The following is a 144,179-nucleotide window of genomic DNA, read 5'->3' as shown; positions in this document are numbered from 1 at the left end:
TTTTTCCTAATCTGCTTTTATACCATTTTAATTATATGCAAATATTAAGGTCAGTTCTAGGTTGAGGAACTAACAATCAAATAGATGCAAATAGTCAAGGAACAAGCAAGACAATGAACACAAATAGTCAATGAACAAGCAAGGCAATAAACAAAGTCCCATGATCACTCTCATGATCATTGTTTCTGGGTATGGAAACATCCAATGTTGTTAAACTGAACCACTATCTGGCCAGTGAACAGGGGACACATTTAATATGTAACTTAGTATAAGTCCATTTAACAATCTTTTGGCAACCATGATGAGCAGAAAGCACACTAATGAATCTAAGCAATGCAATTATAAAAATAGTGCTATAGATAAGGCTAAGAAGCTTAGGTGCTGGCTAGAAATGAGAGCTTAAAGCTCCAGTTGTTACCTATGAAATCACTCTATGGAACATAGTACTGGAAAAGATATACCATATCTAGACTTCTCTAGGTAGTTATAGTTGAGAAAGATGTTCCAAACAATGACATATATTTAGCATGTAAAGTATTTACTATAGCATGGTAATAATATTAGGACATAAATAGTCCACAGGTGTTATACACACATACTTCATTTAATTTGCCTTATACAGGAACTCAAACAAATAGTCTAGCCTAGCCTGCATACAACTGTGTAGCATAGGCTGTCTTCCAAATCATGACAGTGGTGGAATTACAGACATCGTACAACACTCTTGCTTGAGAAATGCATTTGTTTGCAAAGTGACAATACATATCTGAGCTAAGGAAGCCACTTGGCATGGAATACATTCCGGTGGATAATCTTGTAAATATAAAATATAAACCTGCGTATCTTCAAAAATGCATTGCTTCTATCTTTGTGAGCTTTCCCAAATGTTTACTGTATCATTACTTTTGGATAGCAGAAATGTTTCCATCCAAATAGTCTTCAACAGGGACAACAAGCCTCTTTAATAAATAAACCTGTAGAAAGCCAGCTTTCTTGTATAATTCAAACAAATTACTTCTTTAAAAAAAAATAAAAACAAGAATTGAAATGATCAAAGTACTTTGTAAAAAGTATTTGAGAAATATTTTTGTTGAAAAATAGCAGTTTAGACAAGTGATTCCCAACTTGTATGTCATAATCCATTTGGAGGTCACATATCAAATATGCTGCATATCAGCTATTCCATACATTACACATAATTCATAATTAGCAAATTTACAGTTATGAAATATTAGCAAAATAATTTAATGATTAGGGATCACCACAAGATGAGGAATTATATTAAGGTATCACAGAATTAGGAAGGCTGAGAACCACTGGTTGGGCCCCTACTTCCTTAAGAGATTCCCAACCTGTCACCTACTCCAATTCTTGGCTCAGAAGTGGAACTTAACCAGCAGGAGCTTGTGTTTTTTCACCTAATCCTAGAATCAAAGAAGCAGAGGTCTGGATGTGGCAGTAATAAATAAACCTTCTGTTTTTTCTAATTGACTTTCTGCACTTCTAGTCCATACTACTACCTGCAATCATAGATCTACACTCCACTCCTCAATTCCCATCTTTGTCTGCCTCTAAGGAGAACAGCTACTATATGAGACATCCAGACAGGGACCTAGCATAACTGCCCTTTTTTTTTTCTGAGAAGCTCCACCCAGCAGCTGATGGAAACAGGTACAGAGACCCACAGGCAAACATTGGATGGAGCTCAGAGACACTTATGGAAGAGTAGGAGGAAGGATTCAAGACCTTGAAGGAGATAGGAACTCCCTGGGAAGATCAAGAGAAGCAACCAATCTGGACTATTTGGAGCTATCAAAGACTGAGCCATCAACCCAAAAGCATACACAAGCTGTACCTTGAACAATGTCACATATGTAGCAGATGTTCAGCTCAGTCTCCATGTGGGTCCTTCAAAATGTAGAGTGAGGGCTCTCCATAAAGTGGTTGACTGTCTCTGGAAATTGTTCCCCAACTGAGCTGTCTTGTCTGGCCTCAGTGGGAGAAATGCCTAATCATGAAGAGACTTGATGTGCTGGATGGGAGGGAACCCAGTGGGTCCTAACCCTTTCAGAGGAGAAGAGGAGTGATACTGTGAGTTGTGAAAAGTTGATAGGCAGTGTTCAGAATGCAAAGTGAATGAATCAATGAAGAAACACAAATAATAATGAATAATAAGCATAAAAATATCCCAACAAAACAAACAAACAAAAACCAAAGTGTTCTTCCTGGAAATAAGCAATCATCAAAAAAGGGCAGGGCCAGAAAATACCTCATCCCTATTGTATAATTTGGAGAATTGAATTGGTAATTTTAGTGCATTGTAAGTAATGTTCTAATACACATATATACCTGTTTATAGGCCCACCTGAAATATGGTAAACTTTCTTACTTGAGTACCCTGTTTCACGTGTGAGAAGTTCTCACAATTTCACAATCCACTACTTAAGTGTGTAAATATTCAACTGTTTAAATTAATTGCACGTAAAAGTTTGTTTGATAGACAAAAATGTCACTGTGTTCATGAAACATTACATTTAACATTCATGTTTAACTGAGGAGAGAAAAATGATAGATTCCTAGGTATTGTAGTTTTACAGTGCACTGAATGCACATGACTACCTCCGGGCACTGATCTTCAATTTCTTCTCCATGATGACATCCCAGGTTTCTGGAAATGAGAGACAGACATACTTGGCAAGCATCACAGCAATCAGTACATTTGCCTATTGTTACTAACCATGGCTAATCTCAGATTATTGTCTTTTCTCTTAGTGTCTAGGGCCATGCCATAGCCCCACAGTCTACTGAGAGGTAAAATCAGAAAGTGGCCCAATTAAAATAAAATAATAATATTTGTTGCAGAGTCATTGCTGCTCCCTGGAAAGATAAAAGTGGTAGAATTACAAGTAGGTTAGGCAAATTATTTTACATGTGATTACGATGGCAACATCTAGTAAAAGTGAAAGTACTGAGGGTTTTGTTATTTTTTCTGTTTTGTTCTCTGCTAGTGAAAAAAAAAAACAATTTCATGTATCTACTGGACAGAAGTCTCTGATAACCTATTATAGGTCAGTGGTGGACTATCCGTTTTGAACTATTGTTATTTATGAGGGATATTTTTGTTAAGTAGGATTTAAGACATGTATTTTGTAAAACACACTATTACCACTATTATTACTTCTTCTACTATTACTTCACAGGGTATAGTCAGAAATAAAATCAGAGGGCTCATTTATGTTGCCAAACCAAACTCCATATGATAGATGAGGAAGTGAACTTCCAATAGAAGGTGTTAAATTGTGTTTTTGTGATAAATCCTCTAACTTGTCAGACTTATCTACCATGTCTCTTATTGCAAGGTTCCAGTTTTCCATAGCTGAAGGACAATGCCATCATCAGTTTATCTCGAGGAAGGAAAGTACATATGAGTCTCTAGAGGAATGTTGAGTGTTGGGATGCAAAACCCGCCTTTACTTTTAAAACAGATTCTGTGACAAGGACTGATTCTTCACTCCAATTTACTTCTTGTTCAGCATCAGTCTCATCCTTCATGGCCCAGTATGATTTGTTTGCTACTGTTATGAATATTTTACCTGAATACTGCCCCCTTTCAGCAATTATACATAGCATATCCTGCTTGGAATAAAGACAATCTTCTATTATTATAGATCCACACTTCTGAAGCACAAATATGCCTCTTATTGTGAACCAAAGCCATGACAATTGTGGGTTCAGAGCTACAACTGAGAGGAATGAAGACGACTTTGAACTTTTTTCTTTTTTAGCTCCAAATATATTTTCTCCCCTAATCCATTTTCCCCAATTTGAAACACTGGGTTTTGTTGAAATCAAATAATCTTCAGCACTGAATCTCACTTCTGTTCTCCATAGTATGTGGTGAATAGTCCTCTCTTACTTTTTCCTTTTGTCTATGAATATTATTCTCAGAAATGCCATTCTCAGTTACTATTGGAATCTTTCTCTTTCCGAGATTAAATCACTATTTTACTTCCTATCTGTCCTGAACTAAATCCCAAAATATTTATTTTCATGAAAGCTTGTTCTCAATATACTTCCAAGACACTTATTTCATTTTTCTGTAGCTTATTTTCAACTATATATGTCTAAAGGTGCTGTCACAGTTAAGAACCCAAGTAAATTTTAATCCCTTGCATAGGGTTAGTGCTAAAATGGTTGCTGGATAGTAAATAAACATGTCCAATGACAATTGAGTAAATTTATTAAAATAAATTTATTAAAATAGATCAAGCCATAGTAGGTGGCTTTTAAATATAGTCTATTGTGATAAAATGATTCAGATATAGGGAAAAAAAGAACAATGTGCATATCTAATTCATTAGTAATATAAATAAAGGTCCATAAATATAAGATTGAAGAATCTCAGAGTCAATGACATTAAGGGAGATTCCAGAACAACATGGAGTCATAAAGAAGCTCCAGGCGTTAATGGTTGGGGACTCAGAGGGGCACATCAATAGACCCATCTCCTCCAATGACTTGTAGGATTGGGATTTTTTCTGAAATCACTGCAAAACATGGAGATAGTGTTTCTTTTTCTTTATTCAATTTTCTTTGATTATATGACTCAATCTTCAGTGGGATTTATTTCTGTTTTTAAAGGATTTTACCCTCATGGATAGGTTATCTAAGCACTCATCAGTTTGCTGAAATAATTTACTTAGTACAAAAGTTTTGAGGAATCGCATGAAATAGGACAGCTGTAGAAACCCAAAATTTAAACTTGCCAGTATTGGTGTGAGTTTTTCCAAAAAGTTTTTTTTTTTTTTAAGTTGGTATCTGGCTGACTTTCAGAACTTCCAACAAGATGCTCCTTGTTTAGTGCTGGTGAGGTTATATACATATTGTCTTGGCTGGTATCATAACCACAAGTAATAGTCAGGTTTATAAAAGAAAGTATTTTGTCAAGTTTCTCTGAATCTAAGAAAGAAGGCAAAGCATTGTTTGTAGTAGTTGAACTCACTTAGCCCTTGCATGTTATTTTCCTTTTATAGCATACATACCTTCTGTATCACCATAAATAAACAGGAAAAAGCTACTCAATATTATAACATTTATAATAATGACATTGCTTCATAAGGCACTGGATATCTCATTGTATATGGCCCATACTTTTGGTACAATCAGTAAATTCTTGGTTTTGCCTTGAAAGGTATGTATATAACTATTAGAATCAAGCATTAATATAGCACCAATCTTTAAGTTGCTATACTTTAAGTCAGTGTGGCTTTCTGACTGAACAACTATGAGCAACTGTAAATTAAGGCAATATCTACACTTTACAACACAACATGCCTAACTGTACTTCTATGACAGCCCTTAGCTTTCTCCCCCCACCCCCGAACTATGAGCTTAAATATGAGATCATAGTGTCTATGTCTCCCCTATGGGTATATTATGCTATATTAAGACTTGAATAAGTGATGAGCATGGTGGCACATGCCTTTAATCCCAGATCTCTGGAAGCAGAAAAAAGAGGATCTCTGTCAGTCTTAGGTCATCCTGAACTAAAAAGCAAGTTCCACAATAACAAGACCTGTTACATAGAAAAAACCCAATTTACTATTGAGTTGGTATTCTATTTATTATATAAATCTATGTTAAGATTCAATATGTCAAAATAAGTGACATTTTTTACGTATCCTTAATTAATTAATTAATCTCATTTCTGGGATTTACCACTTACATAAACTCAGGTCCACTGGAAAGTGTTCCCAAAATTTAGAGGCAATTCCTAACCATAGCATAGTACCTTTAATGCACAGGAAAAGATTTCCTTCATATGGTTCAGTAATTTCCCCATTGCTGTTTGTTATAAATCACATTTTCAGTACTAAATGATTCTACCTTTTAAGTTATGGAAGTAGAACACTATACACACCTATAATCCTTTCCTTGTGAAAAGGAGCATTTGGACTTCTGGGCAGTGCATTATAATGTGCTGTGCGTGTCATCTCACTAAGGCAGCTGCTGTGACTATGCTTCTTTTCCTTTATTTCACCCAGGTTAGAAAGATTATTCAGGGAACCAGAGACCTTCTCTCCATAAGGATGAAATAGGGAGGTCTCATAATAAACTAAAACTGAGTCTTCTCCAAATAATTTCAGGGAGTTTTCAGTTAGAAAGGTGACAAGAGAACTCTGTGACAGAAGGGGGCAGCAAACACAGAGGGTCTCTGTCATTTTACATGATTGCAAATCACATTTGACATATGAGTCTTGTAGGCTAAAAATATGTAGTTCAAAATTCTGAGAAAAGTCAGCTGTTATAAATTATAAGGCTGGATATTTGTTAGAAATTTAAAAGACAAAGTTGAGATTAGATGTTCAAATGTGATCATCACAGTGCAATGCTATATAAGAGGATGATTTCCAGTTTTTACATTGTGATGGCCAGTATGGGATACATTTTGTTCACTGAAGTATCTTAGGTTGCATTTGACACATACATGGCTGAGCATGTTTGGAATGATGATTATAGAAAGGCACAACTAAGAAGGGAAGATAACCTCTCAATGTGGACACCATCCTATTGAAAGTTCCCTTGGGCTGACTAAGATGCAAGAGACATACAAACCAATCTGAGCAGTAACACTCATGTGTATCAGATGTCTAAGTGCAGATGCAAGGGTAACAGCTTGATCTTCAGGTTCATTATATTGGGAGGCATTTGATATAATGCCTATTTTTAGAAAACTGGATAGTTATGGATCTTCAATGATAGGTTCTTTGGAACCCTAACTTTTCCTCCTGAACTTTGATTTTACACAATATGAGGAAAAGTTTATTCTGAGCTAGGATTTTCTATAATATACTCATTACAGGTCCAAGGGCAACTGGTGAATAACAAATCAGAAACTCAAATACTGATAGTCAAATTTTCCATTGATACTTACACTGTATAAATTTGGGTATTTTATTTGAAAGGTTGCTACCATTGAAAAATGTGTTTAAGAATTTCTCTAAGCCATTCATAATCAGTATCAAAAGACCAAGGGCATATTTAGTCACACTACCCAGATATCATAACAACTATATCTGATAAAAAACACAATCCAAATATTGTTGCCTTTGTTTGGTTGGGGAAACTACCTTAAAATCAAGTATAATTTCTCACATTCTAGACTGACTGCATCAAAATTTAGTCTTGATTGCTGACCCCATTACTAATGGATTTTCTTTTTATCATTTCTCAACCCATGATCTCAGTGGGTTATTCTAAATCACAATTGACAAAAGACTCAGTCATTGATCTCAAATACCCATTTACATTCTACTGACTTAAAATATACTTTCCCAGTAAATTTATATTTACTGACTTAAAATGATTCTTCTCAGCCAGAAGGTCACAATGGAGAGCTGTATGTATCTTACAAAATGAAACAACACCAAAACCAACACATTCAACCTCAACAAAACAACAAAAATCCCAGACTCTCAGGATAATTCTGGATTCTTGTCTCATTGCAAAAACTTATTAATGCTAGGCATAAAATATATGTCGTATTACTTTTTGGTGACATCATTTGCTAATTCATTTATTGTGAGATTTAGGCATGCATAGAATACTTGGAGCTATGTCAACAGGTAAATTATAAGCTATCATCTTAATCACAGAATAATTTCTATCAATTTGTTATTATATTTGGTTTGGACACATTAGTTCACTCAATTTCTAAATATGAAGAAAGGGAATAGAGGAATTATATCTTGGGCATGGTCCTCTGAGAAGAAAATAAAAGTTAGGATGTGTATTAGAAATTTTGCTTGAAAATTTCCCCAAACTGTGAAAATGAAAGACAAATTTAATTGGAATATGAAGCTGAGATTATAAGCGTGGACACATTTCTCTTTGAAAATGTCTTCAACATTTGCAAACATTAAAACCTTTTCTGTCAGTCAGTATATTTAGTGAATATGTCTGTGATATATAATCTGTAATGTGTGTGAGAATATATTACTTCTATTTTGTTGATGTTCATCAAATTCTCCAGCCATTACCCCTGCATAACAGCTAATTCCTCTTCTTCATTGACTTGGTCAGGTACCCCAAGCCATTGATCATATAGTCTAGATGTCAGCAGATTTCTTTGGATATTTTGAAGGAACTCCTTATAGAGAGAGAAAAAATATTGTGTGGCAAAAATAAATCATGGAAATTACTCAAAATACATTCAACTGCACAATTCAGTTTTAGTTCCAAATTTCTTCACAGCTACCAAATTTTTCTCCTAGTTAGAACACTGATGCATAGATAGGTCCAGTAAGTTTCCTCCATCAAAACTGGAACCCTAAGAGCAGATTTTCAGATAGGCTTGATTGCAGAAAATCTCTTCTTAGCTCAACATGCCTCTATCAGGCAGCAGAGAAAACTAGCACACATAACAGATCAAAACCTCAGATCGATTACTATTTTTAAATGACAGAAACATACCATCATGGTAACCATAACAAAGACAACTATAGTAAGTTATTACTTGATTTCTCAGGAGCAGAAAATTATGCCTGACACTGGAAGCATGAGGTCCCATGAAGTCACAATTTTTAGAGAATATCCTGTCAACATTTCACTAAATAATTGTGATTCCCAACTCTGTTCTAGATATTTAAGCTGATATTCAGAGATAATGTAGACCTTACCCACCCATCAAAGAAGAATCTCTTTGAAATGGATAGGGTCTATTATAGAAAACTATAGCTATTCAAGGTAAATAGAAGAAAATATCCTGTGCTTCTGAGCTGCAGGGCATACATACACATAGTAACTCCTGAAACATAGACACTGAGCATTGGGTAAAAGAGTCAGAAAGATTGTAGATCACAGGATCAGAAACTTTGCTTTGAGATCAGATCTCATAGAAATGAGGGGAGGCTTCACTTTTGATAGTCCAACAATATCATTGCTTAAACAATTTCTGAACAAGATGTCATCAAAGTTAGTTAAATTAATGCAGAATGAGGAAATCTCTTAACACCGAACTTATCAATAAAAAAACTGTATTCACACAAATATTACTGAGAGTGAGTATGTTAGTCTCTCTCAGAAATAAACTTTGAAGATTGTGAGCCAATCACAGTTGGTTATCTCAGAAATAGTGCATATACTACCAAGAAAACTCATCAAGTTGTTTGAAAATATTTATGTTTAAATATATTTATCTATATTATTATAACAGTTAAAGAAAATGGGACATGAATTTGATTATAAGTGGGAGATTGAGAGGATACAACAATAAAGCAAGGAAAAATGAAGGAAAATTATGTAATTGAATTTTAATTTTAATAATAAAATAAAAATTATTATTTTATGGTGTTGAAGCAAAGGTCTCAGTGATTAAGAATACCTGTTTTACAATGAAGAGGGACTTCATCTGGATACTAATATTTTATGAGAGACAGACAAGCAGATCATGAGATCCTACTTGGTATGTGTAGAGAAGATATACATGAAGGAGTCACATGCTTTATACTGAGAAATAGAAACCTGCCTCTCAAAAATAAAGTAGAAAGTGAGAGAGAATGTGGAACCCTGATAGCCAAATGCATTTGATTAGGCATATACACCAGTAAAACTCATATGCATGTTTGAAGTGACCCTCTATATGTCCACATGGAGGAATCAAATGAAAGATACTTAGTTATATTACTTTTCATCATCACTGTTTTTACCCTTGAATCCTTATTCCTTATGCTGTGAGTATCAGAGCATACCTTTGAGCTTATCAGATTTCTCTCATATGTATCTACTCTCACTCAAGGGAATATGTGATGAAGAAAACTACTCACATGGATTCAGAGGAATCCTGAGAGTTGATTATACAAGAACTTTCCCCTCTCTTTAAGATACATGCCACCATATGCACACAATCTTTTTATTTTTACATATTCTCCTTTATTGCTTGACATGACGTTATGTTGAGTGATATTATGAATATATCCTCTGTTTTGGTCCCTTTTTCTTTGATGAGGGACAGTATATCCTGAGAGGAAAATGGGAAATACCCGTAATGCCATATACAGCACAGAACACTATTTGCTTCTTGATAACCAAAACAATAATGTGCCCAGCTACAGTGTAAGGGCTGGCATGGACAAAGAGGACCTTAAACTGGTTTTGTGCCTTAATCTTTTATTGTATTCAACCCACCCTAACATTAATGCTAAAGCTCAGGCAACATTTTTTATTAGAGTTTCCACACTAGTAAAGATATTCAATCCAACATTTTCAGTAGATGGATACTGGTAAATATCCCTCTCTTACCTTCCTATTATATAACCAATTATTTGAGTCATAATTTTTTCTCCACATGGTGGTATATTTGAGGGGGTGGTGTATTTAAGAAGCAGAATTTTGTCCTTAGGAAAGCCAGAGAAAAACCATGTGAGTCCTAACAGAATTTTTCTGGGAAGTTTTTCATCATCTCAAATGGAACCAAGGTTTTTCCCAAATAGTTTTTCTGTCATAGCAAATGTCAAAACTGTAGACACTTGGTCCTGACACAACAGAGCCACCATGGAAAAAATGAAGATATGAAAGGCCATCTTTTCTTAATGCTTCTTTCCTTTGCATTTAAGGAGTAGGTGAGATCATTATATGAGTAGTGTAATTAATACAGTCATTTTAAAAACAGAATTTCAATTGCATATTGTTTGTGTTGTAGTTGGTTAGTCATTCTGTAATGTCTATATGTTCTTCCCTATACTCTACACTTTTATTAATCTTAGAGACATCATCTAAGATGTATAACACTAGGAATTCTCAAAAGACGGTACTGTCTAACTCTTCACTGCATCATGAGATACTCGACACCTAGGTTGTGCAAGGTTCCTGAGTTGTGTACAATCCATTAGTTGACTTAGTGGTCACACCCTTTTGCATAGCCAAGCTCACTTGTATTCACATCTAGCAGATTTCTATTGTCCTCAAATGTCATAATGAATCTCTTCCCATTCTTAGTTCTCTTGACAAGTAGAACCATTGTCAAATTCCTCTCACCAGCAGAATGTACACTTCATGAGAATGTATACATGATTATTTTTTCAGACTCTGGACCCTTGCTCTCATAATGTTAGTTCAAACCTGAGATCAAAGTTTTTTTCCTCCTTCTAAGATTTCTATTAGAATATTGAACCATAATGAATTATTAAATACATTACTTAAAATGAAAACATTAAAAATAAACAAAGAAGATGTGTAACAAAATATAATATAAAGTCTCTCTGTGTATAGAACATTGTAGCTGGCTGCCTAATACAAAATACTTTTAAATGTTTCTGGCCATTAGAGATTTCTTGATTGAGAATTTTGTGTTTAACTCAGTATCCCATTTTTGATTGGGTTTTTAGTTTTTTAGTGTCTAACTCCTTGAGGTCTTTATTTGTTTTAGATATTTAAAAAACAGGATAGCTAAAACAATACTGTATGTTAAAAGAACTTCTTGGGGTATTGCCATTCCAGACCTCAAGTTGTACTAAAAAAATTTAAAATGCACAGGAACGGAAAGCTTGATTAATATAATCAATTTAAAGACCCTCGTAAAACCCACACACCTATGTAGATTTCATTTTTGATAAAGAAACCAAAGCCATACAATAAAAAAGTGCATTCTCATTACCCTGCATGAAATTTAAGTCCAAGTGGGTCAAGGACCTCAACCTAAAACCAGATACACTAAATCTAATAGAAGAGAAAGGGAAACAGCCCTGAATGCATTAGTACAAGAGGCAATTTCTTGAAAAGAACACCAATTGCTCAGGCTCTAAGATCAAAAATTGATAAATGAGACCTCAAGAAACAGAAAATCTTCTGTAAGGAAAAGGATGTAGTCAATAGGACAAAATGGCTGCATACCTATTGGGAAAATATTTTCATTATTAATTCTTGGTTGGAGACAAATCAGTAAAGAAACTCTGTATATCAGTTTAGAGAATATACATAAGGCTAAATGCAAATTTACTATATCATCCAGGTATAATACTCCTTAGACTATATCTAAAGGACTCTAAAAACTACTCCACAAATACTTAAAGAATATTATTTATTGACAGTTTATTCACAATATTAAAATTATGGAATCATTGTAAATGTCCTTGAACTGATAAATAGCTAAAATGTGAATATATATGAAATCTATTCATTTGTAAGAAAATTGACCTATAACTTGAAAGAAAATGGGTAGCTCCAGCAACACATTATATTAAGTGAGGTATGTCATACTTATAAAACAAACACTGAATGTTCCATCTCATCTATGATACTGAACTCCAAGTATTCATATGTAGGCATAAAATAGAAGAAAAAGTAAAAGGGACTATTTAGGGGTGAAGTAAAAATTCTAGAGGTGGAAACAACAAGATAAGGAAGCCAGATGGAAAGTAATGGGGTAGAACATAACTGAAAAGAAGTTTAATGTATCAAAACAGAAGAAGTGGAAGGAAAATTAATTAATTAATTAATCTTAATTTGAAAAAGCCATAAAAATAATTCTTTTTATTTACTGAAATTACATATAATACATTAAGACATATATATGTAGATGTAGATGTATGTGTATATACACACACACTTAGATATATATTTTTGTATATATACAATATATATGTATATATACACATCTGTATATTTAAGTATATGTCATATATACACACATGTTATGACAATTGAGATGACAATGCTTCCCACAAAGTTCATAGACTGTCTAACAAAACTACCAGTATTTGGCATGAAAAAGGATACTGTTTTGTTTCATTTTATTTTTGAAAAGGAGAGTAAAGATGCTCAAAACAATGTGGACTATTGTTATTGTCTTTCATGGTATTCTTGAGGCTGAAGGCATTTACCAACTGTCAAAGATAGCATGCATTTCAGACATAAGACTTGGAGCATCCAATCTGGATTTGACCTGAAAACATTTTTGATGATGATGATGATGATGATGATGGTATTTCACAGTATTGGGAGGTTTTCTGCAGGCTTATAAGAAGGAAAGAAGCCAATAGTTTTACACAGATGTATCTATGGACTACAAACACAACTAGCATGACAAGTTGTCCTTTAGAGTTTCATGGTTGCACTCCTATCTTGGTCAAAACTAACAGCTTTTTAATTAGGATTAAACCCAATTCAACAGAATGAAAGTTATACCTGGTGTTAGAAACCTAGTGGACTACCCAGGGATAAAGAGGTCATTAATCTTAAACCTCCTACTTGCACTTCATAAATCACCAAAATTCTTAGCTGAATGATAATATACACTTCTATGCACAGATAAGCATAACATTCCCCCTAATTAAAAAATCATCAAAACAAGACAATTGGTCAAAATACAATAACATTTCTTGTGGTACTTCTACATCTAAGACTCAAGCTTGGGGAAATGGAAAGAGTGCAGAAACAAAGACAGAGGAATAAAAAGTCTACTGTGAGTTTCTTTATCTTACAAATAGCAAAGAAGTATCTATGATACTTTACCAATGTGGATGTCTAAACAAACACTAGCAATACACTTTCTAATGTTGAAGGAGGAAATCTCATGGAGTTCCTCCTGACAAAGAATTGTAGGAAACTAAGGAATGGAGAGAGAGGAAATATTTGTCTTTCCGAGATATGAACATCAAAATTTCTTAAAGATAATTTGTACTTTATAAGGACTTTAAAAGACTATGGAACTAAAAATTTTAATGTCTATATTATAGGATTAAGATACTAACATGAAATTAAGGAATGAACAACAAAGGAAAGGCATGGATTTATGAAAAGAAATAGACACTGGATCACTGTGGGTGTTTTATTTGTCAATATAATGCAATCTTAAATATGTCTGGTCAGGGGAAACTCAACTAGGACAATGTTTTCATTATATTAGCGTTTAGGCAACTCTGGAGATCATTTATTTTGGATTACAGTTGATTTGGGAGGACCCAGATAACTGTAATGTGGCAACCCCCCAGGCAGATTGTCCTGAGATTTATAAAATGTAGGTTAAACAAGCCATGAGATGTATGCCCAGTAAGCAGTGTTCTTCCATAGTCTCTGCTTCAGTTTCTGCTGTGAGATGCCAGTTGACCTCGCCCTAAGATGGTGCTGATTGCCTGAATGCCAAGTTGTAAACAGGCCCTAATTTGGCATGAGGTTGTTGCGTGAGCCGATCTGACGTAGATCACTGTAGAGACACCACGTGGCCAGAGTGCATTGGCTGGCTACAGGGATTTAAGGCAGACACAAGGAAGGCTTGGGGCCACTTGTCAGAATCTTGCTGAGAACCTGAGTAAACTACTTTGGGAAGGACTCTGTTGTGTCGCGTCTTTCTGCTGGTCAGATAGCGGCGCGCAACTTTCTGCCACCAGTTTCTTGCCTTTACCTTCATGCCCTTACTTTCTTTTATGTTGGACTGCAAGAATCAGTTGAAGTAAAGCCTTATTTCCCAAGTAGTTTTTGATCATAATGCTTTAACACAATAGAAACCTAGTAAGACAAACATGAAGTTGCAGAGATTGTTTATGATTTGAATTTGTATATAAGTTCTAGTACTCAAATACATAAGTATTGTAAGAGAAACACGTATTCAGTGTCAAATTGGCTATTAGGTATAGAAACACATTCTTTTATATATTATATATGGATAGTAGGTCATAGGCATTTTATAACTTTAATAAGGATAGTACAACTTTATATGATTGGAAGATACATTAATGAAAAAAAGTGCACCTTAGAAAGTTTGAATCATTTCTTTCCAGATACAATATTACATATATTATATAATATTATATGAAATTACATTGTCCTATAAAGAAGTGGTCAATTATATACAATTACAACTATTGATTTATAGACAATATCAAAGTGATTGTAGTTAATGATATGGAGAAAAATAATAAGAGCTTTGTTAAGTAGCCAATTAGACTTATTATATTTTGTTTGAATGTTGCAATGTGTATGTTTATAACCTTTAATAAATTTGTAATTTGAAGTGCATTGTATTATTTATTCTTACTAAATTTTTAACATTATTTATCATTTCTTTATATTGCATTGTGGTAATCCTATATCATTCCTGGATACAAAATGAGAGCATGTTGTTTTCTTCTCTTACATTTAGCATGTATTTGTAATATTTATTTGTTGACCAGAGTATTTTTCAGATTTACTTATGCATATATCTACAAGATCTTCTGTTTCTCTACATCACCTAATAGCAAAAATTCTACAGAATTTTGAGTCTTTTACTTGTATAATATATGAGAATATTATATACTTTCTTTGAGTAAATTTTTGCATTGTTGACCCATTTGAAATAAATTAAATTGGCACTCAAAATTTGTATTTCGTTCAATCCTTTTGGAATATATGTGTAATGCATTTATTATATCATCTGTCCCCTTGGGTTATACAAAGCCCTTTAATCAGTGGCATTGTATTTGTATAGGAGGATAGTTCTCTCACAATACTGTGTACATTCTTCTATGTGCATATTCTGTAGGTGTAAATTAAGCTGTATCCATCGTATCTAAAATACAATCATAGAAGATACCTTGGACAGTTTTCATGCCAACATCACAGGAACCTTCTTCAGGTTTTTTATAGCACTACTTATTTGCCTTCAAATATAATTTTATTTTTATTAATAGATAAATAGTATTTGGTGGTGTAAATGAGACATGTTGTTACCACCTGTTCAACAGGTGATATACATCTATGCTGTTTCCAATTTCTAGCTATTATAAATAGAACAGAAATGAACATGTATAAGTAAATATCTGTAGTAAGATATAGAGTTAATTGAAAATATGCCCAACATTTGTATAGCAGAATCTTTTGACATATTCATTTTCATCCTGTTGACAAAATTCCACATTGAATTTCCCAACTACCCTCTAAGAAGCATGGAATGATAAAAGGATATACACATGAGGTGGAAGGCAAGTGGCTGAATATTCTATTGACCTTGGCTGTAGGAATGGAAGGCTATAGGATCAGCACATATATCTTATGTGTATATTTCAGCAATTGCTTATGTTAGCTGTGGCTTTTTTCCCTTGGTATTGTGTATATAAAAAGCCTATGAATATACAGTTGCTGCTGGCACAGTATTGACCTGTAGCCCTTTTGAAAAGAGAAAATGGGAAATGTTCCATAGTTCCCCCACATGCTATTATTATTTCAAAGTTCAGAATTTCAACATTGATCAATGGAGTTCTGATAAATAAATAGAACATTTGCAGTTTACAATTCAATCACAAGCTTAAGACTTTAATTTCCCTTTGGTTGCCTTCTGAATATAATCTTAACGATGCTTCTTGTTATGCTAAAATGATCTCTGTTCAATCTGTATATTTATAGCTGTTAAACTATAATTGTTAGTAGGTCTCAAAAGCATGAGTCTACTCCTGTTGTCTAGCAGACACCTGTTAACTACTTTTTCTGAAATATGAATTTCAATACAATGGTAAATATTAATGTACATCCTTTTGTAAACTAAAGTTCATATAAGTCCTAAGACCTGTGTGTCACAGATCAAATGGACTCCAGATAAGTACAGCTGCCTGTTCTTGAAAATGGAATTTTTCACTTGTCTTGGGATTTCTTACCTTCCCCAGTTGCTAGACAATTTTCTGTTCCTAGTCTCTATTTGTTTTGACAACTTTTCACCTGGCTGACAGACTCCATCCAAGGATCATCTGTGGAGATGCTGAATTTTGGACTTGTTGAAAGCTGTTAAACAGTCTAGTTCATGTGATTGTTTCCTGTCTTTCAACTGTATCAGCTAATTAGATGCTTTTGATAAATACCCCCATTGCCTAGCCTTTGACTAGCATTTCAGCCTTCCCAGGCCCCCTTTGCAATGTCCTAATGTCAGCAGGAAGCAGATACAGAAGAGAGATATGACAACCATTGTCCCATTCTACAAGCTGAAATACTAAGTCAAAAAGGAACTCCTCAGGTATATTCTGCAAACAACCCCATGTCTGTTTGCCAGGTTTTGTAAAGATTTGTGTATCCTTGCCTCATGTGTTGATGATTGGGCAAACGAATGTTTGCTATGTCTAAGGAATTGTTTAATGTAGCCTGTGACAATTGCACTGTTAATAATTGTATAAGATCAGATTCAATGTAATTTGCTATAACTGTAATTTGACTAATTGTGTATCTGACATTTTCAGAGGAATTTATGTTTTGGTACCTCATAAACCTCCATTTGTTATGCTTCTAGTTAATGTTTCAGAAATCCAATGTTCTGAAAAAGCTACAAATACTGGAAGAATTAGATCATGCTTTGGCAAGGAGCAAACATATGGTCAAGCCAGTATTTTTACTCTCATATAATTGCCAGTGATACTAAATATAAACAATGCCCAGAACATATAAGAGATTTTGGATTAATGACTAGAACAAACACATTACATGATATAGTACAGATCATCGGAGCAGCGGTACAAGGAATGAAGTTCAGAAGCCATTTGGAATGTCATGCTTTATATCAATCTGTACAACTCCAAAAATGTATAATAAGAGTCAACATATTATGAACAGAGTAAAATGGCACATTCAAGATATATGGTACAATATCAGTACTAATTTAGATTTATTACCCTGCCTAGTAGATTGTAGGCTTAATAAATGCAAATCCTGTGTGCTTTGATGTTGCTAGCATTGAAAATGATGTTCTGAAAAACTTATAGGTCATATTTCCTTCATGGTCTTTATCTCTCTCATAATTGGCATACCAGTGTTTGGCTTTATAATCCTTTGTGTGATATATCTATTACCTGTTCTTTTCAACTGAATTATTAGAGCCCTTCATCAGAGCACTTACAGATGTCAGAGCAGAACTACATAATTCAAGTTCCAATGTCTTCTCTAGCAGAAGTTGGTATTCAATGACAGGTAAAATTATCTTGAAAACATTCTCAACCTAAGACAGACCACAAATACAAGACTATTTGTGCACCAATGATGGGTAAGAGCAGTGTTTTCAGATGACAACATAAGGCAGGTATAACTTTCTGCTCCATGAACAGCTCTTATAGATAAAAATGGGGGAAATGTGGGGTCCACATAGGAGTTAACTTTGGCTGACTTTTTGCTTATGATTAATCATGAATGAGTCTGCTGAAATCTTTCTTGTTTTTCATTAAGACATGCATTATATCCTGCCAAGTTTCTCTCTTTATGCATATGCCCTTTAGAGACTGTCCAAGACTGAAGGAAATGGCCTTGGTCAAACATAGATACTGTGTTCCATAAATTTACTAAGTTAGCACTTGTAGTTAATGTCTACCTTCCTGGAATTTCTCATGCTTTGAGTTGCTTTCCTTTAAAAGTCACTAAGAGAATATAATCAGTACACAGTATTTACTCTTAGCCCCCCTGACTTCTAATTTCTTTGACTCTTCTTTCCTATCCTCACTCCTCCAGTAATCATGGTTTTCCCAGTGACTGACAGGCAGGCTTTGGCAATGTGTAATCCCAGATATTTAAAAACTTAGACAGAAAATCACAAATGTTAGGCACTCATGGGTAACAAAAGTAATATACTCTGTTTGAAACCAGCGAACTGTCATGGAGCTATTTGTTGCCTTCTATTATTCTGGGCTGTATTGGTGAGCTTAGTGTGTGGTTGTGTTTTGATTCTTTCTTGTAGTATGTTAGTTCCTATTTGCTGTATTGAACATAAATGAAATAACTATATGTATATAATTTTATATACATATATATAATATATAATATATTATATATAATATTATATATAATATATTATATATAATATATATATACATATATATAATATATAATGTCTAAAAACAATTTCCCCCAAATAAGAAAGAGATACTTGTTAAAGTATAAGAAGCATAAAGAACATCAAGCAGAAAGGACCATGAAAGAAAGCTTCTATAACACATAACAATAAAAAACTAAATGTACAGTAAAATAAAAACACTAAAAGCTATGAAGAAAAAGGCAAAGCCACATATAAAGGCTGACTTATTAGGCAATCACCTGACTTTTCAGTGAATATTTGAAAATAAAGATGGGCCTCAATGGATGTTCTCCAAGTTGTCAAAGAACACTGACACTATCATAAACTACAGTATTAAGCATAATTATCATTCATATCACAATAAAATCAGCATTAAGCAATTTCTCTTCAGCAATCAAGGTTTACAAAAGGGAAGACAAAGTACATACTCAAGAACACAGAAATGATAAATATTCCTGGAGTCATTCATCAAAAGACATTTTAAAAGTATATGATGAACAAAATAACAGAAATACATAAATACTGCTCATTAGTATCTCTAAACATTAACAGTTTCATTCCACCAATAAAAACACACAGTTTGTATAAGAAAACAGTATCTATTATTTTCCTGCATCCAAGAAACACACTTGTTTTAGATACTCTTGCATACACTTGTTTAGACTGTAGTTACCTATATTTCTTTGTGTAGGATTCAGGCCTCATTCAATTTTTCATGTTCACTATTATTGTCTTTGTTCAGCTAATGTTTTGTCAGCCATGTTGGTGAGGCCTTATGGGTGGGGCTAAGGGAACATGGCATAAGATTGGGAGGAAAGAAGGTAAAAAATCAAAAGGTCAAGTCCCTTCTTTGAGGTTGTTTCTCCTAGTAATTTCAGAAATGTTGTAAATGTTATCAAGATGAGAATGAAAGAATCATGATGGTAGTAATATAAGATGGTCATATTTTACTACATTAATCTTACTGATTCATGAACATCGGAGAATGTTTCCATTATCTGATACCTTCTTCCATTTCTTTAAGATATTTTTTATACAGTTTTTCACTTCTTGGTTAGAGTTAACTAAAGATATTTTATGTATTTTTAGAGTATTGTGAATGGTGTTGCTTCCCTGATTTCCTTCTCAGTAAGTTTGTGAATTTTATTCAAGAGGAATAATAATTTTGTATGTTAATCTTGTATGCTGCTATTTAAAAAAGAGTTTACCAGCTATATGAGTTTCCTTATGGAAACTTTAGTCTCATTTATTCTTACTAACATGTTATCTTTTTAAAAAAAGTTTCTTTGTTTCTTCATTTTCAACTTGTTTCCCCTTGATCTCTTTCAGTTGTAATATTAGGCGTGCTAGATTACAAGTCCTGTATGAAATAAGAGTCCCTTGAGTATGATCAAAGATGAGCAGAGATTGCTGTTGGTACCACACTAGAAGAAACTAGATGATGACAACAAATATTGGGTGATGGAATGGTTATCATCCTTGTAGAAATAAGGCAGTTTCTGGTAAAAAAAAAAATTCTTCATTTACCTCAGTATGGTATGCCATTTAAGAGGTATGCATTTTTTATTACTAGGTATTTCAACTTGCAACATTTCAGACTATAGTTGATTGAGGCTAATTCATGACATGGAAAGTAGAAAACTAATGTGGCCAAAAAGAATTTTGCATTATGTTTATATTTCATTAATTTTGTATTACATTTTGAAAATAAATTTCTCATGTCAGAGGAGTGAAAATGTATGACATAAACAAGTCAAAGGGCCTGCATGGAACAATCCTAAAGAAAAATAAGAAGGCATAACATTCTTTTCCCAAGTAACCAAATGAAAGACTCGGAACTCTGGTAAATTCTATGATAAAGAAAATAAACTTAAGTTTAATCAATGAGCTGTTAGTTACTACTGACATGTGGGTGCCACTTATTGCACCTATTCTGATATTTGCCATGGTGGTTATGGCATGTAGGAACAACTATTAATTGCTTCCCCAACATATCAACTTGCCTACTGTTTTATGTATCATAGAAACTCAATTTCAAGGTAGAGGCTTCTAAGTCATATCTAGCTAGAATTACTTGAATGCTGAAACATCCCTTGAGATTTGTTTAGCGACAGGCACACATCCCCTCAACCTGAGAGAAAACCAAGGACTACTTCAAACATATGGATTTTGGGGAAAGTCATTTCAAATACTTTGATTAAGAAATGGAACTTTTTCTCTCAACGTGATTGAAATCATATCTGGTACTATAAATCTAGATAGTAACATAATATGTGCAGCATATTCTTGACTAAAACATCAATATGTAAAATCAATATCTAAAAAATTAAAAAAGAAAGAAGGAAAGAAAGAAAGGACTCACTTATTCAAACTACATTAACAATCTTCCTTCCCAAACCTTTCTGAAATAGATCAATACATCTTCTACTCCAGAACAACGCAATCCTAAGGTGTCCTTTAACAGCAAAGATCTCACCAAAGTATTGCCAATTCCTGGTTCACAATGAGGACTTTGTTCCCAAAGATAGAAAAAAACGATTCCCTTACCTTTTCTTGAAATCAACTCCCAAAAATTGAGTTGCCGGAAGGTAGGATTCCATAGAAATTGAGAGGCTATGTGAACAGATAAACGTAAGTGCCCAAGTAATTTAGGGAAGACCTTTTAATTTTTAATAGCACATGAATAAGGTGTTTTAGTAGAATATAATTTGGTTTTTGCATCTGCAGTAGAAAACTAAACAGGATTTTGTGTTTGCTTTTCTAACTTTAATGTTATTTATTAAACTCTAGTAAATACAAAGAAAAATCAGGGTAAATTTTTTTGTAGACCAGTTTGAAGTATAAATTTAATTCAAAAGAAGAAAGATTATATAGTAAAGTTTTGCCTTGTCTGGCCTCAGTGACAGAACATGTATCTAAACCTGAAGAGGCTTGATGTGCCAGGGTGTGAGTATATTCAGGGTATAGTATATTCTAACTATCCCAGAGAGAAAGGGATGAACACTGAAGGGGAAAGAAGAGATGGGCAGTATTCAGGATATAAAATGAATGAATGAATGAATGAATGAATGAATGAATGCAAAATAACAATAATAAAAATAACCAACAAAACAGACAAACAAACATACAAAAACCAAAATGTTATTCTTAGAAATGACCAACCTCAATAAATGGAGGCCAGAAAATACCTCATCCTGATTATATAATTCAGTGAATCAGTACTTTTAGTTCACAGTAAGTAAAGTTCTAATATGCATCTACACCTTCGCTTACAGAACCACCTTGAATAGGACAAACTTTCTCACTTGAGTACCCTGTGTCGCATGTTTCACATCTGTTCTCTTAAATGTGTAAATAGTCAAATATTTAAATTACTCATGAACAGCAACTTGTTTAATGGACACAAAGGTTGCTTTGCTCATGAAACACCACAATCACCTTTTATGTTGTACCAAGGATAGAGAAGTGAGAAAAATGGAAGATTCCCAGGTGTTGTTGTACCTTTAGAGTGCTCTGAATGCACATGGCTACCTTCAGGCACTGATCATCACTTTTATCTGCATGGTGTGGTCCCAGGTTTCTGGAAATGAGAGACAGACACACTTGGGAAGCAGAATGATGAGGAAACAATCAGTATCTTTGTCTAATATTACAAAGCATGCATTTCTTTTCTCTTGATTTCTGGGGCCATAACTCTGCAGTCTCCTGAGAGGAAAACTCATAACACAGCCCAATTAAAATAAAACAATAATATTTGTTCTAGAGTCACTGTTGCTCCCTGGCAAAATAGAGGTTAATAATTCTTAGTTATTTGACACTGGATTAGGTTGGCAATATCTTGTGAAAGAGAAAGTCTAGTTTACTTTTTGGTAGAGAAGGAAAACAATTTCATGTAACTACTGGACAGAGGGCAACATTCAATTCTGCTGAGCTATTATAGGTCGGTGGTGGACTAGCCATTTTGAACTGTTATTATTTATGAGAGATATTTTTGATAGGTATGATTTAAGACATGTATGTTGTAAAACACACTGTTATTACTATTATTACTTCTCCTGTTCTTACATCACAGGGTATAGTAAGAGGTGAAATCAGTGGACACATTTGCAATGCCAAACCAAAGCCTATTTGATATATGAGAAAATTGTCTTCCAACAGAAGGCATTAAAACTGTTTCTTTGTGATTAATCCTTTAGCTTGTCAGACTTTTATCTACCATACCTCTTATCATGAGGTCCTAATTTTCCATATTTATAGGAAACTGTCATCATCAGTTTATCTCAGGCAGGGAAAGTACATATGAGTCTATAGAAGGATGTTGACTGTTTGGGATAGAAAATATTTCTTTACTTTTAAAACAGGTGCTTCAATGAACACTAATTCTTCACTCCAACTTTTCCTTTAGGGGCCAGTGTGATTCATTTGCTAGTGTTCTGAATATTTTTCTGAATCTTGTACCTTTTCAGCAATGATATATAGCATATCCTATGTGAGAAGAAGACAAGCTTTTATTACTATAGATCCACACATCTGAATCACAAATATGTCTCTCATTGTAAACCAGAGCCATGGCAATTATAGGTGCAGAGCTACAATTGAGAGGAATGTAAAAGACATTGAAAATTTTTGTTTTTTAGCTTCCAAATATAATTTCTCTCTTAATCCATTTTTCCCAGTTTGAAACATAGTGTTTGTTGGAATCAAATAATCCTCAGCTTTGGATCATACTTCTGATTCCCGATGTATTTTGGTGAATGGTCCTCTCTTTTTTCTTTCTTCAGGGAATATCATTCTAGAGCATGTCATTCTCAGTTACTATTGGTATATTTCTCTTTCAGAGATCAAATCACTATTTTATTTATTATCTCTCTTAGACTTTGTTCTGAATCCCAAAATCTATATTTTCAAGAAAGCCTTTTCTCAATATACTTCCTAGACTTTTATTTCCTTTTCCTGTGACTTTTTATTTTCAACTATCTATGTCTAAAGATGCTGTTAGAACCCAAGCAAATTTCAATCCTTCTACTATGGTTTCATTCAGTAAAAAATGACTATCATCCATAGATTTAATTCATATTTTTAAAATTTTCAAAGTTGTGATGATTACAATCATAATTTTCAGAAACTTTTGCTGTAAGATACCTAAAATTATCTTTGACTCTATACAACATGAGGAATTTGGGGTTTTTTTTAGTTAGGCTTTCCTATAATATATTCTTTACATTTCCAGGGCCATTGGTCAATTAATAATATAACAAAAACTCAAATACCGAGAATCAAAATAACCATTTGATCCCACTACTGTATAAATTTTGGTATTTTATAATACAATCATAATCAGCATCAAGAGGCCAGGGGCATATTTAATCATGCTACCCAGGAGGCATAACTATATCTGATTAAAAAAAATATAAATTATATTGCCTTTGTTTGGTTGGGGAAAACACCTTGAAAACAAATACAGTCATACACTGATAACATCAGAATTCAGTCTTGATTGCTGAACCCAGTATCTAGTTCCCATGTTGTTGGTTTTTCTATCATTTCACAACATTTGCTTAAAGTGGGTTAGTCTAAGGATATTCAAATCACAATTGACAAAAGACTGAGTCATTGAGCTCAAATACCCATTTACACTCTACTTACTTAAAATGCACCAATGATTCCTCCTCTCCAGAAGGTCACAATGCAAAAGTGTACTTATTTTACAAAATGAAACAACACCAAACCCCAAACAATCAACAACAAAATAATCCAGACTCTCAGGATAATCCTGTATTCCTGTTTCATTGTAAAGATTTATCAAAGCTAGGCATAAAGTATATGTCATATTACCTTTTGGGTGTTATTTTTGCTAATCCTTTATTGCAGGAATTAGTCAGGCACTGGATACTTGGTGCTATGCCAACAGATAAATTGTAAGATGTCATCTGATCCACAGAACAATTTCTCTCAATTTGGTATATTATCCTGAAAAGTTATCTCAAAAGACTGACATTTGGGTGCAGTAGTTTCTGTAAAACACTGAACACAGAGACAGTTATTTTAAAACACATTTGCTCAATTTGTAAATATGAAGAAAGGGAACAGAATAATTATATTTCAGTTTGTAGTAGAAATATTGCTTCAAATGGTTTCCCAAACAAAAAAGAGGGACAAATTTAATTTGAATATAAAGCTGAGATTATAAGCATGGACCACTGTGACCCCCTAAGTAATGCTTCTCTTTGAAAATGTCTTGCATATTTGTGAACAATTGACACCTTTTGCTGTCAATGAGTGTTTTTCATAAGTGTTCCTGTGATATATAATCTCTAATGTGTGAAAGCAAATATTACTGCTATTTTGATGATGTTGTTCAATAGTTATTACTTCTGCACAGTGGCTACTTTCTCTTCTTCATTGATCTGGTCAAGTACCCCAAGCCATTCTTCATATAGTCTAGATGTCAGCAGACTTTCTTGGATATTTTGAAGGAATTTCTTATATAAAGAGAAAAATATATTTTGTGGGAAAAAATAACAGAAATTACTCAATACACATTAGAGTCTAAAATTCTATTTAGTTCTAACTTTCTTCACAGCTAGCAAACTCTCCCCTAGTTAGAGCATTTACTTATATATAGGTTTAATAAGTTTCATCCTTCAAAACTAGAAACCTAAGAGCGGATTTTCAGATGTGCTTGAATTGCAGAAAAATCTCCTCTTAGCTCAAGGTGCCTTTAGTCAACTGCTGAGCAATCTAATACATATAAACGATCAATACCTCAGCTTTAATACCATTTTTAAATGACAGGAACATACAATAATTTAACGACAACAAAGACAACCATAGTAAGTTATTAACTCATTTCTCAGGAACAGAAAATCATGCCTCATGCCTGGCACTGAAAGCAGGAGGTCACAGGAAGTCGTGTTTCTTTGAGGTCTTATCACCATTTTACTAAACAAATACGATTCCCAACTCTATTCTAAATATTTAAGCTAATGTTCACAGATAATGTAGCCCTTACCCATCCATCAAAGAAAGTTCTGTTTGCAATGGATCCAGACTATTAGTGGAAACCACAGCCACTCAGGGTTTATACAACAAAGTATCTTGTGGCTCTGAGTTGCAAGGCATACATATATATAGTAACTGTTGAACCATAGGCTCTGAACATTGGGTAAAGAGTCAGAAAAATTGTACACCAGAGAATCAGGAACTTTGCTTTGATATTGGATCGTCTAGAAATGAGGGGGAGACTTCAATTTTGATAGTTCAACAATATCGTTTAAACAATTTCAAAACAAAACATCATCAATGTTACACCAATGAAGAATGAGGTAATCTCATGAAGCCAAACTTCTCCATAAAGAACTATATGCACATAAATAGTACTGAGAGTATGTTAGTCTTTCCCCAAAATGAACTCAATAGATTATAAGCCAATCACAATTTGTTATCTCAGAAATAATGCATACACTACCAAGAATAATGGACTCATCAATTTGTTTTTAAAATATTTATGGATTTATTTGTATTTATATAATTATAACAGTTAAAGAAAATGAAACATGAATTTGAGCATAAGTGCAAGATTGGGGAGACATAACAATAAAACAAAGAAAAGGATGGAGTATAATGATTGAATTTTAATTTTAATAATAAAATTAAAATACTATTTTATGGTGCTGAAGGAAAGCCTCAGTAATAAAGATTACCTGTTTCACAGCCAAGAGGACCTGCATTTGGGTACCTATATTTTGTGAGATAGAGACAAGCAGATCATGAGATCCTTCTTGGTATGTGTACATGAAGGAGTCACATACTTTATACTGAGGAAGAGAAACCTGCCTCTCAGAAATAATGTAGAGAGTGATAGAGAATGAGGAACCCTGGTAGTCAAATGCGTTTAATTAGGTATACGTACCAGATGAAACATATGCATGTATGAAGTGACCCTCCACGTATCCATGTGGAGAAATCAAATGAAAGATACCTTACGTAGCTCTTTTATGACTGTGTTTTTCTTCGAATCCCTATTTCTTATGCTGAGTGTCAGAGCATCCTTTGAGCTTACCAGATTTCTCCCATGTCTATCTGCTCTCACTCAAGGAATGTATGATGAAGGAAACTACTCACATGGATTCAGAGGAATCCTGAGGGTGGATGATACAAGAACTTTCCTTCCCTTTAAGATACATGCCATTATATGTGCAGGTTGATTTTTTTATTTTTACATCTTTTTCTTTACTGTTTGACATGATGTTATGTTGAGTGATATTATGAATATATCTTTAGTTTTGGGCCTTTTTTCTTTGAAGAGGGACAGCATATCCTGAAGGGAAAATTGAAAATGGCATTCACAGCACAGAGCACTATTTGCTTCTTGAGAACCTGCCCCAGCCCGCGGGGAAGTCAATGAGAACCTGGGGGGGGGGGGGGAGAATGAAGGGACAAAAGACACAAAGAAGAAGCACAAGTCTAAAAGTTCTGATCAAGCGCTTAAATTTTAATTTCAGGCGGCAGGTTATAAAGACATAGCAAAACAGGAAGTTTCGGCAAGAATCACTGCCTAAGGCTATCCCACTATTGTATCCTCATTGCCTAAGACCATCCCACTATCTTAGTCGGCTTTTGGGAAATATCAAACATTCTTTAAGTTCCTGCAGCCTGAGACCGGAGTCCTTTCTTAACCTTGTACTTTAACTGACTAGGTTTTTCCAGAACAGCAGGTAATTTCATGGGTGTGGCTGCCCATAAGAACCAGAGCAATGTTTTTCACAGCTGCTTTCAAGGGCTGGCATGGACAAAGAGGACCTTGAACTGGTGTTGAGCCTCAATCTTTTATTGTACTCAATGCCCCTAATGTTACCACTGAAAGCTCAGGCAACATTTAATGTTATTAGATTTTCCACACTAATGAAGAGATCCAAATTTTCCAGTAGATGGATCCTAGTGAAAAGTCATTTCTTAGATTCCTATTGTATAGCCAATGATTTGATAGATGCATAATTGCTTCTCCACGCTGTGATAGATTTGATGAGGATGATGGGTATTTAAGAAGCAGGATTTTTGTCCTAAGGATAGCCAGAGAAGAACATTGTAAGACTTACCAGAATTGCTGTGAAATGATTGCCATCATCACAAATTGATGTCAGCTCTTTTTCAAGTAGTTTCCCTGTCTTATTAATAGTCAGGACTGTATACATTTGGTCCTGGTGGGACACAGAGTACCTGTGGAACAATGATGTTATCAAAGCATTCTTTTCTTAACTATTCTTTCCTTTGCATCTAAGGAAGAGATGAGATCATTATATGGAGTAGTGTCATTTATACAGCTTTTTTAAAAAACAGAATTTCAATTACATAATGTCCTTGTTTTAATGGGTTAGTCATCCTATAATGTATATTTGTTCCTCTTCCCTATATTAAACACTGTTATTAATCTTAGAGACCTGATCTAGTGTTCTCTAGTGGAAATTTTCACAAGAAGGTGCTAACTCTGCATTGCATCATAAAAACTCAATACATGGGTTTAACAAGCTTCCTGAGTATATACAGTCAGTTGTCTTTGAGAACATATTCTGTTTCATAGCTAACTTGACTTGTATTCACATGAAGCAGTATTGCATTGTTCTCAACTTAGTGAATCTCCTGTCATTTTTAGTTTACTTAATGATATTATAGGAGAACCACTGTCAAATTTCTCTCATAAGCAGCATGAGAAAGTATACATGACTATTTTTTCTGTCTATGGACCCTTGCTCCCACAGTTAGTTCAAACCTGAGATCAAAGTTTCTTTTTCTCTTCTGAGGCTTCTTTTAGAATATTAAACCATAGTAAAAACTTAAATAAGTTACTTAAAACAAATGCATTAAAAATAAAGTAGTCATATAACAAAATATAATATAAATAGTCTTCCTCAGTGTATAATACACTGACTGGCCCTACTTTAGGGAATTTAAAGAATGCTAATAATTAGCACAAAACACATATGCCCATTCCAGTTTTTTTTTTATTCTTATTTTGTTAGGTTTTTTTTGACTTTTACTTTTTATTTTTGCAAACTCCCTTATCTTTTTCAAGTTCTCTTACTTTTTCTTAGCTCCCTTATCTACAATTTTACTCCTAAAAGTTACTGACTGTTGGGAGCCGCAGTCAGTATGCGCCATTCCAAGATGGCGCTGGCATCGTGTCTTCCCAGTAGTAAACAAGTAACTGCGCAGCTGCAAAGGCAGAAAGCCCGCCAAAGTCACTGGCCAATCCCGAGGCGTAATATTGGGTAATGAGTGATCAGCCAATCAGAAGTGAATACGTCACTCTAGGGTGTATTTAAGCGGGGCCTCTTCCTGTCTTCAGCCCTTCCGTGTCTTCCACATTTGCTGATACAGAGTAAAACCTCGTCTGTGGTAACTACCCGAATTCTGCCTCTCGTGTTTCTCTCCCACAGGCAAGGGGGGGACACGGGAGGTGTGCGCAACAACTGACCACTGCAAACACTTTCACTTTTCCCCAGCACTCCACTTCCAGAGGTATCCTTCACTGCACCCCTAGTAGTCCAGCCTTCATGCTGGGCACCACTGTGCTGGAGCCAGTCAACTGGAAAACCACTACATTGATAGTGAGGATGATTATAGGAAAGGCAGAAAGAAGATGCAAAAGACAGATATGGAAACTCTCTACCAGAGAGTTCTCTGGTAGAATTTTTGGGGTTGCTGACGTATATTATCATAACATCTGCAAATAGAGATACCTGGACTACTTCTTTGCCAATTTGTATCACCTTGATTTTCTTTTGTTGTCTTATTGCTCTAGCTAGAATTTCAAGTACTATATTGAATAGATATGGAGATAGTGGACAGCCTTATCTTGTCCCTGGTTTAGTGCAATTGCTTCAAGTATCTCTCCATTTAATTCGATATTTGTTGTTGGTTTGCTATATATCATTTTTATTATGTTTAGGTATGGACCTTAAATTCCTAATTTCTCCAATGCTTTTAACATGAAGGGGTGTTGTATTTTCTCAAATGCTTTTCAGCATCTAATGAGATGATCATGTGATTCTTTTTTAACTTTGAGTTTATTTATATACTGGATTATATTAGAGAATTTTCATATGTTGAACCAACCTTGCATCCCTGGGATGAAGCCTACTTGATTATTGTGAAAGATGGTTTTTTATATGTTTTTGGATCCAGTTTGCAATAATTTTATTGAGTATTTTTGCATTGATATTTATAAGCAAAATTGGTCTGAAGCTCTCTCTTTGTTGGATCTTTGAATGGTTTAGGTATCAGAGTAATTGTGGCTTCATAGAGTGACCTATCTAGTCTTCTTTCTGTTTCTAATTTATGAAATTGTTTGAGGAGTGTTGGCATTAGCTCTTTGTTGAAGGTCTGATAGAATTCTGCACTAAAGCTATCTGTCCCTGGGCCTTTTTGTTGTTGTTGTTTTGTTTTTTACGAGGTTTTTAATGACTTCTATTTACTTACAGGATATGGACCTGTATAGATAGTTTACATGCTCTTGATTTAAATTTGGTATGTGCTATCTGTCTGGAGAATTATCCATTACATGTAGATTTTTCAGGTTTCATAAGTATAGACTTTTGTAATATGATCTGATGGTTTTTTTATTTTCCTCAGTTTCTGTTGTTATGTTCCCTTTTTCATTTTTGATTTTGTTAATTTGGATACGGTTTCTGGGTCCTTTAGTTAGTTTGGCTCAGAATTTTGCCTATCTTGTTGCTTTTCTCAAAGAACCAGTTTTGGATTTGTTGATTCTTTATATTGTTCTCTTTTTTTCTATTTGATCGATTTGGGCCCTGATTTTGATTATTTTCTGCTACTCCTCTTGGGTGTGTTTGCTTCTTTCTGTTTTAGGGCTTTCAGGTATGCTGTTAAATTGCTAGTGTATGTTCTTTCCAATTTATTTATGAGGGCACTAAGTGCCATAAATTTTCCTCTTAGCCTGTTCTCATTGTGTCCCATAAGTTTGGGTATGCTGTGTCATCATTTTCATTGAATTCTGAGAAGTCTTTCATTTATTTCTTTATTTCTTCCCTAAGCAAGTTATCCTTGAGTAGAGCATTGTACAGTTTCCATGGATATGTGGATTTGCTATTGTTTTTGTTGTTATTGACATCTAGCCTTAGTCTGTGGTGAGCTGATAGGATGCATGAAATTATTTCAATCTTCTTGTATCTGTTGAGGCTTGTTTTGTGACTGATTATATGGGCAATTTTAGAGAAGGTTTCATGAAGTGCTGAGATGAAGGTATATTTTTTTATTTTAGGGTGGAATGTTCTGTATATATCTGTTAAATCCATTTGGTTCATAACCTCTGTTAGTTCACTCTGTCTCTGTTTAGTTTCTGTTTCAATGACCTATTAGTGAAAGTGGGGTGTTGAAGTCTCTCACTATTATTGTGTGGTGTTTTGTGTGTTTCAAGGTTTAATAAAGTTTCTTTTATGAATGTATTTGCCCTTGCATTTGGAGCATAAATGTTTAGAACTGAGACTTGCTCTTGGTGGGTTTTTCCTTTGATCATGTCTCTTGATAACTTTTGGTTGAAAGTCTATTTTTATTGGACATTAGGATGGCAACTCCTGCTTGTTTCTTGGGAATATTTTCTTTGAAGACTTTTTCCAGCCTTTTCCTCTGAGGTAATTTCTGTCTGCCTTTTTCATTGGGATCTCTTTCTTGTATGAAGCAAAATACTAGATACTGCTTCCATATCCAGTCTGTTTTTTTTTTTTTTTATTGAGGAATTGCATCCATTGATATTGAGAGATCTTAAAGACAGATGATTGTTAACTTCTGTTATGTTCATTGTGGTAGGTGGCATTATGTGTATGTGATCCTCTCCTTTTGGTTTTGTTGTGAGATGATTGATTTCTTGTGTTTTGTTTTGTTTTCTATTTGGTTGTTTGGTTGGTTGTTTTATTGTTTAGTTTTGGTTTTTGTTCATTTGTTTATTTGTTTTTGGTGTAGCTCCCCTTCTTGTGTTGGAGTTTTCCTTCTACAATCCTCTCTAAGGCTGGGTTGGTAGATAGATATTGTTTAAAATTGGTTTTGTCCTGGAATATTCTGGTTTCTCCATCTATGATGATTGAGAGTTTTGAAGGGTAGAGTAGGGTATAGGTATTTGTGTTCTCTTTTGTTCTGCATGACCTCTGTCTAGGTTCCTTTTGGTTTTAGTGTCTCTGTTGAGAAATCTGGTATAATTCTAATATATCTGCCTTTATAAGTGACTTGGCCTTTTTACCTTACAACATTTTAATAATCTTTCTTTGTTCTGTGCATTTAGTGTTTTGGTTATTATATGATAAGAGGATTTTCTTTTCTGGTCTAATCTATTTGGTATTCTATAGGATTCTTGTACATTTGTAGCCATCTCTTTCTTTAGGTTGGGAGAGTTTTATTCTATTATTTTGTTGATGATGTTTTCTGGCTCTTTGAGCTGGGAATCTTTCCTCTCTTCTATTCCATTTTTTTTGGGGGGTGGGGGTGGGGGTTTAGACTTTTTATTGTATCTTGGATTTCCTGGATGTTTGGGGTTAGGAGTTATTTATGGTTTGAATTTGCTTTGACAATTGTGTCAATATCTTCTAAAGTGTATTCTATGACTGAATTCTCTCTTCTATCTCTTGTATTCTGTTATTGATGCTTGTATCTGTAGATCCTGGCCTCTTTCCTGGGTTTCCCATTGCCAGGGTTGACTCCATTTGTGTTTTCTTTATTTTTTTCTACTTCCATATTTAGGTCTTGAACTCTTTTGTTCAATTCCTTCACCTGTTTGAATATGTTTTTATTTCTTTAAAGGATTTATTTGTTTAATCTTTAAGGCCTTCTATGTGTTTACATGTGTTTTCCTGTATTTCTTTCAGTGAGTTATTTATTTCCTCCTTAAAGGACTCTATTATATTCATGAGATAGGATTTTAGGTCAGCATCCTGCTTTTTAGGTATGTTGGGGTATTCAGCATTTGCTGTGGTGAGAAAACTGTGTTCTGATGGTGCCAAAGTATATTGGCTTCTGTTGCTTATGGACTTGTGTTTGCCTCTCACCATCTGGTTATCTCTGGTGTTAACTGGCCTAGGAGTCTCTGTTTGGAGCCTTCCTCTTGTGTCCATGGGTTGCTGTAGGTCCTCTTGGGAAACCTTCAGACTGAGGGGCTCAGAGGGGCATGCATGCCAATGATCTGTTGCCCTGGCTGTAGCAGATCTCATAGGAGGCCTTCAAACTGTGAGATCTATTGCCCTGCATGCAGCAGGTCTCCTGGGAGGCCTTCGGACTATTGGGTCTTCAGAGGGCAGACAAGCTGATGATCTGCCCAAGCAGAAGGTGCCGGCCAGAAAAGCAAGGTGATTCAATTTTAATTTGTAGTTGTTGAAAACTCAAATGTAATTTAATTCAGTGTTCTGAATAATCCTTTTTCCTAAATCATTGACAATCCAGACTATGAAATTAAGCCTTGCATACAGATTTCTGCCAAGAAAAGCTATAGAAATGTTGTTTTTAAATAGTTATTATTTTAAAATTTATATAAAAGTGTTATCAAATAAGTTGTCATAAAAATCAACTTTGAAACTGTGCAACATAACTTTTGCATTTGAAAAATACACATGTTTATGCATTATGAGATAGAATATCAGAGATAAATATACTCAATATGTTTGAGTCTCAATGAAATGCAATTTTGGAAGTAAAAACAGAAAAAAAATATATTTCTTCTCTGTATTTATAAAAATCTTGGATATAACTTATCTGTTAAAAACTTATAAAAATAGTCTGCTAATACATGTAATTCTTAATACTATAACTTGCTTGAATCCTCAGATTCTCGAGTGTTCCACTGGTATAAATGAGTCTAGATTATGAATGAGCACACAGAAAGACACAGCATGCCTGTATTCCATGTACAAGCCATTCCACACTCCCATTTCAGTTCTAATTTATAGTACAAAATCTGAGTTTATAGTAGAATGCTTATCTTTACCTAAAAGCACTGTATTTTGTTCCTATTGCAATACAAGATCTTAGTATCATGAAATTTTAAGTGACTGTCAGAAGCGGAAATAACAATCTACCTAAGATTGTAAATTTTAGCAAACATAATTTTTCTTCTTTTTCACATGGTTTAATAAAACAATGCATAGCAGATTAAGAATATCATTACAACAAACAAAAACAATAGTAATAAGTCAGTTCAGGAAAATTTTCAGTATTGTGCACAAGAATGAATGAAAGGTATAAAATATGACAATACAAGTCAAAGTACCTAGCAAAACTCCTTAAAATGGTCAAGTGAACCTACATTTTGTAGCTCAACTGTACTGATATCAAAAGGCTGACATAATCTTTACACTAAAACCCAATATGATAAGAGGTATAATTAGGCAATAGCAAGCTCCAATACCTATCCTGGTATTCATGACAGGAGTTCATTCAGATTATTTCAGACAAAAATACACATATCTGTACCCTGTGAATCATCACTGAGAAGCAGCAGTGCCCTGTAGGTGTCCTAGGTAAATCATGGCTCTCCCAACCCAATGTCGTATTCTCTTCACTGACTACCAGCAATCTCATTCTTACTGGTAATATAGAGATCAGATTCCACCACTTTCATAGATAGGACTGTATTATGAATTAAATAAGCATGTAGAATAATTTTAAGCTTATTGTTTTTCTCTCTATATATAAATTGTAACTATGTCTTTTTTATTAACTCTTATTCAGTAATTAATCTGTTTCTAAAAGCAAAGCACTATAAAGTACTTTTTCCTCTAATTTTAATGAAAACCACCTCAAATACTGGATTTACAGTATGTAACATTTTCTAACAAAGAAATTGATAGTACTGTCATATGTGTCAAATCTGCTAAAACACAACATGATGCATCAGGTATCATACATCAGATGTGAAATTTGTGCACTTCTGCTCTCTCCAAGCTAGCCTGGAAGTCTCATATTTTGCTGTGCTTCCCAAGTTACCCTAACCCCAAATTAATATATTAGCCTTGCCAACATATGTTTTCTCTCATTATAAAGATTTTATGATTATGTATGTGCTTTCATAAAAATATTACTAACTGAATATAATTTGAAAGTTAGCACCCTTTAAATAGTACAATCTCTTATAATTGATTAAAATGTAGTCCTCTTAATTTTGCTAATAAAGTTCTCTGCTATCCTATTTGCTTGCTTTTATTCCCATAGAATTGAACACCAGACTTTTAGCTTAGTTATACTGCAATGTATCTACTTGTCATTTGTGGGTTTAGATATGAGAATACACTGTGCATCCTGGACCAGTAATCTAGATAAAACTTTTTTTCAGGCCCTCTAAGCTACTTTAACCACAACAGAGCAAGCATCTCTCCTGCTGGGAGAGACTTCTGCATTTTTGTCATTCTGAGGCATAATCCCTGGTGTTATTTCACACTGAGTTAATCAACAGCATTGATTATGAGTCTATGGATTCATCACTTGTGTAGTTCTCACAGCTTTCACTTTAATATATCAAAGCTAGAGTAATCTGAGTGACTCTTTTTAGCATCTTTGAGTATAAGAAATTCTGCAGATCACTTCATCTCTTACAGATATTAAAACTGTAAGAGCAATTGCAAATTCCTCATATTATTTTAATCATTTGAACATTTCTAATGTCTCAATTGCAAAAAAAACCAACCACCTCATTTTCAAAGTTTTTAGTTTTATTGTTTTTACAGGTAACAATTTCATAGCTCTTTACAATCATGAAAGTCTATTTTTCTTGCTTAAGGTACTCATAAGCAGTTTTTCAGATTCATGGCAACTACCTAAAAAGTATCTGCGTATATGTTTTCTAAAACGCTATGTGATGTAGCACTGATGGACTGAGTACCTCAGCATGCCCATCTTGAGTCATTCTCTCCCACCCTGAGGTATCAGGCATACAACTGATCTAATACATAATAAAATTTATTTTCGGGCATGAGAAGGGGAGTGAGAATGGAGTAGTGGCAGGAAAAGAAAGAAGAAAGAGAAATACTATGAGAGAAAGTAGAGAGAAAGAAAAGCAGAGGCCAGCTGAAAACACATGGTGGGAAGAGGGGGGTGGCATAGAAAGAGGGAGAGAGAATTGCCAGAGGCCAGACACAGAGAGGAGAGAGAAAGAGAGAGAGCAAGAGCAAACAGTCCTTTTATGTCCTGTCTGTTGCTAGGTAACTGTTGGGCAGAGCCTTGAAGAAATGCTAGTATCTACAGAAAGAGTACTAGGATCTCCACTGATTCCAACTACCAATTATCATTTGAACTAAAGGTATCTAGTTTATAGAAACTTGAGCAAATATAAAATAGCTAAAATTCTGGCACATTCAACTTTTATTTTTCTGGAAAAAAATGGAGCATCTTTTCCAGTTCTTTATGTGTCTTTTTCAATTTATTTTATCAGTGTTCTATAATCTCCATTTTTCTAATATTTCATTTCCTTAAATAATTGAATGCATATGTATAACTTTATTAATGTGATTTATTTTTCATATTTTTGGCATTGTGAATAGAAATGAATTCTTTATATTTTTATTTTACTTTTCATGACAGATTTTTAAATTAAAGACTTAATTGAAATATAATTATGTAACTACCACTTTTTCATCTTCCATTCAACACCTCTCATGTTCTCTTCATCCAGTTTCTGATGTCCTCCCCTTTCTTTCTATCAAATTGCTGGTACTGTTTTATTATCACCGCTACATATATATACATAAAATATAAGTACACTCTGCTCTTCATTCTTCTCATATGTATATATGTTTTCATGGCTGATTAAGTTGCTTTTTAAATAACCAATTAGAAGGCTTATTCCTGGGAAAGACCAATTCTCTTCCTCTCAGCAGTAATTAATTGCCTGAAGTTCTTTATATATGGGTAGCCCATAATATGTCACTTTCACATAGTAGTTTGATACTGTTATTGCTTGGGTCTTGTTTAGGCAGCCAAAGAATTGAATCATGGGTATAGCTTCCATATCATTTCTAGGAGACAAGCTCATTGTAAAGTTTCTTTTCCGCTGGCTCTTACAGTTCTTCCACCACTATTCTCCATGATGTTCCATGAATCATGAATGTAGGAATTGTGTTGTAGATAGATACAGTGTTACAACTGATAATTTAAATTTATTTTTTTACTTTATAAATTTTGTTAATTCACATAAAATAATAAATTTACTTATCACTGCTAGCATATTTCTGTTAGAGATTTAGAATTCTCTGTGTATGAAGTAGAATTGCTTGTAAACAGATAATTTCCTTCATTTTCATTTGCATGTTTCCTTTTTTATTCTTTTTCATACAGTCTGCTACATGAACTTTCTGGAAAATCACTGATGACAACATTTCTACCTTTCTTAGATCTGAGGGAAAAGAATTTTAATTCAGAATAATATTGACTGTAGTTTGTCATAAACAAAATATGCGTTGCTGAGGTGTGTTCCTCCTACATGTATGTTGATTTTTAACATGGGATTGTACTTACTTTTACCAATTCTCTTCTATGCATCTCTTGAGATGATGTGCATTTGCTCTTCATTTTACTGTGTTAAATTACATTTATAGATTTGTGCTTATTAAACCATCTTGACCATCTGATAAGCCATACTTTGTCATGATGTACCATATTCTTGACATGAGGTTTGGTTGGCTTTGTGAGTCTTGTAGAGAATTGTTTACAACTACGCTCATTGGAGAGAGAGTCTTTGTTTTTTCTTTTTCCCTTTAATATAAAACCTCATTGTGCCTCTTTATTTACATGACTCTAGAATTTTAAAAAATATGATTTATTTAGTGACTTCCTTATCTGGGTATTTATTCCTCAAGAACATATGAAATATCTCAGTGCTTTGCACTGTAAGCCTGAGTTTACCTGAGTTTAGTCCCAAAACATACATGATAAAAGAAAGAAATTGATTCATACCAAGAGTCCTCTGACTTTCACTTGTGTGCCATTTCAAACACATGTCCATGCATTCACATAGAGCCAAGTGTACATACCCAAACACACATAGAAAAAGGAATACATACAAAACACAGAGAGCTGTGTTTTTCAGTACCCATTTATTTATATACTTCTCTTAGCTTATATTGCTGTTATTTTTTTGTTTTATTCTACTCTAATCTGATAGCATAAAAACATGATTTGATTATTTTTGTCTTATATGTTTTATAGGCTTGTGCTTTATATTAGAGAATACATGGGATACTAAGGAGAATGTGTGTTTAGCAGTTTGGTTTTTTTTTTTAAATAGAAGAGTGTGGAGGTGTTTGCTAACTATATATGTTGGATGATAAAGTATAACTATAAATTTCTTTTTGTAGCTATTTTAGCTTAGATGGTTCATCTACAAATGAGAGTGGTACGTTGGTCTCAAATACTATTATTACCTTTTGGTCTATCTGGCCATTTTTTGTCCAAAGTGTTTCATTATATCTTTTTCATGGATTGTTCTCTTTAGTAACATGTATTGATGTTCTTATATCTCACCCAGTTTGCAAGAATTATCCTGCTGGAAAAATGAGGCTACAGAGATTAGTTATCAACCCATGTATTAGTCAAGCTCAGATCAATTATGTGGATGATCAGCTCAATGTTGTATGAAACCACAGCTATCATCAGTAGATGCTAAATTCCTAGTCATTAGTGATGGGTTTTCTCACACACTTCCCCTTTTACTGACCAAGGCAAGCATTCTGCCTCTTGCTCTATACTTCTCTTCTGAAGAGACTCCTGTAGTGATCTATTACTCATAAACTGTGGCTTCTTGACTCTAGAGTCCATGAATTGTCACAATATATTAGTAAGACCTCTGTGTATTGTCTCTTAAGAATTAGGTTCACTATCAAGATGACATATGACCACAACATTATATTCTCTGAAGTATGAATGACTTTTACTGCTAAAATGTTACACTGTCAGTCTGATTATGATTATTGGTTCAGAAGAATTATAAGCTATCTTTGTAAGTAGGAATGAAAATCTTTCAGCATGGCCTCATAGGTACCTTTTGTGTGGATTTTTCTTTTTTCTACCTATCTAAAACTACAATTCTGAGACATATCTTATATGTTCTTCTTCTCTGGGTTTCATTATCTGATTTTTTCTCAAGTCTCATGACCCCATTTGTATGACATTCTTCCAGTTTTTCTCCATTATGAAAGACACCATCTTTATTTTTCTGACTTGCTTGGTTGTATTACACAACTCCTAGGTAAGCATATATTTAATAAATTTTTTATACAACATATTCTGCTAATATATTCTTTTCTCCTATAACATTCCATCCTCTCTACCAACTAAGCCATGTTCTATTTTTCTTTCTGTAGAAAACAAACAGGCCAAAAATATGAAAAGTAAAACATTGTTTCTCTCTCTCTCTCTTTCTCTCTCTCTCTCTCTCTCTCTCTCTCTCTCTTCCTCATGTGTGTGTGTGTGTGTAAGACAAACACATCTGAACAAAAAATACAAGAAATAGTCTACAAAATGAATCCACAATCTTATTTCAGCTGTTCTATTATTACTTTTACTATTAAATATCTCCACAGTATCTTATTCACAAGTTCAAATTTTTATGGAGCTTAGTTCTAAGTATTCTGTAGAACATAACCATATTTCAATTTGATTATGCCATCAAAAACTGGCTCTCATTGAAATGCTTTTCGCAAAGAGGCTCCACCAAGAACCAATCATAAGGATTTCAGAAAAATAATGTTTTCTGGACATGGAAGAACCCTTGCACCAGTGAACTCAAAGTAACTGTGGTTGTTTATCCAACACACCCATCACAACAATATTTCATCCAAAATGACAACAAAAACAACATCCACCTGGATAAAAGAAAAACTTTGAACTCCGTCCCCCAAGCTGAGAAGCTATTAACCATTGATGGGTAATGGAGAGTCAATTTTTCTTTAATGGTGGTATTATTCAAGAATATTGCCTGTATTCCAGTATCCATATTCATAAGAAAAACACTAATAGGATCCAATAGATTACAGAAAGAAAAGCCTAGAACTTGGGGGACAGGACTGTGAAGAGGAAGGGCTTAGGAAACCTGAGAGGGATGCTGTGAGAACTGTATATGATCAAAAAATATCATGTACCTATTTAAAAATCCCCCAAAGAGGTCTATACTGGTACATAAGATAGCAACAAAACCAAAAAGAAAAGACAGGTAGTGTTCATTCCTCAATGAACATCATTCCACATGATAGTCGAAAGGCCCTTCTGAAACATTCCTCAAATAGTACACTTGTCCTCTCATGGCCCTTTATTATTGTAGCATCAACAAGTATTTCTTTTTACAACATGGAAACAGTGAGAATTTAGAATTTTTCAATGATCAGTAATTTTAATCTACTTCTACACTGTCATGATTAAGACACTGTTCCTCTTTTCCATCATATACAAGAATATCGTCCATTGCATTTTAAAATGGACTGCTTTCCTCCTAAATGTTGAAAGTAGGTACATGTTTTTACTGATGTGAGGCCAGCTGAATGTTTTCTGCAATGTTTTCAGTTTTAGTTTCCCTCTAAAATCTCAAAACATATTTCCCTAGTTTGGAATGTATATTTATCCATTTGAAGTCATGGCACTTCCATATCCAGTAGAGTTTACATTTTATATCTAATTAGACTTGTATGCATGGCTAATTACAGTAATTTATCTCAAATCACCCTCATTTCTGTGTTAGTGTCTTGAATAGAGACTAACAACTTCTTCAGTGTAATTTAATGATATAAAAGTAAATAAACATACATAGTAATAACTATTATGCTTAATATTATTTTTAAAAGTATGACAACTCAAATAATTAAAAAGTATTTTCATTATCTCCCTTCCCACGAAGTCCACTGGACATCCCAAGATGCACTGAGACATCTGCTATCCCCTGTGGACTTCCACTATCCTTACACCTCTCTGCCTACTTTCACCAAACATGCAGATCCAGAAGCATACAGATTAGATTCCTTTCCACACCCATCTTCTATGCCTGCTGAGTCCTCTAGGATATCTTCTAGGCCTTGATCAGCCTGAAATCCCTGTTGGACCCCATTCTCCTGCCACCTCTCAGACCATCTTCATTAGAACCCTAGATTCTAAGCTAGGCAGCCCAAGGGCACTCATCAAAGGCCTGCTCCACCAGGACCATTGAGGTTAGGCCCCTTTCTAATACCTACTATGACAGGAACACCCAGGGAACAAAGCCATCTAGATGTGTAATGGCCCTCAAAAGAACACTGTGAACAAAAACCAGGGCAATACGATACCTTCAAATCACAGCTATTCTACTATAGCAAACCCTGGATATCCTAACACAACTGAAGCACAAGAAAATGACCTTAAATCCAATTTTATAAGTGTGATAGAGGTCTTTAAAGAAGAAACAAATAAGTCCCTTAAGGAAACACAGGAAAATACAATTAAACCGGTGATAGAAAACTATTCAAGACCCAGTGATGCTAGAAGCTAGAAGGCTCTGAAGGATATTTTGCAAACTATAAATAGCCACAGGTGCCAACCTACACTACTATACCCAGAAAAACTGTCAACCAAAATAGATAGTGAAAATAAGATATTTCAACTCAAGTTCAAATTCAAACAATATCTATCCACAATTATCTATCTATACAGCCCTACAGAAAATACTAGAAGGAAAAAACTAACCCAAGGAACATAACTACATCTTAAAAGACACAGGAAATATGCCATTCCATACCAGCAAAAACAAGTGAAACAGACTCCCTCCACATACACACCAATCACCAATACCACAAACATCAAAATAAGAATTAACAATCACTGTTCATTAATATATCTCAACCTTAGTGGACTCAATTCTTCAATAAAAAGACATGGGCTAACAGAATGGATGCAAAAACAGGATCTATCATTCTGCTGTATACAAGTAACATAACGCAACAATAAAGATAGACATTACTTCAGTGTATATGTCTGTAAAAATTTTTTCAAGCAAATAGACCTACTAAAAATGCTGGCATAGCCAAGATATCTTACAAAATAGACTTTCAACCAAAATTAATCAAAAGAGACAACAAAGCATATTTCTTATTCATCAAAGGAAAAATCTACAAAGTTGACATCTCAATTCTCAATATCTATGCTCCAAACCCAAGGGCACCCACATTTGTAAAGAAATATTGCAAAACCTTGTATCATACATTGAACTCCTCACATGATTAGTTGGAGACTTCAACACCCCACTCTCACCAAATGAAAGGCCATCTAGACTAAAACTGAAAAGAAAAATAATGAAAGTAACTGACATTTTTCAATCAAATGGTCCTAACACAAACATCTACAAAAACAAACACCCAAACACCAATAATGTACCTCACATTTTCAGTACCTCACAGATCCTTCTCCTAAGTTGAACATATACTCAGACATAAAGCAAGCCTTAACCGAGACAAGTAAATTGAAATAATGCCTTGTGTCTTCTCAGATCACCATGGATAAAAGCTAAACTTCAACAAATACAAAAATGCCAGAAAGACTACACATTCATGGAAACTGAAGAACTGTCTACTCAATGATCCCAGGGTCAGAGAATAAATAGTAAATTAAAGACTTTCTAAAATTCAATGAAAATGAAGGCACAACATACCCCAATTCATGGGACACAATGAAAGCAGTGCTAAGAGGAAACTGCAGAGCACTAAGTGCCTCCAAAAAGAAATGAGTAAGTTCTAATACCAGAAATTTAAAAGTATACCTGAAAGCTCAAGGTAAAAAAGTACCAAAGACACCAAAGATGAGTAGTAGAAAGAAAATAACCAGCATCAATGGTGAGACCTATCAATTAGAAATAAAGGCAACAATAAAAAGAATCAATGGAACCAAGAGCTGGTTCTTTAAGAAAATAAAAAAGATAGACAAGCTTAGCCATTGGTGAACTCTAATCAAACTAGTGAAGGACATATATGATCAGAACTTTAAGTTGTTAAAGAAAGAAATTGAGGAAGACATCTTAAGATCAAAAGATCTCCCATGCTCATGGATCACTAGGATTAACATAGTAAAATTGGCCATCTGACCAAATGCAAATAACAGATTCAATGCAATTTCCATCAATATACCAACACAAGTCTTTATAGAACTTGACAAAGCAATTCTCAACTTCATAAGGAAAAACAAAACCTCCAGGATAGCCAAAATAATCCTGAACAATATAAGAACTTCTGGAGGCATCACCATCTCTGGCCTCAAGCTATACTATAGAGCAATAGTAATAAAAACTGCATGGTGGTTTTGGTATAGGAATAGACCAGTTGATCAATGGAACAGAATTGAGACCCTGAAATAAACCAATGGAATCTTTATTTTTGACAAAGAATCCAAAATCATACACTGGAAAAAAGAAAGCATCTTCAGAACACAGTGCTGGTTTAACTGGATTTCTGAATGTAGAAGAATGTAAATAATTCCATATCTATCACACTGTACAAAACTCAAGTCCAAGTGTATCAAAGACCTCAACATAAAACAAGATACACTAAATATTATAGACCACAAATTGGGGAATAGCCTTGAGTTCATTGGTACAGGAGACAACTTCTTGAACAGAACACCAATGGCTCAAGCTCTAAGATCAAGAATTGATAAACTGATCTCATGAAACTGAAAAGCTTCTGCAAGATAATTGATACTGTCTTTAGAAAAAATGGCAGCCTATAGATTGGAGAAAGATGTTCGTCAACCATACACCTGACAAAGGGCTAGTATCCAAAATTTACCAAAATGCAAGAAGTTAGACACCGAAAACCTAAATAACACAATTAAAAACTCTAGGAAAGTCACCCAAGCTAGCAGTTATGTGAGCATCCTCAGTAAATACTAAGTTTTGCCTGGAAGAAGAATCAGCCTTTCCAGAATTCTACCCAGGAAAGCAGATCACTTCCTGCTGGCCCTGGGCTTGGAAGTAGGGGAACAGTGTGTGGGACAGAAAGTAAGTACAACTTGTGGCTCTCAAAAAAACCCCAAACAAACAAAAACAAAACAAAACAGCTACCACTTTCAAATCAGTTCATAACCATGAAGGCCTCCAATTGCTTCCTGGCCTCAAGTCCTAGAGGAACCTTTGGATGTAGCTGTTGTACCTGTTGGGGCAGGAATTCTAGGCACCAAGAAACTACTGGAACTATCTTGGGAGAACAAGGCTAAAGTCTTATCTGAATGGCTTGTGTTTTTGTAAGCTGCTTCTGGGTTATATGCTGTGAGTGTCTTTTTTTAATACTGTATTTTTGTATGCTTTTTTTTGCAAAGTGGTATTAACTGTTTTGTATAAGAAACAAACAAACAAACAAACAAACAAAAACTTCATGTTGCAAGGGTCTGGTTTATTTTGAAAGGCAAGCTTACCTGAATTTTTGTATTTAGTTGTAATCCTTAATTGCTTGATTTTAAACTGTTGCCTTCTGGGACATCTTCTAATAAAAGATTTCTTTAAAATGCCAAAAAAAATTGATAAACTGGACCTTGTGAAACTGAAAGACTTCTGCAAAACAATTAACACTGTCTTTAGGACAAAATGGCAGCCTATAGATTGGAGAAGGATGTTCTCAAACCATATATCTGACAGAGGGCTAATATCCAAAATTTACCTAAAAAATGCAAGAAATTAGACACCAAAAACCTAAATAACCCAATTAAAAAATGAGGGTACAGAGCTAAACACAGCATTTTAAACAGAGGAATCTCTAATTGCCTTGAAACACTAAAGAAATGTTCAAAGTCCTTAGTCATCAGGGAAATGCAAATCAAAATGACTCTGTCATTTAATCTTGTACTGATCAGAATGGCTAAGATCAAAAATTCAAATGATAGAACATGCTGGTGAGAATGTGAAACAAGAGAACACTCCTCCATTCCCAGTGGGATTGCAAACTTGTACAACCGCTTTACAAATCAATTTGGGGTTTTCTCAGAAAACTTGGAATAGTTCTTTTTACTTCAAGAACCAGCTATATTCCTCCTGGGCAAATACCCAAAGATAGCCCACTAAGCACAGGGACACTTGCTCCACTTTGTTCATAGCAGCTTTATTTATACTAGCCAGATACTGGAAACAACCTAGATGTCCCTCAACTGAAGTATGAATAACAAAAAATGTAGTGCATCTACACAATGGAATGCTTTTCAGTCATAAAAACAAAGACATCATGAATTTAGGTGATCCAGATCCAAAGGGACATGCATGGTTTGTACTCACTTATAAGTGTCTACTAGTCATAAAATACAGGATACTTATGCTATATTCCACAGACTCAAAGAAGCTAAACAAAAAGGAAGGCCCTAGCAAAGATGCTTGACTCTCACATATAAGAGGATATAAAATAGGAGGGCAATGGAGAAAGGTGGGAAAGAGGGTGGGAGGGCAATGGTGTGGTTTTCAGGATCAGGTGTGAGGAGTGACAGAAGAGATGACCTGATGGCCATGAGAATTAATGGTATCTGCAGCTGGGGATATGGGGAACATCTCAAGTTATAGGGGAGGCTGCCAAGAATCAATGGTGGTAACCTTAAGTGAGACTAACAGTGAGGATATATATCCTGAGGCCAGGCAGAGACCCCATCAGAGTGATAGAGACACTATTCTACCCACAAACCTTTCTTCCCAAAATTTATTCTGCTTACAGGAATTGCAGGTACAGGGGATGCACCAGAGACTAAGGAAATGGCCAAGCTATAACTGGCCCAACCATGGATTAGCACCAATCCCTGACACTATTAATGATACTTTGTTATCCTTGCAGACAGGAGCCTAGCATGTTTGTCCTCTAAGAGAATCTATCCAGGAGCTGACGCAGACAGACACAGAGATCTGCAGTCAAATATTGAATGGAGCTTGGAGACTCTTATGGAAGAGGAGGGGACAGGTTTGAGGGCCTCAAAGTGGATAGGAAATTCACAGGAAGACCAACAGAGTCAACTAACCTGGACCCTTGAGGGTCTCTAAGAGACTGAACCACCAACCAAAGAGCATAGGTGGGCCAGACTTAGGCCTCCCCACACATATGTAGCAGGTATGTATGCAGCTGGGTTTTCATGTGGGTCCCAAACAACTGCAGCAGGGGTTATCCCTAAAGCTGTTGCCTGTGGAATCAGTTCCCCTAACTGGGCTGTCTTGTCTGGCATCTGTGAGAGAAGAATCACCTATCCCTGCTGATATATTTATCTCTAAATTTATAGTCACATACATTATCAAAATAACATAAGGTCTATCCCTTCACCTAAGAAGGAAGTCAGAGGAAATGATTACCCATGTTTATGTGTAGAGCATTAAGGATTTTGTAGTGATGCAAAATTTCCTGTGAAGAAAAGGCAGAATGAACATTATAGTCATTTAAATCTGATCAATCAATAACTTGTTTCCAGTGATGTGATGCTGATATCCATTTTCCATGACTCCTTAATCATGGCCTTACACACGAAGCAGTGGTGTTTGGTTAGGACCCATAATCAGTAAGCATCATCAGTGCCATACTATTCCTCATACAAACACATGGCAGTTTGGTAAAATGGATTTACATTAGATTCTCTAAGGTCAGACAGCTCTGCATTTGGCTGTCAGAATACTACTTAATACTTAATACCTTGAGGCTCTTTGTTGCTGTTTTTAACAGCATTTACCCCTTTTTATGCCTTATTAGTTTGATGATTTTCAGTCAAGATGCCTTGATTTAATTTCTTAGTGATATGGTAAATATTCAGACAAAAGTAACTTCAAGATTTATTATAGCTGACAACTTCAGGTTATAGTCCACCATTGAGAGAGACAAGGTTATACAAGCAGGGCCTTGAAACAGTTGGACAGATAACATCCATACTCAAGAGAAAGGAGAATAAGTTTATGCATGCTTACACTTAGCTGCCTCTCTCTCTCTCTCTCTCTCTCTCTCTCTCTCTCTCTCTCTCTCTCTCTCTCTCTCTCTCTGTTTTTTCCCTCCTCATTTAGTATGTCAGATTGGATACTTAATAAAGTAAAACATATCAATTTATTTTTTTGAAAATCAAATTTTCTTATGCATTTTCACACTCCATATGTTCCATTACCATTTATCTGGGATTTGGGCTTAACTACCATGTACTCTGAACTTTCTGAACAATGCTATGGAATTCTACTCACTGTCAATAGTGTAATATAAAATGCATCTGATTAGACATCTTTGAACACCAGAATGCACCACTGCATTGTACTTTTGCTTTGAACTAAATAATCAAATCACTTATACTCATCATTGCTAACACCATACCTACCTTAACAGGCAGTGTATCTGTCCCATCTCTGCATTCATATAGAATTTAAATTTCATGATATGACCTTAAATAGGATGCTTGGATATATAAATAAATTAAAATTCTTTCAAATATTTTTAGTGATGGTGCAGCATGTGGTTTGAGACACAGTTTCTGTGTATCCCTGGCTGCTTTTGACTCAAAATTATTGATCTGGCCTTGAACTTATTGATCTGTCTGTCTCTTCTTCCTGAGTGCTGAGATTAAAAATGAGCTCCACCCCTGCAATAGAAAATAGCCCTATATGTCTATTATGTCTCCAGAGAAAATACAACACAGCAAAGTCATGAAGAAAAGAGAATGTAGTAGTAAGAAGGAGAGGCTGGAGTGAGGGGTCTGTAAGTTAAAGAAGTTGAAAGTGATCCAGAAATCCCCAGGACTTAGAAAAGCCACATTGATAGAATTTCCTTTACAATATCAGGGAAATCTACCCTTCTGATTCTGTGATTTTAAACTTCATTTCCCTAAAGTATAAAAGAAACGTGTCTTGAATTAGTACCATCCAGATCTAGAAATGAGAGGACCCTTGCTTCCTCCACACTCATTTCTCTCAAGAGATAGATCAAGTCTCTAGCAGCCCTATTTGAGGTAAACTATCTGGTTTATAAAATACACATATTGTTGGCAAGGTCCAGGGTCCCCAAACAGACCCTGACTCCCTAGTTGCTGATTAATTAACTGTAATGACTCTCTCTAACCACTTTGGTCTTCTTAGTTCTAAGAATGTACAGTGTTTCTTTCTGTCTCATTCCTATTAACCTTGTTCTTCTCTCTTAAATATTCTTTCATCTATATTGTTATCTGCTTGACTCTTAATTCACTCATTTGTGTTCATAGACCACAAAGTGTTTGTTTGACTATTTTCTCTAAAACTGTCCATAGCCACATACATAACTTAACTGCCTTTATTATTAATAAACATTTGACATCATCAGTTACTTGTTTTATAGAGAGTTTGTCAACACTTTAACATAGTTTTAAATGTATCCAAATGGACTTTGGAGGGCAGTAAAATGGTACATTGCTCAAGGTTGCTTGCTGCCAGGTCTGATGGCCTGAATTCAATTTCTGGGACACACATGGTGGAATGAGAGGGTCAACACAGGTAAGTGCTCTGACTGCCGCAAATATGCCATGCTGTAAGTGTGCTTTCTGCTTCCCCACCTCTCTCTTTCTCCCTCCTTTCCCTACCTTCCTCTTCTTTCCCCCCTTTCTCCCCCCTCTCTCTCTTTCTTAGATTCACAGAGACATCAATTACATTGAAAATGATAATAATTTTTGCTAATATGTTAACTCATCCTTTGTGTTCTCTAAAGTAAAAAGAGCATGCAATGAATGAAGGAGAAACCATCTAAAGAATTCTCTAAAATTAATAGGACAATTGGGCTAGTCAAACACCCTGAAAATATTCAGTTTATTTTTGTATCTCTGAAATATTCTCAATGTAATTTTTAAAAAGTTTCAAGTAATAATATATTTCTGTCTATTTCTTAAGACATAAAATTTTCAATTTAAAATTATCTATATCTGCATGAAAAACTAACACTATTACCCAAAACAGTGTTTGTTGTGTTTAGATTTTGATAAGACTCTGCTTTTTTATTAAATAATTTATGTATACTTAAATTATTGCATGTTTCACTTTATATCTGTGCACAGTGGTAAACTCTGCTTCATCATGATATTGTACATCACCCTTGGAATATAGAAAGAAACAAAAAGTAATTTGCTTCTAGTAATGCATATTAATGTGCTTTCAAAAATCAAAGAGAAAATATTCTGAAACCCTTCATAAACCAGATAATAAAAGTTCTGTTATTTCATTAAAAATTCTCTTTTAAAGTACAAACAACATTGGCTTTTGCACAACTGAAACATTATATATAAGAAAATATGTATATCTCTTTCCCTAGAGAATAAAGAAATGTATTATTTATGCCTAGTAGGATCCTTCACAGACTTTTATCTAAATCATCTCTTGGGATGGTATGTTACGGTTCATGAGGTGCATGGTGTAGCAGTTTTTAGGACTTATCTATCTGCCAAGAGGAAAGAAAATTCTACAGTGTCAGTGCAGACAAACTCTGGATTGAAAGGATAAAGAAATACCTGTTGCATGTCAGCACAAACCCAGCAACAGAAAAAAGTCCTCAACAGCATGTTGAAATGTGGAATCCAGGGAAGGTAGGAAACAAATGCTTTAACTCTGTCATCCTCTGGTCTCCCCACATCTCTTACATAATGACGTGGAGGCAGCTGATCATGACGTTATTTACAATATGTCACTTGACTTCTTGCTGACTAAATACCTGTTGAAATCAACTTAAATAAGGAAGATAGAGTTTGCTTTAACGCAAAGTTCTGTCATATACTATATCATAGCAAGAAAGGCATGGCCATATGAACAGGGTGCTAATTACATTGCTCCTGCCATAAAGAAAGGTAAATTCCGCTGCCTGGATAGCTTTCCCTTTGAATACAGTCCAGCAGTTAGGATGTTTCTTTCCACCTTAATACAATCTAGAAACTCCCTCTGAGAAATACCCTGAGATTTGTGTCTGATGTAATGTTAACAGTAAGATAAACCACTTCACTCTGCTTGAACAATATTTTGAAAAAAAAATTATACTTTTGGTTTGTCATTCTTTTAATTTGTTTTCATCAGTCCATGCAGTTGAATACTCAAGTTAGTTTTATAAAGAAAATTTTATGTACATCAATTATCTTTTTATTGTAGTTAAGCATTTCAAATTCTTGCCGTTTTCCATGACTACTTGTTTCATCGTGGCTACTGAGAACTTACATATTCTCAAATTAATTGTTTGCTTTGGTCTTCTGTTTCTAGCTTTAAACAAACCTTTCCTCTTTTATGATAAAATTTTCATTAGCCTAAATTTGTCATTATTTTTTCTTGTTTCTTAAGTATTTTTTCAATTATATTTTCACAACTTTAAGTTCAAAGAATCAGTTTGCAGACCAGAACTTCATACATAGATTAAATTATAAATATTTGCCCTTATACGTATTTCTGAAGAATATTTTGTGACTAGGTCAATGAGCCATACATAAACAAATTATAAATTCCTTGTTGAATGACTATATCTAATAATTTTACTTTTAATCTTTCCAAGTATATAAGGTAATGCCTGATTATAATTTATATAATGACATTGACAAAACTGATGAACACATTCATACAAAAAGAATATGATTGGAGTCAACATTCATGTAAGTTACTCATATACATATTTATTCATTTTTCTTAAGTTATTTTCACAAAAAAATTAATCAATTGCAAGGGAGAATCTGGAATTGAGAATGCACATAATGAGTTAATTCAGATTTTTAAAAAATCATATAAACTATAGAACTGTCAATTAGTAACAAAGAATTAATGGTACAAAAATTGAGTTTAAGTAATTTGTAATTGAAATAATCAGTACTTTTATTTTATTATTAATTACAATTTTTTAAATTTATTTTTATTGCATATTATATTTACACTTCAAATTTTATCCCCTTATCCCCCTTACCCCCATCACCCAGGAACCTCCTATCCCACCCCCCTCCTCATGCTTCTATGAGGATGTGCCCCTACCTACCCCCCTACTCCCACCTCGCAACCCTCGAATTCCCTCCACTTGGTGTTTATCCTTCATAGGACCAAGAATCTCCTCTCCCACTTATGCCCAACAAGGCCATCCTCCCCTTCATGTACAGATGGAGTCATGGGTCCTTCCCTATGTGCTCCCAGGCTGGTGGTTTAGACCCTAGAGAGCTCTGGTTGGTTGGTATTATTGCTCTCCTCATGGGGCCACAAACCCTTTCAGCTCCTTCAATCTTCTCTCTAACTTCTCCATTGGGAAACACTTGATCAGATCAGTGGTTAGCTGTGAGCATCAGCCTCTGAATGCATCAGACTCTGGCAGACCTCTAAAAAGACAGCTATATCAGGCTCTTGTCAGCATTCACTTCCTGCCATCCACATTAGTGTATACCTTTGGTGACTGTATTTGAAATGGATACCCAGGTGGAATGGTCTCCAGATGGCCCTTCCTTCAGGTTCTATCCCACATTTGTCTCCATATTTGCTCCCTTGAGTATTTTTGTTACTCCTTCTAAGTAGGAACGAGGCATCCACACTTGGTCTTCCTTCTTCATGAGCTTCATGTGGTCTGTGATTTGAGTCTTGGTTATTCCAAGCTTTTGGGCTAACATCCACTTATGAGTGAGTAAATTCCATGAGTGTTCATTTGTGATTGGGTTAATTCACTCAGGATAATAATTTCTAGTTCCATCCATTTACCTAAGAATTTCTCGAATTCATTATTTTTAATAGCTGAGTAATACTCCATTGTGTAAATGTACCACCTCTTTTGTATCCATTCCTCTGTTGAAGGACATCTGGGTTCTTTCCAGCTTCTGGCTATTATAAATAAGGCTGCTATGAACATAGTGGAGCATATGTTCTTGTTATATGTTGGAGAATCTTCTGGGTATATGCCCAGGAGTGGTATAGCTGGGTCCTCAGGTAATGCTATGTCCAATTTTCTGAGGAACTGCCAGACTGATTTCCAGAGTGGTTGTACCAGCTTGCAATCCCAGCAACAATGGAGGAGTGTTCCTCTTTCTCCACATCCTTGCCAGCATCTACTCTCACCTGAGTTGTTGATCTTAGCCATTCTGACTGGTGTGAGGTGGTATCTCAGGGTTGTTTTGATATTCATTTCCCTGATGACTAAGGATGTTGAGAATTTCTTAAGGTGCTTCTCAGCCATTCGAGTTTCCTCAGTTGTGAATTCTTTGTTTAGCTCTGTACCCCATTTTTAATAGGGTTATTTGGTTGTCTGGAGAATAATTTCTTGAGTTCTTTGTATATATTCAATATTAGCCCTCTATCAGATGTAGGATTGGTTAAGATCTTTTCCCAATCTGTTGGCTGCCATTTTGTCCTATTGACAATGTCCTTTGCCTTACAGAAGCTTTGTAATTTTATGAGGTTCCATTTGTCAATTCTTGATCTTAGAGCATAAGCCATTGGAGTTCTGTTGAGAAACTTTTCGCCTGTGCCTAGGTATTCAAGGGTCTTCCCCACCTTCTTCTACTAGTTTCAGTGTATCTGGTTTTATGTGAAGGTCCTTTATCCACTTGGACTTGAGCTTTGTACAAGGAGATAAGAATGGATGGATTTGCATCCTTCTAAATTCTGACCTCCAGTTGAGCCAGCACCATTTGCTGAAAATGCTGTCCTTTTTGCACTGGATGGTTTTTGCTCCTTTGTCAAAGACCAAGTGATCATAGGTGTGTGGGTTCATTTCTGGAGCTTCAATTTTATTCCATTGATCTTCCTGCCTTTTTCTTTACCAATACCATGCAGTTTTTATCATGATTGCTCTGTAGTACAGTTTGAGGTCAAGGACAGTGATTCCCACAGAAGTTCTTTTATTGTTGAGAATAGTTCTAGCTATCCTTGGCTTTTTGTTATTCCAAATGAATTTGCAAATTGCTCTTTCTATCTCTATGAAGAATTGATTTGGACTTTTAATGGGGATTGCATTGAATCCATAAACTGCTTTTGGTAAAATGGCCATTTTTACTAAATTAATCCAGACAATCCAGGAGCATGGAAGATCTTTCATTTTCTGAGATCTTCTTAATTTCTTTCTTCAGAGACTTGAAGTTCTTGTCATACAGATCTTTCACTTGCTTGGTTAGATTCAATCCAAGGTATTTTGTATTATTTGTGACTATTGTGAAGAGTGTCATTTCCATAATTTCTTTCTCAGCCTGTTTATCCTTTGACTAGAGGAAGGCTACTGATTTGTTTGAGTTGATTTTATATCCAGCTACTTTGCTGACGTTGTTTATCAGGGTTAGGAGTTCTCTGGGGAAAGTTTTGGGGTCACTTAAGTATACTAGCATATCTTTTGCAAATAGTGAAATTTTGACTTCTTCCTTTCCTATTTGTATCCATTTAACTTCATTTTGTTGTCTAATTGCTCTGGCTAGGACTTCCAGTACTACATTGAATAGGTAGGGTGAGAGTGGGTGGACTTGTCTAGTCCCTGATCTTAGTGGGATTGCTTCAAATTTCTCTCCATTTAGTTTGATGATGGCTACTGGCTTGCTGTATATTGCTTTTACTATGTTTAGGTATGGGCCTTGAATTCCTAATATTTCCAAGACTTTTAACATGAAGGGATGTTGAATTTTGTCAAATGTTTTCTCAGCATCTAGTCAGATGATCATGTGGTTTTTTTTTTTTCTTTGAGTTTATTTATGTAGTGGATTACATTGATGGATTTCTGAATATTGAACCATCCCTGTATTCCTGGGATAAAGCCTACTTGATCATGATGGATGATTGTTTTGATGTGTTCTTGGGTTCGGTTTGTGAGAACTTTATTGAGTATATTTGTATCAGAATTCATAAGTGAGATTGGTCTGTAGTTCTCTTTCTTTGTTGGGTCTTTGTGAGGTTTAGGTATGAACATAATTGTAGATTCATAGAACAAATTGGGTAGTGCTCCTTAAGTGCCTATTCTGTAGAATAGTTTGGAGAGAATTGGTATTAGGTCTTCCTTGAAGGTCTGATAGAATTCTGCACTAAAACCATCTGGGCCCGGACTGTTTTTGGTGGGGAGACTTTTAATGACTGCTTCTATTTCTTTAGGGGTTATGTGACTGTTTAGATGGTTTATCTGCTCCTGACTTAATTTTGATACTTGATATCTGTCTAGAAAATTGTCCATTTCCTCCAGATTTTCCAATTTTGTTGAGTATAGGCCTTTGTAGTAGGATCTGATGATTTTTTTTTAATTTCCTCTGTTTCTGTTGTTACATCTCCCTTTTCAGTTCTTATTTTATTAATTTGAATACTGCCTCTGTGCCCTTTGGTTAGTCTGGCTAAGGGTTTGTCTATCTTGTTGATTTTCTCAAAGAACCAGCTCCTGGTTTTGTTGATACTTTGTATAGTGCTTTCTGTTTCTACTTGGTTGATTTCAGCTCTGAATTTGATTATTTCCTGCTCTCTACTCCTCTTGGGTATATTAGCTTCTTTTTGTTCTAATGCTTTCAGGTGTGCTGTCAAGTTGTTAGTGTATGCTCTTTCCAGTTTCTTTTTGTAGGCACTTAGAGCTATGAGTTTTCCTCTTAGTACTGCTTTCATAGAGTCCCATATGTTTTGGTATGATGTGTCCTAATTTTCATTAAATTCTAAAAAGTCTGTAATTTCTTTCTTTATTTCTTCCTTGACCAAGTCATCATTGAGTAGAGTGTTGTTCAGTTTCCATGTGTATGTGGGCTTTCCATTGGTTTTGTCATAGTTAAAGACGAGCCTTAGTGCATGGTTGTCTGATCAGGTGCAAGGGATAATTTCAATCTTTTTGTATCTGTTGAGGGGTGTTTTGTGACAAATTATATGGTCTATTTTGGAGAAGGTACCATGAAGTGCCGAGAAAAAGGTATATTCTTTTTCATTAGGATGAAATGTTCTATAGATATCAGTTAAATCCATTTGGTTCATAACTTCTGTTAGTTTCATTGTGTCTCGGTTTAGTTTTTGTTTCCATGATCTGGCCACTGTTGAGAGTAGGGTATTGAAATCTCCCACTATTATTGTGTGAGGTGCAATGTATGCTTTAAGCTTTAGTAAAGTTTCTTTTATGTATGTGGGTGCCCTTGCATTTGGGGCATAGATGTTCAGAACTGAGATTTCATCTTGGTAGATTTTTCCTTTGATGAGTATGAAGTGTCCTTCCTTATCTTTTTTGATTACTTTTGGTTGAAAATCAATTTCATTTGATGTTAGAATCGCTACTCCAGCCTGTTTCTTGGGACCATTTACTTGGAAGTTTGTTTTCCATCCTTTTACTCTGAGGTAGTGTCTGTCTTTTTCACAGTGGTTCATTTCCTGTATGCAGCAAAATGCTGGGTCGTATTTATGTATGCAGTCTGATAGTCTATGTCTTTTTATTGAAGAATTGAATCCATTGATATTAAGAGATATTAAAGAAAAGTGATTATTGCTTCCTGTTATTTTTGTTACTAGAGGTAAAATTATGTTTGTGTAGCTATCTCTTTTGGGGTTGTTGGAAGATTACTTTCTTGCTTTTTCTAGGTTGTAGTTTCCCTCCTTGTGTTGGAGTTTTCCACCAATTATCCTTTGAAGTTCTGGATTTGTGGTTAGATATTTTGTAAATTTGGTTTTATCATGGAATATCTTGGTTTCTCCATCAATATTGATTTACAGTTTTGCTGGATATAGTAGTCTAGGCTGGCATTTGTGTTCTCTTAGGGGCTATATGATATCAGTCCAGGATCTTCTGGCTTTTATAGTCTCTGGTGAGAAATCTGGTGTAATTCTTATAGATCTGCCTTTATATGTTACTTTACCTTATTCCCTTACTGCTTTTAGTATTATTTCTTTGTTTTGTACATTTGATATGTTGATTATTATGTGACGGGAGGTATTTTTTTTTCTGGTCTAAACTATTTGGAGTTCTGTAGGCTTCTTGTATATTTATGGATATCTCTTTCTGTGGGTTAGGTAAGTTTTCCTCTATAATTTTGTTGAAGATATTTACTGGTCCTTTAAGTTGGGAGTCTTCTCCCTCATCTATACCTATTATCCTTAGGTTTGGCCTTCTCATTGTGTCTTGGATTTCCTGGATGTTTTGGGTTAGTAGATTTTTGTATTTTGTATTTTCTTTGACAGTTGTGTCTGTTTTCCATAGTATCTTCTGCACATGAGATTCTCTCTTTTATCTCTTGTAGTGTGTTGGTGATACTTGCGTGTATGACTCCTGATCTTTTTCCTAGGTTTTCTATCTCCAGGGTAGTCTCCCTTTGTGATTTCTTGATTGTTTCTACTTTCATTTTTAGATTCTGGATTGTTTTGTTTAATTCCTTCACCTGTTTGGTTTTGTTTTCATGCAATTCTTTAAAGGATTTTTGTGTTTCCTCTTTAAGTGCTTCTACCTGTCTACCTGTGTTCTCCTTAAGTTCTTTGAGAGTGTTATTTATGTCCTTCTTAAAGTCCTCTGTCATCATCATGAGAAGTGATTTTAATTCTGATTCCTGCTTTTCCAGTGTGATGGGGTGTTCAGGGCTTGCTATGATGGGGGAACTGGGTTCTGATTATGCCATGTAACTTTGGATTCTGTTGCTTACGTTCTTGTGCTTGCCTTCTGCCATCTTGTTAACTCTAGTGCTACCTGTACTTACTGTCTCTGACTGGAGCCTGCCTTTCCAGTTGTCTTGCTTGTGTCTAAACTCCCCAGGGTCTAGATGTCTTCAGCTTCTCTGAGTACAGTGGCTCCTCTAGGATGTCTCAGGATAAGGTGTCCACTGCTCTGAGTTCAGTGGCTCCTCTAGAATGTCTAGGGGTATGATGTCTGTCACTCTGAGTTCAGTGGCCCCTCTAGGATGTCTCGGGATACTATGTCCATACAGGAGCAGATCAGGTGGGTGTCTGCTCCAGGCACCAGCCCCAGGCAAGGGGCAGAAGGGAAGTGGTATTCTACAGTGGTGGCCTTTGTGTGTCTGTTGGGACCTGCGCACTCCCTGCCCCCAATTGTAGCTCTGGGGCAGGAGTAGGGCAGTGGGTGAGTGTTCTTAACTGCCTCTCTGGGTTCAATAGTCCCTCAAGGATGTCTGGGGATACAGTGTCCACACAGGAGCAGACTTGGCAGGTGTCTGCTCCAGGAGCCATGCCTAGGCCCAAAACAAATATCTTATTCTTTGATAAAAATCAACAAAATAGACAATCCCTTAGCCAAACTAACTAAAACTTTAATTATGCATACTAGCAAAATCAGAAATGAAAAGTTAGACACAACAACAAAAATGAAGAAATTTAAAACATCATTAGGTCTTACTACAAAAAGCCTATACTAACAAAACTGGAAAATCTAGATGAAATGGATGATTCTCTAAACAGATATCACATACCAAAGTTAAATCATGATTAGGTAAATTATCTCAACAACCCCATAACCCCCAAGGAAGTAGAAGCTGTCATTAAAAGCATCCTAATTAAAAAAAAAAACAAAAAACAAAAAAAAACTTCAGGGCCAGATGGTTTCAATGCAGAATTCTACCAGACATTCAAAGAAGAGCTAAAATCAGTACTCCTCAAAATATTCCACAAAATTGAAACAGAAGGACAGAACATGCTAGTGAGATTGTAGAGAAAAAGGAATATGTCTCCATTGCTGGTGGGATGGCAAATTTGTATAACCACAATAGAAATCAATGTGTTAGTTCCTCAGAAATTTGGAAGTAGTTCCACTTGAAGATCCAGCTATACCAATCCTGGGCATATACAAAAAAAAAAAAAAAAAAAAAAAAAAAAAAAAACAAAAAACAAAAAAAAACAAAAACAAAAAAAAAACTCCACCATACCACAAGGACACATGCTCCACCATGTTCATAGCAGCCTTATTCATAATATCCAGAAACTGGAAGCAACCCAGATGTCCCTCAATTGAAGAATGGATATAGAATATGTGGTACATCTACACAATGGAATGATATTCACCTATGAAAAATAAGAACATAACGAACCTTGCAGGCAAATGAATGGGACTAGAAAATATCATCCTGAATGAGTTAACCTAGACCCAAAAGGACATGCATGGTATGTACTCACTGATAAGTGGATATTAGCCAAAAAGTACAAAATATCCATGACACTAAGAAGTTAAACAAAAAGGAAGGCCTATGTAAGGATACTTCAATCCCACCTAGAAGTGAGAACTAAATAATCATCGAAGGCAGAGGGAGGGAGGGAACTTTGTGAGACAGTTGAGGGGGAGGGGGAAAGGGAGGTAGGATCAGGTATGGGGGAAGATAGAAGGGTCAAAGGAGCCATAAGAATGAATGGAAATATGTAGCTTCTGCGGTTAGGGAGAGGGGACATCTCCCTCTATAATATCCCAGAGATATGGAATGGGTGAGGCTACCAAGACTCAATGCGAGTGATCTTAGCCAAAATGCCCTACAGTGTGGATATGGAATCTGAAGAGACCACTTCATGTAGTCAGACAGAATGCACAGTGGATGATGGGGACACTAACCCACCTACAAAACTTTCAACTCAAATTGTTCCTGTCTAAAAGAAATGTAGAACAAAACTGGAACAGAAAATAAAGGAATGGCCAACCACTGACAGTTCCAACTTGGGATCCATCCTATGGGCAGACACCAATCCCTGACACTATTACTGATGTTATGTTGTGCTTGCAGACAGGAGCCTAGCCTAACTGTCCTCTGAGAGTTTCTCCCAGCAGCTGACTGAGACAGATACAGATACTCATAGCCAAGCATTGTACTGAGGTCAGAGACCCCTTTAGAAGAGTTAGGGGGAAGAATTGAAAGAACTGAAGAAGATGACAACCCTACAGAAAGACCAACAGTGTCAACTAACCTGGATCCCTGGGAGCTCCCAGAGACTGAGCCACCAACCAAAGAGCATGGGCTAGTCAGAGGTCCTCTGGCACCTATGTAGGAGAAGGCCACATTGTCTAGCCTCAGTGGGAGAGGATGTTCCTAAACCTGCCAAGACTGGATGCATCAGAAATGGGAGGAAAACTCTGCAAAAAGGGACTAGAAAAGAAAATATGTTCATATAGTTTGGGGGCTGGCGCCCTTTAGGTAATTCTATTAGCCATGTGAAGTGCTGTTCTTTTCATTATTTTCTCTCTCATGATGACTGCCACATTCATAAAAAATCCATTTACATTAATATTATGAGGACTGGGTTTCTTGGGATTAGTGGAGTAGAATGGCTTCTGCTTTATCCCATTGATGTTCTTGACAATGGTCAGGTCGATACCAGGGCATTATGATGAAAACATAATACTTCCTGGATAAACAGTAGCTGTTTAACACTCTAGGTTGGGGAATAGACCTAGAAGAATGAAGTCAGGATAAAGAAAAATTAGAAAATTTAGGCAGGATAAAGTTGCATGCAATAGACAACTTTTCTCAGAGCATCGGACAATTTACACTCTAATGGTTAAGAAAAGTCACCTGAGGAAAGTCTACAATCACAAAGACAAGCTGGATGAGCCAAAATATATCTCTCCATAGAGGCATATGAACATGAACAGTTGAAGTAAACTCACTCCTATCTGCTACACCTGGGAAGGGCATAAAAACACATTCAAAAAACTATTGAGTATCTTTAAGGAAACTGAGATCACAAGACTTTTGTCTTTTGTGGAGGGAGTTTTCTCACAATTACTAAGAATTCCTTTTGACAACACCATTCTTGTATTTGTCCAACAAGCAGTGACTGTGGGCCAGAATTACAAATACAAAAGTGGAAAAGTGGAAAAGTGGAAAAGTGGAAAAGTGGAAAAGTGGAAAATTGGAAAAGTGGAAAAGTGGAAAAGTGGAAAAGTCTATGTGTTTGATGTTCTCTCCCCTGTTTTATTACTTCTCTAAAGAAATGTTAGAAAGTATGTGCTATGTTGTGGTATGGTTTTCTAGGAAGTATGAAACCTGGCCCTTGTCAATTTCAGATTAATCACCAATATGAAGTCTTGATTTGTCTTTACTTCTGACACAGATCCAATGGCATTTCTACAAGCAGAATAAGATTTACAGCAATATTGAGATGAAAGGACTCCAGATTCTTCCAAGACATCAATATGGAAAACTTTAGGCATGAGGATAAATACTTGAGTATGGGTTGAAATAGACATTCAAAATGAATGGTGTAAAATTAAAAAGAATGTTAAGTTCTTGGGATTTCTGAAACATCCATGGTATGCAAAGCTCTTCCAAACTTTAGAATTAAAATAATATCAAGTTGACACTTTTCACTCGATAATTTTTTAAGAATGTTCCCCATCCTCCACGCCCCCGCCCCCACATTTGTGTTTTAACTTACTGAGAATTCTAATTGTGTCCAACTTATAAAAGCAAAATAATCAAATGTTTTTGGCACATGCCTGTATTCTCAGCTCGCATTTGCCTAGTTCCCACAATGAAGGATTGGGAAATGATAACACTAAAAAGGTAGTAAGACATTGTACCTAGCTTTGATAACTCTTTACAATGAGACAGGAATACAGATTATCTTGAGAGTCTGGAAATTTTATTGTTGGTGATTTTTTGTTTTGTTTTTGTTTCATTTAGTAAAATATGTACATCATGGCATTGTGACCTTCTGGATGGGAAGAATCATTGGTGTGTTTTAAGTAAGTAGCCTGCAAATTGGTATTTGAGCTCAATGACTCAGTCAATTGTGATTTAGAATATTCTTAGACTAACACAGTAAAAACAAATGTTGTGAAATAATAATAAAAAAAATCCTGGGAAATGGGTTCAGCAATCAAGACTGAATTCTGAGTAATCAGTATAGCCTGAGAGAAAATGTACTTGGTTTCAAGGTTGTTTCCCTAACAAAAGTATAATTAGGATTGGTTTGAATCAGAGATAGTTGTTATCACTCCTGGCTAGTGTGATTAAATATACTTTTGGCCTCTTGATGCCAATTATGATTGGTTTAGAGAAATTCCTGAGTATACTTTTCCACTATAGCTACCTTTCAAATACTATAATAATGTACCAAAATTTATACACTATAGGGATCAAATGGTTATTTTGACTCTCAGTACTTGAGTTTCTGATTTATTATTAACTGACCAGTTGCTCTTGGACCTGTTAGGAATAGTCTAACTCAGAAAAAAAATTTTTCCTTATATTGTGTAGAATCAAAGATCAAGAGAAAAAATAGGGTTCCAAAGAACCTGATATTGGATATCCATAATTATCCAGCTTCCTCTAAATGGGCCTTATTTCAAATACCTCCCAATATAATGAACCTGAGAACCAAGATGTTACCATTCATCTGCACTGAGCTATCAGAGATTCTTGAATGTTTCTGCTCAGATTGGTTTGCCCAAGGGAACTTTCAATAGGATGGTGTCCACATTGAGAGGTCATCTTCCCTTCTTAGTTGTGCCTTTCTATAATCATCATTCCAAACATGCTCAGCCATGTATGTGTCAAACACAACCAAAGATACGTAAGTGGACAAAATATTTCACATACTGCACATTACAATGTAAAAACTAGGAATCATCCTCTTATATAGTATTGTACTATGATTATCACATTTGAGCATTTGATCTCAAATTTATCTTTTAAATTTATAACAGAAAAGTTCACCCTATATTTTATAACAGCTGAATTTTTTTCAGAATTTTGAAGTGCATATTTTAGCCTCCAGGAGTTCTATATCAAATACAATTTGCAACAATACATTATGACAGAGAGCCTCTATTCTTGCTCCCTTTTGTCACAGATTTCTCTTGTAACCTTTCTAACTGAAAACTCCCTCAAAGTATTTGGAGAAGACTCAGTTTTAGTTTATTATGAGACCTCTTCATTTCACCCTTATGGAGAGAAGGACGCTGGTTCCTGGAATAATCTTTCTAACTTGGGTGAGATAAAGGAAAAGGAACATGGCCACAGCAGCTGCCCCAGTGGGAGGATATGCACCCCAGATCAGAATGCACTGCTCTGAAGTCCAAATGCTCCTCTTCACAAGGAAGGGATTATAGGTGCGTATAATGTTCTACTTCCATAACTTAAAAGTTAGAATCACTTAGCACTGCAGATATGATACATAACAAACAGCAATGGAGAAATTACTGAACCATGTGAAGGGAATCTTCACCTGTACATCAGGTATTATCCTATTGCTAGGAATTCCCTCTAAATTTTGGAAACTCTTTCCAGTGGTCCTGAGTTTATTTAAGAGGTAAGTCTTAGAAAGAGAACAATTAATTAAGAATATGTGAAGAAATGTCACTTACTTTGATATATTAACTCTATTTTTTTTTCTTTTTTGGTTTTTCGAGACAGGGTTTCTCTGTGTAGCCCTCCCTGGCTGTCCTGGAACTCACTCTGTAGACCAGACTGGTCTTAAACTCAGGAATCCGCCTGCCTCTGCCTCCCAAGTGCTGGGATTAAAGGTGTGTGCCACCACTGCCCGGCCGATATATTAACTCTTAATATAGATTTTTATAATATATAGAGTAGAAACTCAATAGAGATTGGGTTTTCTTTATGTAAGAGCTCTGGCTGTCCTGGAACTTGCTTTGTAGATCAGATTGACCTCAAAAACATAGAGATCCTCTTGGTTCTGCTTCCTGAGATCCGGAACTAAAGTTATGTGCCACCGTGCTTATCTCTTACACAAGTATTAGTATTAAAATATATATATATATACACACATATATATGTGTATATATATATAGTGTGTATATGCGTATATATGTATATACATATATATGTGTATATATACATGTAATATATATATATATATATATATATATATATATGAGATATAGACACTATGATTTCAGATTTAAATTTGCAATTCTGGGGGTAAAGCCAAGGGCTGTCATAGAAGTGCAGTCAGGAAAGTTGTGTTGTGCATATCTGCTGTCAGTTTACAGTTGCCCACGGCTATCCAGTCAGAAAGTCACAGAGGATGACTAAAAGATAGATACTATTTTATTGCTTGATTCTAATACCTGTATGCATAGTTTTCAAATCAAACACAAGAATTTACTGATGATACCAGAAGTATGGGCAATATTTAACAAAATATAGGGTGCCTTATGATACAATGACATTATTATAAATGTTATAATATTGATTAGTTATATTCTGTATATTGATGGTGATACAGAAAGCCTGCATGCTAAATAATAAAATAAATAATAAATAATAAAATAAAAAGGACATGCAAGTGCTAAGTGAATTCAACTATAACAAACAATCACATCGCTTTTTTCTTAGAATCAGAGAAACCTGAAAAACTACCTGTTTTTATAAATCCAATGATTACCTGTGGATCTGATACCAGCAAAGACAATGTGTATATAACCCCACCAGCACCAAATAAGAAACAACTTTGGGGGGAATTCTCAAGCTCTGCTAGCATCAATAATGAAAAAACTTTTTAGCAAGTCTCTCATGAGTATGTGTAAATATAGAAATCTTTCTTCCTATTGGTGAGTTTCCTTTTGGGTTTCTACAGCTGTCCTGTTTCATATTATTTATGGTAACCATTGTTCTAAATAAATTACTTCATCAAACTGATGAATGTTTAGATAACATATTCATAAAGGTAAGATCCTTTTAAAACAGATATATATCCCACTGATATTTACATCATATATAAAAGAAAATTGAAAAAAAAGAAAAAAATATATTCTCATGTTTTACACTGACTTCAGCAAAGGCCTAAACCCAACAGCTTGTTAGAAGAAATGGGTCTATGGAGGTGCCCCTCTGAGTCCCCAACAATCACTACTTCCAGCTTCTTTATGACTCATTATTACTCTGGAGTCTCCCGTAATATCATTACATTTGAGATTACTCAATCGTATAATTCAAAATATCTAAAGAATTTTTTTAGTTTATATTATCAATGAATTAGATATATGCATTGATCTTTGCTATATATTAATCATTTTATCCCAGCAAACTATATTTAGAAGCCACATAATATGCCTTGATCTACTTTAAATAAGTTACTAAATTGCCATTGGAAATATTTATTTACTGTTCAGCATCCATTTTATTGCTATATCTGAACCAGGAATTTATGCTGCATGTGAACAAGTTTATCATGTCAGACACATGACAATTACTGCCCACACCTTAGGTATTTTAGAGCAAAAGTTTCCTGTATCCATGATTGTAATCATCACAACTTTGAAAATAGAGAAAATATGGGGTAAATATGTTTATAGTAGTCATTTTTACAGACTCCACAGAAGAAGGATTGAAATTTGCCAGGGTTCTTAACTGTGACTGCATCTTTAGACAGAGATAGTTGAAAATAAGAAGTCATAGAAAAAGGAAGTAAAAGTCTCAGAAGTATATTGGGAAAAGGCTATATTGAAAACAAAGATTTTAGGATTCATAACAGAGGCCAGGGCAGACAATAAATAAAATAATAATTTGATCTCTGAAAGAAAAATACCTCAAAAGTAACTGAAAGTGGCATGTTTGAGAAGAAAGGAAAATGTACCAGAGGATCATTCACCAAAATGCTTTGGGGATAAGACGTGGGATTCAGTGCTGAGGATTGGATGATTCCAACAAAACCCAGTGTTTCAAATTGGGAAAAATTATATTAGGGGAGAAAATATATTTGGAAGCTAAAAAGGAAAAAAGTTCAATATCTTCTTTATTTTTCTCAGTTATAGCTCTGTGCCTATAATTACCTTGACTATTGTTCACAAGAAGAGACATATTTGAGCTTCAGATTTGTGGATCTACAATAACAGAAGGTTGTCTTTATCCTACACAGAGTATGTTAGCTATCATTCATTGTTGCAAAGGGACAAGATTCATATTAAATACTCAGAACACTATCAATTGAATTACACTGGTCCATGAGGGATAAATTGATGCTGAATAAGAAGAATTGAACTGTCCTTGTCATAGTATGTGTTTTATAGGTAAAGAATGTTGCATCTCCAACAATCAGTATCCCTCTAGTGATGTATATCCTTCCTTGAGATAAACTGATGATGACAGTTTCCTTGAACAATGGAAACATATGACCTTGGGATAAGAGGTATGGTAGATAAAAGTCTGAGAAGCTAAAGGATTCATCACAAAAACACAATTTAACACCTTCTGTTGAAATTTTACTCCCTCATATATTAGATGGGCTTTGGTTTGGCATTGCAAATTAACTCAGTGATTTTGCCTCTGACCATATCATGTGAAGTAATAGCAGAACAAGTAATACTAATGGTAAAAGTGTGCTTTACAAAATACGTGTTTTATATTATACTTAACAAAAAAAAAAAAGATCCTGATAAATGACAACACTTCAAAATGCCTAGTCTACCACTGACCTATAATAGGTTATTAGAGCCTTGGATGTTGCCCTATGCCCAGTATCTCTACCCAGAAATAAACCAGCACTTGTACTTTTGCCCTATGTTGTCATCCTAACCCCATGTCAAATAATCAACAATTAGCCTAATCTACTTATAGTCAACCATGTTTAACTTGCAAGGGAACTGCAATGACTCTACAACAAATATCATTGTTTTATTTTAATTGGGCCATGTTCTGAGTTTGTCTCTCAGTAGATTGTGTGGCTGTGGCCCCAGACATCAAGGGAAAAGATAAAGCTCTGAGAGTATGCATGCTGCTACAGTATCATTAGGCAAAGGTACCGATTGGCCCCTCCTTAGCTGTGGGGCTCACCAAGTGAGTCTGACTCTAATAGTTAGAAACGCAGAACCAAATCATGGGGAAGGAAGTGAAGATCAGTGCCTGAAGGTAGCCATGTGCGGTCAGAGCAAGTTAAAGGTACAAGAACACCTGGGAATCTTTTTTTATTCTCACTTCTCTATCCTTAGTACAACATGAAAGTTAGTTCTGGTGTTTCACAAACAAGCCAACAGTTCTATCCTTCAAACAAGCTGCTGCTTATAATTTAAATAATTGAATATTTACATATTTAAGAGAATGGACATGAAATTGTGAGACCTTCTCACATAAAAAACAGTGTGTTCAAGGAAGAAATTTCACCACCATTAGAGGTGGGCCTGTAAGATAGAACTTTACTTACTATGAACAAAAAATACAGATTCACCAAATTATAAAAACAGGATGAGGTATTTTCTGGCCCTGCCCTTTTTGATGGTTGCTTATAGTCAGGAAGAGCAATTTGGCTTTTGTTTGTTTGTTTAGTTGGTTTTTATAGTTATTCTTTATTATTATTATTTTCCATTTACTTACTGGATTGTTTATTTATCTATTTATTCATTTTACATCTTGAATGTGTCCTCCCACCTCTTTACTCCCTCACAGAGTCTCTCCCCTTCTCCTCTGAGAGGTTTAGGATCCCCTAGGTTATCTTCCCACCTTAGAACATCAACTCTTTTCAGAGTTAGCACATCTTCTCCCATTGAGGCCACAGGGGGAAGGGTTTCCAGAGACAGTCAACAACTTTAGGGATAGCCCCTACTCCACATGTTGAGGGACCAACATGGAGGCTGCGCTGCACATTTGCTACATATGTGCCATAGGTCATGGTATAGCTTGTGTATGCTTTTTAGTTGATTATTTGATAGCTCCCAATAGTCCAGGTTAGTCGATTCTATTGGTCTTCCTGTGGCATTCCTATCTCATTCAGGGCCTTGAATTATTCACCTTACTCTTCCATAAAAGTCCCTGAGCTCCATCCAATGTTTGGCTGTGGGTCTCTGTATCTGTTTTAGTCAGCTGCAGGGTTGAACTTCTCAGAAGGGAGTTATGATAGGCTCCTGTCTGGTTGTCCCACATAGGAGCTGTCCTTCTTTGAGGCAAACAGAGCTGGGGGCTGGAGAGTAGAGTACAGATCAATGTTTGCAGGTAGTGGTGTGAACTGGAAGCCAGGAAAAGCAATTTGAACAGACAGTAGGTTTATTTCATTGTTATTGTTATTGAACTCTGCTTCTTTGATTCTAGTCTTAGGTAACCAAGAACAAGCTTCTGCTTTTAGGGTTCCACCTTTGAGTGAAGATTCTGGCGAGGTGACAGGCTGGGAATCTCTTAAGGAAGTAGGAGTCAACCAGTGGTTCTCAGCCTTCCAAATCGTGTGACACTACCATAGTTTCTCATGTTATAGTAATCCCTAACCATTACACTATTTTGCTGCTATTTCATAACTGTAATTTTGCTACTGTTATGAATTATAATATGTAATGTATGGAATATCTGGTATGTGACCCCCAAAGTGATTGTGACATACAAGTTGAGAATCACTGATTTAAAGTGCTATTGTTCAACAAAAAATATTTCTCAAATACTTTCTCCAATGTACAATGACGATTACATTCTTGTTTGTTTGTTTATTTATTTGTTTTTCTTTAAAAGGGGATTTCATTCTAAATATATAAGGAAGCTTGCCTTCTACAGATTTACCTAATTGGCTTGGTGACCTTGATCAAGAAATTTTGTATCAAAAAATCTGCTATCTAAAGATAATGATACAGTAAACTTTGGGGGAAAGAAATAGAAAAGATAGAAGCAATGCATTTTTGAAGGTACATGGGCTTCTACTTACAGGACTATCCACTGGAATGATGTCACATGCCAAGACATTTCCTTTGCTCAGACATATCATCACTTTATAAACGGGTGCATTTCTCAAGCAAGAGTGTTGTACCGTATCTGTAATCCCACCACTTGGAAGTCTTCTACATTATAACTGTCATGATTTGGAAGACAGCCTGCGATACACAGTTGTGTGCAGGCCAGGCTAGACTATTGCTTTGAGTTCCTGTGTAAGACAAATTTTTAAAAATGTGTGTGTATAATACCTGTAGGTTATTTGTTTCCTAATATTATTACCATGGTATAGTGAATATTTTACATACTAAATATATGTCATTGATTGGAACATGAAGCTTTTACTGAATTTGTCTTTCTCAACTTTAACTACCTAGAGGAGTCTAGGTTAGATATAGCTTTGTCCCATTTGAAACATTTCCTGTACTATACTCCATAGAACGATTTCTTAGGTAACAGAAGAGCTTTTAGCTCTCATTGCTAGTCAGGACCCCAGCATCTCTGCCTTATCTATAGTAGAAGCTTTTGTAATTGCACTGCTTAGGTTCATTAGTATGTTTTCTGCTTATCATATTCTAGAATGCCACATGAGTGTTACGAGTTGGATTTATACTGTTAAATATTAAATGTGACTCCAAGGGGGCTAGAAAGATGGTTCACTGTTTTAACAACACTAGATGTTTCCATACCTAGAACACACATGTCCTGCAACTATCTACATTCCAATTGCAGGGATCCTGACACCTTCCTATGAGTCCTGTGGATAGCAGTCATACATGTAGTACCCAGAAATTTATACATGATTTTAAAATAATTTCCATAATTCTATACAGAGAAGTGGTTTGCAGAAAATATTTTAGCCAATACTTTAGCCATATATTCTTACTTATTTTCAATTCTGCTTCAAAATAATACTATGATCTGGTCTATAAAACATTTACCTGGACATTTCTTTGTATTTAGAGTTTTGTAAGTAATACTATTTGTAAGACAAATGTAAAATTCTTACTTTTCTACATATAGTCTTGTACCACAGATGCCACAACCAACCTACATTCTGCTAAAACACCTTATTCATGTGTTATTAAAGATGAAAAGCTCTTCAATAAATCACTTGGACACTTAACAGTTTATCTGTTCACATGATCCCTCATGTTCTTTGGGATCCTACTTTCTGCAACTCATTATTTGGGAGTGACCTCTCCAAAAAGGTAAAGGGATCTGTTGGTTTTTGCCTTTTGGAACAAAGTCCTCATTATGAGCCAGGAATTGGGAAAATCTCAGAAAGATCATTGATGTTAAAGGATACCTTAGGATTGCATTCTTCTGGAGTGGAGGATTATTAATCTATTTCAGGAAGGTTTGGGAAGGGAGCTTGTTAATACAGTTGAAGTAACTGAATAATTTCTTTCTTTCTTTCTTTCTTTCTTTCTTTCTTTCTTTTTCTTTTTAGATACTGATTTTAGATATTGATGTTTTAGCCAACAATATGTTACACATATAATAGTAGTCCAAGAAGACTATAGAGAAATTGAAAAAAATCCCAGTTACCTAGTATTTTGGTTTTTTTTTCCATTTCAGCACTACTTTGAGGTATATAATAATTGTGTATAATAGTAGTGAGACTATTATAATGATGAAATATTCACCTCAACTTCACTGATGTTCATATAAAAACACATTGTATACAATTGTGTACATACAGAATATGTGACATAATGAATAATGAATAAATAACTAGTATATATTATATGCTTTATATTATTTCAATACTAATTTCTACTAATACAAAGAAGAATATTGTATGATTGTATTATTGCAGGTACAGTTTTATGTACCTTAGTTTTTCTGTAACTATTAACTTTATTATAAACCTGTATGCATCATATTTTTATTTATGTATTTATTTATTTTGTATCCTGTTTGCAGCACCCATCTTCCAAGTCCCATCTTCACAACCACCTCTCTCCATTTCTCCTCCTCCTCAGAGAAGTGTAGACATTCCATGGATATGAACTCCCTGTTATATATCAATTCCCAAGAGAAATAAGTGTATCTTCTCCCAATGAAGTCAGACAAGGCTGCCCAGCTATAAGAAAGGGATCAATAGACAGACATCAGAGTCAGAGACAGCCCCCACATCAATTGTTAGGGTAACCACATGAAGATCAAACAGCACATATGCTACATATATGTAGGGGACTCAGGTGCATCTGCTGAAGCATGTGAAGAGGATGGTCCTGCAGGTCCAAATTTAAAGGATCTCCATGACTAAGGTCAACATCAGGATATCTAGGATACAGGAGGAGAGGAATTGCTAGGAGTTTCCAGTTTTGATGTGTAGCAAAATCCAGATGCCTTGAATTGGACCAGTGACTCATTTCAATGAACATTTGCAAGTAAAACTATTGGGGCAAAAGAGTATAGTTTTTATATTTTACCATATTTTGGTTAAAAAGTTTTCACTAGCTATGATTTTATGCTATATACTATACATTCTTTATTATTATAATAAATGTTATTGAACTATATTATTGCTTAGATTTGAATGTGCCCTCTTCATGATTCCCCATAGTCTTTGGGGAATGGCATTTTTCATTCTGCTTCTCTAACTCAGTTGCTCAGGGACCTGCATTCATGTGGTAGATCCACTAGAATCACTGCATTGATCTTTTCTTCCAAAATAATACAAAACAGCATTCTACATACTGCATAATAGATAAAAGCAGGGGATTTATCTGACCAATTTCTTCCAGATTCTTGCCACAAAACAGTCCCATGGCTAATAATCAACTAATTAGGTGTATCATAAAATCAACCTCGCTCCTGTACATTTAGAAATACTTTTTCAAAGTTTATTTTTACTACTTTTGTAAAAAGGTATTCTAGAATATTATTTTCATTACAAAAATTGACTCAATATTTGAGGACTCAGGGCATCATTATAGTGCAGTTCTGACATCAGGAGGTTGCAGCCAGTGATGTCGTTCACCTAGTTAAGAAGCAGAGCATATGAATGTTCATCCTCAGTGAGCTTTCTTCCCTTTGTACATTCCAGGAGCCATGCCTAAGGAATAGTACAGCCCAGTTATAGTGTTAGTTTTCCCACCTCAATTACTGTGCCCTTCCCCCAGGCCTGAGGAGGCCTGTGAGTTTTACCACAATAGACCAAGCAACAGTAGGACCTGAGATGCATTGCATTACCAGCCTTGGCCCTTGGATTCTGCTATGTGAGCTAAGAATGGACTGCCTGCTGAGCTAGCCTTGACACCTTCCAGACTGCTATCTCCTTACCCAGCCCTTGGGCTAAACCGAGAAGAGACTCTGGGGGGTGGGGGTTCCCCTTTATATGTGAAAGCAAATTATTAAACTTCATCTCATGAGAACCCAGTTAACCATAGTTGCAGGCAACTACAAATTACCTAACCCAAGTCATTTCCCTGAAACATGAAGAGAAGCTAATGACATTAAATAATCCCTCAGAGTTGTGCCTAGAAGCCAGTGTCATAGATAGTTCCTGATAAAAATTCATTAACAATCAAAACGATGAAATTGAAGGTGGATCACAGTTTTAAGAACATGTAAAATGGTCTGAAAAGGTAGTTCAGTGTCTAAAGCAATTGAGATACAGGCTTTGTGGCATGTTCAGGCCATTAAAACATACTTTAAAAAAACAAACAGAACTTGGTATTGTAGCACAAGCATCTCTAAGACAGAAGCTTTTACCTGGAGATGGGAATTTGTGCCAGTAATTAATGCAACCTTTGTAGCCAAATATTCCTGGCATGTTGTTCAGCAGTAAACAAAATAGACCCAGAGTCACAAAAAGGAGAAAGAACAATACTTGAGGCTTTCCTCTAGCCTAAATAAGCTCAAGCCTCTAACTATATTCCCAATAATCTGCATGTCTTTCACACACACACACACACACACACCATATGCATTTACACATGTATCACATACACTCCGAAACTCACGTAAGTATATATCATATCTGTTGTATCTCTCTTCATAAAATGAGACTTTATCTCAACATCAAGCATTCTTCATTCATGCATTGTCTTTCTGTCTTCCTAGAGAGGGTCTGTAATACAAATTTGAGATATGGAAGTCTTAGAGAAAATCTCCAGTAAAGAAATGGTTTTAGAATGTGTTTTCAGAGCGGTGGTATTTAGTTGTTCTGAGGAAGAAAACTTTTACTGTTTGGAATTAGGACCCGTTAGCAGGCCGCCTAGGAGTTTGGTAAAGTGTTACCCCATTTGTCTGTTAATTTACATTCACTAGTCCAAAGTCAGCCTTTGCCACATCTTTTACATATTCCAGGAGGCATAGACTCCATTTGGAATTAATTTGATTTTCTCTGCAGTTTCTTTTGAAGTGACCCTGCTCACCACAATTAAGACATGGGATTTTGGGTTGTCTCAAGGCCTCTAGTAGTGGCTTTTCCTATTAAGATCATATCTAGTAAATCAGCTGTATGTCTAATCCACTCATCTATCAATGCTGACCCTGCCCTTGGTGGTCTGATGACTTCTTTACATTCAGAATTCACATTTTCAAAAGACAGAGACTCGATTAGTGCCTTTCTTGCTAATATACTCCTTTCTACAACTGAAATCAGCCTTTGCAAAAAAGTCAAGGAATGTTTCTTTTGGACCTTGCATGACCTGAGAAAATAGATCAAGTCTTTTCCCTGTTTCTGCAACATTCTCCCAAGAATTTAAGGCTCTAACTTACATAATGTCAAGGTTTCTTCACCATATTTGGCCTGCAGCTTCACCTCAGCAAAATGACCCTTACCAAGCTCTTCACCTCAGCAAAATGACCCTTACCAAGATCTTTAGAAATATTGATACCTCTGACTTTATTTTGTTATGCTATCTCCTTTGCCTCTTCTCTTTACCATGAGAACCATTGTAAATGTGACCCAGATTCTAATATTGCTTTTGCCATAGCCTCCCTCTTGCCAAAAGCAATCTACTGGTTCAATGCAATCCCCATTAAAATTCCAATTCAATTCTTCATAGAGATAAAAAGAGCAATTTGCAAATTCATTTGGAATAACAAAAAAACCAGGATAGTGAGAACCATTCTTAACAATAAAAGAACTTCTGGGGGAATCACTATCCCTGACCTCAAACTGTACTACAGAGCAGTAGTGATAAAAACTGCATGGTATTGGTACAGAGACAGACAGGAAGATCAATGGAATAGAATTGAAGATCTAGAAATTAACCCACACACCTATGGTCACTTGATCTTCTACAAAGGAGCTAAAACCATCCAGTGGAAAAAAGACAGCATTTTCAACAAATGGTGCTGGTTCAACTGGAGGTCTGCATTTAGAAGGATGCAAATCAATCCATTCTTATCCCCTTGTACAAAGCTCAAGTCCATGTGGATAAAAGATCTTCACATAAAACCAGATACACTGAAACTAATAGAAGAGAAGGTGGGGAAGACCCTTGAATACCTAGGCACAGGGGAAAAGTTCCTGAACAGAACACCAAAAGCTTATGCTCTAAGATCAAGAATTGACAAATGGGACCTCATCAAATTGCAAAGCTTCTGTAAGGCAAAAGACAGTGTCAATAAGACAAAATGGCAACCAACAGATTGGGAAAAGATCATTACCAATTCTACATCTGATAGAGGGCTAATATCCAATATATACAAAGAACTTAAGAAACTAAACTCCAGACAACCAAATAACCCTATTAAAAAATGAGGTACAGAGCTAAACAAAGAATTCTCAACTGAGGAAATTCGAAAGCCTGAGAAGCACCTTAAGAAATGCTCAACATCCTTAGTCATCAGGGAAATGCAAATCAAAACAACCCTGAGATACCACCTCACACCAGTCAGAATGGCTAAGACAAAAATTCAAGTGATGGTAGATGCTGGCAAGGGTGTAGAGAAAGAGGAACATTCCTCCATTGTTGGTGGGATTGCAAGCTGGTACAACCATTCTTAAAATCAGTCTGGCGGGTCCTCAGAAAATTGGACATAGCACTACATGAGGACCCAGCTATACCACTCCTGAGCATATACCCAGAAGATGCTCCAACATATAACAAGGACATATGCTTCACTATGTTCATAGCAGCCTTTTTTATAATAGCCAGAAGCTGGAAAGAACCCAGATGTCCTTCAACAGAGGAATGGATACAAAAAAGGTGGTACATTTACACAATGGAGTATTACTCAGCTATTAAAAATAATGAATTTGAGAAATTCTTAGGTTAATGGATGGAACTAGAAAATATCATCCTGAGTGAGGTAACCCAATCGCAAAAGAACACACATGGTATTTACTCACTGATAAGCGGATGTTAGCCCAAAAGCTTGAAATAGCCAAGATTCAACTAACTGACCACATGAAGCTCATGAAGAAGGAAGACAAAGTGTGCATGCCTTGGTCCTTTTTGGAAGGACTGACAGAATGCTCAAGAGAGCAAATAAGGAGACAAAGTGTGGGACATAAAGTCAAGGAGGGGCCATCAGGAGGCCACTCTACCTTGATATCTGTCCTATGTTCAGTCACCAAAGATAGACGCCCATATGGATGTTAGGAAGTGCATGCTGACAGAAGCCTGGTGCAGCTGTCTCAGGAGTCTGACATATCCAGAGGCAGATGCTTGCAGCAACCCATTGATCTGATCAAGAGTTCCCAATGAAGAAGTTAGAGGACAGAAGGAGCTGAAAGGGTTGGTGGCCCCAAGAGGAGAGCAACAGTGCCAGCCAACCAGAGCTCCCCAGGGTCTTAATCACCAGCCTGGGAGCACAAAGGGAGGCACCCATGACTTCAGCTGTATACTTAGGGGAGAATGACCTTGTCGGGCATGAGTGGGAGAGGAGATCCCTGGTCCCATGAAGGCTGAACACCGAGTGGGGAGTAATTCGAGGGTGGGGAGGGAGGAGGGGGGTAGGTGGGGGCACACCCTTGTGGAGGCAGGAGGGGGGGACAGGATGGGGTTCCTGGGTGGTGGGGGGAATGGGGTGAGGGGATAAAATCTGAAATGTATTTTAAAGAATATATATATATATATATATATATATATATATATATATATATATATATAAAGAGGTTACCTTTGCAAAATGTAAATATTGGAAGGGTAAAATGGTTATTTAATTACTTTAAGATATTTGCTTTTGACCACACGATTGTAAAATCATTATATTTATAGCAACAAATGTGCCAGTGAGGTACATTCAGTAGTGCCGTGGTTTGGCTGCTTTTTGTAAAACTTCTTTTTCCTCTATATTCTTGTAAAAGTTTGAGCAAATTATATTGAATAAAATTTCTTTCTTTCAAAAAGGTTTTCAGATTTTAGAACTTTAAACCTGGACTTTGGAATATTGCTTATACTAATGAGATATTATATGAATGAGACTCAATCTTGAACAGGAAATTCAGTCAATTTGTGCATATTTTATACATATAGCAAGAATCTTAATCTAGACAATATTTTATAAATAATTTTGTACATGATGCAAAGTTTCTTGATGTGAATTTTCCACTTATATCAGCACTTATCTGAAAAATTGATATGTTTTAGACTACTTCAAATAAGATACAAGGATATGATACAAAAGTTAGACAGTATTTCTCCTCTCTTCCCACAAGCCTGTGGGGAGATTATTCTGGCATTTTCAGGCTGCTCCTCCAGCACACCCTTCCTGAAAGCGCTATCTCTTCCTAAGATTTAGCACAGCACCAAACACAAAGAAGTCCAGTAAACATCTTTCAAACAAACTCCTTATTAGCTCTAATAATTTGGTTGATACCTTAGGGTTTTCTAAACACAAAACTATGTCAACTACAAATACAAAAGGCTTGAGTTCCTTTTTTGTCTGTAGACTTTTAAAAATTCCCTTTTGTTTTCCTAACTACAAAGTTGGATACAAGTCAAGAGACTGCGGGTACTTATATGATTTTAGTGACTTTTCAATACTTTAATAAGAATAGTTTTAAGGGATAAAATTCAATGAGCATTAAAAAAATAGATGAAATTTATCCTTTTATTTTGTACAACCCTGTAATTAATCAATGCCATGTATGATCCACAGCTGCATTGTCAAATTTTGATTTAGTATTATAAAGACAAAGAAGTCCCTAATTCTTCCTTTAAAATGTTTTTAACTTAGAAAAAAGGGGGAGCTAGCTACTGAAGGAAGAAAGAAACTAGCAAACAAAAGGAAAAAAAAAGAAGTATTTCTCTCCAAAGTAAATAAAGTTTGTGTTTGATCCCACACAAATCCCTTCTTCTTCAAGACCCTCTCTAGGAGATGCAGGGTTCCAGGCCCAAGTGAGCCTGCATCAGGCAGGTGACACTGGAGTACACTGGAGTCATCCTTGCCTTATTCAGAATCTGTCAAGGGAAGGGTCTGGAGGGTCTTTAAGGCTGGGCGAAGAGGGAGGGCAAGCTCAGCCTCCCAAAAAACAGCCACGCCCCTTTGCTATATAAATTGGAGCTGTCTCCGCTAGGATTACAGCTGCAAGCAGCCTGGATCCCAGGCAGCAGGGAGTGGCAGAGACCGGACCACACACAGCTTCTGTAGGGCCAGCGCTGTGGATGGGGAGCGGCCACCAGGCTTGAATGAAGCCCGGAGCTGAGCACTGCGCACGGGTGAGTCGCTGCAGATGGGCTTGCCACCTTGGGAAGATCCTGGGGAATGAGCTGATTTAATCCAGGGATTCCAACACATTGAGAGCTCCCTCCATAGAACTGTTCACCATCCCCAGATAAGATGAGGGGCTTCAGGGGTGGTGTGGGCTTCTTTGCAGCTTATTCCAAATTTTAATTGTTCAAGAAGTAAGCCAGCAATTTTTCTCCTCCACTCAAGAGAGTCTGAACTGTGACATGAAGCTTGTGTGGACACAGAACCCATTTGAACGTTATGTGGCTTTTAGGTAAAGTTAAGGGGAGCCTCTTTTGCTTCCCAGACACACTTTTCCCCTTCCCAAGCTCTCTGCTAGGGAAGCTCCCAGCCCACTACCAGTGGGGTCCTTGGCATCCGACCATGGAAGTGCATGAGACAAAGTTAGGCACTCTGAATTATTCCTCAAAGCCCTTTGTCTTTTAAATAACAAGCAGAGAAGCACAGCACTAACTAGCTGTCTCAGCCTCAGCTCTAAACGTCCTCAACTGAGGTCAGATTTTAGTGAAGGTCTGGGTTTGGGGCCCTCCACTCTTCTCATCTACCACCCTATTTTTCAGTTCTCTGTCTCAACAGCCAGCCAGGTATGGGCTACAGACTCCAGCCAATCCTCCCCAAGGCCTCTCTTGTCTTGGTGTCTTTGGATAAGCACCAGAGACCTGGATATTGATGCCTTGTTTGCTATGTCCACACTGAGTGTTAACATCCCACCATTGCAGACACACCCCCACCTCCACCCGCACCCCACAACTAGATCCACCTCTATCCCTACCCTGTCCCCTACCATCACTTGCAGGAAGCTAAGGAAGCTAACCAAGTTTAGTTTAATTCCAGGAAGAGAAAGTAACCAACTTGAAGGCATCAAGCCCCCATCCCCTTTGCTATTTATAGCCCCCAAGAGCAACTGGTGTCACCTACAGCCCTAAAATGATTCTCCTAATAGATGCCACTGGGGAGGCATCCTGTGGCTCAGCTGTTAGTTTTCCTTCCATTTCCTGGGGTTTAAACAGACAAGCAAACAAATAAAACAAATTCAAAGAAGCAAAAGAAAACAAGTTACTCTGCCTGCCATAGCATTTCCCTAGCTATCAATGCTGCATTTGCTCAAGCTCTTTTGATTCTCTGTTGACTTTCTGGGACCCCCCTTGTCCTGTCCATCACCCCTCCTCAGCCTGGAAGCAGAGGAACTAGAGAATGGAGACTTCTTCTGATCTTGCCCTGTAGTATGAAAGGTTGCTTTTCCATGACTCTTAACCAATTTCTCTGCTCTCAAGGCCCCCCCTTTTTTTTATAAATTTTCCTAAACAAGGCTTGGTGTCACATACCTGTCATCCCAGATCTCAAAGGATACAGGCAGAAGAATCAGGAGATAAAGACCAATCTTTACTATATATTAAATCCCAAGTCTTCTGGCCCTGTCTCAAAAAGCAAACAGGCAAGAGCCTTGATGCTTTTCATTTTTTAGTTATTGTTAAAGAGAGAGAGAGAGAGAGAGAGAGAGAGAGAGAGAGAGAGAGAGAGAGAGAGAGAGAGAGAGAGAAGCCTGATGTTAATTACCCCATTAGGCAGACCATGCAAACTGCCCAGCTCTGCTGCCAAATTATCTTCTCTGGATACATATTCAGTTTTCCAGTGATAGTTATAAATATTCATCCTCAAATGATGAATGGCAGTTCCTGTAATGTGAGCTTATGGTCCAGGGAATCACCCAAATATGGAGGTGTCAACACTGGCTAAAGTTTCCTGACTCACTTTTAAGCCTACAATATGCTTGGATCTTTGTTCTTCTGAAGGCATTGTTCTTCAGTGCCTTCTAGGTATCTAGATGTCCAGTTCTGCTCACTGTGTCTTTAAGCTGAGTAACTGCCTCATGATCTTCCAACCCAGTGGATTGTCTCTATGTAGGGAAGACTTGCCATTTTATTTTTTTCAGATGTTTATCCCCTTTCCTCATTTCCCCTCACCCAGAAACCCCCTATTCTATCCCCCTCCTCCTGCTTCTTTGAGGATGTGCCCCCACCCACCCACCCACTCCCACCTCCCAGCCCATGAATTCCCTCACACTGGGGCATCCAGCCTTCACAGAACCAAGAATCTCCTCTCCTACCTTTGCCCGACAATGCCATCTTCCCTTACATATACAGCTGGAGCCATGGGTCCCTCCCTATGTGCTCCTAGGCTGGTGGTTAGACCCAGGGAGCTCTGGTTAGTTGGTATTTTTGCTCTCCCCATGGGGCCACAAACCCCTTAGTGCTCACAACTAACCATTGAACTGATCATGGGGTTCCCAATGGAGATGTTAGAGAAAAGACTGAAGACTTGCCATTTTAAAACCTAGACTTTAGATTCTATAATGTCACCCTGTCACTGTTGCTATGCCTGGTCTCTCCTCTTTAGTCTTTTCTCTCTGTCTTACTCTGAATCATTCTTCAAAAAAGATTAATTTGTGAATCCCTCAGGTTTCTCACTTTGCCTTTCTAGTTTGCAGTCAAACTGTACTTGTGTGCTCATGTGCAATTGTGCTGCTGTGGCTTATCTGATCACTACTACACACACAATTACTGATTTTTGTCTTGTGTTAGAGGGACAGTAGAAAATGCATGTTAATCTGCCATGTACCAAGGCCAGGGTGAAATGTTTAGCCGAGAAGGGATATGGAACACAGTTTAGCGGCTGCCCACCCGTGACTCCCCTCTGCACTCACACTATGTACTTTTCAAGAAAACAGCCAAGAGGTTCTGTGTTTTACTGCCAAAACTACTATGAACAGAGATGTAATCGCTCCCATATTTACATGTTTTGGCTGACTGGTGCAAACTCCTGTCTTTTGACCTCATGCTTATCACTGAATCTAGTCTCTTTCCTGCTCAGTCATATCTGGTAAATGTCAAAAAACTTCCTAAGCTAGCTAGTCAATTATTTTTTTAAATTAAGTCCAAATATTGAAGAAATTAAAAAGCTGATTTTAAGTTCCATGATGAAGCAAAACAATAATCACAATGAAAGTATCTAAGATCAGTTTAGGAGTATTTTAATTCCATATTACTTTGCAAACAAGACACATTGGCTTTTCAATGCCTCCCTGCTGGAAAGCACTATTGTTTTCCTTCAAATCAGTTTAATAAGTTCTCTTTTAAAATTACCTAAAGCCATTGTGTCTATCTGATCTCACATATTATAGCGTCTCATTAAAGCTCTCATAGTTAAATGTAAGTTGTATTTGCTATCTATCCTAGATTTAGCTGTATCTATAGTTTCTATTACATTCATGATATGAATTTTAGCTCCTTAACAAAATCTTCTTAATGGTTTACTAACCCAACTTTAATTCATTAGTATCTATAGATATTTAAGTAATATTCAACGACAAATGAATACCACTACTTACTATTGTTCTAAAGTACAAAATTCAGGTGTGGGAAAAATGTATAGAAGTATAAACTTTCCAGATATTTTATTTAAGTATTATTCCATTAATACCAGTTGGAAAAAGAAAACAAAATATGTTTAGAACAATCATGGGTATAGCAAATGAATATTGCTTTATTAAAGGTAAATGTTTTCTGATTTTCACTTTTTTCCATAGCAGATGTTCACTAGGGGGGAATGGTTTTTTGTGTATGAAAACTAAAAACAAATGTTGTGTGGTCACCTTATTTTGAATTCTTTAGTTTTGTTTTGTTTTGTTTACTCAGTTCCTCAGGAGGCCCAAGAGCCTCTCAGGCAAACTAGTAAATACGAATTTTGTTTAGAAGTTTAACTCTAAATATTGCACAGGTTAAAAAACTGTCTTTAAGGCAGCATCTTGAGTCAAAGGAGGTGTCTAAAATCTGCTGGCACTATTGAAGCATACAGCTCATATGTAAGAACATTTGCAGTTGCTTGCACACTCTGACTTTGAAGACATTGAGGCTGAGAGAGGGTGAAGAGTGAGTTCAAGGCTCTAGCAGCAGCGCACCTGCTTGGCTCAAGTTCCCACTGGCATTGTCTTCAAATTAAATCATGCAATTAATAATTCCTTGGTTTGGGTCAACTTCTCTGTGATTTTCATTTATTTTATGTATATAAAATATATTCCTTGATCTTTACCAAACTATTCCAAATCTTCTTTAGATCAATTAGTTTAAATATCAATGCCTAACTAAAAAATAAGACTATTGAAAAATACAAATCAAAGGATAAAAGTGATATTGGCCCAACACAGGTGTTGGACAAGCTAAAATGTATTTATAAAGAAAAGATATTTTAAAATCTCCACTTCTCTTGTCTCACCTTTGAGTCTGGGTGGAATATCTACTCTCATTATGTTGTTCACTTCCCATTACTTTCATAAGAACTACTGCGTCTTTCCACATCTCCTAAGACTGCCAAAGAAGTCTTCAGTAGTAGGGGCCACAGAAATGAATCTTCTCACTTCTTAAACAAACAAAACTCCACAAAAGTTACTACATTGCCTTTTTGTCTGTGTGTTGGAGCTTTTCAATAGAAGTATGGAAAGTGTTCAGTGAATTTCCAGATCGCCATATTTTAGAAGATAAATGTTACATCAAAGCTACCTTTCTGGTGTCATCTAGGTATACTGTCCAATTATACACAATAAAATGGCTTAAAGTTGATGCTTCAGCCTTACCAACAGGACAATTAAACATTTTCATTTTTCTGTTTGATGGAGTAATAGCAAAAGAAAAGCAAACAGGATAAATTTTCAAGGGGTCTAGAGCTGTCTCAACAGTTAAGAGCATCCACTGAACTTCCAGAGAATCTGATTTTGTTTCCTAGCAAACTTGCATGCCTGTGACTCCAGAAGGTCCAATGTTCTCTACTGGGCTCCAAGAGCACTGTACTTATGTGCACATGAATATACAGACACACACATACACATCAATAATAATAAAAATTTCTTTTTAAAATAAAAGGAATAAAAGGTTGAAATACAAATTAGTGATTCTTTGTGTTGAAGGATAAATGAAGTAAAAAGGAAGAATATTAAAATATTCTGGAAAGATTTTAAATCTCTACATATCATACACACCTTCCTTTTTACCCAGTTTTTATTTTTTTAATCATTCCGTGATAGCACTGGTATAAACTTTGTACAGAAAAATGCTAGCAAAGTTTAACAGTAGACTTATAAGTAAAATTCTAATTTATTGTCATTTTTTAAATTTAGTGTCAATGTCTTCAGAGAGCATTTAAAATAAGATGGCATTGTTTTACACACACAGAGACAACAAAAAAAAAAAGAAAAGAAATAAAAAGAAAAGAAAAAAAAAAACAACTGAAACATTCTTTTTCCTTTCCTGTGTTGTGTGATTATTTGGAAGGATTTGATCACAATGAGGATGAGAGTCCCATGATACCCACTGAGAACATCACATCTATATAAGGAAAAAACATGTTCTCAAAGGGTCATTGGTGGTTTTATTTTTTTTTTTACAAAATACTCTTAGCAGTCAGTGATAAGACATTTATAAACCAGCACTTCTCTTGTCCCACCTGTTCGACCATATGGAATGTGTGCTATACTTCTGTTGTTTAGTCCCCACCAGATTTATAGTAATTACTCTTTCATTCAACATTTCCCAAGATTGCCACTCCTTCAGTGACAAGGACCATAGCAATGTATTACTAACAAGTATTAATTCCTTGCCATTGTATTTGTGGTTTGTTTTGTTTTCAGTAGCAGTACGGAACGCCTTTAATAAATTTTCAGATCTCTGTATTTTAGAAGATAAATGTGACAGTGAAACTATCTCTTAAATATCATGTAGATAAATTGTCCTATTACTTAAAACAAAGTGGCTTGGAGTTGATTCTTTGCTTTCTTAATGGGATAGCTAAACATCAATTCCAGTTTTCAGTCTGAAGGATAATAGCAAAAGAAAAGCAAATACTGAAAAAGAAGAAAATGTTAAAATGTAAATCGTTGATTGGAAATGTGTTGAGAAGCTTGTAAAACAAGACCACTCAGTATATTCTGGAAAGATGTTGAATCTGCACCCATCATCCACTCCTTCTTTCTACCCCTTCTTCCCCTCTTCTTGATTCCTTGAATCACCATATAGTCACCTCACACCCAAGAACTAGCACCCTGGGCATCACCTGAAAAATTATAAGAAATGTAGTCTCTAAGACCTCAACCAGACATGCTAATGAGAATCTACATTGTCACAAAAGTCCCAGATGATTCAAGGACATTAGATTTAGAGAAAGTAAGTATATAGCACCTATGCCTTGGATTAAAGTTAAGGCCTAGCTACATGGGAAATGGAGACAAAACAATTTCTTTAGTCAAATATTTGAGAATAACCCTGGGTAACTTAGAATAATTTTCCAAAACTATACATATATAAAAGAAAGAATGATATAGTTTATACATTTTTGTTATCTCAATTAAAATGTAACTTTTTAACTAGGATTCTTTTGTTTCTTTTTTTAAAAATGTTATAAAATTGTCTCTTGGGCAAGTCACATAAACTGTTCAGTATGCCAACTTAAGTCCGCAATAGCCTTTTTTTTTAAGCTGTTACTATAAATAGTCATTTACTTCAAACATGGTTTTATAATAAATAAAGATTATAAACTTTATAAATTATAAATTATTTGTAAATTATACATTTGTAGATTACAGACTCTCAAATAGTGATGCCTTATTTTAAGATTGTAACCTCCAAAATGATTCAGATTATAAACTTTTCATTTTAGTACATGCAACATTTTGGGAAACATTCAGATGGCCCTGGCCAAATGTTTCTGAAATAGCTCTTTCATGATTTTTAAAAGACTAAACTATACTTAGACTCCTTGAGAATACTCTTGAAGAGAGAAGTGTGCCTTTCACACTAAGCAGGCACAATATTCTCTAAGATAAACTCTGCCAGGTGCTTGGATCTGAGACTTTAGTATTCTGGAAGCATTCACAGGTATGGAACCATTAAGTTAGAAGTTGGAGCAGCTAGAATGCTATATAGGGTGGGAAGGCTGGGAAGGGAAGTAGCACCAAGGAGAGTCAGCAGGCAAAGTTTCTATAGTGCTATCAAAATGACAAAATACCAATGACCATCCAGTCTTAGTTATGGTTTCTATGGCTGTGAAGAGGCACCATGACCAATACAGCTTTTATAAGGAAAACTAGTTGGGGCTGGCTTACAAGTTCAGCGGTTCACTCCATTATTATCAAGATGAGAAGCATCGAATCTTCAGGGCAGGCACAGCTGTGGAGAACCTGAGAGTCTGACATCTTGATCCAAAGGCAGACAGAAGAAGACTAGTTCCAACATGGCTAGGAGGTGGGTCTTAAAGTCCACCCCCACAGTGACACATTTTCACCAAAGAGGTCACAACTCCTAATAGTGCTACTCCTTAGACCAAGCATGTTCAAACCACCACACATCTCCTTTGACCATTTACATTCCAACAGAACTCACCAAGCCCAGTCTGTGGACATAGTGGAACACAACCTGTAGCAAGTTTGGATTTTTTTTTTAACCCTAAACAGATCAAAAATTCATTTATCAAGAAGTGATTCTTCCAGCAATTGTCATACACTTACAATTTCATTATAATATTTTTTCATTTTTGACTCAAATTGGTTTTGTTATTAAATTCAAATGTATTATTATATGCTCCTAAATCAACATGGTATTTCTCTAGAATAGGAATGTTCCATTAATCTATTGATAATGACTGTATCTCCATTCAAGTAATCTACATGAAACATATTGTACTCTACACATTTACCTGCTCAGAGCTAATTGTCACTTTATCTGGAGTGGAAAAAGCTTCTATGTGTTTCTAACATAATGACTGATTGAATGTGTCCATTTTTTGGTCTGCTAAAAGAAGTACTGTTAACAGAACTAAGAAGCCACAGTAATAAGCCATACAATATAAATGTAATCAATCACAATATATTTTATTCAAATATATGTCATATTATTTAATATCTGTCTTAGTTACTTGTCTGTTGCTGTGAAGAGATAACATAACCAAGGCAACTTATAAAGGAAGGCATTGAAGTGGACACTTGGTTATAATTTCAGAAGGTGAGTCCATGACCATCAATGGCGGGGACCATGGAAAGATGCTAAAAGGAATGGCTCTGGAACAGTTGCTAAATGCTTGTATAATATACCCAAGTTGGAGGTGAGAACCTTAGTTGGCCTGGGATGCACTTTTGAAACCTCAAAGCCCACACAGAGTGACAGACTTCCTCCCTTGATCCTTTTCACCACAGTTCCTCAAATTAGGGACCAAGCACTCAAATACATTGAGACTATAGAGGGGGCATTCTCATTAAACTACTACAATATTTAATGAGAAGATACTCATAAGTGAATGGAGCAGCACACAAAATATAAATCACAAGCACCATTCTGTTTCTACCTGTCTTATAGATTCTTATCCAAAGGCCATTAGGGTCTGACTTGGGTCCTCAGTGTTCTAGTGAAAGGAACTGAATCATGTTATCAATAGCTTATGGCCAAAATCATTGATTTTATTTTTTAAATGCCTGAGTATTTATAGAGCAGAAAAGGAAGATTAAGTATGTAAAACTTCTGAATATTATTAGTTTCAGATTTGAATTTCTCTTTGTTTTCTCTATATGCTTTTGATGATTTCCTATTTTTTTTATCTTTCTTACTTCCCATTTATCTTGAAATTCCTAAGGTATGCACTGATGACAAACTGCATGAGAGATCTGCAGTGCCTTGATAAAGCCTCTTCCTGGGAACAGGCGATTGTTCAGGGCCATGTTCCTGTTGCTATGTAAAGTATAGAAAGACCTACAAGGAAGTGATGGTGTTCTCTCAGCAGAAAGCAACCAAAATTGTAGTCTCAGACCACCAGCAGCTGAAGAACAGTACTGCTAATTGGATCCTTTCTATATTTTGTTTTCTTGCAGTTCAGTAGAGCCCACAGCCTTTATTATCTTGGTATTTCATAGGACACCCAATTTGTGGGAAACATCATTTTGTAATAGATGTAATTAATGTCAGGATTATTTTATATTACAACACTGTGGTAAGGGTAACATGCATATGTGCATGTAATGTTTAAGTCACCTAAGTGTTATCTTCCTCAGTAACTCTAAAAATTAGAATAATCAAATTTTTTAAATGTTTCAAGTCTACAGTGAAAAATGTTAAGTTATGGACTGACCAGATGGTCCTAAAAAGTAGTAAAGAACAGTTGCCAACCAACCCTGATGATCTGAGTGTGGCACTCTGGACTTATGGAGTAGAGGATCCTGAAAGTCATCACATGACCTACACACACACACACACACACACACACACACACACGCACATGCACATGCACATGCGCACACACACACATACACACACACACTCGCCACACACACACACACACCCAATGGCATTCATGAGCATATTTCTTTCTACACACAAATAAATCAATGTATTAAAAATAATTATTAATGAAAAGTAGCATATGCAAGTTTCCTGGAAACTAAGAAACTCTTTAACACATAAAATATTAGTTTATTTGACGTGATATGAGCTTTATAAAATAACAAAATGTGAGCAGCTCAATTAAAACTAAGCAAAAGTGAAGGCAGCACAAACCAGTAGAAGAAAACCATCTGACAATGTATAGAAATGATCGGAAGTTCAAGTTGTTTCCCAGTTAATGATATGCTAAGCTAATCAAAACAAGAGACAAAAAAAATCATGAAATTCAAATTTTGCACCTCAAACTTTTGTTGGAAACTTTATAGAGGTAAATTTGTAAATACTTACCAAGAACTTAAAAATAGTTTGGCTCATTACAAGGTCCACTTTAATTACTGGAGGTCAGGTCTCTATCCCCGCCTTGGCAAGATTAGAATCGCCACAGCCCTTCTATACTTGGAGAAGGGAGGAGATGTCAGGGGCAGCCCTGCTTATACACTGAAGGCCTAAAATCAGCAATACACCTGACATAAATGCCTGCTAACACAAAGTCTTGGGTCTCTGTGGAAAAACACTGAAACAGATGGCTATAAGCTATTGTAAACAGGCAGCTTTTGTGGAAATTTACCAGCCTGAGTAGTCATAGACCTGGTAAATAGGCAGCCTTGGTGGATAGTATCAACTTAGATAAGGACAAGTGAATCATAGGCAGAGTCATAGTGACCTGTCCCCTGAACCTTTACCCAGCTGATACCCTGTTCTGAAAGATATCTGTACTCCTCCTAAACACCTATGCTCCTGTGTCATCCCCTTCCCCACATTCTGCATTTTTGTGTTTATAACCCCTGTGTTTAAAAGTAAAAATTATGATTTGATAATGAAAAAATAAAAATAAAATAAATATTGGGGATAAAGGGAAAAAAGAAAAAAGTGACAAAAGATATAAATGTGAAGTGATAACATAAAACAGAGTCAGACATGTTTACCTAGTAAAAGTGTTAAGCTATTATGGATAGGATGAATTTGATAAAGATGGTGACAAACCCATAAAAGATTGAAGCCAAGTCAGAGAATGTCTGAATATGTCACATGCAAAGATGACATACTTAATGCTGAATTTTTTTTTAAAAAGTGTTCCTGTGGATAGAGACTGACTTCAAGTTGTATGTTGAGTCATTTATGTCTTTGCTAACTTTGTTAAGCTTTTGCTATTTGGAGAAACTGAGTCATGTAAGAATTATGGTAAAAATTAACTGTGCACCTTTTTATTCTCACAGATGTTTCTGTAATGAGAAGCAATCTTACTCTTCTGTTCTTTATTTGTATCTTCTGTGCTAAAATGAGCTATAAACAAATCTGTTAAATTGAAAAAAAATGTGCTTATGTACAAATGTGATCACTGAGATATATTTGTGACAGCAAAGAGAAAATTTGTGGAATAGATTAAGGTCCCATAAATGTTAGTTGTTAAAGTAAAAGGTCATTAAGAAAATTATCAAGAACTAGAGTACTATGTAGCCATCACTGAGGTTGCTTTACATGTGCTCATGAGGAAAGTTCCTTAATATTTATTGGTTGGTAGAATTAATAGCTGACAGGTTATTAGTTAGTGGTCAGAGTAGAAGAGGACTAGCTGAAGTACATTTGGGTTAACCTAATGCTTAAAGGCTCAAAAAGCTAAAGTTGAAATGTAACTTCTATGTTTGGTTAGTTTGTATCAAAATGCTATAGTTATTTTGGAAGCTTTGCCCCAAATATGTAAATAGGAGTCACCGAGGACATTTGAAACATGGAAGGTAGTCAGATTTTAATATCACTGTCAGGAGGGTTTCTTTGCATTAGACCTCTGCTTTCTATAAGTGAAAGACTTAGGAGCTATAGAGAAAGGTGTGCTCTTGCTAAAGGCATCTTCTGCCTGAAGCCTGTCATCTCAGATGTTCAGGGGGAGGGTGGCAAAGAAGATTCCAGGTAGAAGGGGTGCCTAGATAACTGTGTAACTGTCCAAAATCAAAAACAAAAAAGAAGAGTTAGGATTTTGTCACTTGTATTTCTTGTGCAAGGCCTTGGGTTCAAGATCCAGACTCTAAAAACCATGCATTCGGTCTTACCATCTTCCTAACTAGAAGATATCATCGATGTATTTTATTGCAATTGATTCCAGAGCTGAATATATGTACATGAATATGTGTATGTATACGTATGCAAAGCCCACTTGTCTATACCTTAAAAGATACAAATATACATACACATGAAAATAAAAAACAAAAACAAACCCTAAAAATACTCAGTGACAGAAGCCTGTAAAATGTATTTCATTTATCACCAAGATTAAAGCTTGTATAGCTTCATCACAGCTCTGCTGTGGAGTGCCATAGAGAAAGTGTTCCCTAGTTTCCTGTTCAGCAAGGAACAAAAGTCACCTGTGACATGTACTTGCTCACCTAGCACCTACCTAGCCTCAACATTAGTAGATTATAATTACAACATCCAGAGTGGGACAAGCCAGTTTCTTTTCCCTGAGGAGAATTAGGAGCTGAAAGCTTGTTCTTTGAAGGTTCCCTACCCTTCTAGTCATGTAAATGAAAGATTCCTTTCATGAAAAATATCAGACAAGCTCATGAGTGATGTGATGATGAGTGAACTGCAAAGCAGCCCCAGCCCACTCTGTTGCTCTCTGAAGATGGACATCATAAATCTAGCTGTGTGAATTCATGCCATTCATGTCTATCACATGGTTAGACTGCACCAGGCTTCAGGGACCTTCTCTGACTGCATGTTATCCTTTCTCATATATTATCCCTGGAGTAAAGGAGAGGCTTGCAAGAACAGGACATGTGGGTTTTCTAAAGGTGAATAGGTCAAATGTTAAGGTCTGTGGTCTAGCAAAAGTAGCATATTATCTTTGACTGGTAGAGACACGTGAACATCTGCCTCCATGCCACCCCTTTCTCTCTCTTTCTCTCTCTCATGACCTAGCTTCACCCTTCCTGTTAAAATAAAAAATTTTTTCTCTCAAAATGCAATTAGAGCATAGTTATTCCTAATTGTAAAAGTGAGGTACAAGATAGTTCTAATACCCAGTCCATCATTTTGTTGACTAACCAGAACCTCTGTCATCTCTCCTAACTAAAACACTTAGTTTTGAACCTGGCTTTTTTCTTGGCTTTAGAATGAATGTCAGCTGAAAACCATCCACTCAGATCTTTTCTCTCAAAGTAAATAGCCAGGATTGGCTATGAGACTTCAAAACTGTCAGGTCTTCAAACCCGTCAGAAATCCAGAATGGCTGAGTTAACTATAATTATGGGAAGTACTAAGCATAGCTTCTAAAACTTAGCCAATTTATAGAGACCACTGAACACCTGGAAAGCCCCTATACTACCAAACATTGGAACATCAAATCTTCAGCCTTCTGGCCCAGAATCATCTGACAGACCTTAGTAATGCAGAATTATTAAGGGCTGATTACTCTGTCTAGGCAGATATAATCAGTCGACTATTCTGCAAGTGTGTCCTTTTCTGGACAGTAATTTGTCTATAGATGGAAAGAGGCAATTCTTGCCTAGTGGCTGTCACCGCACAACTAGAGTAACTCCAAGGATGCTCAATTTCTTCTTAGAATCCACAACAGGAAGCTGTCAGGAGCAGACAGGTCTCTAATCAAAATGAACATTAATATAGAAATATTTGTAACATCAATTCTATGGACTGCTGACGTTTTGAAAACCAACTATCGATGTAAGATAACCTGGACTGTTGTCTGTTAACTCCTCTCGGCTATTTCTAAATAAAATATGGAAAACACCCTAACAATAAACTCAAATCCATGAATTTGCTATAGTCCCTTAACTCATAGGCTAACTGTTCCAAATCAGTTTAAAAAGTTAAATAAGGACTGGGTCTAAGCCTTGTATTCCTAAGTGTGTTATACAGGCACAATGCCCATGAGAGTATCAATATTCATCTCACTTTTATATCAGTAAGAAACTTGTACCAATGAAAACCTTAAATTTGAAATCAAAGTAAATTTTGTACCATTTAAGAAATTATAACTTCATCTTGATATTAATTATACAGATTTATACGAATAGGTTATGGCTATGCAATAAGTCCTAGCTAATCCTCCCTGTTCCAACAAAACCACTACTTTTCCCTAGAAAGAGAGACCAATATTAACCACATTAGTCCCCAAGCCCAGGGAATAGGGGCGCTGACTCTTCTTTAACTTCTTCAAGCTGATTAAGGGAGTTGAGATAGTAGAAGAGGAGTGGGGGGTGGGGAGAGTAAATTGATAAGCCTCTGATGCTGTGTCTTCACTGCATCCAGATGGAATTCCAGGACATCAGAGGTTTGGGCAGGTCTGCTCAGTATGCTTGATGAGTAGATATACCAAGGCTGTGTATTCTGCAATATACAATTCTCAGAACAAGTTTTAGTATCAAGAAAAAAAATTTTTTTTTCCTAGAGGGCTGACATTTTTTTAAAGATGTTGGTTCTAACAACTTTTCTTTTTAAAATTGGTTGTAATATTTACCTTTCAAATTTTATCCCCTTATCCCATTCCCCCCACCACCCAGGAACCCCTTATCCCATCCCCCTTCCTTGTGCTTCTTTGAGGGTGTGATTTTCCAGTTTCTGTGATGCTGTTTCCGTTAAAATAAACTGCCTCCTAAATTTCTAAATCCTTCCCTTTGTGTTATTAAATCTCCTATTTTTCTTTTTTTCTTTCTTTTTTTCTCCTTTTTTCCCTTTTTCATCTCTCTCTTTTTTTAAAATTGGGTATTATATTTACCTTTCAGATTTTATCCCCTTACCCCACTTCCTCTCACCATCCAGAAACCTCCTATCCCATCCCCCCTCCTCATGCTTCTATGAGGCAGTGCCCGCAACTACCCCCCCCACTACCCCCTACCCATCTTCACATTAACCCCCCACTCTGTGTTCATTTTTTATGGGACCAAGAAACTCCTCTCCCACCTATGCCCAACAAGGCCACCCTCCCCTACATATACTGCTGGAGTCATGGGTCCCTCCCTATGTGCTCCCAGACTGGTGGTTTAGACCCTGGTGAGCTCAGGTTGTTTGGTATTGTTGCTTTCCTCCTGGGGTCACAAACCCTTTCTGCTCCTTCAGTCTTCTCTCTAAGTTCTCCATTGGGAAACCCTTGATCATATCAGTGGTTAACTGTGAGCATCGTCCTCTGAATGTGTTAGTCTTTGGCAGACCTTTAAGGAGACAGCTATATCATGTTCCTGACAATATGCACTTCCAGGCATCCACATCAGTGTCTAGCTTAGGTGACTGTACAAGGGATGAATACCCAGGTGGAATGGTCTCCTGATGGCCCCTCCTTCAGTTTCTGTCCCATGATTTGTTTCCATATTTGCTCCCTTGAGTATTTTTGTTACTAGTTCTAAGTAGAACTGAGGCATCCCCTCTTGGTCTTCCTTTTTCATGAGCTTCATGGGGTCTGTGAGTTGAATCTTCCCTTTTCCAAGCTTTTGGGCTAACATCCGCTTAACAGTGAGTAAATACCATGTGTGTTCTTTTGTGATTGGGTTAACTCACTCAGGATGATAATTTCTACATCCATCCATTTACCTAAAGATTTCTCAAATTCATTATTTTTAATAGCTGAGTAATACTCCATTGTGTAGATGTACCACATTTTTTGTATCCATTCCTCTGTCTAGGTTCTTTCCAGCTTCTGGCTATTATAAATAAGGCTGCTATGAACATAGTGGAGCATATGTCCTTGTTATATGTTGGAGGATCTTCTGGGTATATGCCCAGGAGTAGTATAGCTGGATCCTCAGGTAATGCTATGTCCAGTTTTCTGAGGAGCTGCCAGACTGATTTCCAGAGTGGTTGTAACAGCTTACAATCCCACCAACAATGGAGGAGTGTTCCTCTTTCTCTACATCCTTGCCAGCATCTACTATAACCTGAGTTTTTGATCTTGGCCATTCTGATTGGTGTGAGGTGGTATCTCAGGGTTGTTTTGATTTGCATTTCCCTGATGACTAAGGATGTTGAGCATTTCTTAAGGTACTTCTTAGCCATTCAAGTTTCCTCTGTTGAGAATTCTTTGTTTAGCTATGTACCCCATTTTTAATAGGGTTATATGGTTGTCTGGAGTATAATTTCTTGTGTTCTTTGTATATCTTGGATATTAGCCCTCTATTGGATGTAGGATTGGTTAAGATCTTTTCCCAATCTGTTGGTTCCCATTTTGTCTTATTGACAATGTCTTTTGCCTTACAGAAGCTTTGCAATTTGATGAGGTCCCATTTGTCAATTCTTGATCTTAGAGCATAAGCCATTGGTGTTCTGTTTAGGAACTTTTCCCCTGTGCCTAAGTATTCGAGGGTCTTTCCCACCTTCTCTTCTATTACTTTCAGTGTATCTGGTTTTAAGTGAAGGTCCTTGATCCACCTGCACTTGAGCTTTGTACAAGGAGATAAGAATGGACTGATTTTCATTCTTCTATGTGCTGACCTCCAGTTCAACCAGCAACATTTGTTGAAAGTGCTGTCATTTTTCCACTGGATGGTTTTAGCTCCTTTGTCAAAGATCAAGTGACCATAGGTATATAGGTTCATTTTTGGGTCTTCAATTTTATTCTTTTGATCTTCTTGCCTATCTCTGTAGCAGTAGCATACAGTTTTTATTGCTATTGCTCTGTAGTACAGCCTGAGTTCAGGGATGGTGATTCCCACAGAAGTTCTTTCATTGTTGAGAATAGTTTTTACTATCCTGAGTTTTTTGTTATTTCAAATGAATTTGAGAATTGCTTTTTCTAACTCTGTGAAGAATTGAATTGGAATTTAGATGGGGATTGCATTGAATCTATAGATTGCTTTTGGTAAGATGGTCATTTCTACTAAATTAATCCTGCCAATCCAGGAGCATAGGAAATCTTTCCATCTTCTGAGATCTTCTTTGATTTCTTTCTTCAGAGACTTGAAGTTCTTGTCATACAGATCTTTCACTTGCTTGGTTAGATTCACACGAAGATATTTTATATTGTTTGTGACTATTGTGAAGGGTGTCACTTCCCTAATTTCTTTCTCAGCTTGTTTATCTTTTGAGTAGAGAAAAGCTACTGATTTTTTGAGTTGATTTTATATCTGGCCACTTTGCTGAAGTTGTTTATCAGGTTAAAGAGTTCTCTTGTGTAAGTTTTTGGGTCATTTAATTATATTATCATATCATCTACAAATAGTGAAATTTTGATTTCCTCCTTTCCAATTTGTATTCCTTTGACCTCCTTTTGTTGTCTAATTGCTTTATCTAGGATTTCAAGTACTATATTAAATACATAGGGAGAGAGTGGGCAGCCTTGTCTATTCCTTGATTTTAGTGGGATTGCTTCAAGTTTATCTCCATTTAGTTTGATGTTGGCTACTGGTTTGTTATGTTTAGGTATTGACCTTGAATGCCTGATCTTTCCAAGACTTTTACCATGAAGGGGTATTGAGTTTTGTCAAATGTTTTCTCTGCATCTAATGAGATGATCAACTCAAAAGTATAAAATGGTCATGTCCCTACAGTCAACAATACCATGGGCACATTAAAATAGCCTAGCCACTACTAACCACATATCTCATTTTTATGCACCCTAGGCTTTCAACCCATTCCACCACAGCCCCTATTTTATTTATATGTTTTACTTGATTGTTTTATTGTCCTTCACTTAACTGTTTGTTGTTTGAACTTTTGTGTTCATCAACTGGCATGCAGCTGTTCAAAACTACTAATTTAATGGATCACAGTAGAATCTGTTACAGTGTGCAATTCTAAATATGAACGCCTGTGTTCTACTTCATCTTCATTCAGAAGAGTTTGTTTCTTATAAGTAGACCTCACATCAGTTCCATCACTGATTTTTATATCAAGACAACTGGAGACTTGAAACATTAAATTTGGGCAGTTAAACATTTGGAGCACTGGATACATGGCATCTGAGGGTTCTAGGAACTAGTGCAAAATTCACCACTGCTCTATATTCAGATTTGACAAAGACATTTCAAGAAGTCCTCTCTGAATAAAACTTGTCTGCCTTCAGAGGCTTTTCAACTGACAGTGATTAATAGGCCCAGCATGACATCTCCTAAGTCACATGGTTTTCCAATATATATACAAAGCTCAGCATGTTCTTGAATCCTCAAAAGGACAGGAATATTCAATTTAATAAAATAAAATTATATTTCCCCAACTAATTGATATGTCACCCATTTCTTTTAATGGGGCCCTCAGTGTCTGATTACTGCAAACTTAATTAACTTGTGATGTTTTGTTCATTAAATTTACAGAAATTAATTATATCTATTGATGAAAAATTCCTGTGAAATGAATTTTTATATTTAAAGGTTTTTAATTGTTAGACTTACTGTTGAATTACTTTCTCTTGATATATACACATAAGTATCCTAAATCTGTTTACTGAATATGTATGTATATAGAATATGTATGTATATATATGAAATTCCCTCCCTTCATCTATATGGAACTATATATGTTTAGGGAAAAAAAGATATTTGGCAACAGTACTCAAAAGGTGTTAATAGAAAAATGAAGATTAGTGTTTTCTTTCATGCCAGTTTGATTTTCTACAGTTCCTTTTCTACAAGCTTAAGCAAAGGAGTTTGTTACTATTTCCAACAAATATAAGATTTGTGATGCAATATCTCCCATATTGCCTCACATTAATTCTATTATTAGAAATCTATTGCCTCATGATAATTCCCAGTATTGGGAAATGAGAACAAATTTGTATTAGTCAGAGTTTCCAAAACACACACACACACACACACACACACACACACACACACACACACTAATGCAGTGTGTGTGAGAGAGAAAAAAAGAAAGAGAGAGAGAGAGAGAGAGAGAGAGAGAGAGAGAGAGAGAGAGAGAGACTTATTAGAGTGGCTTACAGGCGATGTCCAATAGTGGCTACCTATAAAGACCAAGAATCCAGTAGCAGTTGGATCCACAAGGCTGAATGTCTCAGCTGGTATTTAGTATATGTCAGGATTCCAAAAAAAGTCAATTCAAAGGAATAAATTTATCAGAAAGAGTGTAGGCATGCAGGCAAAAAGGAAAAAAAATTATATATATATATATATATATATATATATATATATATATATATATTACTACTAGATGGTATAGCCCAGATAGGGTGGGTCTTTTGATGTCAATTGATTTGGATTTATCCTGGATCTTTCTATCTCAAGTGATTGAATTTAAGATGGGTCTTCCCACCCATAGATTAAAACTCCTCATAGGTATGTCTAACTACTTGGGCCTCAGTTAATTCTAGATGTAGTCAAATTGACAACCAAGAATATCCATCACATTGTCTCAAGCAGAATACGAAAAAAATGCAATGTCTATCACTGGAAGAAAATAGTAATAGCTCAATGTCTGGAAAATTCTGTGACAGAATATTATGAAAATAATATTACTTCTAATTTCAAACAATTTTGTCATTGTTATTCCTTTTGGCAAGAAATTTTTACTGTGTTTTTGTCAAAGAAGTACATTTTACATAGTTACAATCTAGGGTAAATGAAAATTTTTAAATAGTTATTAGGAAATATTTTACATCAGAAAAATTAAGCCACGTGAAACTCATTTTACTCTTGTGTTTTCCATACAAACCTGTCCTTCCCACCAAGTGGTGACTTTTAATATATAACTTACTTATATTTAGTGTTCACGTATCTCTGGGCCTCATCAATTGTGTGATTTTGGATGACTGTAAACCAGCTAGATTCAAGATTTGAATCCATATATTTTGAAGTGATATCTTGCTATGTACCCTAGGCTGACCTGGAACTCTGTCATCCTGCCCTATCCTCCTGAGTACTGAGATGGTAGACGTTCATCACCATGCCTGATTTCAGAACATTTAAAATGCAATCTCCTCTATAAACCTAACCACGATTTAACAATAACTCTTAACCCCAAAGTGTATTATATTGAATACTTCTAATAAAATTGAATCAAATTGCGTCCAGTTAACTCTCTCTTGTAATTGAAATGAGAAAAGGAGCATTCTAGAAAACATATGTTTCTTTGCAGGGCTTTCAGCTCCTGGCCTTTGACCTTTCTGGAACTCCACTTGCTACCTGATTTCTTCTGAATTTGTCCCACAGTGAGATCATATTTACCTGCTCTCACAGAACTAAGAAGCTCGGGACATTAAAAATGTGTTGATTTGACAGCAATGTGTGAGGTTTAGTTCTGACCTGCTATACTGGCTAGTTTTATGTCAAGTTGACACAAGCTAGAATTATTTAGAAAAGAAATTTTCAGCTGAGAAAATGCTCCTACCAGATTGGTTTAGGAATGTTCTTTTCTTCTTAATTGATGATTAATGTAGAAGGCCTCAACCCACTGTGAGTATTGCTATCCCTGACCTGGTCATCCTGCACTATAAAAAGGCAAGGCAGGCTAAGCAAACCATGCAGAACAAACCAATAAGCAACACTCTGCCTTGGCTTCTGTATCAACTACTACCTCCAAGTTCTTATCCCAACTTCCCTCAGTGATGGGCTGTTACATAAAAGTTGTAAGATAAAATAAATATTTTCTTCTCATGTTATGTTGGTCATATTGTCATTTTACAGCAATAGAAACTTAAATAATGCACCTACCAGCATATGGCTACTTCTCTAAACTGAAGTCTGACTCAAAAGAAGTATTTCTGGTAGAATTCCCAGTCCTAGGACTAGTTAATAGTACAAGTGGAGTCATTTATTTATAAATATTCAGGAATTTAGTTCCCAGAAGTACTCTTAGTACTGACATAAAGTAAAAGCAGCCTTTTAAGGAGGCAAAACATTTTGAGTTTATAGAATGTATGATCTTAAATGAGAACTTTCTTCTTCTCACACAAAGACATAAAAACAAAACAAGGTTCCAGTTAATTTGAACATATTGATAGTGTGTACCTCTGATTTCAGAAAACTCCTATCTCTTTTGAAAATTCAGCATCAATGAAAATTGATTTATAAGGGATAAGTTGTCAATATCTAGTTCTTCTCCTCTGAATGCCAGAGTGTCGTCATTGTTCTCCCAGTTCTCATTGAAAAATAAGGCAGTTCTATAGGAGTTAAATCCGGTTCTTCCTCTCAGCCACATGCTCACAGAAATAAGACTCAGACTCAAAATACATTTACAAATACCTTGGCCATAAAGCTAAGCTCTTCTCTGACTAGACACAATTTGTTATAACTCATTTACTTTAAACTACCTTCTGCCATGTGGCAGGTTACTTGTGCTCAGGTACCATCTATCCACCTCAACATATCTTCCCAGAGAATCTCCTGCCTGGCTCTGTTCCAGAATCCTTTCTCAGTATCAGATGTTTCACCTCTATTTCCTGCCTAAACCATTGGCCATAAGCATTAAAAAAAAAAAAGAAGAAGAAGAAGAAGAAGACTTATTTTTCATGTATACAGGGTTCTGCCTACATGCCTGAAGAGGGCACCAAACATCATTATAGATAGTTGTGATCTACCATGTGGTTACTGGGAATTGAACTCAGGACCTCTGGAAAAGCAGTCAATGTTCTTAACCTCTGAGACATCTCTCCAGCCCCAGCTACAGGCTTTTAATTGACATGTGATCCATCCATACAATAGACAAGATATTCTCTCTATTATTCCTCTTTTAACTTTAATAAAAGACTCCTTTTCTTTTGAATATAAATTAAATCCAATTATAACAATTATGAAAATGATAAGGTATGAAATACATTTATAATGTCCAATCTATAGAATTTGGCAATTAAGGAAAAGTTTCCAGTATCCTATCTTGGTTCATTTAAAATTTTGTACTTAAATTTTATCTTAACTTGCATTAGTATCCTAAAAACATCTTCTTAGATCTAGAACATCTTCTTAAATCCTTAACAACTTAAGCTTACAGTAAGACTCTGACTATCTACTCTTCAGTTCCATCAGAGACCTAAGAAGAAATAAATATTACCCGAGTATGCAAGAAGTACTGGAACATACCTTTAAAAATTATAAAAATGACAGAAACAGCTAATTGCCTGATAGTCCCCAATATTCTGTCTATTATGTTGGATCATCTATCTTAAGCCTTCTGACCTAGAATACTTGACAGGCCACTTGTGAAGCATGAATTATGAAGGACTTGATTATGCTGGCTTTTCAGAACTTGGCAGTCATCTTCCCTGGATCCATTTGTCCTTTCTGGACAGATTTTTCTGTAGTTGAAACATGGGCACTTTTTTTGTCCAGTGGCTAGTCTGCCACAAATGAAGTGATTCCATATTGAGATTATTGATGCTCATAATTTTCTTTGAAATGGAATGAGGGTACTGCTAGAAACAGACCTGTCTACTTGACAAAAATTATCTTTCAATAATAAAACATCTTTAAATGTAATATTCTATGGAACTCTGAGGATTATTAAGAGTATCTACAATCTATTTATGTATCTAAGTATCTGTGTATCTATCTATCTATCTATCTATCTATCTATCTATCTATCTATCTATCTAATTCTAATTCTAAATCCTAACAGTATGGGAAAGGCAAGGGAATTACAAGGAATGTCTTTAGTTTATGACTGGAGATGGTCTAGCCAGTATACACACATGCCATCAAGCCTGATGACCAGAGTTCAATCCCAAGAAACCCATGTGTGGAAAAAGATAACTGACTCTGCACATTGACATCCACACATGCACATACCGTACACATATACACAATAAATAAGGAAATGTACCAAAAGAATGCCTATAATTTAATGAATATCACACCCCTGAAAAAAATGCTTTACCACCAATTTCACCTCTGGAAAAAAATTACTATACAGCATTTTAAAGAAAACAAAATTCTATAAATCACAAGAGTGGAATAATGAAAGGATTATAAATATTATCATATACATAGCCACAATGTTTACTTCAACTCCTTGAATCTGAGTCAATTTTTAACTTCACTTGTTTTTGTGGATATTTTTGGTTTTACTTTACATTGTTTTGGCATTTTGTTTTATTTCATCTTCAAGAAACTAGTTTATTTATTTGAAAATTTCTTATTTATAGTGTAACTCTAATTTCTTTTTTTCAGGATTTTCACAAAGCTTTATTTTTTTATTAAATATTTTATTTATTTACATGTCATACGTCATTCCCTTTCCCCAATTCCCCTCCCTAGAAACCCCCTATCCCATACCACATCCTCTTTTTTGCTTTTATATCATTTTAAATACATGAAAGTATTAAGGTCACTTCTAGATTGAGGAACCAGCAATACAATAGATGCAAATAGTCAAGGAACAAGGAAGACAATAAACACAAATAGTCAAAGAACAAGCAAGGCAATAAACAAAGTTGCATGAACACTCCCGTGATCACTGTTTCTAAGGGTTCACCAGGATGACCACAATATCTGAGCCTGCTTCCCTGTCCTAGCCCAAGGTCATTTTCATGTCTGAAGCCTACTTCCATCTTCTAGCCTAATATTTCTTCTAGCCTAAGATTCCTGCTTGAAATTACTTCTTTGTTCTAGCCTAAGATTTTGATGCCTGCCTAAATTTACTTCTTTGCCCTAACCTAATGTCAGATACCTACCTGAATCCCACTTCCTTGTCCTTGGCCAATGTCATATTCCTGCTATGCAGCCCATTTCCTTATCCTTGGCCCATGTCAGATTCTTGCCAAAGATCCCCAAAAGCTCTCCAACTCTCCCCCATTTTTTATTTCATAAACAAGACTGAGCCTGTCTTAGGTCATTCTGCCAAGAATGCCTTTCTTACTCATCATGGGATATGCATTCTCAAACGCAATGCTCTTCTGTCTTAGGTTGGTAAGGTTGTGTGGAGAATATTACCTGTCCTTGGCTTGCCAGCCTGTTATTTTAATAACTCTGTCTGGGGGCTACATTTTCAGGTTTAAGCCATGTACTTTGGCTGGCAACATGTTGATGTTGTTAAATACAAGCTTTAACACCATGGGCAGGAATAAAAGTATTCCCAGGACAAAAAGGATTAACCTCATCAAGCTATATATGCCATTCTTGAAGCTTGACCAACATGGAAATACTGACCTCAGGCCATGGGTAATTTTATCAGCAGTATCTACCAAATCAATGCTCAGAATAACAGTATTCTTTAAATTCATAAGCTCACTATGCAACCTTAAAACATCCAGAGAGGTATTAGAATTATGCCAAATATACTGCAAGTATCTTTAAACTTTTTCCTAATTATTATGACTACCACTGTAAATTTTAGAACTAACATGAATCCAGTGGTTTGGCATGACACTTGAGATAGCTCCTTACTCTTAAACTCTGTACCTCCTTCCAATAATTTAAATAGGATAAAGAGCATCAATGTCTTGTTTAAAATGCCTAAGTCCTCTTGTATATTCAACACATTAGTAACATTTTTTTGCTAAATGGCTAACAAAAGTAGTTGTCTTAACTTTTTATGTCAAAGCAATTTCAGAAGCAGGGTGCTAGCAATTAATGTAATTAAAGCTGTATACCAGCAGTAATCAAGCCCACTACCCTCTTCCTTCTGCTTAAAGCCTGAAGTGACTTCTTCCAGTACTAGCAAGCTTTTTTTCAGAATACCAAGGTCCTGTAATACTCACAACAATAAAACAAAAGCTGGTTAATTGACCTCCAAATAGACACAACAGGTTTCAACATTCTAACACAATTATAAAGTGTACAATCAATGCAACTTACATTAAATACTGTAGAAGAAACAAAAGTAATTTTAACTTGACAATTAAGAGCCTTAACACATGTACTAACACTTGTTTGAAATCCAGATCCTGTCCCAACTTTTATCTCTTGCTAACATAACATTATAGAGAACTGTAACTAATGTCCAATTATGTTTCTGAAAATATAAAGAACCAGTCTTCCAAATGAAGACAGTTATTCCAATATTGGATTGATTTCTAGAGCAGTACATGATTGAGTCCAAATAACTGGTCACATTTAAGAAAAATACAAAAGTCACTGTAACTTCTCTTTTTGATTATCTGTTCCAAAAGGTCTAAATACTTGAGACAAGGCAGCTTGTCCCATCAGGAGTATAGGTAAGCAATGGTGGATCAGGAATATATGTCCAATATAGCTTCCCAGTAACCATTGTCAGGGCACTCAGCAAGCTCACAGGTCAGCATCATTCTTTGTCCCAGCATCAGCATGTCTCACACTTCGCTGTGGCAGCCATCCTGATCCTTCAGCATCCTGAAGAAAAAACACAAACATGCCCTCTTCCAAATATTAAATGCCTGATCTGGATCCTTCCCTTTCACCTATGCATAAGTAGGCCTACTTGTAGAGTACCATAGACACTCAGCAGTAAGTTCCTTGGCATCAAATTTTAAAGAAATTAAAATAAAAAGAACATTATTTAAATAAATTTGAGGTGTACAGGGATATACCTCCCCCTTTTTTACTTTATGAAGATATTGTTTTAAAATTCCATGGGCCCCTCTAACAGTCTGTTGTCCTTGACAATTATAAGGAATCCCAGTAACATGGGTAATATTAAATTGCTGTTAAAAAGTCTAAAATGCTTGACTGCAATAGCTCGTTCTATTGTCTGTTTCTGTTTTTGGTTTGTTTTTGTTTTTGTTTTTAATTATTGGATATTTTATTTACCTACATTTCAGATGTTATCCTATTTCCCCATCCATCCACCCCCAGAAACCCTATATCCCATCTCCTCTCCTCCTATTTCTATGAGGGTGTGACCATACCCATTCACCCACTCCCACCTCCCCACCCTCAAATTCTCCCACACTGGGACATCCAGCCTTCATGGAACCAAGGATTTCCTATCCCACAATGCCCAACAAGGCCATCCTCCACTACATGTACAACTGGAGCCATGGGTCCCTCCATGTGTGTTCCCATGCTAGCTGTTTAGAAACTGGGAACTCTGGTTGGTTTGGCATTGTTGCTCTCCTCATGGGTTGCAAACCCTTTCACCTCCTTCGGTCTTCTCTCTAACTCCTCCATTGGGGACCACTGATCAGTTCAATGGTTATCTGAAAGCATCCACCTCTGTATGTGTCAGGCTCTGGCAGAGGCTCTAAGGAGACAGCTGGATCCTCTCAGCATGCACTTCCTGGCATCAACAACAGTGTTTACATTTGGTGATTGTACCTGGGATAGATCCCCAGGTGGGGCATCTCTGGACAGTACCTCCTGCAGTCTCTGCTCCACACACTGTCTCCATATTTGCTCCTGTGAGTATTTTGTTACTCCTTGTAAGAAGGACAGAAGCACCCACATGTTGGTCTTTCTTTTTCTTGAGCTTTATGTGGTCTGTGAGTTATATCTTGGGTATTATAAATTTTGGGTTAATATCCACTTATCAATAAGTGCATAACATGTGTGTTCTTTTATGATTGGGTTACCTGACTCAGGATGATATTTTCTAGTTCCATCCATGTGCCTAAGAACTTCATAAATTCAATGTTTTTAATAGCTAAGTAATACTCCATTGTGTAAATGTACCACATTTTCTATATCCATTCCTCTGTTGAAATACATCTGGGTTCTTTTGAGCTTCTGGATATTATAAATAAGGCTGCTATGAACATAGTGGAGCACATGTCCTTGTTATATGTTGGAGCATCTTTTGGGTATATGACCAGCAGTGATATCGCTGGATCCTCAGATAATACTATGCTGAATTTTCTGAGGAACCACCAGACTGATTTCCAGAGTGGTTGTATCAGCTTACATTCCTACCAACAACGGGGAAGTATTCCTCTTTCTCCACACCCTTGCCAGCATCTTCTATCACCTGTGTTTCTTAACGTAGCCATTCTTACTGGTGTGAGGTGGAGTTTCAGGGTTGTTTTGATTTGCATTCCCTGATGACTAGAGATGTTGAACATTTCTTTAGTTGCTTCTCAGCCATACGAGTTTCCTCAGTTGAAAATTCTATGTTGAGCTCTGCACCCCATTTTTAATAGGATTATTTGATTATATGGAGTCTAATTTCTTGATTTCTTTGTATATTTTGGATATTAGCCCTCTATCAGATGTAGAATTGATAAAGATCTTTTCCTAATCTGTTAGTTGCCATTTTGCCATATTGACAGTGTCCTTTGCCTTACATATGCATTTCAATTTTATGAGGTCCCATTTGTCAATTCTTGATCTTAGAGCATAAGCCATTGGTGTCCTGTTTAGGAACTTTTCCCCTGTGCACTTGTATTTGAGGCTCTTCCCCCACTTTCTCTTCTATCAGTTTCAGTGTATCTGGTTTTATGTGGAGGTCCTTGATCCACTTGGACTTGAGTTTTGTGCAAGGAGATAAGGATGGATCAATTTGCATTCTTCTACATGCTGACCACCAGTTGAACGAGCACCATTTGTTGAAAATGCTGTCTTTTTTCCACAGGATGATTTTAGCTCCTTTGTCAAAGATCAAGTGACCGTTGGTAAGTGTTTTCATATCTGGGTCTTCAATGCTATTCCATACATCTTCTTGTCTATCTCTGCACCAATACCATGCAGTTTTTGTCACTATTGCTCTGTAGTACAGCTTGAGGTCAGCAATGGTGATTCCCTCAAAAGAACTTTGATTATTGAGAATAGTTTTCAGATCCTGGGCTTTTTGTTAGTCCAAATGAAATTTAGAATTGCTCTTTTTAACTCTGTGAAGAATTGAGTTGGAATTTTGATGAGGATTGCATTGAACCTGTAGATTGCTCTCAGCAAGATGGTCATTTTTACTATATTAATGTTGCCAATTCATCAGCATGGGTGATCTTTCCATCTTCTGAAATCTTCTTTGATATGTTTCTTCAGAGGCTTGAAGTTCTTGTCATACAAACCTGTCACTTGCTAACCAAGTTGTTTTATATTGTTTGTGACTATTGTGAAGGGTGTTATTTCCCTAATCTCTTTCTCAGCTTGTTTATCCTTTGAGTAGAGGAAGGCTACTGATTTGTTTGAGTTAATTTTATATCCAGCCACTTCACTGAATTTGTTTATCAGGTTAAGGAGTTCTCTAGTGGAAAATTTTGGGTCACTTAATTATATTATCATATCATCTGCAAATGGTGATATTTTGACTTCTTTCTTTTCAATTTGTATCCCTTTGACCTCCTTCTGTTGTCTGATTGTTCTGGCTAGTACTTTGAGTACTATATTGAATAGTTAGGGAGAGAGTGGGCAGCCTTGTTTAGTCCCTGATTTTAATAGGATTGCTTCAAGTTTCTCTCCATTTAGTTTGATGTTGGCTACTGGTTTACTGTATATTGCTTTTACTATGTTTAGGTATGGAACTTGAATTCCTGATCTTTCCAAGACTTTTACCATGCAGGGGTGCTGAAGTTTGTCAAATGCTTTCTCAGCATCATGTGATACAAACATGAGGCTTTTATTCTTTGAGTTTGTTTATATACAGGATTACATAAATGGATTTCCAAATATTGAACCATCCCTGCATTCCTGGGATAAAGCATAATTGATCATGATGGATGATTGTTTTGATGTGTACTTGGACTCAGTTTGTGAGAATTTTATTGAGTATTTTTGCATCAGTATTCATAAGGGAGATTGGTTTGAAGTACTCTTTCTTTGTTAGGTCTTTGTGTGATTTCGGTATGAGCATAATTGTGGCTTCAAAGAATGAATAGAGTAGTGTTCCTTCTGTTTTTGTTTTGTGGAATTGTTTATAGAGAATTGATATTAGGTCTTCCTTGAAGGTCTGATAGAATTCTGCACTAAAATCATCTGGTGCTGGGCTTTTTGTTGGTGGGCAGACTTTTAATGACTGCTGTTAATTTTTTAGGGGTTATAGGACTATTTAGATAGTTTAGCTGCTCCTGATTTAACTTTGGTACCTGGTATCTGTCTAAAAATATATACATTTCATACAGATTTTCCAGTTTTATTGAGTATTGCCTTTTGTAATAGAATCTTCTGAGTTTTCGAGTTTCCTCAGTTTCTGTTGTTGTGTCTCTCTTTTCAGGTTGATTTTATTAATTTGATTTTATTAATTAATTTCAATTAATTTTATTAATTGTCTCTATACCCTCTGGTTAGTCTGGCTAAGATTTTATCTATCTTGTTGACTTCCTCAAAGAACCAGCTCCTGGTTTCGTTGATTCTTTGTATAGTTCTTTTTGTTTCTACTCGGTTGGTTTCATCCCTGAGTTTGATTATTTCCTGCCATCTACTCCTCTTGGGGGTATTGGCTTCTTTTTGTTCTAGAGCTTTCAGGTGTGCTGTCAAGTTGCTCGTGTATGCTCTCTCCAGTTTCTTTTTGTAGGCACTCAGAGCTATGAGTTTTCCTCTTAGCACTGCTTTCATTGTGTCCTATAAATTTTGGTATGATGGGTCTTCATTTTCATTAAATTTTAAAAAGTCTTTAATTTCTTTCTTTATCTCTTCCCTGACCAAGTTATCATTGAGTAGAGTGTTGTTCATGTTTGTGGGATGTCCATTGTTTTTGTCATTATGCAGACCTGTCTTAATCCATGGTGATCTGATAGGATGCATGGGATTATTTCAGTTTTCTTGTATCTGTTGAGGTCTGTTTTTGACCTATTATATGGTCAATTTTTTGAGGTACTAAGAAGAAGATATATTTTGTTTTGAGATGAATTGTTCTATAGATATCTGTTAAATCCATTTGGTTCATAACTTCTCTTAGTTTCACTGTGTCTCTGTTTAGTTTCTGTTTTCATAATCTGTCCATTACTGAGAGTTGGGTGTTGAAAACCCACACTATTATTTTGTGAGGTACAATGTGTGCTTTGAGCCTTAGTAAGGTTTCTTTTATGAATGTGGGTGGTCTTGCATTTGGAGATTCAGAATTGTGATTTCATCTTGGTTGATTTTTCTTTTGATGAGTATGAAGTGTCCTTCCTTATTTTTCTTGATAACTTTTGGTTGAAAGTCGATTTATTCGATATTAGAATGGCTACTCCAGCTTGTTTCTTGGGACTATTTGCTTTGAAAATTGTTTTCCAGCCTTTTACTCTGTGTCTGTCTTTGTCACTGAGGTGCATTTTCTCTATGCAGCAAAATGTTGGGTCGTATTTATGTGTCCAGCACAATAGTCTATGTCTTTTTATTGGGGAATTGAGTTCATTGGTGTTTAGCGATATTAAGGAAAAGTGATTTTTGCTTTTTTGTATTTTTGTTATTAGAGGTTGAGTTATATTTGTGTGACTATCTTCTTTTTGGTTTGTTGGAAGATTACTTTCTTGCTTTTTCTATGGTGTAATTTTCTTCCTTGTATTGGAGTTTTCCCTCTATTATCCTTTGTACAGATGGATTTATGGAAAGATATTGTGTAAATTTGGTTTTGTCATACAATATCTTGGTTTCTCCATCTATAGTAATTGAGAGTTTTGCTAGGTATAGTAGCCTGGGCTGGCATTTGTGTTCTCTTAGGGTCTGTATGACATCTGTCCAGGATCTTCTGGCTTTTATAGTCTCTGGTAAAAAGTCTGGTGTAATTCTGATAGGTCTGCCTTTATAAGTTACTTGACCTTTCTCCCTTACTGCTTTTTAATATTCTTTCTTTGTTTTGTACATTTGGTGTTTTGATTATTATGTAATAGGAGGAATTTTTTTCTGATCTAGTCTATTTGGAATTTTGTAGGCCTCTTGTATGTTCATAGATATCTCTTTCTTTAGGTTAGGGAAGTTTTCTTCTATAATTTTGTTGAAGATATTTACTGGCCCTTTAAGTTGGGAATCTTTGCTCTCTTCTTTACTTATTATCCTTAGGTTTGGTCTTCTCATTGTGTCCTGGATTTTCCAGATGTCTTGGGTTAGGAGCTTTTTGTATTTTGAATTCTCTTTGACAATGTTTTCTGTGGTATCTTATGCACCTGAGATTCTCTCTTGTATCTCTTGTATTCTGTTGATGATGCTTGCATCCATGACTACTGATGTCTTTCCTAGGTTTTTCATCTCCATGGTAGTCTCCCTTTGTGATTTCTTTAGTTTCTATTTCTATTTTCATGTCCTACATGGTTTTGTTCAATTCCTTCACCTGTTTGGTGTGTTTTCTTGTAATTCTTTAACGGATTTTTGTGTTTCCTCTTTAAGGGCTTCTACCTGTTTACTTGTGTTCTCCTGTTTTTCTTTAAGGGAGTTATTTATGTCCTTCTTAAAGTCCTCTCTCATCAACATGAGAAGTGGTTTTAAATTAGAACCTTGCTTTTTTGGTGTCATGGAATTTTCAAGATTTGCTATGGTGGGAGAACTGGGTTCTGATAATACCAGAACCTTTGTTTCTGTTGCTTATGTTAGTGTGCATGCCTTTAGCCATCTGGTTATCTCTAGTGCTACCTACACTCACTGTCTCTGACTGGAACCTGTTTGCCCTGTTATCTTGGTTGTGTCAGAACTTTTCAGAATTCAGCTGTCTCTGTGATCCTGTGATCCTGAGGTCCTGGGTGTAAGTGCTCTTGGAAGTCAGGCTGCTTTTGGGATCCTGAAATCCTGGTTTGACCAAGCTCATGAGATCCTGTAATCCTGTTATTCTATGTTCCTGGGCATGTTAGAGCTCCTTGGAGTCCAGCTTTCTCTGGGTTTTGGAGGACTGTGTTCAGAGCTGGTGCCCTAGGATTGCTCAGGGCACTGGCACAGGCCTTTGGAAGAATGTAACTCTCATATCAATAGAATATTTCTTTTTGGTGGAATCTAACATGTAAGCTATCATATCAAGAAAAAAAAATGAAGTGAAATTTAAAATAGTTTTTTTTTCTCTCTAAATGTAAAATTACTAAAAGTCTCCACTTCAGAAATATATTGACTTTGAAACTCTCTTAACTTGAAATCTTGTTTTGATGATGAATACTTTGTGACAATAGCTGGGAAAACAACTAAAACCAGAAGCTGCCTCACATTCATTTTCTATTTTATTATCCATTCCTCATTACACTGGTAGGTACTCATGATGGTTGCCACTGTATCACAAAGTAAAACCTTTTAAAGGAAAACAGAAAGAATCAAAAGCTAATAGAATCATTAGACACCTCTTGGCAATGGGTTTTGTAGCTGTCATTGCAATTTCATTTTAGTTCAACATTATACATATATATATGTGTGTGTGTGTGTGTATAAATATATATATATATAAATAAATTTTTTTATCATCTGCTCTTTGGACAGAAGCTACATATAAGTTACTTCTATTTTTAAGTAGCAATAGACCTGTGATCTGAACTTGGACTGACTTAAGTGACTTATGTCTAATGATTTTTCTCCTAGCAGAAACCCACTAAAGTCTGCAGTGCCCAAGATCATACTGTCACTTTAGCAACTACTATCAGCAGCACTTTTTCGTACAAGCAAATACCGTGCTAGTATCTAATCATACTTTCTGCTGATTCTGATTGCAAGTAACCACCACCAACATTTGGACAATAGCATAGTTAGGGGCTTAGACTGGGACACTGATTCTAGTGCATTTATACACAAAACAGGGAGACTCTGAAGCAAATTTCCCTGTAGAGAAGCCATCTGCCTTCATCTTTTCTCTTCTACTTCTGCTTCTATCTTGTAGACATAATATTGCCAACTGTTTTACACTCCTACCACGATACCTCTCACCATAATGAATTATGCAAACTATGAGTCAAAATAACCCTTCCTTTGTTCATTTGTATTTGTTAAGTGTTTTTCCATAGCAAAAAGGAAAATATATAACTTGGAAAATTGTTATTGAGGCTGTCTTTCTGTGATAAACCTGACCATGGGGTTTATTAGTTTTTGGAACTGGTCTGTGGGAATAATGTTAGGAGTTTTCAACCCCTAACACCATGACTTTCCACTATGATGGACTGTAGCCTCCAACTGTGAGCCAAAATGAGCTTTTCTACAAAATAAGAAAGGCAATAGATACAATGAATTTGACCTAGACATAGCTTCAATTAAATAATCATGTACAGTATTTAACAAAATAAAAGTCATTACTTTAGTTGTCTCAACTAGAATGGCTTAACTCAATATTCAATAAGAAGCCATAGATTGTTTTCATCCATTAGTACATCAGTACAAATTAAAATTCTACATGTCTGAAAATATTTTTCATTTAACAAGAAAAATATCATTTTCTTTTTTTATTATTTATTTACATTTCAAATGCTGTCCCCCCCTTCCCAGTCTTCCCTCTATGAGTCTCCTACCCCATATCCCCTCCCCTTTACTTCTAAGAGGGTGCTATCTTAGAATACCACCTACTACTGCCTCACCCCCCTAACATCCCTCTTCTCTGGAACATTAAGCCTCCACAGGACCAAGTACTTCCCCTCCCACTGATGCCAGATAAGGCAATCCTCTGCTATATATGTAGTGGGAACCACAAACAAGCTCATGTATTCTTTTTGGTGGAGCTCCCTGAGAGCTCCAAGGGGTCCAGATATTTAACACTGTTGTTCTTCCTATGGGGTTACAATCACCTTCAGCTTCTTCAGTACTTCCCCCAGCTCTTCCATTGTGGTCCCTGGGCTCAGTCCAATGGGTGGCTGTGAGTATCTGCATCTGTCTTAGTCAGGTGCTGGCAGAATCTCTCAGAGGACAGCCATGTTAGGCTCCTGTCTGCAATCATGCCTTGTCATCAGCAGTAGTGACGGGGTTTGGTATCTGCAGATGGGATGGATCCCAAGGTGGCACGATCTCTGGTTGGTCTTTCCTTCATTCTCTGACCCATTTTTTGTCCCTGTATTTCCTCTAGACAGAAACATTTCTGGGTCAAAAACCTTGAGATGATATGGGTGGCTGCATCCCTTAACTGTGGACCATGTCTATCTACTGGAGGTGGTCTCTTCAGGTTCTATAACACTGCTGTTGGGCATTTTGGCTAATGTCATTCCTGTTGGGTTCTGGGATCCTCTTGCATCCCTAGTGTCTGGGACATTCTAGTGCCTACCGTTCCCCCCCACACACACACACACTGTTACACATTTACACTCATTCTCCTAGCCCTCTTGACTTCTCTCATGTCTCTCCCCCACACCTGATCATGCCCCCTTTTTGCCCTCCTCCTCCCCTATTCCACCAGGTCCCTTCCTCCCTCTGCCTCCAGTAATCACTTTGTTTCCCATTCTAAGTAGGATTTTAGCATCCACACTTTGGCTTTCCTTCTTCTTAAGCTTCATATGTTCTGTGAGTTGCATTTTGGGTATTCTAAGATTTGGGGCTAATTTCCATTTATGAGTGAGTACATACCATGTATATCCTTTTGTGTCTGGGTTACCTCACTCCGGATGAGTTCTAATTCCATTCATTTGCCTGCAAAATTTATGAAGTTGTCCTTTTAAATAACTGAGTAGTATTCCATTGTGTAAATGTACCACATTTTCTGTATTCATTCTTCTGTTGAGGGAAAACTGGATTGTTTTCTGTTTCTGTTTATTATAAATAAGGCTATTATAAACATAGTGTTGCACATGTCCTTATCATATGATGGAGTGTTCTTTAGGTATGTGCCCAGGAGTGGTCTTCAGGTAAAGCTATTTCCAGTTTTCTGACGAACTACTAGAATCATTTCCAAAGTGATTCCAGCTTTCAATTTCATCAGCAATGGAACAGTGTTTTCTTTCTCACATCCTCACCAGCATCTGCTGTCACCTGAGTTTTTTATCTTAGCAATTCTGATTGGCATAAAGCAGAATCCCATGGTTGTTTTGATTTGCATTTCCCTGATGACTAAGGATGTTAAACATTTCTTTAGGTGAATCTCAGTCATTTGAGATTTCTCAGTTGAGAATTCATTGTTTAGCTCTGTACCCCATTTTTATTTAGGTTATTTGCTTTTCTGGAGTCTAACTTCCTGAATTCTATGTGTATTTTGGATACTACTCCTCTATAGGATGTAGGGTTGATAAAGATCTTTTCTCAATCTGTAGGTTGCTGTTTTGTACTATCGACAATGTCCTTTGACTTACAGTTTTGTGAGGGTTCATTTATCAATTGTTGATCTTAGAGCTTGAGCCATTGGTGTTCTGTTCAGGAAAATTTCCCTCTTGCCAATATATTTGAGGCTATTTCCCAGTTTCTCTTTTAATAGATTCAGTGTATCTGGTTTTACATTGAGGTCTTTGATCCACTTGGACTTGAGCTTTGTACAAGGAGGTAAAAAATGGATAAATTACTATTCTTCTACATGGAGACCACCAGTTAGGTCAGCACCATTTGTTGAAGATGCTTTCTTGTTTCCACTGTATGGTTTTGGCTTCTTTGTTAAAGATCAAATGACCATAGGTGTGTTTGGTTTATTTCTGAGTCTTCATTTATATTCCATTGATCTATCTCTCTGTCTCTGTACCAATATGATGCTGTTTTTTATCACTATTGTTCTATAGTACAGCCTAAGGTTAGGGATGATAATTCTCCCAAAAGTTCTTTTACTATTGAAAATTGTTTTCACTGTCCTGCATTTTTTGTTATTTCATACGAAGTTGAGAATTGCTCTTTCTATCTCTGTGAAGAAATTAGTTGGAATTTTAATGGGGATTATTTGAATGCTTTTGGTAACTTGGTCATGTTTACTATGTTAATCATAGTGATCCATGAGTATGGGAGATCTTTCCATCTTCTGAGGACTTCTTTGATTTCTTTTTCAGAAACTTGAAGTTCTGGTGATTCAGATCTTTCACTTACCTGATTAGAGTTACACCAAGATATTTTATATTACTTTTGAGTACTGTGAGGGGTGTTGCTTCCCTAATTTCTTTCTCAGCCCATTTATCCTTTGTGTGGAGTAAGGCTACTGATTGTTTGAGTTAATTTTATATCCAGCCACGTTGCTGAAGTTGTTTATCAGGTGTAGAAGTTCTCTGGTAGAATCTTTGGGGTCACTTATATATACTACCTTATCATCTGCAAATAATGATACCTTGCCTTCTTCCTTTCCAATTTTATCTCTTTGACCTCCTTTTGTTACCTAGAACTTCAAGTACTGTACAAAACAAATAGGGAGAGTGGGCAGCCTTGTCCCTGATTTTACTGAGATATCTTCAAGTTTCTCTCAATTTAATTTGATGTTGGCTGTTGGTTTGCTGTATATTCCTCTTATTATTTTGGGGTATATGCATTGATTTCTTGATCTCTTGAAGACTTTTAACATGAAGGAATATTGTATTTTGGCAAAGGGTTTTTCTGCATCTAATAAAATGATCCTGTGATTTTTTTTCTTTGAGTTTGTTTATGTAGTAGATTACATTGATGGATTTCTGTATATTGAACCATCCTCGCATCCCTGGGATGAAGCCTACTTGATTGTGGTGAATGATCATTTTGATGTGTTCTTGGATTTGGTTTTCAAGAATTTTCTTGAGTATTTTTGCACCAATATTCATAAACAAAATTGGTCTGAAGTTCTCTTTCTTTGTTGGGTCTTTGTGTGGTTTAGGTATCAGCATAACTGTGGCTTCATAGAACAAAGTAGGTAGTGTTCCTTTTGTTATTATTTTATGGAATAGTTTGAGAACTATTGGTTTTAGGTCTTCTTTGAAGCTCTGATAGAATTCTACACTAAAACCATCTGGCCCTGGGGGTTTTGGTTTTGGTTTTGTGTTGTTGTTGTTGTTGTTGCTGTTGTTGCTGTTGTTGTTGTTGTTGTTGTTGTTGTTGTTGCTAGGCTTTTAATGACTACTTTTATTTCCTTAGGGTTAGGGTCTGCTTAGATAGTTTACCTGATTCTGATTTAACTTTGTTATGTGGTATATGTCTAGAAAATTATCTATTTCATCTAGATTTTTCAGTTTTTCTGAGTAAAGGCCTTTTGAGTAGGATTTTGTTGTGTAAAATATTTTAAAAGAATCACTCACTACTGCTGGCAAAGCACTGGTGAACAAGCCAGCTTGTTCTCAGCCTGGGAGATATGTTGACCTGTTCTCAGCCCAGCAGACACTCCGACTCAGAGCTCTGAAACTGCTCTCTCCACTGTGGCTGGCAACTGCCATGCCTGTTCCATACTTCCAAATTCCTGTGGCTGGCTTGGGTGCTCTGTCACTGTACCCACTGGAACCCAGTTGAGTCACAGCATGAAAAAAACACCATGCAATCTTAGTTTAGAATCAACAGGCAACACAATCACTAAGTGCAGAAGCTAGCATCCTAATTTTGTAAGCTATTTTAAGTTATAAATCCTCCAGTTACCAACACTGTACTTCATGCCCTCTTCTATCTAATAAGAAGTTTCTTTCTTCTGACTCCTCTTCCTCTCTCCAATCTGGAAGTTCTGCCTCCTTCTTGCCCAGTTTGTTCATTAGGGGAAGGCTCTGCCACAGGATCTGATGTTTTTTTTTTTAATTTCCTCAGTTTCTGTTGTTATGTCTCTCCTTTTCATATCTAATTTTGTTAATTTTTGTTAATTTTTTTCTTTAGATAGTTTGGCTAAGGTTTATCTATCTCGTTGATTTTCTTAAATAACCATCTCTTAGTTTTGTTGGTACTTTGTATCATTCTCTTTGTTTCTAATTGGTTGTTTTCAGACCTGAGTTTGATTATTTCCTGCTACCTACTCCTTTTGAGTGTGTTTGCTCCTTTTTGTTCTAGAGCTCTTAGGTGTGCCGTTAAGTTGCTAGTGTAGGATCTCTCTAATTTCTTCATGAGGGCACTTAATGCTTCCTCTTAGCACTGCTTTCATTGTGTCCCGTAAGTTTGGATATGCTTTGCTTTCATTTTCACTAAATTCTAGGAAGTCTTTATTTTCCTTCTTTATTTCTTCCCTGACCAAGTTATCATTGAGTAGAGAGTTGTTCAGTTTCCATTTCTGTTGTTTTTGTTATTATTGAAGACCAGCCTTACTCCATGGTGATGTGACAGCATTCATGGGATTATTTCAATTGCATCTCTTGAGGCTTGTTTTGTGTCCAGTTATATGGTTAATTTTGGAGAAGGTACTATGTGGTGCTAAGAAGAAGATATATTCATTTGTTTGGGGGTGAAATGTTCTATAGATACCTGTTAAATCCATTTGGCTCATAATTCCTGTTAGTTTCACTGTGTCTCTGTTTAATTTCTGTTTCCATTAGCTGTCTGTTAGTGAGAGTGGTGTTGTGAACTCTTGCACTACTATTGTGCTTTTGAGCTTTAGTAGTGGTGCTTTAACAAATGTGAGTGACCTTGCATTTGGGGTATAAATGTTCAGAACTGAGAGTTCATCTTGGTGGAGTTATCCTTTGATGAGTATGAAGTCTGCTTGCCCATCTCTTTTGATAAGTTTTGGTTGAAAGTCTATTTTATTGGGTATTAGAATGGCTACTCCAGCTTGTTTCTTGGCACCATTTGTTTGGGATTTTTATTTTATTTTATTTTATTTTATTTTCAAATGGTACAAAACTGTTTTTGTTTTCTTTTTTAAGTTTCATAAGTTTGGATTGTAGACAAATGATTTTAGTCAATACTTGTGTGTACTTTTTGCCTCATACTTAAGTGAAAATAATTACTTATCTTAAATTAGTTTATAAGACAAGGTAAGATTTTTATTACTGCAAAATCACTTAGACTATTTTCATCCTTAGCAAAATATTTCAGTTAAATATAATGCACTGTGGGTTCTGGATGGAGAAAGATTATCTGCTTAGTTTATGGCTCTTTTAGGAACCGTTCTAAAGCTAAATGACAAAGCCTTTATTTGGTAAGTGGGCAGTAAATATGGCAAGCATCTCTGCTGCCAAAGACATAAAACAGCCAATAAATTAGATTCTTTTATTAAAACCCACTATTGGAGTCCATCATGGGAAACAACCAGGGCGGGAACTCTGCAGGATAGAAACCAGCAGAAACTATGGAGGAATGCTGCTTACTGACTTGTTTGAGGCTTTTGTTTTTCTTATAAAACTTAGAACCACCTGCCCAGGAGTAGCACTGCTCACAATGGGCTGAGATTTCTCACATGTATCACTAATCAAGAAAATGCCCATAGGCATGCTTCCTGGGGCAATCTGATGGGAGACAGCACCTCAATTGAGGTTCCCTATTTCCCGTGAGATCACTCACTATAGGGGAACTTTTAGCTCCAGCAGCTCCTTTCAACAAGAAATGTGGTGGTGAAAACTGGACTGCTGCTTTTGCTCCAGATAGTTCCTCCTTTGTGTGGTTACAAGGATATCATATTGTGAAGCTTGTCCTGTGGTCCCAGTGCCTTAAGAACTTTGTTTTACATGGTTCCAAGAATGTTACCAATCCAAGCTGTCTAAAATTGGCAAGACAAAGTAGTAATGGTGGTCAAAAAAATAAACCCCATGAACACATTATAGACTGTGGAGACATAGTTTGGAGTCTTGCTTTTGGGTCTTCAGTTCCAGAAAAACAGAGTCGTTGCATTAATATAGAATGGCATCGGTTCAGATTTAGACAGGATCAGCTACTCCTTGCCACAGGATTAAACAATTGTCGCATCAAAATATGGGATGTATATACAGAAAAACTCCTCCTTAATTTGGTAGACCACACTGAAGTGGTTAGAGACTTAACTTTTGCTCCAGATGGGAGCTTACTCCTTGTTTCAGCTTCAAGAGACAAAAACTCTTAGAGTGTGGGACCTGAAAGATGATGAAAACATGGTGAAAGTATTGCAGGGACATCAGAACTGGGTGTACAGTTGTGCATTCTCTCCCGACTGTTCTACGCTGTGTTCAGTTGGAGCCAATAAAGCAGTTTTCCTTTGGAATATGGGTAGATACACCATGATAAGGAGACTGGAAGGCCATGATGTAGCTTGTGACTTTTCTCCTGATGGCATTACTAGCTACTGCATCTTATGATACTCGTGTATATGTCTGGGACCCACACAGAGGAGACCTTTTGTTGGAGTTCGGGCACCTGTTTCCCCCACCTACTCCAACATTTGCTGGAGGAGCAAGTGACCGGTGGGTAAGAGCTGTGTCTTTCAGACATGATGGACTGCATGTTGCCAGCCTTGCTGATGATGAAATGGTGAGGTTTTGGAGAATCGATGAGGATTGTCCAGTACAAGTTGCACCTTTGAGCAATGGTCTTTGCTGTGCCTTTTCTACTGACGGCAGTGTTTTAGCTGCTGGGACACATGATGGAAGTGTGTGTTTTTGGGCCACTCCAAGGCAAGTCCCTAGCCTTCAACATTTATGTCGCATGTCAATCCGAAGAGTGATGCCCACCCAAGAAGTCCAGAAACTGCCTGTTCCTTCCAAAATGTTGGAGTTTCTCTCCTACCGGGGTTAGAACAAGGACTGTCTTTCCTGGTACGGCCTGACAGGACACCCTCTATAGAACACACCTCAAGCTTTGCCAGCTCAAACACCTGTTCTTGAGGGCTCGGAAGATTTATTTAATTTGATCCACTCTTATACTTCATTAGTTGGACTTTTAGAGCATTATTTATAGACTATAGGAGAAAGATTTCTGAACATATCATGTAATTTTTTAAGATTAACTGTGAAAACATTACATACATGTATATATTTAGACATGAGCTGCTGCTATATATTGAGTGGGCCCTTAGTTTTCTCTTAGTTCTGACCTGTAAATATTACTTTAATAGAGCCACAACGTGTATATGTGCTGTTCATTAGAGCGAATTCAGTGGAATTTTTGTTCTTTTTTTTTTTTTTATTTGGCAGCATTGAGTTTAGATGATGCTGAATAAAACAGAATTGCCTCATAGAAAATGGAATGGATGGTGTGAAACTGACCGGTAAGAGAGAATTTTCAGATGTGAAAAAGATTTTCCAAAAGAATGGTGTCTGAGAGTTTGAATGTGATATTTAAAAAAAGAGCCAAGTGAAAGGATAGCTAGAAAAAAGTTGGCTCTCCTAGACCTTAATTTTGGAAAGCATCTACCTACCCCTCAGAGAATGAAGTATTATGCATTCTTGTCAATTTGAAAACTACATCTACTGTGTTATTGCTGAATATTTTTTTTAATACTAAAGGACAATTATTTTAAGACCATGGGTTTTGTTTTTTAACATACTTTGTTTCTGCAGAGTATGATATTGGTGACATACCAAAGAAAGCAATACACAATTTGTCTGCTTTAGCCTTCTTTTATTTATCTCATCTGCAGATGTTGAGAATGTATGCTTATGTAAAATGCTTGTTTTTTATCTTTGTTGAGTTTTTTAATTAAATGACATAAAAACACTAAAAACAAAAAAAAAACCACTATTGGATATGAATGTTCCTGTGCCTTAATCTAATTGATTATAACATACATCTTTTCCTATACAATTTCATCAATTAATAGTTGAGATATTATCCCCACTTTATCAAGAGTAAAGAAGACTATTAGATGTAGTAGTTTTCCAAGATCAAATAGCAATTTTAATATGTCAGGGCTCTTCCAGAGACATCTGTACCCAGGCAAGGTAGAGTGACAGGAAGCAGATATAACTGCCCCAATGAAAACAAGAAATAATTTGGACACACTTATAAATCAATGGTTTTCAAGACAATGGTCATTGGGTAACAAAGACATATGATCCATAACTCCCAGGGTTCCCTGAGAGACGAAGGAAGAGTCAGTGATTGCCCCAATGCCTGGAAGCAATTTCAAATCAAGATGCAGAGAAGACAAGCCCAAGCAAAACCTGAAGCCTCCCTAAACTGAGGGGATGGAGTTCAGAGAAGCCAAAGAGGCTTGGGTCTACAAAATAGAAGAGCAGGGAGGAGGCAACAACTGCACCAAGAAAAGGAGTAAAAATCTACTGAGGGCTCTGGGGGTTTTATAATGCATGGGCATCGGGTATTGTATCATAAAGAAGTGAAAATAACTCCTGTACCAAATGTAGCTTTGATTCTACCTAACAAAATCTAAAAGCATGACTCTCAAAGAGTCAAAATTTAGACACAGCTCAACAACTGCACAAAAACAAACCTAAAGAATTTTAATTTAAAAAAGATAAAGTACACAACAAAGTAAAATTTATGATGTTTATGATTCATCGTAAAACTATCATGCATAAAAAAGGCAAGAAATGTTTACAAAAATGAAAAATAATAGAAGTAATGCTGTAGTGGCACAAATAATATTATCATATTAGAACATTAAATGTTTTTATAACTATATTTAGGAAGAATCATATTTAGGGAGCTGGATGAAAGCATGGACATGATTAATAGATCCATATCTTATAAATAGATATGAGTGGTTGACATTTTTCTTCTAGAGCTAAAATCACAACTGATGTCAGAAGCTTTGATCATGGCTGCTCTGCCTTCTCTCCTTCCTTAGCTTGAGCCCAGATGCTTTTGCTCAATACTAGGCTCTAAAAAGCTGCTTTTCAGAGAACAGTTAGTCACTATCTAACTCCGTTTGCACAGAATCTCCTGCCCTGTCCTTGTTCCTGGGGAGTAGTCTACCACCTTCCATATCTAGAATTACTTCATTCTTGAATGTCAGTCCTTGAAAAAGTAGCCACCAATAATAGCCCTGAATGAGATGTTACAAGAAATCTGACATGAGACCACAATCTTCTTCCCATGTTCTCTGCTTTGTTCTGAAAGCTCTAGATTTATAAGGCATGAAATGTCATCACTTCATGTGAAAGATAATAACATGAAAATTAGTACTTTTTCAGATTTGTTTTTGATTTAAATTTCTGAGAACTTCTTACATGAGGATTCATACCATTTGCACCCCTACATCTTCCTTTCCAACTCTTTCTGTGTCCCCACTCCCTCTGGAGTGAATGGCCTTTTCTTCTCTAATTACTCCTGATAAACACACATACACACACACAAATAAATATATATGTGTGTTAGTCCATGTTGCTCATGTGTACATGTGTGTGGTGGCTGGGTTTTGTCAGCTTGGCACAAGCTACAGCCATCTAGAAACAGTGAATATCAATTAAGAAACTATTCTATCAAAATCGTAAGTCTATGGTACATTTTTTAATTACTGATTGATATGGGAAAACCCAGGCTACTATGAGTGGTGCTACCCCTGACAGGTAGTCCTAGGTTATACAAGAAAGCAGACTAAACATTACAAGGAGACCAGAACAATAAGAATTTTCCCATGGTTCTGCATCAGTTCCTGCTTCCAAATTCGTGCTCTGAGTGGCTGACATAGCTTCCCTTCATGATGAATTCTAAGTTGTAATATGCAATAAACCCCTTCCTTCTCAAGTTGGTTTTCCTCATGGTACTTATCACAAAAGGTGAACTAAGAAAATGTGTTTAGGGCTGACTATTGGGTCTCATGGGGCAGATTCTGCCATTTGGATAAATTACCACTTGGTATGGGAAAAAAAAAAAAAACTGATCTCCATTCCTCTGTAACCATAGATCTTTATATATACAGGAGACCTTTTAAATTTTCCTGCCATGTTGACAACTCAACTGATGTCTTTATGTAGGTCTTATTTAGGTGACCTTATTGTTGATAGATCATAGGTGTAGCTACCCTGTTACATCTAGAAGATACAGACAGTAGGCATTCTTGTACATTTCCTAAGGTTTACTTAGCTATAGAATTTGCATTGCAGATATATCAACTGAGATTGGACATTCATAAAATTAGTATGTTTGCAGCTCCCTACAATTCTTTTCCAAGGTACAAGACAAAAGATTAAGGACTATGTTATTCTGACTAACCAATTAATCAAAATATACATGCTATCTTTGTGTAAAACTTTAAAATATCCTTATGATAATTAGACTACTTTTCTCCAATAAAGCTTAAAAGTCAATTCTCTTGTTTAGGAATTTTTTTTAGGGCTAGATAGGCAAACAATGTAAATGCTAGCCAAGTGTCACTTGTAATCAGAAAACATAGCTTATTCATTAAGTATTAATCTAGTGAAAATCATTGTTCAATACGTCTACTTAATCAAATCAGATACATTCGCTTTGTATTTTCATGTTCATCTTTGTTCCAAACATAAAGGAAATATACTTTTACCAAAACCACAAATTCAGCCTTGTGGTATAAATTGTTGATAATTCCATAGCCATGCCATGAAGTTCACCTTAGGATATGCAACAATAAAGCAATCAAAAGTAAGTTTTTCAAAGTATTAAAATATGCTAAGTGTATCCATTCTCACCAGCGTATACAATAGTCTCCTTCACTACAGATGACATGTGAACACTATGACAGTAATTCAACAAATGTCAAAATAATAACTACACATGTGCAAATATAATATATGTTGTCCTGCATCTGCCCACACAACAATTTCACTTAGGTGAAATGTAACTTGAAGATGCGCACAGCATCTTTGACTGGGTAGAAAAAGAAGAAATGAAAACTACATTGTTAACAGGGACAACAAAGAAATAGTTCTGGGATAAGGCTCATCTTTTGTTGAAACAACCATCTGAGGTTGTTTCAAAGAGGCAAAGCTCATCTTGGGCACAGAAAGAGTGCTTTCTCAGAGCAGCCCACAAACTCTCATCTGTGTGTTCTTCCCAAAACCTCCACAGCCTGGACCAAGGATAATTTACCCTAAGTATTTTGTGTCAAGTGAACATGTTAGAAAGGTATCTGTAGCATCTTGCTGAAACTTCAAATCTGCTTTCCCAACTGTAAAATCAGATAGTTGACATTGGTCCAGCATGGCAAATAGGAAGCCCAAGAACCAAATCCAGTCATAGAAGCGTTTAGTTTACTCCCACAGTGTTTTATTGTTTGTTATCATTTACACTAGTGACAATATTTTCAAAAAGTATTTCACATAAAATATGTAATTTTCAGCTTGTTTTTAAAAATCAGGTTGCAATAACTGACAAGTAAATTCTTGTCTTCCTCCCAAAATAAACCACACCCTCCTTTCACCGTGATTCTATATTTCCATTATTTCCAGATCTTGTAAGTATTTGAATATAAGTCTCCTGGAACTCCAAATTTATATGGTTCATTAAAAATTAAATGGTGTGTGTAAACTGGAGTCTGTTTATCCCAAGATATCTAAGATGATCTGCATATTAAATTAGTTTCACAGAATTCTATTGAACTTTGCCTGCCATGGTGTGGATAAATTCATCCTAATTTGTTTTGTATTATTTACATAGCAATAAAGTAATCTCAAAGTGTTATCAGTAGAAAATATAGTATTATACAATTATCAGAAAGTGAAACCTCTAAAATAATATTTTAAAATAGCAATCACTACATGATAACTGAGAAATTCAAGGAAGAGCTGGAAATACTAGGGCAGATGTAGGCAAGAGAAGCATTGTATTTCTAAAAAAAAAAAATTCTTTCATTTAATTAGTTGACTTTGATTCACTGACCTAAGGTCTGTAGTGATTTGGTTGTGTTCCTTTAACTTCATCTTACAAATATCTATACTTAAATGATACTTAAAATGATTGTTCTGTCATTTCTTAAAAATTGATTTATAATTTGCTTTATTTAATTAATAACATTTTATATCAGCACATCTGTTAAGGGATTTTTGCATTATTTTGATCAATCTGTTGGCCATATGTAATACTGCAACAAATTACACATAAAAGGTAAAGTTTTATTGGTATATGTATAGAGGCCACATGAAAATATAGAGACTATAAATATAACAGCAATTACAATCAATAACAATTGTATATTTTACATGCAGCAACCTTTCCCCTACTTTTTATTCAACCCTCATGTTCACAGTACACAGCTGGCTTTTATCCCATTTCAAATAAATGAATACTAAGGTCAAAAAGAATGAGTAAATTAGCCAATTGCATGATTTGTAAGAGTTGTAACTGTAAAGCGTATTTGTTTGTTGTAATACAGCAACCAATAGGCTAAATCGGCTAAATCAATATTTCCTTTTAGGATTCTAAGTGCTGACACTAGGGATTTGATTCAGTGGTATATGAACAATGCTCTGAGCTCAATCCCAGCATGACCCCACCCACATGTGCTTCTCACACTTGTAATCTCATTACTCAGGAGGTAAAGGCAGAAGGACCAAAAAGTCAAGGTCATCTTCGGTTACATAACATGTTCAAGGCCAGACATTGCTGTGTGAGACTCTGCTTTAAAGTAAAGCAATACAAAGTGCTTAATATTTGTTATTACCTACTTTAAAATATGCAGTGGCTTCACATCACAGTCATTTGCTAAATTTGCTTTTATTCATGGCCACTCTATCCATGCTGAATGTGTCCTATATTTTGAAGAAATTATAGAAATTATTTTAAATACATTATCCAGTTCTGACTCACAGGTTAAGACTATTTGCTGTTGCTCCAAAAACGCTGTTTGTTTATAAGCAACCACATGGTGACTCATAAACATCAGTAACTTCAGTTCCAGGGGTTCAGATGCCATCTCTTTTGGCCTCTGCACACTCATGCATGCATTTTCTCTCTCTCTCTCTCTCTCTCTCTCTCTCTCTCTCTCTCTCTCTCTCTCTCTCTCACACACACACACACACTCAAAATATAAAAGTAAATAAATCTTAAAAATCTTAATTTTATCATTTCACAACATTCTTCTATGAGCAAAGTAGAGGCTTCCCAATATCATTTTCCATTTCTCAAATAAAGTCCCAATGGAAATTTAACTGTAGGCTAGAACAAGGAAGTAGGCTTCAGACATGAAAATGACCTTGTGCTAGGACAGGGAAGTAGACTCAGATACTTTGGTCATCCTGATAACCCCTTAGAAACAGTGATCACAGGGGTATTCACATAATTGAGTTTAACGCCTTGCTTTTTTTTTTTTTTTTTTTTTTACTATTTGTGTTTATTGTCTTGCTTGTTCCTTGACTATTTGCATCTATTCTATTGCTAGTTCCTAAATCTAGAACTGACCTTAATACATGCACGTAATTAAAATGGTATAAAAGCAAAAAGAAGGAGGGGGTGGGATAGGGGGCTCTAAGGAGGGGAAATGGGGAAAGAGGATGACATCTGAAATGTAAATAAATAAAAATTCAATAAAAAAGAAAATTTAATTGCTTGCCTGAGATCTTATATTTGTTACTGTACTGTGTTGTGGCAAAAAATAAATAAGTAACCTAAGCTCTCCAAGCCTAGTTCTGGATGAGTCTGTGTTCTAAATATGCTTTTAACCCTGTTACTCTTACAGTCAGTTAATTCCCATCTGTAAATTCCTAAATCACATTGCTCTTTTCTTAGTGATGCTGTCTTATATTAATTTTCAGCATCAGCTGAAATGGAGATCATTTCTTTTATGTCTAGTTTTGGTGGATTCTGCCTCTTTGCTTTTATGCTTATCAGTTTTTTCTTCTTTTCTGTGACCTTTTGACAGTTTCATATTTTCAAGGAAAGGGCCTTAAACATGGATTTCTTTGCCTACTATGCAGGGAGTTGTGAATCCTGACTTCAAATGCCTCACCAAAACATTACCCAGTTGGCCCTAGTATACAGAAGAAGCCACATTCTGATAAGAATTGAGTTGACATTTTCATAGTAAGATAATGGAGGTTAGCCCATCACCATCCAGGCCTCAGTCATGGTGGGCAACTGCTCTATCACTGAACTACAAAGCAAGCCTTCAGAGAGGAGAGCTCTTAACAGCAGAGAGGGGAGTGTATAATTCCCTCCAGTTTAGCTCGTTTTTCAAACTCTGAAATTTGAGGAGAAAATTTCAAAGAAATAAACCATTATACTTATGGCCATGGATGTCTATTCTAATAATAATGCTACTTGGAAGTTTTCCTCAGTAATGTTCTTTGGGGAGGGAGGAAGGGAGGAAAGGAAAGGAAAGGAAAGGAAAGGAAAGGAAAGGAAAGGAAAGGAAAGGAAAGGAAAGGAAAGGAAAGGAAAGGAAAGGAAAGGAAAGGAAAGGACAGCCTGGTGGATCAGAACAGGTGGCTCTCTCTGTAGTAAAGGTGAGTATTAGAAAATCAAGCTAAGCCATTAATCTCTGTGTGGTAAATAGCTAGACTATTTGTTCCTTGATATGTTTAACTTTTTCTTCCTCACATTTCTTGAATTAGCTTCATTACAACTAGAGTCATACTGCCATGTTATATTTAATGAACTGTTTCTGAATTTATATGTGAATATTGCAATGTCAGTTCAGATTTTGTGGATGCAAGGTCCTCTGTGACCCTTGATTTGACACAGTCAGGTGCCTGAGGACATCATACCAGCAGAGGGCAGAGTTTCACCTCCTGTTACGTCATTCTCATGGTGAACTTGGAACCAACACAAGAGTTGTCTAGTCTAGTCCCTTGACATACCTACAAACCTACAAGAAACTCACTCTTTGCCTCTGCTAGCATTTGAATAGATATCCTTGAGAGTGTACTTTCTAGAATTATTACATAAGCAGATGTTTATCCAATTTCTATGGACAGAGTTCTTCCTGTAAGTAAATAACACCATCTTGGACTTTTGAGGAGTTACACAACAGGATCTGACCCCTTGCATGGAATGTGTAATATTCCTGGGAAGACAAAATATTGAAGTCAAGAATTCTAATAAAATATACTTCAGAGATAACTAAATCCATAAAAGAAAAAGAGTCAGGACCATATCAGTGTTTCTCAATTTCACAGTTGGGGCCACATATGCTGGGAGATAACCCCCAGCTTGGGGGAGAAGGGGAGAGAAATGCAGCTGGTTCTTCTTTCTTCTCCTCCTCCATCTGTCCGGTTCTTCTTGAGGCAGCCCCTATGCTACTGTAGCTGGCCTGCAGTCAGCATCCTGGCCCTAAGACCATCAAGGAGTTAAGTAAATAGCCTTGTACTATCCTAAAAACTTCTTCTGAGGATAAGAGACTGCAGGCTAGGGTAACACCTGTAGCCTAACAGCAGAGGATTAGGCAACATGGCCTTTGTTCTATCTCAGCAGGAACTGCTGGGCTCTAACTTGTGGCTGCGAAGAAAAGACACTTAGAAAAGTTACTATAGAGTTTATTAAGTGTAAAAAGTATCCTATGAAAGCTATCTGAGGGGAAACATGGAAAGGTCCTGAGTGGGGAAGAAGAAAAGATTCTAACAAAGTAAAAAACCTAAGGGAGAAAAATTCTAGGCAGGGGGAAAGGAAAGGGCGACGGGGTCTTAACTAACTAACTGATTCCTAACTCGCTAATTTAACTAACTCACTATTCTAACTGACCACCCGCTTTGTCTTTGTCTTCAGTATTTATACATCTTTCAGAGTACATGGTCACATGTTACAAAGTTCATCACAAGTTCACACCAAAATTCAAATCATAAATTGAAATAGAAGTTTACAACACAGAATGTTTACATGAATATTCATTAGGAGTAATTATCTAACTAGACATTCATCACCTGTCTAGCTCCACAGGTTCGCAGAAAGTTTGAAACTATAACTTAAGAAATTAATGAAGTTTTGTATAGATAAACTCAGGCAATATTTTCTCTTCTGTCCTGGTACCTATAATAAATTGTGGATTCCCTCTAGTAACCTAGGCTAATTGTTTTATGACCTCTTGGAATGTGCTCTAAGCAGGAGAAGGTCCAGTTACTATCTCTCTCCAGGCAATTAACTTATAACACTCAGGAGACTGGCAGAGTTCTCTTTGCAGTTTCAACTATGTCTGAGGGACTTAATAGCAGTCCCCGTATAAAAGAGCTGAATATTCACTGATATAATTTTAGGAATTCTTATAGGATCATCATTAAGACTTAAGAAGTCATCTATTTGTTTATATAGCATCACTACAAGACAGTACATCTTCGTGGATCTGCAGAGATCTGCTACAAAGGGGAGTGCTATTGCTTGGTGATAGTAGCATATGTATAATAATAATAATAATGGGAAAAGCATATTAATAGCAGGAATCTTTCCTAAAATCACGTCCACCACAGCCTTGCTAATGGGGCACATTCGTCGCAGATTATATAATAATCCAAGGCAAGCATTTCAGGACGGTCATCTGCTCATTATTAGCTTGTCCCATTATGGCTCCTGACACACATATTTATTTTTCTTTCTTTCTTTTTTCTTTCTTTCTCTCTTTATTTTTTTGTAAAAAAGCAGGTTTATTTGGGAATGGGCTCCTGAGTGAGTTCACCACTCTCAGGAGATGAAAGCAGAAGAAGCCTCCCACTATTTCTTTATCAGGGAGTATATCTGCTGCATTATAAAACAATGGACATTAACCCTAGCCTCTAAGTAGTAAATGCTGACAGCCTTCCTCCTTTGATTATTTCACCATAAAAATGAAATATGTGTCCATGTACCAAATGCCCCAAAGAGCAAAATTGCCCCATGAGTATAAGCCCTGAACAAGGTCATAAACGTGACTTGACTTGTAAAAATGGTGTTACACTTGAAGTACTAATTTTTGAATAGCAAAATATAAGCACCTGCTCTGGGAGTTTGTTTACTTACTTACATTAAATATGAAAATTACCCATTTCTTCTTCATAGGGCTCCCATATATAGTAAAGTGATTGGCATAGTACTTGAAATATAGTAAATATGCTTTAATAATATATGTTACTGTTAATAGGAAACCACTATTGTGAGTCCTTTCTCTGAATCAGATTCCAGCAGAACTTAACAGAAAAATAAAGTAACTGCATAGTAAATAAACTTGATGGGACTCCTGTTCATGGTTTTATGCTGAAATATGTAACAACTGGCAAGATCAAAGTGAGCTTTCCCCATTACTATGCTAGTCACCTCAAGGATGCTCTATCTTCCTCTATGTGAAAGTTGAAGAGAAGGAGCACATCCACCAGGAAGTTTGAAGAGGGGCCAGTGATCTAGATATAAATGTTTACATGTTTTGGGAGCTTCCTATGTACAGATTAGTTCTGTGTAAATATTTTCCAACAGGGAGGCCTGAAATGATGGTTCTTTCTCATTCCTCTTTATCTGATTTGTAATTTTATCCAACTTACAGGCAATAAAAGTTGAAATTAACTGGAAGGAAAAATGAATCTATGGTCCTATTTATTCTATGAGCTATAAGTGAGCAACTGCAGATGTTTTGAAATTGCAAAGAAACTGAGTTTATGAATGTTTGTTTATAAAAACTAGAGTGTTAAATATTTCTAACCTACCAGCTTATTGTTTGAAATGTCTCTTGGCTAGAAAAAAAAACAGTGTTCTATTTTCTACTAGAGGGCTTCTAACAAAGAAAAATCACTTTGGTGTTAGGAACTATGCCTTTGAGGGGTGTTGACTAAGCCAGATAGAAGAAGTGGGTATTAATACTTCAGGAATAATAAAAAAAACACAAAGAAGCTTCCTGTCAGAGCCAAGTTCAGGAAGATGGGAGCTGACCTGAACAGGTTTGTTGCTGGCAATAAAAGCAGAAATCCCTCCATAAATTAGCAGTGGTAAAAGGAGAATTACCTATGGCAAACTAAAACAAGAAGAGACAGTAGTCTTGGTGTAGCCAGGATGTGCAAACATCTTCTCTTGGCCCTTAAGTATTTGTTGATGTGTGAACTGTATGCTGCTACATGAACTAATAAAGTTCTCTTAGGCAGAGATTCTGTTTTAAATTGGTAAACCAAGGAATCCACGTTATTTTACCTTATTTTACATTGTGAAGAACAGCCATGTCCAGAAATCAAAAAATAATAATAATACGATATTGCAACTATTTTGGGAAGAATATGTCCTTAACTCCTCCTCAGTGTAAAATATATTCCTGGGGATATATTTTAATTTCAGATTTGACGAGCGGCATGTGGTAATTTTTTAATACTAATCAAATTTTTATAGGAAGTTTCACTCACCAGTAACTTTATTTTTCTGTTGGTATCAAGTTATTTACTTTATATCAGCCTAGCATCCTTAGCTCTTATCCCAGCCTGTTTAGTTAGAAAGTAGAAGAAGCCCAACATAGAAGAGAGGAGGATCTCCTCTCCCACCTATTCCCAACAAGGCTATCCTCCCCTAAATATACAGCTGGAGTCATGGGTCCGTCCCTATGTGCTCCCAGGCTGGTGGTTTAGACCCTGGGGAGCTCTGGTTGGTTGGTATTGTTGCTCTCCTCATAGGGCCACAAACCCTTTCAGCTCTTTCAGTCTTCTCTCTAACTCCTCCATTGGGAACCCCTTGATCAGTTCAATGGTTAGCTGTGAGCATCTGCCTCTAAATGTGTCAGATTCTGGCAGACCTCTAAGGAGACAGCTTTATCAGGCTTTACAAGGCACAATCTAACTTGTATTTTCTGGGCTTCCAAATCCCTTTTTTGTCCTACAAAGTGTTTGCTTCTGAGAACGTTTATATATCCATTCTTTATCACAGATATAATCCTGTGTTATTTTTCTTAGTAATCAACTTAATTTGAAAAATTAAACAATGCTAAACTATCAAAAGAGAGAGGAGGAGGAGGAGGAGGAGGAGGAGGAGGAGGAGGAGGAGGAGGAGGAGGAGGAGGAGAAGGAGGAGATATCAGAGTAGAAAGCAAGTTTGAACCATTTTTATTGCAGTTAGTGGTACTGTTTTATTTTAATTTACACAGAATTCAAAAGGAATTATTCAAACTGGAAGACATGTACATTTAGCCAAGATTTTATTGCCACTTTTCAGTTCCCTACCAAGTTATTACCCCTTGTTTGTGCTTGAGTTTCTTTTTCTTCTAGCATTGCATCATGATGTATCCCAATCTGCCTTTACCAAATTTATTTGCACTGGAGGTGATTAGTCATTTACACTACATTATATAGTATCAACCAAAATCCAAGAGCCCTAAGATCTCATGGCATCTTCCCATGTTTGTTGTTGCCTCCAGCCTTATAGCCTGAATAGCCAGATCCTTACAACCTCATTCTTATCCATTGCTTTACAGATAAAGACAATGAGTCACAGATGACTGAAAATCCTAACTCTGTGCCATAGAAAGTCAATCATATGTTGGCTGCAGATATTGTGGGTCTCATCTCTATGCTCCTTACACCTCTGACCTCACCAACTCGGGCTCATGTGTCCTCAGATGGATTGTTCTAAGATAGTTTTAAGTATGTTGTAGAAATAGTACACAATCCCACTCAATGTAAATTTATTATAGATAGATAGGAATAAGTGAAAGATGCATTTTATAACACTCTGCTGGGAAGACTAGCTACATCATTCCTGAGTGTGTGGGAAAGTGCAGAATGTACTGAGCAATTCTTAAGCTCTGCATACCGGCTTCTCCAGTTGTCACCATTGACCTAAAAGGCCAGATGAAAATACTACTTGAAGCAATGTTGCTATTCATTGCACTTAAGTTTATCTGTTAATCATTATTATTGGCATCTATGCCATATTTGGAAACTTAAATATCTATACCACAGTGTTCTTCAACTATTAATATGCATCAAAATCACCTGCTTGCCCCACCCACAGTTTCTGACTCAGTGGATCTAGGTAGTGCCTGAGTTTTGCATTCCTAAAAAGCACTGAATGATACTGAGGCTGGGATGTTTCTCATGGGGTCAGCTACAAAACATATGTAAGCCAAGCTCTGCTGATGTCCACAGAGGTAGTCATGCCAAGTATAAGGAACATTTGATCATAGCTAGTCTCAACAGATACATGCTAAGAACATCAGTGATACGCCATTCTCTGATGAAATGATGCAGTGAAATGCAAACTCAATGCTTCTATTGGTTAAGTGTTAAAGTAATAGTTTTCATAGCTTAAATATAATTAAATATATTATCAAAATTAATTTTACCCAGGATCTGTTTGATTTAGTTTTAATTTAATTCTTAATGTGGCTACTACAGAGGTGGTGATTATATTTGTGGTTCATACTTCATTGCTTTTAAAAAGCACTGTCCAACTTAAAGGACTGGAAAAATGGAGATTAGTGAATGACAGAAGATTCAAATCCCTGAAAAACACTTTGCAGTGAAGTTGGAGAAGTAGAGAAATGGTATCTGTTGGTTTGGATTTGGCCTGAAGTTCTCAGTTTATACCTCAGCACTTGTCACATGTTTTAATGTACAAATTATATAATATCTACCATCTTATATGTCTTTCAGTATTAACCAAAAGTCTTTTTATAATTCTTAAAACCAGTCCAGGAGATGGCTTAGTCAGTAAAGGAACTTACTGCTAAGGCTTGTGACCTGAGTTCCTGGAACCTACATGATAGAAGGAGAAAACTGAGTCCTGAAAGATGTCCTCTGACCTTCACACACATGTGCCATGGCATGCATAAATCCACATATACACACACAAACACTAAATCAATCAACTAACCAACCAATCAATAATAAGATACAACAATCTTTAAAACAGACTTAAGATTATAATGAAAAAAAATTCTACTGAGTTTAAAAATTAAAAATTTCCACCAACCTTTAAAACTGAGAACTGTCTTCTCTTCAGTTGATGTAACTTGCCCTTGAATAACCTTATAAAAGTTTATGTTTTTAGTGTGTGTTCTGTCTTCCCACCCTCTCACTTGTTACTTGTAGCAAACAGGAAACAGAAGTGAAAACAGGTGGTGTCATTCCCAGGCTAAACACTTTGTAATGTTTAAGGAATGACAAAGCAGGATATTGAATTACCAGTTGGAGGTGGTTGGTTAGTAAAAGAAGAGACTCATTTCTGGAACTCCAATGCTGTCCAACTTTACTTGGGTCCTACAATTTCTGCACAATTTCTTGATATTTAAAAACAAAAACAAATCTTGGGGCTAGATATGGCTCAGAAGTTAGGAATGCTTCTTACTCTTGCACAAGATCTGTTCCAATTCCTAGCATCAAGATGGCAGCTCACAAACATCTATATCTTTAGTCCCAGGGGACACAATACCATCATTTGACCTAAAAGGGCACTGCATATATGTGGTGCACATATATTCATGCAGGCAAACACCCATACATATAAAATGAAGTAGATGTAAAAAAAATTAAAGCTTATGAAAAAAAGTATAATACATACAAGAGCATGGTCTCAAAACCTAAATAGAACACAATCAGATAACATGTCCTTCCTGTGGTTTGTTCTCTTAGGACAGAAGGTTCTGACATTGTCTAAACATTACTGACTGAATCATTCAGATGGTACATGACATTGTAAAGATCTTTCCTTTTTACTTGCCTCTGTTTTTATCTGGTAATCAAAAAACACATTTTACTATTGGTTAATAGTAAAACTAATAATTTATATTCTGTCACAAATAATCCATGACTATCTTCATTTTCCTATGATTTATTTTAATATCACCTTGTGGCTTGCTTTTGTGGGGTGCCATAATCTTGCCTCCCTGACTGTAGGGCTTGCTTTTAATTTTGTTTTCCACCATAAACTATTCTTTTCATACCATTTCACCTTGCAACAATATTAAATAGGCATGAATTCTACAAAGACTCACTACTTTTGACTACAAGTGAAATGAAAGAGGCTTGTTTACTCAGGATCTACCAGGATACATGGGAAGCATTTTCCTTAAGTGTTAACTTTATAAACAAAGAATGAAATTGTTACTATATAGGTTATACATGTAATTTATTTATTTATTCTGAAAATTTTATTTTGTTATTATAATTGGAAGACTGTTCAATATAGGATTATTAATATATGTCATTACACATACTTATAACTAACAACATATTTTGCTTGCCAAGACAAGTTGCCTTCAAAATATGCATAGCACTTGAAAAGAAATACTATGCTATTTTGGTGCTTCAGGGGATTTTTATTAAGTATATAATATTCCTCAAAGATGCAGAAGCCTAGAGACTGTGATTGCCTTGGTCAATTTCACCAAGCTAGCAAATGGGAAAGCCAGAAGCAGAATTTTCACCTTGTCCAGGAATGATTTGCAGACTGTAGTTCAAAGATTATTCATACTGAAATAGGAACATTGAGTAATTTGGAAAAATGTATAATGCATATTTCCACTTTTAGATTTAAGTTTTATAGCTCTGTGGTTTGTATATTTAAAACTTTAATCTAAATTATTGTTATGACGATAATAATGCCTACCATAAAACTTATGATGAATATAAATTCTAGTTTCAGAAGGGCCTGAATCCGCACTGTCATGCCTGACTAGTCACTTAGTCTTCCTTTTAAAGTGATGTTTTAAAGTAAAATAAAACAATTTCAGCAATTATACCGATTCTCACACACCACACTACACACACACACACACACACACACACACACACACAGGATGTTTGTGGATGGAGAGAATAGACTGTCTTGCAGAGGACCTGAATTCCATCCCCAGCACCCATATCAAGCAACTCACAACTGCCTTTAACTCTAGCTTCAGATCAGATCCCTTTGCTCCACACCCATGGATACCTGCATTCACAGGCTCATATCCACACACAGATATACACATAATTAAGATAAAATGAAACTGCTTTTTAATCTGGAGGAGGGATGTTGGCAGATGGAATGACATAGATATTACTGAGAAGCCCACAATAGTTCTTGCTTTTCCACCCACTGACTAGGACTGCTGCTGTGCAGGCTCCATGACTACACCATCAGAACTCTGTTTTAGTCCTCATGGCCAGGCTGCTGGTGTAATGAAGTGTGCTGAGTGCACTGGAAAGCTCTGTGACCTCATAAACCTGCAGAGTGTGAGCATGAAGAAGACATCAGTCGGTGTACTTACTGGCTTTCATGAAATTCCTTTCCTAGCCTCTAGACCGTTCACCTCTCCTCACTCCTTGAACTCCTCCAACCATTTAACTCTTTATATTTAATATAAAGAGAATATTTTCTGCTGAAACCATAGTGTCAAAGAGGGATTTTTTAAAGCACAATAATTGGATTTGATCACATATCTTTGATCACTATCATTTATTTCATTTTGAAATTAAAAAAAAAACACAAAATGCAGTGAAAAGTTTGGGATAGTTGAGCAGACACACTGGGACATATGTTATTCTGTCTATAGTTCAGAGTGAGTAGGGATTTCTAGACAGAAAAATTTATCTTGAACTATGTTTGAGAAACTAAGATATGGTATTGACATTTTACTTTCATCAACATTCATATCCCAGGTTGAAAGGAACTTCTGTATTTCCTTTCTTAAAGGAGTTGGCATCAAAGCCTGATGCCCAAGTTAAATCACCGGGCACATAGTTGAAAAAGAGAAATGACTTAAGTTGTCCTCTGCCCTGAACATGTGTGCTGTGGCATACACACAAACATGCACACACACACACACACACACACACACACACACACCATGTACAAACACACACACAGCATGAAATGGACAGGAGTTCTTAATATAGAATCAAAATGCTTAAGGAAATAAAAGAACACACAGCAGCCATAAAATAGGCATAAATTGTCAAGACATGGGCTCTTTTGTTTGGTGTTTTGCTTTGTTTGTCTGGTTGGTTGGTTGGTTGGTTAAGAAATCATTAGAGACTAAAATTTCAATGCCAACTTCTCTGAGTTAATGAATATATAGTACATAATTACTGACAGTTGTGCCCAGAACTGATGCTGGAGAAGATGGACACACATGAAAAGAAAGGGCTGCTTTCTAATGTCTAATTTATAAAATAGACACAAGAAAGTAACCAACACTGTAAGGGAATAACTTATAAATAGGCTTATTCCTTTTATAAATGAACTAATTATATGAAAGATGAATTGAAAATATTGCTTGTGAAAATACAACTGTGATCTAATGTGGGCATCAGGCTTGGTGCAAACTGTCATTACCCACCAAGTCCACTGGCCCAGACTCTCACTTTATAAAAGGAAATGAAGAAATTCCTTTCAACCTGGGATATAAATGTTGATAAAAGTAAAATGTCAATCCCATATCTTAGTTTCTCTATATTAGCATAGGGAACTAGGTAGTGTGTTTTTTCTTTAGATTGAATACTCACTAAAAATAAAGCAGCACACTTTTTACATAGGTTTTGCATTGCCTAAAAGCTTTAAGTATTAACACTCTAGTCAGAAGTCTTGGGAACGTTTTTTTTCAACACTAAAGAACAGTCTCTAGTCTTCTACCGGCCTCAGGGAACCAAGAAAAATATAGAGAAACACCAAGTAATGACCACAAAAGTAAGCAGATGCAAGGCCCCACCTGCATAAGGGCAAATTTGTTCAGCTGCTTCCCATTTCTTTTTACCCATACTCCTTGAAAAACAGCTTGAAGTTTTAAGCCTTTTAATGACAACATGAGAAATATACCACTGATAAACCTGTTTGTATTCTCTCACACTTTCCTTACTGATAGGTGTTTGAGTCAATGCTTGCCTTGCCTTAAAAAGGAAAGTCCAATTTCAACTTATTGGACCCCATTAAAATTAATGCCCAGTACTTTCACATAATTTCATTTCATTATATGTTTTATATTCAAAGCGAATCAATTCCCATCTTATGGATAATGAGACTGAGGCTAACATCAGAGAAATGGTATGACATAACCAGAATCTCACTGTTCTGGAAGTGACACAGAGTGATCCATTAGAAGTATTTCTAATCCAAATTTTTCTTGCCCTGCCTATAGAAAAATGGTACATAAAATTCATACATACCATGGAGCCTGAGTAAAGGGCAATAAAAAAAAACTAAAATTAGACAGTTTTCCTCTTTGGCTCTTTAATCCTTATTGAAAATTTTAACTGCCTCATAAATCCATAAAATATACATATTTATGCACTGCCATGATATTTTAATATGTATACTCACTATGTGACAAAAAGTGTCAAATGTATCTATCTCTTTAACTATTTCTTATTCTCTTTTCTCTCTGATAAAAACATTCAGAACCCCTTCTTTCATCTTCTTGTCAGCATACTGTGTAACAGAACAAGAGATGGTCTTACCTCCACCTGACTGTCCCTCAGTACCCATTTGATTCTTACTCTTGTCAGCATTCTTTCTGTTCAGGATCCAGATCACTGGGCACAAACAGAAAGGCATCTGATTTCTGTGTCTTACAATTTTTGTTTTCCTAATGTATCACAATTTCTTCCCCAAACAGAATCCTTGTAGTTTCAAAGAAAGAAATTACATTGCTCCTTCTTCCTCAATGAAGGCAGGTGACAGTTATAGCAGTTCCTGTATAAACCTATGACATGATAATTCTATGACGTGGTTAGGGGAAGGTTTTATTGTAGATATAAAAGAGGCAACAGCCAGAGGCATCTGGAAGTGTCTAGAACAGAGAAAGGAAAAGGAAAGTAGACTGAACATGGCCAGAGGACAGGATCTGACCATGAAAGAAGCAGGCTCAGAGAGAACAAGGGAGAGAAACAAGGGGAGACAATAGATTGGGATTAAGAAAGCAAGAATAAATAGGGCAGACAAAAAAGAGCGAGGAGGAGGGAGACAGAACATATGAAAACTAACAAGATAGTAAAGGTTATGAGTAGTTAAGGGGAGGGAAACCTGTGAGCTTAGGGTCCAGGAGGAGATGGAAAGGGCTCGCATAGAGTTTGGAATGTGTAGCAAGCACTTGTGATAATGAAGGAGCCTGGAAGCCAGCATGCACTTGGCCATGCTAATAAGTACCACAGATAGTAATTTGTCCTTTCTGCCTTTTGGAATTTGGGGATATAGAGTTTCCTTTGGAGCCAACAGTTCCATTCTACTCTAAGGTCCATGTTTCTCCAGAAAAACTTATCAAAGTATTGTTAATGCAGAATGGAGAATGTCATGGCACTCTCCCATTCAGAATGTCCCAGTGCACATTTGGACCTACACTTTGAAGAAGTTATTCAGCATCTGAAGATTCATAAGAGCCAATTCCCATAAATGTGCTGTAGACATCTCTAAGGAGGGAAAAGTCCAAGCTATAACTTCATCTCTACTACCTCTTGGCTGGCCAGCTCGCTTCCTTTAAGTTTTTACTGTTCCTTTCCCTTCACTCCTACCCCCACCCCCACACCATCCAAAACACAAATGCTTTCCTTAAGTTCCTCTGCCATTTTCATGCTCTACATTTCCCACCAAGCTGGTCAACTATAAACAGAGAGCATCTCACAGGCCTTAAAACACAGTGAAGATAATTAGATCTCTAAGGCTCCTGCCTTCCTCTTAGAAAGGAACACTATAAAGAAAGAAAACTCTGCCTTACTAATTTTCACACTTGAACATAGCAGCATAGCAGGCACTGGGGACTGTGATCGATGTTAGGTGTCTGCAGAATATATCTGTCCACATTCATGTTCCTTTTTTCTTGGTTTTTTTTTTTTTTTTTTTTTTTTTTTTTTTTTTTTTTTTTTTTTTTTTTTTTTTTTTTTTTTGAGACAGGGTTTCTCTGTGCAGTCCTGGCTGTCCTGGAACTCACTCTGTAGACCAGGATGGCCTCAAACTCAGAAATCTGCCTGCCTCTGCCTCCCAAGCACTGGGATTATAGGCGTGCGCCACCACTGCCCGGCCATGTTCCTTTTTTCTTAACTCCCCAAAATTCTTCTTCCCTTCTTTCAGGTATTGAGTATGAGAAATATGTTCCTTGTTAGGTGATAAATCTTGGTCATTATTCAAATGTTAAATGGATATGTGAGCATTTTCAGTGCTGTGTCTAGAGTCTCTCAAGTAATACACTAATTACTCAATTAATCAAGACCTCATTAAAATTTCCCAAGTATGAGCACTGTCTTAGGGTTTCTATTGCTGAGATCAAACATCACATCCAAAGCAACTAGGCAAAGAAAGCGTTTCTTTGATCTTACAGCTTGTAGTCCAAGGGAAGTCAGAACCTGGAGGCACCAACTGATGTAAGGCATTGGAGGGATTCTGCTAACTGATGTGCTCCCCATAGCTTGCTCAACCTGCTTTCTTATAGAACCCATGGCCACCTCCTCAGAGATGGTACCACCCACAAAGGGCCACATCAATTACTAAGAAAATGCCATACAGGCTTGCCTACAGGGCAATCTTATAGACATTTTCTCAGTTGTATTTTTTTTTTCAGATAATATTGACTTGTGTAGAATTAACAACAACAACTACAACATGGTCAACAACAAGTCAACCAGCAGACTCCTCTAGCTGTTCAGAATAATCTTTTACTTATCAACTAACAGCCAGTGTAAATCAACTGAAGTGCAGAAGTAGCAGACCTCGTTAATAAGTTGGATTTCAAATCTATGCTTATAAATCTTTCTTTTCAAATGCAGATGATCTCCCTTTTGTTCTAAGCTGGTAGTGGTTTCAGACTAGTCAGTACAATTTTACTCACTGCCAACAAAATTAATGCAACAAACTGATTAGTGTGGTGTCAGGAGGGAAAGAGAAAGATGACGAGAATTTCTTCCTTGCTATAGCAACTCAGGGCTCCCTAGGGATTGTCATACTTGAAGTAAATTCCTTTCTATTTTTGGTGTCCTTATTCTCAAGCCAAGCCAAATATTCCTACCCTCAGTATAGAGTTCACTTGGGCTTGTTTCATTTTTTTTAAACATTCTTTAACCTTGACATTTCCAAATATTTTCCTGAGGAAAAGCTAACCACTTACAACTAACTACATATGAGAGTATTAGCAAACAGGAAAATTAATCTGTACTAAGGTATGAATGAGTACTAACCAATAAAAGTTTTATGGAAAAATCAACATATAAAGAATATTTATCTAAGGAAACTATATTGTTAGATTGGTATAAGTCCCATAACTATAATGAAAGCAACAAAACATATCAACAAGGCCATTAAAGGGAAGTCCTTTTGACTGACAGAGAACTAAGCCTATCTCCCTCAAAGCCATGAATTCTGTCAAGTTACTTGTAACTTGTACTGTTTTGTAAACCACACATTTCTATGTTTTTTCCACTGTTGTTTTCATTTTCTTGTCAATATTGCCAAGGTAACACTGAATGTTTTTCATGAGATTCTCTGAGCAAACAAGAATATAAATTGGGACTATAGAAAGTATCAGGTTTGTATACTCAGAACATCCAGGCCAGTCGCCATTCACTTGGGCATTGTTCACTCTCTTCATGAGAAATGTCAAGACACTTAAAATGTCAAAGCACATGTCTAAAGTTCCAAAACTACTTCAGCATTAAGTCCGGAGAGGGCCAATAGGAATTAAAGTCCAGAACTGAGTTGGGAATTTTAAAAAAAAATAAATAAACGGTTTAATCCTGATGCAGCCTGAAAACTGTGGAAGGAATGTTATTCCCCAAAGCTCTGAGCCTGCTCACTACCCCTCTTAAATCTATTCCCACAGTGACTGCTTAGGGGAGAATGCTAATGATCTCCATACCCACGCAAAGATTGAGAGATGAAATAAATTGATTGAAAATAATCTATGATAAGGTTAAAGATCTGAGCATTAGCTCTGCTAATTCCAGGAACAGCTTTCAAGTCATTAAGGATAGCTAATTTAGTTTTGTAGTATTTTTCAAGACTTACAGATGGTATTGTTATCAACTCAGAAGCTAGTATTTGCCAACATACACAGATTTATGACAGTTTCCCCAAAGACTAAAGTTGAATTATTACAGTTGTTCTTGAGAATTAAAATTGCTTATTTGCAACAGAAAATTACAATTTTTTTTTTAAAAAAAGAAATCTTTGTTTCTTCCAGGTGCAGTTTGAATACTGTCAGAGACCAATTCACCCCCCAAAAAGCGACATGATCCTTAATTCCTCTACTGAAGATGGAATTAAAAGAATCCAAGATGACTGCCCCAAGGCTGGCAGGCACAGTTACATATTTGTTATGATCCCTACTCTCTACAGTATCATCTTTGTGGTGGGAATATTTGGAAACAGCTTGGTGGTAATTGTCATTTACTTTTACATGAAGCTGAAGACTGTGGCCAGTGTTTTCCTTCTGAATCTCGCCCTGGCTGACTTATGTTTTTTGTTGACTTTGCCACTGTGGGCAGTCTATACCGCTATGGAATACCGGTGGCCCTTCGGCAATCACCTGTGTAAGATCGCTTCGGCCAGTGTCAGTTTCAACCTGTATGCCAGTGTGTTTCTCCTCACGTGTCTCAGCATCGATCGCTACCTGGCCATTGTCCACCCGATGAAGTCTCGCTTCCGCCGCACGATGCTGGTGGCCAAAGTCACCTGCATCATCATCTGGCTGATGGCTGGCTTGGCCAGTTTGCCAGCCATCATCTACCGAAATGTATATTTCATCGAAAACACTAATATCACAGTTTGCGCTTTTCATTATGCGTCTCAGAACTCCACACTCCCCATTGGACAGGGTCTAACGAAAAACATTCTGGGCTTCGTGTTCCCTTTCTTTATCATTCTCACCAGCTATACTCTTATTTGGAAAGCCCTAAAGAAGGCTTATAAAATTCAGAAGAACACGCCAAGAAATGATGACATCTTTAGGATAATTATGGCAATTGTGCTTTTCTTTTTCTTTTCCTGGGTTCCCCACCAAATATTCACATTTCTGGATGTGCTCATTCAACTGGGTGTCATCCGTGACTGTGAAATTGCTGACATTGTGGACACTGCTATGCCCATCACCATCTGCATAGCTTATTTTAACAATTGCCTGAACCCTCTGTTTTATGGCTTTCTGGGGAAAAAATTTAAAAGATATTTCCTCCAGCTTCTGAAATATATTCCCCCAAAGGCCAAGTCACACGCAGGCTTGTCAACAAAAATGAGCACTCTTTCCTATCGCCCTTCAGATAACATGAGCTCCTCTGCCAAGAAATCTGCGTCTCGTTTTGAAGTGGAGTGAGAGTGTTCAAAGCCTGCTGGTGACAATAGAAGCCAGAGCAGGATTTGGCTAGACAGCTCACTCACTATCAAAGGAACACTCAACCTCCAGTCCTTTCAGAGTTGAAGCAGAGAAAGGACTCAGTGGACTGTATGTGCTTTCTAAAGTGCGAACAAAGGCTTTTTATTTTTTCCACTTTAGAACAAATGGGAGCAAAGCCACTGCTACCCACCTATTTTGTTGACTGGATAATAACTACTTCTAAGGACAATGTCAGAAATTGAGTGACTGCATTGATTTGGGGGGGGGGGGGGGATATGCTGGCAGAAATGTAATGTCTCCAGTCCCCTCTCAATTCTGTTACTTTTGATTTCCACATGAAGGTATTTAGAAGGTATTAAATCTGTAGACAAGCAAAAAGGAGATGGGAGGTCAAGAGTTTCCAAGGGACAGGGAAGCACTCCACCTGTTTAGCTACCTGTGACTCTGACACCATTGTCCATGATACTACACATCTGTGCTAAGCTTTGCTAGGCAGTAGTCATCACCTTTTAAAACTTTTTGTGAAGTTCATCCAGTATCTTAAGAATTCAAAGCAATGTGACAAAAACAATGCCCACAGACCAGCTTACCTGCAGGATGTATTACTGCAGTCACAGAGCCAAACTGCTCCTAAAGCTGTGACGCTGTCCCAGGTAATTGTGTCTTCCTAGTTGGATCAGTCTTACGTCATATCTAAGAAATGTGTAGTCTTCGTTAAGCAGATTTATCATAAAGTATGTTTTATGTTTTTAAAATTGTATATATATATACATACATATGTATATATATGCTGTTGTTTGATTAAACTCTAGCAAAGTTATATTTATCTTAAAGTAAAATTTTATCATAATGTATTTAATCTTCATTACTTAAAGCATGTACTGATTTATTTTTAATTAAACCATGAGTAAACATGAAGATATTTTTTAAAGATTTATTTATTTATTTGATGTATTTGAGTACACTATTTATTGCTGTACACACCAGAAGAAGGCATCAGATCCCATTACAGATGGTTGTGAGCCACCATGTGGTTTGCTGGGAATTGAACTCAGGATCTCTGGAAAAGCAGACAGTGCTCTTAACCACTGAGCCATCTCTCCAGCCCCACATGAAGATATTTTTAAGCTTGGTTTAAGTATAACTTAATATGGATAGCTATAACTTTTTAGTACACTTATTTATTGTGGTGCACACACGGCACACATGGAATGTCAGAGGACAACTTGTGGAAGTCAGTTCTCTCTGTTCTCAGGATTCAACGTAAGTCATCAATCAGACTTGGGGGCAAGCACCTTTACCTAAGGAACTATTTTGGTGTCTGCTATACATTCCTAAATCTTAATTTTGGAAATCAATAGAAGAAAATTATTCATTTTGTTGAACAACATGAAATAAGCACATCCTTTTGCAATTTTCAAAGATATTCTGTATAACAGTAAAAACAGCCATTCTTTATAACACAAAATCTGTAATATTATTTTATCTGTAATATTAATTTTATCTGTAATATTAATATTGGGATTTATCTAATTATGTACATGACCATGATAGGAAATATAGATGATATAAAAAATGATAAAATAATAAAAAGTCTTCTTCATTGTCCTAGTGGGGGGAAAAAGATTGATTAACATTTCAATCCATTTGTTTCTAGATATTTTGTGCTCAAATACACAAATTATGACATCGAATCATAACATGCATAGAACTTTACTTTTTCATTCAGTTGCTTCTTAACCTAATAATTTTTATCTCCAGGATTGTTGATTGTATGTTCATGTATGCATAATCACCCAGGGATAATAAGCCTTTTATTTTGTTTTGTTTTCAGTACTCAAATTTCACTGAGATAAGCATTCAAATACATGGAGATGACAGATTTCTCTTCCTCTAGCAAGTATAAATGAGTATAAAAAGGTTACAGTTGTCTTTCCGGTCTGGGCCCGAGCACTGAGCAGATCCCGGGTGGCAGCTCTGCCCCCAATCTCACAGAACGCAGAGCAAGCAGGCCTCCCAGGAGCTCTAACAAGGGTAGTACCTTAGGTAAGGAGTCAGAAACACCCACCCATTACAGGGAGTAACTGGGACCGACTAAGAACCAGAAATTCATTTCTGGCCTGGAGCACTGGTTCCTTCTGGTCTGGGCCTGGGCACTAAGCAGATCTCGGACCCCAGCTCTAATCTCAGTAGTAACACCCACCACACACAGTTCTGAAACAACCAAGATAATAGAAAAGACAGGATTCAATCAGAGACAGTAAACACAGGTAGCACTAAAGAGATCCAGATGGCAAAAGGCAAGGACAAGAACATAAGCATCAGCAACCCAGTGTACTTGACATCATTAGAGCCTAGTTCTCCCACACTAGAAAGTCCTGAAGTCCCCATATCACCAGGAAAGCAAGATTCAGACTTAAAATCACTTCTAATGATGATGATAGAGGACTTTAAGGACATAAATAACACTCTCAAAGAATTTGAGGAGAACACAGGTAAACAGGTAGAAGCCCTTAAAGAGGAAACACAAAAATCCCTTAAAGAACTACAAGAGAACACAACCAAACAGATGAAGGAATTGAATAAAACCATCCAGGACATAAAATGGAAGTAAAAACAATAAAGAAATCTCAAAGGGAAGCTACCCTGGAGATAGAAAACCTATGAAAAAGATCAGGAGTCATAGATGCAAGCATCACCAACAGAATACAAGAGATAGAAGAGAGAATCTCGGGTGCAGAAGATACCATGGAAAATATTGACACAACTGTCAAAGAAAACACAAAATGCAAAACGTTCTTAATACAAAACATCCAGGAAATCCAGGACACAATGATAAGACCAAACCTAAAGATAATAGGTATAGATGAGAGTGAAGATTCCCAACTTAAATATCTTCAACAAAATTATAGAAGAAAACTTCCCTAACCTAAAGAACTAGATGCCCATAAACATACAAGAAGCCTATAGAACACCAAATAGACTAGACCAGAAAAGAAATACCACCGGTCACATAATAATCAAAACACCAAGTGCAAAAAACAAAGAAAGAATATTAAATGTAGTAAGGGAAAAAGGCCAAGTAACATGTAAAGGCAGACCTATCAGAATTACACCAGACTTCTCACCAGATACTATAAAAGCTAGATGCTGAACAGATGTCATACAGACCCTAAGAGAACACAAATGCCAGCCCAGGCTACTATACCCAACAAAACTCTCAATTACCATAGATGGAGAAACCAAGATATTCCACAACAAAACCAAATTTACACAATATCTTTCCACAAACCGAGCATTACAAAGGATAATAGCAGGAAAGCTCCAATACAAGGAGGGAAGTTATACTAGAAAGAGCAAGAAAGTAATCCTCTTCCAACAAATCCAAAAGCAGATAACCACACAAAGATAATTTCTCCTTTAATAACAAAAATAACAGGAAGCAACAATCACTGTGCCTTAATATCTCTTAATATCAATGGACTCAATTCCCCAATTAAAACACATAGGCTAATTGACTGGATACATAAACAGGACCCAGCAATTTGGTGCATACAGGAAACCCACTTCAGTGACAAAAACAAACACTACCTTAGAGTAAAAGGCTGGAAAACAATTTTTCAAGCAAATGGTCCCAAGAAACAAGCTGAAGTAGCCAATCTAAAACCTCTAGCCTGAGAACACAAATGAAGGGAATCATGGTTCCACCCGTATAGGTAGTTGAGGGTAGCCTTGTCAGGCATCAGTGGAAGTGGAGGACCTTGGTGCCTGAAAGTTTGAATTCCCTAGTGTTGGGAATTTCAAGAGCAGGGAGGTGAAAATGGGAGGATGGTGGGAGCACACCCTCATAGAAACTCCCAGAATTATATGGATTAAACATGACAGAGGCAGGCCAACAAAAGACTAGATTTCAGAATTCAAACAAAAAATTATCTTGATACTAAAATTTGTTTTGAGAATTGTATACTGCCGAATACACAGCCTTGGTGTATCTACTCATCAAGCAAGCTGAGCAGACATACTTGAACCTCTGATGTCCTGGAATTCCAGCTGGATGCAGTGAAGACACAGAATCAGAAGCTTATCAATTTACTCTTCTCCCTCTCATCCCTCTTCTAATACCTCAATGCCCATAATCAGCTTGAAGAAGTTAATAAAGAGTTGGTGCCCCTACTCCCTGGGTATGGGGACTGAGGTGGTTAATATTGGGTTGTCTTTCTAGGGGAAAGTAGTGGTTTTGTTGGAACAGGGAGGAATAGCTAAAAGTTATTGCATAGCCATAACTTATTGGTAAAAAATCTGTATAACTGTTATTAAATGAACTTATAAATTCTTAAATGGTACAAAATTTACTTTGATTTCAAAGTTAAGGAATATCATTGGTATAAGTTTCTTATTGATATAAAAGTGAGATTAATATTGTTACTCTCATAGGCATTGTGCCTATATAACACATTTAGGTATACAAGACTCACACCCAGTCCTTCTTTAACTTTTTTAACTGATTTGAGATGGTTAGCATGTGAGCTAAGGGCCTATAGCAAATTCATGGCTCTGAGTTTATTGTTAAGGAGTTTTCTATATTTTTTTAGAAATAGCTTAGAGGAGTTAACAGACAACAGTCCAGATTGCCTTACATAGATAATTGGTTGTCAAAACGTTAGAAGTCCACAGAAATGACGTTACAAACCTTTCTGTATTAATGTTCATTTTGATTAGAGACCTGTCTGCTTCTGACAGCTTCCCTGTCTTTGGATTCTAAGAAGAAATTGAGCATCTTTGGAGTTACTCCAGTTGTGGTGAGACAGCCACTAGGCAAGAATTGCATCTTTTCATCTACAGACTGAATACTGTCCAGAAAAGGACACACTTACACAATAGTCAACTGATTATATCTGCCAAGACAGAGTAATCATCCCTTAACAATTCTGCATTACTAGGTTTGTCAGATGATCTTGGGCCAGAAGGCTGAAGATCAGATGCTCCAACGTCTTGTAGTATAGAGACTGTCTAGATGTTCAGTGGTATCTATAAATTGGCTAAGTTTTAGAAGCTATGCTTTGTGCTTCCCATATTTTCAGTTAATTTAGTCATTCTGGATTTCTGATGGTGCTGGTTCAACTGTAGGTCAGCATGTAGAAGAATGCAAATCAATCCATTCTTATCCATTCTTATCCCTTTGTACAAAGCTCAAGTCCAAGTGGACAAAGGACCTTCACATAAAACCAGATACACTGAAACTAATTAGAAGAGAAGTTGGGGGAGACCCTGGAATACCTAGGCACAGGGGAAACGTTCCTGAACAGAACACCAATGGCTTATGGTCTAAGATCAAGAATTGACAA

At 36.2% G+C, this 144,179-nt stretch overlaps 1 protein-coding gene and 1 pseudogene across 3 annotated transcripts; both read left to right on the top strand.

Moving 5' to 3' along the window:
- The first annotated feature begins 75,750 nt into the window (after positions 1-75,750).
- Agtr1 (angiotensin II receptor type 1) lies at positions 75,751-139,752 on the top strand. Of its 3 annotated transcripts, none has more exons than XM_076932186.1 (3): positions 75,755-75,885; positions 102,760-102,799; positions 137,686-139,752. In XM_076932186.1, the coding sequence occupies exon 3, from the start codon at positions 137,734-137,736 to the stop codon at positions 138,811-138,813; it is 1,080 nt and encodes a 359-aa protein (XP_076788301.1). In that variant the 5' UTR covers positions 75,755-75,885; positions 102,760-102,799; positions 137,686-137,733; the 3' UTR covers positions 138,814-139,752. The 3 variants fall into 3 exon arrangements, with proteins under 3 accessions (XP_034356638.2, XP_076788301.1, XP_076788302.1); XM_076932187.1 differs by lacking the exon at positions 102,760-102,799 and adding an exon at positions 115,937-116,010 and having other exon boundaries at positions 75,765-75,885; XM_034500747.2 differs by lacking the exon at positions 102,760-102,799 and having other exon boundaries at positions 75,751-75,885.
- Positions 114,719-115,572, top strand: LOC117706791 (WD repeat and SOCS box-containing protein 1 pseudogene; annotated as a pseudogene).
- Positions 139,753-144,179: the final 4,427 nt, after the last annotated feature.

The sequence above is a fragment of the Arvicanthis niloticus genome, chromosome 4, assembly GCF_011762505.2.
Source record: "Arvicanthis niloticus isolate mArvNil1 chromosome 4, mArvNil1.pat.X, whole genome shotgun sequence".
Classification (NCBI taxonomy): domain Eukaryota; kingdom Metazoa; phylum Chordata; class Mammalia; order Rodentia; family Muridae; genus Arvicanthis; species Arvicanthis niloticus.
Note: the sequence above shows the minus strand (reverse complement) of the source record. Positions and strands in the feature narration are given on the sequence as shown.

Excerpts from the sequence above, each read along its gene's own strand:
- Agtr1 (XM_034500747.2), top strand. The coding sequence starts at position 75,856 with ATGAAGCCCGGAGCTGAGCACTGCGCACGG. Across the intron at positions 75,886-137,685 it reads GAGCTGAGCACTGCGCACGG|GTGCAGTTTGAATACTGTCA; the intron begins GTGAGTCGCTGC and ends TGTTTCTTCCAG.